Genomic DNA, 142,306 nt, shown 5'->3' on the forward strand with positions numbered 1-142,306 from the left:
AAAAGGTGCAATGTCAGCTAGCCAGTTCAGCAGCACATGACAGCCTGCAGTGGGACAAATGCCAGTTCCATGAGGGGAGAATGGTTCCCTGATTCGGATGTGGCCAGTATAGCTTCTATTGTTTTTCAGTACTAGCTGCAGCAGTCAGTTACATTCTCACACAGCTACAGAGTCTGGATTTCTGGATATAAGGCATTTGACTTCTATTGGCTTTGGATCCGTTTATTTTAGCATGAATTTAATGCTGATGCAAGGTGCCAGATTGACTGTCCTGGGGACAGAAGTCTTCTGTTTATCTGCGCAATGCCAGATTCTGGCTCCCGTTCTCACTTCTTTGTGCAGCTCCAATGGTGCAAAGGGGCTCAAAAGCAGCCCTCAGTGGGCAGCTTAGGATTCCCCAAGTATGGATGAATCTTTGCCTAGCATAGAGCTCCTGTAGCTGGTTCTATGCCCCCCTCTGTCCTGCCCCCTGTGTTGGGGGCACACGGAAGCGAGTATGGCCAGAATGTGCTGCACTCTGGTGATCCCCACCAAGCCCATTACAAGCTGGCATAGTTTAAAGGACTTCTGAGGCTGTTTATAACTTGCGCTGGGGGCAATGCCATGGGTTAAAGGAGCACCAATCCCCCTAAACTCAGTGTTGCGGATACAGGGGGTTGTTCTGCAGAACTGTGATAAGCTCAAAAACCTACCGTTTCTTTGGGTATGTCTACACTACGGGATTAATCCAAATTTATATAATTCGAATTTGGGAAACAGATTGTATAAAGTCGAATGTATGCGGCCACACTAAGCACATTAATTCGGCGGTGTGCGTCCATGTACCGGGGCTAGCGTCGATTTCTGGAGCGTTGCACTGTGGGTAGCTATCCCATAGCTATCCCATAGTTCCCGCAGTCTCCCCCGCCCATTGGAATTCTGGGTTGAGATCCCAGTGCCTGATGGGACAAAAAACATTGTCGCAGGTGGTTCTGGGTACAGCCTCACCCCTCCCTGCCTCCCTGCATGAAAGCAACGGACGGCAGACAACCATTTCGCGCCTTTTTTCCTGGGTGAACACTGCAGACTCCATACCACGGCAAGCATGGAGCCCGCTCAGCTCCAGACAGCAGTCATGAACATTGTAAACACCTCGCACGTTCTCGTGGAGTTTATGCTGAGCCAGGACCAGAAAAACGAGGCGAGGAGGCGGCGGCGGCAGCAGCGCAGCAACAAGCGTGATGAGGACATGGACATGGACATGGACACGGACACAGAATTCTCTCAAACCGCGGGCCCCGGTGCTTTGGAGATCATGGTGTTAATGGGGCAGGTTCTATCATGGAACGCCGATTCTGGGCAAGGGAAACAAGCACAGACTGGTGGGACCGCATAGTGTTGCAGGTGTGGGATGATTCCCAGTGGCTGCGGAACTTTCGCATGCGTAAGGGCACTTTCATGGAACTTTGTGACTTGCTGTCCCCTGCCCTGAAATGCCAGAATACCAAGATGAGAGCAGCCCTCACAGTTGAGAAGCGAGTGGCGATAGCCCTGTGGAAGCTTGCAACGCCAGACAGCTACCGGTCAGTCGGGAATCAATTTGGAGTGGGCAAATCTACTGTGGGGGCTGCTGTGATGCAAGTAGCCAAAGCAATCACTGAGGTGCTGCTACGAAAGGTAGTGACTCTGGGAAATGTGCAGGTCATAGTGGATGGCTTTGCTGCAATGGGATTCCCTAACTGTGGTGGGGCGATAGATGGAACCCACATCCCTATCTTGGCACCGGAGCACCAGGGTACCCAGTACATAAACCGCAAGGGGTACTTTTCAATGGTGCTGCAAGCACTTGTGGATCACAAGGGACGTTTCACCAACATCAACGTGGGCTGGCTGGGAAGGGTTCATGATGCTCGCATCTTCAGGAACACTACTCTGTTTAAAGGGCTGCAGCAAGGGACTTACTTCCCGGACCAGAAAATAACTGTTGGGGATGTTGAAATGCCAATAGTTATTCTTGGGGACCCAGCCTACCCCTTAATGCCATGGCTCATGAAGCCATACACAGGCAGCCTGGACAGGAGTCAGGAGCTGTTCAACTACAGGCTGAGCAAGTGCAGAATGATGGTAGAATGTGCATTTGGCCGTTTAAAAGGTCGCTGGCGATCGTTACTGACTCGCTCAGACCTCAGCCAAACCAATCTCCCCATTGTTATTTCTGCTTGCTGTGTGCTCCACAATCTCCGTGAAAGTAAGGGGGAGACCTTTATGGCAGGGTGGGAGGCTGAGGCAAATCGCCTGGCTGCTGATTACGCGCAGCCAGACACCAGGGCGATTAGAAGAGCACACCAGGAAGCGCTGTGCATCAGAGAAGCTTTGAAAACCAGTTTCATGACTGGTCAGGCTACAGTGTGAAATATCTGTTTGTTTCTCCTTCATGAAAATCCGCCCCCTTTATTGACTCATTCTCTGTAAGCAACCCACCCTCCCCCTTCCCCCAGCTTGCTTTCAAACCAAATAAAGTCACTATCGTTTAAAAATCATTTATCCTTTATTCATAGATTATAAAAAGAGGGAGGGAACCCGGGTGGGGTTTGGGAGGAGGGAAGAAAAAGGCCACTAAAAAAAGGTTAAAAAAATGACAGCCTTTTGCTTGGGCTGTCCACTGGGGTGGAATGGGAAGGTGTACGGAGCCTCCCCCCCCCCCCCCCGCGTTCTTACATGTCTGGGTGAGGAGGCTATGGAACATGGGGAGGGGGGAGGGGGGATATACAGGGGCTGTAGTGGCACTCTGTTATCCTGCTGCCGTTACTGAAGCTCCACCAGACGCCGGAGCATTTCTGTTTGCTCACGCAGCAGCCCCAGCGTTGCATCCTGCCTCCTCTGATCTTCCTGCCGCCACCTCTCATCTCGAGCGTCTCTCCTCTCCTCACGTTGGTCCCTCCTGTCCTCACGTTGGTCCCTCATGTCCTCACGTTGGTCCCTCCTGTCCTCACGTTCACTGGCTTCTTTCCTATACTTTGAAACTGTGTCCTTCCACTCATTCAGATGAGCTCTGTCACTGCGGGTGGATTCCATGATTTCTGCGAACATATCGTCTCGCGTCTTCTTTTTCTGATGCCTTATCTGTGATAGCCTTCGGGACGGAGGAGGGAGGCTTGAAGAATTTGCAGCTGCTGGAGGGAGGGAAAAAAGGAGAGAATTTTTTTAAAAGATACATTTTGCAGAACAATGCTTACACTCTTTCATGGTAACCAACACTATTCACATTACATAGCACATGTGATTTCTGTGCAAGGTCGCATTTTGCCTCTTAATATTGAGTGCCTGTGGCTTTGCTGCTAGAGATCACAGACGCAGGTCCGGGCAACAGAATTCAGCTTGCATGCAGCCATGGTAAGCCATTGTCTTTCGGCTTCTGCGCCCTCCTTTCCCACATACCAAGCAAAGCCCGTTGAGTGCTGCGGTTTTCCTGTTAACCTTCAGCAGCAGAAAACAAACTAACCCCCCCCCATCCAATTCTCTGGATGATCTCTTTATCCCTCCCCCCACCGCATGGCTGGTATCAGGGAAGATCCCTGCAGGAACCAAACTAACACCCCCCACCTCGCCATGAATTCTCTGGGATGATCGCTTTACCCCTCCCCCCACCGCGTGGCTGGTATCAGGGAAGATCCCTGCTAGCCAAACGCGAAAAGCTCTGGGCCAATTCCCCCCCCCCCCCCCCGCGCTTGGCTAACTGCAGGGAAGGATTTCTTTTCAGCCACAGGCAAACAGCCCAGTAGGAACGGCCACCTCTGTCCCCTTAATTAAATTCCCGTATTTCAACCAGGTTACCATGAGCGATATCACTCTCCTGAGGATTACACAGCAAGATAAAGAACGGATGTTGCTTGAATGCCAGCAAACACCGGGACCATACGCTGCCAGGCTTTGTCATGCAATGATACCAGATTACTTGCTGCAAGCATGGCGCGGTCAAGTGTCCTACCATGGAGGACGGAATAAGGCTGCACTGCCCAGAAACCTTGTGGCAAGGCTTTTGGAGTACCTCCAGGAGAGCTTCATGGAGATGTCCCTGGAGCATTTCCGCTCCATCCCCAGACACGTTAACAGACTTTTCCAGTAGGTGTACTGGCTGCGAATGAATCCCAAGTCCTCAGGGCAAAGTAATCATTAAAAACCCTTGCTTTTAAAACAAGTTTTATATTTTAAAAGGTAAACTCACCTGAGGTGCCTTCCATGGGGTCGTGGTCTTGGATACTGGGTTGGGAGGGTACTTCAGTCAGGCTGAGAAAAAGATCCTGGCTGTTGGGGAGAACGGAGTGCTGGGTGCTCTCTGCAAGCTCGTCCTCCTCCTCCTCCTCCTCTTCCCCGTCCACAGAATCCTCAGGTGTAGCTGATGAGATTATCCCCGCCTGGGAATCCACGGTCAGAGGTGGGGTAGTGGTGGCGGCCCCCCCTAGAACTGCATGCAGCTCGGCGTAGAAGCGGCATGTCCGCGGCTCTGACCCGGAGCGACCGTTTGCCTCCTTTGTTTTTTGATAGGCTTGTCTGAGCTCCTTGACTTTCACGCGGCACTGATCTGAGTCCCTATTGTGGCCTCTCTCCATCATGCCCTTGGAGATTTTTTCAAAAGTTTTGGCATTTTGTCTTTTTGAATGAAGTTCTGCTAGCACTGAATCCTCTCCCCATATAGCAATCAGATCCGGTACCTCCCGTGCGGTCCATGCTGGTGCTCTTTTTCGATTATCGGCCTGCATGGTTACCTGTGTTGATGAGCTATCTGTGGTCACCTGTGCTCTCCACGCTGGGCAAACAGGAAATGAAATTCAAATGTTCGCGGGGCTTTTCCTGTCTACCTGGCCAGTGCATCTGAGTTCAGATTGCTGTCCAGAGCGGTCACAATGGTGCACTGTGGGATAGCTCCCGGAGGCCAATACCATCGAATTGCGGCCACACTACCCCTAATTCGAAATGACAAAATTTATTTTGGCGCTACTCCGCTCGTCGGGGTGGAGTACAGAAATCAATTTTAAGAGCCCTTTATTTCGAAATAAATGGCTTCGTTGTGTGGACGGGTGCAGGGTTAATTCGATTTAACTCTGAAAAATCCGAATTAAAGTCATAGTGTAGACCAGGCCTTCGTTGCCTACAGGCGTAAACTACTGAAGTTCCCCATGACAGCCTCTCATCACTGTCTGTGTCTACTGTCCCCAACTACTGCTGTCGATTCCTTCCTTCTGTAATGTTTCCATGATTACAAGCTATAACTGCTGTGCATTGAGAGAGATTTGTATGAGTAACATGTAGGATTAAATTGCATGATGTGGTTATACTCTGGGCTAGGTTAATGAATACCTGATTTTCCTGCTGAGATTGCTGAAAAAGAGCATCCTGGCTGGCGAATCATGTTTAACCAGAGAAAAACAAATATATTTTTCTTGTTGCTCCCAGTCTCTCCACTTCTAGTTGCTTAGCATTGCTCCTGGTTCATGTGGCTCTCGGCAGTGACTCAGCAGGGTTGCCAAATAAACTGGCCAAACAAATATTGAACAGAGCTCCAAAAAAATCCAGTTAAAAAATAGCAGGCATTGATGGCACACACAGACATGTCACTATGATAGCTAATCAAACTCCTCGGAGTGACAAGCCACACTCATTAGATGCCAGAGTCAGGAACTGGCCTCTGGCTTTGTCAGCAAAGCCTTGGAAATTGCCACAGAGGTTGAAACCGGAGCTTCCCAAAGAACCCCAGTTAGCTAGATTGTATAGACAGAGGTGTTACTGGTGACTCCATACTGTTCAGTTTTACCTTCAGAGCATGTCTATGTCCTGCAAACCTTTAATTACTTTCCAAATAAAAATGAATCTGCATCCAAACAACTGCAACTACAGGCCTGTTAGTTTGACATCTGTAGTATGCAAGGTCTTGGAAAAAATTTTGAAGGAAAAAGTAGTTAAGGACATTGAGGCCAATGGTAATTGGGACGAATTACAACATGGTTTTACAAAAGGTAGATGGTGCCAAACCAACCTGATCTCCTTCTTTGAGAAGGTAACAGATTTTTTAGACAAAGGAAATGCAGTGGATATAATTTACCTCGATTTCAATAAGGCATTCGATACGGTTCTACATGGGGAATTATTAGCTAAATTGGAAAAGATGGGGATCAGTATGAAAATTGAAAGGTGGATAAGGAACTGGTTAAAGGGGAGACTACAATGAGTCGTACTGAAAGGTGAACTGTCAGGCTGGAGGGAGGTTACTAGTGGAGTTCCTCAGGGATCAGTTTTGGGACCAATCTTATTTAATCTTTTTATTACTGACCTTGGCACAAAAAGTGGGAATGTGCTAATAAAGTTTGCGGATGACACAAAGCTGGGAGGTATTGCCAATACAGAGAAGGACCGGGATATCATACAGGAAGATCTGGATGACCTCGTAAACTGGAGTAATAGTAATAGGATGAAATTTAATAGTGAAAAGTGCAAGGTCATGCATTTAGGGATTAATAACAAGAATTATTGTTATAAGCTGGGGACGCATCAGTTGGAAGTAACAGAGAAGTATTGGTTGATCACAGGATGACTATGAGCCGCCAATGTGATATGGCTGTGAAAAAAGCTAATGCGGTCTTGGGATGCATCAGGTGAGGTATTTCCAGTAGAGATAAGGAGGTGTTAGTACCATTATACAAGGCACTGGTGAGACCTCATCTGGAATACAGTGTGAAGTTCTGGTCTCCCATGTTTAAGAAGGATGAATTCAAACTGGAACAGGTACAGAAAAGGGCTACTAGGATGATCCGAGGAATGGAAAACCTGTCTTATGAAAGGAGACTCAAAGAGCTTGGCTTGTTTAGCCTAACCAAAAGAAGGCTGAGGGAGATATGATTGCTCTCTACAAATATATCAGAGGAATAAATACCAGGGAGGGAGAGGAATTATTTAAACTCAGTACCAATGTGGACACAAGAACAAATGGATATAAACTGGCCATCGGGAAGTTTAGACTTGAAATTAGACGAAGGTTTCTAACCGTTAGAGGAGTGAAGTTCTGGAACAGCCTTCCAAGGGGAGGAGTGGGGGCAAAAGACATATCTGGCTTCAAGACTAAGCTTGATAAGCTTATGGAGGGGATGGTATAATGAGATTGGTCTTTGACTATTAGCGGTAAATATGCCCAATGGCTTGTGATGGGAGGTTAGATGGGGCGGATCTGAGTTACTACAGAGAATTCTTTCCTGGGTGTCTGGCTGGTGAGTCTTGCCCACATGCTCAGGGTTTAGCTGATCGCCATATTTGGGGTCGGGAAGGAATTTTCCTCCAGGGCAGATTGGCAGAGGCCCTGGAGGTTTTTCACCTGCCTCTGCAGCATGGGGCCTGGGTCACTTGCTGGAAGAGTCTCTGCACCTTGAAGTCTTTAAACCATGATTTGAGGACTTCAATGGCTCAGACACAGGTTTGATACAGGAGTGGGTGGGTGAGATTCTGTAGCCTGCATTGTGCAGGCGGTCAGACTAGATGATCATAATGGTCCCTTCTGACCTTAAAGTCTATGATTCTATGAATTTATTTTAGGACATTTTTCAAAGCAGTGGGCCAAATTCTGGTCTTAATAACACAGGTACTAATCTGGAGTCAACAGAATTACTCTAGATTTAGGCCAGGTTAATTGACACCAGAATTTGATTCCTTTATGCAGGAATTTGAAGCAGCTAAAACTCGCCCCTTTGAGAATTTTTTGTCCTGAACCTTTATGGGTTTTCTTTTCTCATCCTTAAATGGGAAAAATGATATCACTTGGGTCCTTCAGACTTTCACATATCACAGATCATTCAAGAATCAGGGTACTTTGTAATCTAAACTTAAAGAGGAAGCTGTTACAACCATTATTTGTCCTTTTTGGTTTTGTTCAACACCCCCAGAAGCTGATAGAAAATATGTTGTAAGTGTAACGGGGTGCCCAGCTCCTTTAAGGGCTGGAGGCCTGGAATGGGTCTGTCAATTAACCCGCCTGCCACCCCTGAGATGGGGTGTGACTTGAAGTTTAATTGGTAAAACCAGCTGAGTATGGAGGAATTGATTCCCCTATAAAGAGCAGCAGGCAGCAAACTATAGAGGGAGATGACCGGAATGAAGCTAGTGTGTGAGATTTCAGCAGAGGTTTAGCAAGGCATGGAATGACTGCTGAGAGCGAGTAGATTTTGCAGGGATTCCTGAGTCTTTAAAGAAAAGGTTCCAACCACAGAAGGCCTTGGAGACTCCTAGTGGGAAGGGGGGGCAGGGAGGGGAACTATGGACTTGCTGGAGATTTGATAACTTGATTTGGGGTATGATTGTTATTTTAATAAATCCAGCCCTAAGGAGAACTGTTGTTGAACCAAAGAGTTTGTTATGGTAGCTTGAGTGGGAGAGCCCTGAAAAGTGGGGAAACTGAGGCAGGGCTGCTGCAGAGCAACCTCAGGCCATGAGGGGGCACTTGGGAGGCAGCTGACCTATTAACAATCAGGATCTGACACAAAACATTTTTTTTTCATGCCAAAATTTAAGTAGCTAGGGCAAATCTGCTGGAGGCCGGGGGAGAGAGAGAGGAGCTTCCACATCTCCTGTGGAGCTAAGGAATTCTGCAGGAGAGAGAGATAGCAAAAGCTCCCTTTGCCCAAAGAGTTCCTGAGCAGTGCAGCAGAGAGGAATTTCAGAAATGCCCCAATCCTGCAGAGTTCAGGAACTCCACAGGACAGGAGAGTATTGGATGCTTCCCTCCTGAGGACCTTTCTGCTGTACTCTTCAAGGTGTGGATGGATGGAACATCTGTCCTGCTCCTTCCTGTATGCATTAGGAAGTGCACAAGAAAGGAGCTAAGATTCTATGGACCTTCGGAGGTTTCCCTCTTGTACATTTGTTAAGAGGCCCCCGAAACGATAGACAAATGAGAATTTAAATCAGTTTATCTTTCCTGAGGCAGATTTCATGTTTGTTTCTATTTCTGTACAGAATCAACAAATCATGTTGGCTCACAATTGCCAATAAAATAACTGGAAATTGGAATTGTTCCTAGTCAGAGTGTTCCTATTGCTATGGCTGTCCCATTAGAAGATTCCTCCTTCCCACACAAATCATGAGATTATCTAGCAAAAGTGGAAGATAGAGAAGCTAATGGGCTCAGAATCCCTCCTGCTGTTCTGGCCTCTTCAGCACACTCAAGCAAGTGCAAAGTAGCAGAATCTGGCCCTAATGACCAGCTAAGAATTCCCCTGGCAAGGGGGAGCTCTGAGCTAATATAAAGTGGCATAGCTAGTTCCTATGGCAAATGTCCATCTGCATCCTATGTAGGTAGGGTGATCATCTGTCCCATTTTTAAAGGGACAGTCCCGTTTTTGGGGACTTTTTCTTATATAGACTCCTATTACCCCCCCCTCACTCCCTGTCCCATTTTTTCACAGTTGCTATCTGGTAACCCTATATGTAGGGGGCAGGAAGAGGTGAGTTATGGGTGGGAAAAGTGCACCTGAGCTACACTAAGGCCTGGTCTACACTAGGCGTTTATGTCGAATTTAGCGCCGTTACATCGAATTAACCCTGCACCCGTCCACACCACGAAGCTATTTAGTTCGACATAGAGCTCTCTTAAATTCGACTTCTGTACTCCTCCCCAACGAGAGGAGTAGCGCTAAATTCGAAATGGCCATATCGAATTAGGCTAGGTGTGGATGGAAATCGACGCTAATAGCTCCGGGAGCTATCCCACAGTGCACCACTCTGTTGACGCTCTGGACAGCAGTCCAAGCTCGGATGCTCTGACCAGCCACACAGGAAAAGCCCCGGGAAAATTTGAATTCCTTTTCCTGTCTGGGCAGTTTGAATCTCATTTCCTGTTTGGACAGCGTGGCGAGCTCAGCAGCACTGGCAACGATGCAGAGCTCTCCAGCAGAGATGGCCGTGCAATCCCAGAATAGAAAGAGGGCCCCAGCATGGACTGATCGGGAAGTCTTGGATCTCATCGCTGTGTGGGGCGATGAGTCCGTGCTTTCCGAGCTGCGCTCCAAAAGAAGGAATGCAAAGATCTACGAGAAGATCTCTAAAGCCATGGCAGAGAGAGGATACAGCCGGGATGCAACGCAGTGCCGCGTGAAAATCAAGGAGCTGAGACAAGGCTACCAAAAAACCAAAGAGGCAAACGGACGCTCCGGATCCCAGCCCCACACATCCCGTTTCTACGAGGCACTGCATTCCATCCTAGGTGCGGCCGCCACCACTACCCCACCACTGACCGTGGACTCTGAGGATGGGATATTGTCCGCGGCCGGTTCCTCGTCGGAAATGTTAGCGGACGGGGAAGATGAGGAAGGAGATGAGGAGGACGAGGCAGTCGACAGCACTTGAACCGCTGATTTCCCCGACAGCCAGGAGCTCTTCATCACCCTTACCGAGATCCCCTACCAACTGTCCCCATCCGTTACCCCGGACACCGAATCAGGGGAAGGATCAAGCAGTAAGTGCTTTAAACATCTAAACATTTATTTTTAACATAACTGGAATATTTATAATATTAACAATGGGTTTTTCATTAAATCATTTAAACAGATAAACTTTTATTTTTAACACAACAGGAATATTTATAATATCAACAATTGGTTGTTCATGATTTCTTTGCCTTAGGCGCTTAACTACTTAGTCCCAACTATTTAAAAAAAATCTAATAATGTCCGGATTTTCATGATTAGGCTGCCCAAGACGCTCCACTCTGTAGTCCCTGCCAGTACAGCTAGACCAAAATACGGTCTATATGTCCGGGAATTGACACGAAATCCTCATGGGAGATCTCCGCATAGCTCTCCTGGAGGTAATGCTCAAGCCTGTGCATCAGGTTCCTTGGCAAGGCGATCTTATTAGGTCCACCATGGTACGACACGTTTCCACGCCATGACTCTATCAAGTACTCTGGGATCATAGCACGGCAGAGCATGGCGGCATACGGCCCTGGTTTCTGCATGCTCTCCCGAAGCATCCGTTCCCTGTCGCTCTCCGAGATCCTCATCAGCGTGATGTCGCTCATGACGCCCTGCTTTGAATTAGGGAGGGGAATGTTAGTATTGGGACTGCTTTACAGCCACGCGGTGGAGGCGGCAGAGGGGCAGCATACAGGGATCTTTCCCTGGGACAGCCGCGAGGTGGTGGGACAGGGGCAGAGCTCATGCTTCCCTGATTGCTGCCAGCAGAGACTGGCATTGCTTTCAATGCGAAAGGAGCCCAGTGCTACTATTAAAGTTTTAAGCAGCCACAAGTCTACGGCTTACCATGTTTGCCTGCTACAAAAGTTCAGGTGTCCTGCCCCGCTTCTCAGATCGCAACTGCAAGACCCCAGGCACTGAAGGCGAGGGCCGAAAATTCGACCTTGTCCTGAGTGCGCATGTGAGAGGTGCAGTACATGGTCTTGTTCACAGAGAAAGACTATGTTCTTTGTTCACAACTTCATTTATCTGTCTCAGGAATTCACTCCCTTTTTCCCATTCCCACAGACACATCTGCGACTGTCTCCCAACCCAGCCTGGCATCACACTCCCAGAGGCTAGCGCAGATTAGGCGGAGGAAGAAGAAGACGCGTGAGGACATGTTCTCAGAACTAATGGACTGCTCCAGAGCCCAGGCAGCCCAGCAGACACAGTGGAGGGAGAACATGTCCCAAATGCACCGAGCAATCACGGAATGGGAGGAGAGGTGGCGTCAGGAAGACCAGCAGGCGACTCAAACGCTGCTTGGACTAATGAGGGACCAAACGGACACGCTCCGGCGCCCTGTGGATGTTCTGCAAGACCGGAGGCAGGAGGACAGAGCCCCGCTGCAGTCTATCTCTAACCGCCCTCCCCCGCCACAAAGTCCCACACCCCCCTCACCCAAAGTCCAAAGAAGGAGGGGCGGCAAGGGCCGTTAAAACTTTCAGTCAACCCCTGCAGACTGCTCTAGCACTAGAAGGCTCTCGTTCCCCAAAGTTTGAAAAGTCCTTTCCTACCCACCTCACACAAGCCCCCGTCCAAGTTTCACCCCCCCCCCCCCCGTTTCATGTGTGGTTCATAATAAAATATTCGTTTCTGTTAATTACTGTTTCCATGATTTTCTTTTAGAGGAGACTCTGTCTGAAGGGGGGGAGGGGGTTGGTAATTGGACAGGACAGTCACCTTTAGCAGGGTACAGAGGCGGGGGCAGGTCCAGCATCAGGACACATACACAGTGCAGTCACCAGTTACCCTGGTCAGTCTGGGAGGTGGTTTTCATGTTCTGGGGGGGGGGGTTGATCTGTGACTTTGTGGCGGGGGAGGGCAGTTAGAGATCTTATGCCGCGGTCCTTATCCTGGATCACAGAGCCACGCAGCAGGGGATCTGTAACCCTCCTCCCCCTGCCAGAAAGTCACTTGGCCGACACATACACGCAGTCCCGCCCAGGAGTGCTGGCAGGCTCCGTTGAAACAACCAGTCCACCACTGCGGAGCCTGTCATTCCCGGAGTTTAGAAGCATCATTTGCATTAGAACACTAAACCCGCCCCCCGCCACAGTCTGCGTCCCCGGTTTAAAACATTCCCGCGAAAACAGTAATAAAGACAACGGTGTTCATTAACAAAACGGAACAGATTTTATTTTTTGGGAAGGTGGTGAAGGGGGTATGTAACTTGGAAGGATAGTCAACAGTCACTGGGTAAAGAAACGGGGGCAGGTTCAGCTTCTGTGTCCACAAACTTAACAGTCACTGGTTACCCTGCTCAGTCTGGAACCTAGCTTTCAAAGCCTCCCGGATGCACAGCGCATCCCGCTGGGATCTTCTAATCGCCCGGCTGTCTGGCTGGGCGTAATCAGCAGCCAGGCTATTTGCCTCAACCTCCCACCCCGCCATAAAGGTCTCCCCCTTGCTCTCACACAGATTGTGGAGCACACAGCAAGCTGCTATCACAATGGGGATATTGGTTTCGCTGAGATCACAGCGAGTCAGTAAGCTTCTCCATCTCCCCTTGAGACGGCCAAAAGCACACTCCACCACCATTCTGCACTTGCTCAAACGGTAGTTGAACAGTTCTTTTTCTAAGTCCAGGGCGCCAGTATAGGGCTTCATGAGCCAGGGCATTAGCGGGTATGCAGGGTCCCCGAGGATCACTGTAGGCATCTCCACATCCCCAAGACTTATTTTGTGGTCCGGGAAGTAAATACCTTCCTGCAGCTGTCTAAACAGACCAGAGTTCCTGAACACGCGAGCGTCATGAACCTTGCCCGGCCACCCGACGTTGATGTTTGTAAAACGTCCCCTGTGGTCCACCAGTGCTTGCAGCACCATTGAAAAGTAGCCCTTTCTGTTAATGTACTGGCTGGCCTGGTGGTCCGGTCCCAGGATAGGGATGTGAGTCCCATCTATAGCCCCACCGCAGTTTGGGAATCCCATCGCGGCGAAGCCATCTATGATGACCTCTACGTTTCCCAGGGTCACTACCTTTGAGAGCAGTACCTTGACGATTGCCTTGGCTACTTGCATGACAACAACCCCCACGGTAGACTTGCCCACACCAAAGTGGTTCGCGACTGACCGGTAGCTGTCCGGCGTTGCAAGCTTCCAGAGGGCTATGGCCACTCGCTTCTGGACAGTCAGGGCTGCTCGCATCCGGGTGTCCTTGCGCTTCAGGGCAGGGGACAGCAACTCACAAAGTTCGAGGAAAGTCCCCTTCCGCATGCGAAAGTTTCGCAGCCACTGGGATTCATCCCAGACCTGAAGCACTATGCGGTCCCACCAGTCCGTGCTTGTTTCCAGGGCCCAGAATCGCCGTTCCACAATATCCACAAGACCCATTGCCACCGTGATGTCCTGGGCGCAGGGTCTCGTGGTTTCTGACAGCTCTGTGCTACTCTCCGACCTCAGGCCCTCACGGTGGTGCCGTAGCCTCCTCTCCTGATTTCTCTGCATCTGCCTCTGGTAAAGGTGGATGAGAAGCTGCGAGGCGTTGAGAACGGCCACAACTGCAGTGATGGTCGCAGCGGGATCCATGCTCGCACTGCTGTGGCGTCCGCGCTGTCACTGATCAGAAAAGTGCGCGAACTGATTTCCCGCCGGCGCTTTCAGGGAGGGAGGGAGGGCGGGAGTGACGGACGGATGACGACAGGTACCCAAAAGCACCCTCGACACATTTTTTTACCCAGAAGGCATTTGGGGCTCGACCCAGAATTCCAATGGGCAGCGGGGACTGCGGGAACTGTGGGATAGCTGCCCACAGTGCACCGCTTCCAATGTCGACGCTTGCCCCGTTAGTGTGGACTCACAAAGTCTCACAAAGTCGAATTACTGTCCTTAGTGTGGACACACACGTTCGACTTTGTAATATCGATTCCACATATTCGATTTAAGTGAAATCGAACTACTCTCGTAGTGTAGACATACCCTCAGGCTCCTGATTTGCCATCGACCCTTCCCCTTTTAGTGCTGGGAGCTAGCCAACCAAAACACCCCCACTGAGTGTTAGTAAGGGGGCAACAGTCCCCTTACATATAGGCTCCTATTACCCCCCACCCCTGTCCCGATTTTTCACATTTGCTGTCTGGTCACCCTACCGTCATGGTCCAGTCGGAGGCAGGAGTCGCCGTCTGGAATCTCGGGAGTGGGTGAGAGGGAGGGTGGGGAGAGGCCCTGGGGCCGTTGCCAATGAAGACAGTTAGCTTACCTACGATGCAGTAGAGATGAGGGAGGCAAAGAGAGGGGCAAGATGGCCCAAATGACGAGCTAGGACAGGGGTGGGCAAACTTTTTGGCCCGAGGGCCACATCGGGGTTGCGAAACTTTATGGAGGGCCGGGTAGGGAAGGCTGTGCCTCCCCAAACAGCCTGGCCCCTGCCCCATTCGCCCCCTCCCACTTCCTGCCCCTTGACTGCCGTCCTCAGAACCCCCGACTCATCCAAGCCCCCCTGCTCCTTGTCCCCTGACTGCCCCCTTCCAGGACCCCCCGTCCTAACCACCCCCCCCGGTACCCCACCCCCTATCCAATCCTCCTGCTCCCTGTCCCCTGACTGCCCCGACTGCTATCCAACTTCCCCCTCCCCCCAGCCCCCTTACCACGCCGCTCAGAGCGGCAGGAGCTTGCAGCTATGCCACCGCGCTGCCCGGCTGGAGCAGCGGGCCAGAGCGCTGGCGGCGCAGCACGCTGAGGCTGCGGGAGAGGGGGGACAGCGGGGGAGGGGCCGGAGGCTAGCCTCCCGGGCCAGGAGCTTGGGGCAGGGCAGGACGGTCCCGCAGGCCGATGTGGCCTATGGGCTGTAGTTTGCCCACCTCTGGGCTAGGAGGTGATCTCTGCAGCAGCACTCTGCATGGACGTGAGCAGGGCTGGAGGGCATAGCTGGGAAACGCAGTGGCCCATCTTCTCAACCACTCTGTCCGCTGTGGGCCACTGGCCCCCTACAGCTGGGCTGAGGGGCCCTCTCTTTATCCTGATTCTGTAAAGTCCCTGCAGGTCTCCCCTCCAGGGCCTGCCTTAGCTTTGCATGTGAGACCCCTCCCAGCTCTGGGTGCTGAGGCTCCAGGAAAAGATGCCAGGGCCTGGTTCTCCTCTCGCTCCCCATTCACACCGGCGTAATCCGATTGGTGTCACACCTGATTGACAGTGGGCTGAGTAAGGAGCACAGGACCATGCTGTCCACAGACGCTCCTATCCTATCCCAGCTCTGCCACTGCGCTGCTGGATGCCCTTGGGCAATCTGGGGGTTGCAATGCCATTCACTGACATGGCCTGCCGCCCCCCTGTACCGACAGATGGCGTTGTGACCTGGCACACAGGGCGTCTGTTGCTGTGCCGTGGAACACAGGGGAGTCCACCAAGAACTTGACCCCTGGCAGCACTGGCTCATACACTGTGTGGGTCAGAAAGTGGGGAGACTTCCCGGCCGAGGGAGACCCAGGGTCTCTGCAGGAGGAGGGGGTGGGATGAGCGGGGACCGGAATTTACACCCCTCCCCAATATCTGAACTGCCGTCACTGCTAGAGGGGCATTTTGAGCTGAGGTGCCTGGCACAGACTGGCAGGTTGGTGTGACTCACACACCCAGGGGGCGTGTTGGCCTGGCAGGAGGGATGCTTACATGTGTACTTGACACGTAGGACGAATGGGTATCAGAGGTGTGAGGGTCTATCCTATCCATGCATGTCTGGATCCTGCAGGTCAGCACTCTGGCTGCCAGATTTAACTGGGCCATGGCCCATGTCTGAGCAATTCCCTGCATACATCCTACCCTGGAAACCCCAATGCCTGCAGTGTCACCTCCCTCCCTGCCTTGTCCCCTGTGTGTTGCCAGCGTGAATACTGTGGCAGAGGGGATAGTAGTCCACTGGCAGTAGGAGGGGTGGCCTACTGGACAGCTATGAGACAAACATGTGCCACATGGCTAGCCAGTGTTGGTCTATAAGACAGTACTTCCTTGCTACATGGAGTGTATGGGCTGTGGTACAGACCCAAAGAGACTTGTAAAAAGCAGAGCCGGGGAGGGGACTCTGCTCTGCTTAAAAAGACTATAGAGACAAGGCGGGTGAGGGAATATCTTTTATTGGACCAACATCTGTTGGCGAGAGAGACAAGCTTTGGCGCTACACAGAGCTCTTCTTCCGGTCTGGGAAAGGTGCTCTGTACTCAATACAAGGTGGAACAGATCGTTTAGCATAAGTAGTTAACACATTCACCCACCTAGTCTTGCACATATTCTAAGGGACCATTCAAGATGAAGTGGCCCGTTACCACCTCTGCAGTCATGGGACAAACAAAGGGGATTAGTGGGTTACAGATTGTTGTAATAAGCCATAAATCCAGTGTCATAGAATCAAAGACTTTAAGGTCAGAAGGGACCATTATGATCATCTAGTCTGACCTCCTGCACAACGCAGGCCACAGAATCTCACCCACCCACTCCTGTATCAAACCTGTGTCTGAGCCACTGAAGTCCTCAAATCATGGTTTAAAGACTTCAAGATGCAGACAATCTTCCAGCAAGTGATCCATGCCCCACGCTGCAGAGGAAGGCAAAAAAACCCCAGGGCCTCTTATTAAGATGGTGATTTTTGGTGTCTAGCAACGTTATGAATTTAAGCTCCCAGGCCTGGTCTACACTGGGGGGGGTGTCGATGTAAGATATGCAACTTCAGCTACAGGAATACCGTAGCTGAAGTCGACATATCTTATTCCAACTTACCCCCCGTCCTCACGGCGCGGGATTGACGGCCGCGGCTCCCCCGTCGACTCCACTACCGCCGCTTACTCCGGTGGAGTTCTGGAATCGACGGGGAGCGCGTTTGGGGATCGATATATCACGTCTTAACGAGACTCGATATATCGATCCCCGATAAATCGATCGCTACCCGCTGATACGGCGGGTAGTCTGGACGTACCCCCAGGCTTGTCCTTTGAAAGCGTCGTGCAGGTTTCCTTTGAGGTCAACAACTGAGAGGCCAGATACGGAGTGGTCGTTTGGTGAAAAGTGTTCGCCCGCAGGTGATTGGGTGTTTTTGTTTTTTATCATTTTACTGTGCAAGTTCATTCGAGAGTGTAGTGATTGTTTGGTTTCACCCACATAGTTGTTGTTGGGCACTTAGTGCACTGGGTGAGGTACACCACTTGTTGTGATAGGCATGTGTAGGACCCATGGATCTTGAAAGGTGTGTTGTGTGGGGTGTTGGTCATCGCAGCAGTGGAGCTATGTCTGCAGGTTTTACATCTGTTGTTCTGGCAGTTCTGGTGCCACTTTGAGTCGGTGTGTCCTGGTCTGTGGGGAGCTTGCTTCTGATGATGAGTTTGGAGAGGATGGGGGGTTGTTTGAAGGCCAGAAGAGAGAGTTCAGGAAAGCTCTTTCAGGATGTGGTCCCCATCGAGTATAGGTTGTAACTGTTCGATGATGTCCAATGATATGGGTTCCAGTGTGGGGTCGTTCCTTGATGTGATCTGTTTCTCTGGTGGAGTGCCCTTGTTTGGTGAAGGCAGTTTTAAGTTTGTAGCCCAGACTTCATAGATTTCCACCACACCTTAATCCATTCTATAAGACCATGTTTTCAGTATATATACTTTGGTCCTGCTTTGAGCAGGGGGTTGGACTAGATGACCTCCTGAGGTCCCTTCCAACCCTGATATTCGATGATTCTATGATTCTAACTCCTTACATAATATCAGTACATACATCTCACAATGATATCAATAACCAATGTGACACCGGCTTTCAATGGAGACCTCTCATGACATTCTTGGGTGAATGAGAAGGTGCATACTGGCCTCAGGGTACACCTGTACCCCTCTGTACCTCCTTGTTGGTTGGCATTAACAGGTTCTCGGGTCACAATATGGAATGGGGCTGCTAGCTATAAAGTGATACCTGGCATGTTCGCTGTGTGTGTGGGGGTGAAAAGGGAGCTACGTGGGCTTTGGCCTGATTTCTTGCACTGCACCTAGAGGCGGGAGATTTCAATCCTGGGTCCCATCCTCTATTAGGGTGAATTCGCTCTTTCAGTTCTGGCATTTTCTAATCTACCAGTCAAATGAATACTTAGGAAGATATGTGTGGGCCAAACCTGGCATGCACCCCTATTGATGGCAGCAGGAGATGGGCATCTGTCTTAGAGTCTGGCCCCGAAGAGCATTCAGGGTGTAATTCCAGGTGGGGTCAGGATTTCAGCGGCCCCCAGAGCAAACTGAAAGTGGGGAATCTCCCTGCCCTGTTATTGTGGGGTGTGAATGTAAAAACATACCCCCCCCCATATCTGGCTGGTTCTAAAGTATTTAAATCCTGACCTGGAAGAGGCCCCAGCAACAGGCAGTGATTAGCGTCAGCTGGGGTGATGGACAAGCGGCCGGCACTGCTGTGCCCGGTGCAAAACGCAGCAACTATTCCGGGCCCTGATGGCCGCAGGCAGCTGCGCTGAGTCAGCTGAAGCGCCAGACAGCAAAGCCTCTGGACGAAGGCAGGAGAGGAGGGGGGCAGCATCCTCTCTGCCCAAATGGAGTTTAGAGTTCTCTCCCCTTCCCCTGGTTTGCCAAACCTCAGTTTCCTGCCACGAGTGGCAAGAGGGGCTCACAACACAAAGGGAGCTGGAATTAGGGTGACCAGACAGCAAGTGTGAAAAATCAGGACAGGGGGTGGGGGGTAATAGATGCCTATATAAGAGAAAGCCACAAATATTGGGACTGTCCCTATAAAATCAGGACACCTGGTCACCCTAGCTCAAACCCATCAAGCACAGCCATGGGCAAAACCAGGGCTCAGTTTGGGTTTCGATGGGAGCGAGGGGCCCCACTGATGGGAAACTGGCTGAAGTGGGGGAAAGGGGCTCTGCTGGGGTGCCTGGCCAGAGTGGAGGTGAGGGGCCCAGATGGGAGAATTGGCCTCAGTGGGGCCTGGGGCAGCTGGGGGGACTGGCCGCAGTGGGGGTGAGGGGCTCAGATGTCATATTCAACTGTACTTAATAAAGAGGGACAAGATCATGGTGGAATGGATCAGAGGGGGCCGGGCTCAGGAGGAAGACAGAGGCTACTTCTGGGGGGATTCTGCACCAAAATTTTAAAAATTCTGTGCCAAAATTTTAAAAATTCTGCATATTTTATTTGTCAAAATGACACAATATAATCCCTTTAGTTTCAATTATTTTGGTAATTTATTTCAAAATACCTGTCAACAAGTATGTCAACAAAATACAGACAACAGCAAAAAAGATTCTCCCAGGAGTAGAGAATTAAAGAAACCCCTATGATGACCCAGTTCCAGTTGAGGGGTGCTGGAAGGAGTTGTGTGGGGCCCCCCCAGAGCCCAGACACCTGCACTCCCATCCCCCCCCAGAGCCAAGCCACACTGCACCCCCTGGCCCAGAGACCAACACCCCCTCCCCCCAGAGCCCAGTCGCGGGGCAGCCCCCGGCACAGACACCAGCACCCCCAGAGCCTTTACTCCCCCCAGCTTCTTTACTGTCCCACCGGGGGACATGGTGTGGTGCAGCCCTGTCCTTCCTCAGCCTTTACCAGAGCTGGCTGCATCTCCAAGGCCCTCTCCGTCCCTGGGAGAATGAGGATCAAAGTGCTCCACTCTGCAGTGTCCAGCGGCCCCTAGTGGCAGTTAGAAATTCTGCAGTGGCAACAGGGAATTCTGCAAAATTTTGCATTGTGTGGCAGCGCAGAATTCCCCCAAGGAGTAAGAGGCTGTGCGTGAGCAGGAGCAGCAGGTGTGGAGGTGACCTGGGAGTTGGCTGTGGAAGGAATGCTAGCTGGGTACAGAGTTATTGGGAGGCTATGGATGCAAATCACATGCAGATCAGCAAGCCACTTAGTGAGAGGGTGGGGGGCTTCTCTCAAAGAGTATTAAACTGGTTTGCTCCGTTTTCCCTCTTAACAACAGGGGATACGTGAATTAGAGATTCTCACCCAATAGCAGTATTGCCAACCTCAAGAGATCAAGAATCATAGAAGATCAGGGTTGGAGGAGACCTCAGGAGGTCATCTAGTCCAACCCCCTGCTCAAAGCAGGACCATGACTCACATCCTCTAAAATCATGTGATTGGCCACACAATCAGTGACATTTAAAAAAAAAAAAAAATCAAACTCTGTTTTTCAATCTGTCTTTTGCCTTTCGAACTCTCCTCTGCTTGTGTGTGTGTGAGAGAGAGAGAGAGAGAGAGAGAGATAATGTCCGGTTGACAAGTCAACCTTTAATGAACACGTGCCTCTCTCTGGCTGCTTGAATGGAAGCTGCAAGTAGACAGACATACTTCAGGAGAATTCAAAAGGAGAAGATGCAGAAGATGTTGTATTTGGGCTAGTCCTCAGTACCAAGAGATTCATTTCAATATAATAGTCGTGCTTCTGGTAATGGTATCTCCTTATGAGGATGGAGCCCCTCAAAAGTATCCATTCCAAAATGGAGAGCTACCGTAGAGGGAAGGCATCCATGCTGGTTGGAAAAAGGGGAGGATGTATGGGAAGTTCTTGTACACAGGTATAACCCTAAGTACTCAGTGGAGAGCTCTGTCGTGTGACAAAGTTACAATATGATAGAAAAACCTAATTCACACACATTTAGAAATAGACTGAACAAGGCCTATAACATGGAGCCGGCAAATGAGCAATGAACAGCTGAGAAACACAAAGCATTCTCTCTGTGCAGCACGTTTTCCAACGATTTTTGAATAATGAGGTGAGCTGTAAAGATCTTGACACGTAAGAAGATCTTTACAACAACAAGCCCCTTTCAGAGCTTTCCTTAGCTCAGTGCAGTAGTTACAGTCATAATCCCTGAATATGATTTTTTTTAAAAAATAATCAATTCAGTCACATTCAAAGCATTTCAACCGTCTTCTGTTGTTGTATAATTTTGATAACTACATACATATGTACACGATCCAGTAATTACAATGAATAATTTGGTTTTTAATTAATAATTGTCCAAATAACTAAAAATAAATCATTTTTTATTTTAAATAGTCTTCTCTTTCACAGCCTCCCCATCCCCCCATCAGTTCAGGCCCCCCATCAGTCCCCAACCCCTCAATCCAGCCCCCGGAGCCTCACCTCTGCTCCTCCTAGGTTTCCTCACCCCCCTTTCCCAGGCCTGGGGGTTGTAGTGGGGTCCCCTCTCATCTCCCCTTTCCCAGGCTGGGGGGTTAGGGATGGCTCCCTCTGTCCCTTTCCAGGCCAGGTGCTGGAGGGGAAAAGAGCAGAGGTCCTGCCCTGTCCATGTTTTTCACAGGATGGGAGGAGGGAACGGAGCCAGTGCTGGCTCAGCCAGCTTCCAGCAGGACCAAACTTCGCAAGGGGGCTGTCGCTTCTTGCGTCAATGCCAGACAGGCTCCAGACCCCCCTGAAATCCGGTCACCCACTATAAAATCAGAAGCTGCACTTTGCTGCATGACTGCTGTGGGGGGTCCCAGGGCTGCTGGGTCGTTCCCCCTCACTAGGCATCGCTGGTCTGTTACCCACCTCACTCCTGGTTCCCTCCTGCCCTTTGTCTCTCATAGGAGAAGACAGAGTACGTCTTCCTGATCATCTTTACCATTGAAGCCACACTCAAGATCATCGCCTATGGGTTTCTACTTCACACGGATGCCTACCTCCGAAACGGCTGGAACGTGCTGGACTTCGCCATTGTCTCTTTAGGGTAAAGGAGAGCTGGTTTGGTGGGGTGGGCAGAAGGTTTCTTAGAAAATGTCCTGTTTGTTCTTGGGGCGGGTTGTGAGACCACGGTAGGGAGAGCGTGACCAGGCCCGACACCTGGAGTTGGAGCCAAAGCCCACTGAAGCCGGTGGGAGCGTTTCTAGTGACTCCCCTTGGCGGAGGCTCACTTGCCTTTTCCCACACGGCGCCCCTCTGCCTGAGACGACTCCCCTGAGCTCACCTGCACGCCCTCTCCACTTTTAAGTCCTCCTTCGAGACCTACAGGTTCTGCACACGGGCTGGCTTGAAATCAGAGCTGGGAGAATAACCGATCTTTCGATTCACTGGCCATGCCGAAAAACAGAAAAAAAGCCGCACTGAACCGGTCTGAGATGAGGTTATGGTTTAGCTGTGCTGGCAGGGGCTGTGGTGTGAACTTCCCCGGTCCGGCCTGTACAGGGTGAGATTGACTTTCCTTGCTTGGATTTTTTTTTTTTACTGTCTCCTTCCCCCCTTTCCCTCCCCCTTCATGTTCCTTCTCTCTCCCCCCTCCTCCCCTTTCCCCTCTCTTCCCTGTCCCACTCCCTTCCTCACCCGCTCTGGCAGGCTGGTCACAGTGGTTGTGGAGCAGATCAACGTGATGCAGGGCATACCGCCGTCGGGGAAGGGCGGCTTTGACATCAAAGCCCTGCGAGCCTTCCGCGTGCTGAGACCCCTGCGCCTGGTGTCAGGAGTGCCAAGTGGGTGAAAGCTGCCCGGATGGCAGGCGGCTCGCTGGCGGGAGGCTAGGGTCACGGCAGCTGCAGTAGGCTTCCCCTTTGCACGGGTCTGTGACCAGCCCCCAGCTGGGCCTCGGCGGAATTCCAACCGATCAGCAAAGTCTAGATCAGGGGTGGCCAACCTGAGCCTGAGAAGGAGCCAGTATTGACCAATGTACATTGCCAAAGAGACACAGTAATACGTCAGCAGCCCCCAATCAGCTCCCTCCCCCCCCCGCTCCCAGAGCCTCCCACCCTCCGACAGCCCCGCCGATCAGCACCTCCCCCTTCCTCCCTGCACCTCCCGATCAGCTGTTTTGTGGCGTGCAGGAGGCTCTGGAGGCAGGGCCGGCTCCAGGGTTTTGGCCGCCCCAAGCAGCCAAACAACAACAACAAAAAGCCGCGATCGCGATCTGCAGCGGTAATTTGGTGGGAGGTCCTTCGCTCCGAGCCGGAGTGAGGGACCGTCCGCCGAATAGCTGGACGTGCCGCCCCTCTCCGGAGTGGCCGCCCCAAGCACCTGCTTGACAAGCAGGTGCCTGGAGCCGGCCCTGTCTGGGGGGGAGGGGGAAGAGCGAGGGCACGGCAGGCTCAGGGGAGGGGGCAGGAAGGGGTGAAGTGGGGGCAGGGCCTATGGCAGAGCCAGGGGTTGAGCAGTGAGCACCCCCCGGCACATTGGAAAGTTGGCGCCTGTAGCTCCAGCCCCGGAGTCGGTGCCTATACAAGGAGCCGCATGTTAACTTCTGAAGAGCCGCATGTGGCTCCGGAGCCACAGGTTGGCCACCCCTGATCTAGATAGTCCCAGTGCTAGTGCCCCTCGCGGAGACATAACCCACCAAGACCCAGCATGCGCCAATCCCACCATAGCCTGTTGTGAAAGGAGCTGGTGGGGGTGACCCCAGTGTCTAGGAGCCAGATGCCCCCATCCTGAGACCATCTCCCAAGGAGATGAACTGCGGGGACTCAGCCTTCCCCGATCCCTCTGGGGCAGTGTGAGGGGGCCTGGAGCTGCTGCTGCCTGTAATGGGATTGAGAGATTTCAGTCACCAGGGCTTTCCTTCTCACACACACCCCTCCTGGGACATGTAGGGACACATGCTGGGGAGGAAGGATGGCCTAGTGGTTGACACCCGTGAGAGCTGGGCCCAGGTCCCTCCCTCTCTTCCCTGCCATGTGCTGCGGTGGCGAAGCGGTTCAATGTGTCTGTGAGACGCCGTGCTGCCAGTTAAGAGGGGAGGGGGTGTGACCTGTTACCCTTCTCTCTCTCTCTGTCGGCTGCAGGCCTGCAGGTGGTCCTGAACTCCATCATCAAGGCCATGGTGCCCCTGCTCCACATCGCCCTGCTGGTCCTCTTCATGATCATCATCTACGCCATCGTCGGGCAGGAGCTGTTCAAGGGAAAGTTGCACAAGACCTGCTACTACATCGGGACAGGTCTGGAACATGGGCGACCCTCCCACCAGCCGGGGGGCCATGCTATAACCCTCCCAGCCACACCATATAGCCATATAACCATATGACGTGGCTGGGAGGTGTATGCCATATCTGGGGGCGTTGTATGACTACATGGCATGGCGGGGAGGTGTATGGCATGGCGGGGAGGTGTATGGCATGGTTGGGGGCATTATAAGGCTATATGGCATGACTGAGAGGTGTATGGCATATCTGGGGGCGTTATATGGCTGTATGGCATAGCTGGGAAGTGTATGGCATGGTTGGGGGCATTATAAGGCTATATGGCATGATGGAGAGGTATATGGCATATCTGGGGGCGTTATATGGCTGTATGGCATGGCTGGGAGATGTATGGCATATCTGGGGGCATTATATGGCTATATGGTGTGGCTGGGAGGTGTATGGCATGGCTGGGGGCGTTATATGGCTATATGGCATGGCTGGGAGGGTTATGGCATGGCTGGGGGCATTATATGGCTATATGGCATGGCTGGGAGGGTTATGGCATGGCTGGGGGCGTTATATGGCTATATGGTGTGGCTAGGAAGTATATTGCACTGCACCAGAGCCCTCCTCTGGGTGGGGCTGGGGCCTAAGGCACAAGCAGCAGCAGGAGTGTAGTTGTCCTTCTCCTCTACTCAGCCTGACTTCTGTGCTTCGGTTTCACCCTCAGATATCATTGCCAAAGGGGAAATGGAGAAACCATCCCCGTGCACCACCACCGGCCACGGGTATCACTGCACCCTCAACGGCACTGAGTGCAGGAGTGGGTGGCCAGGGCCCAACAACGGCATCACCCATTTTGATAATTTTGGCTTCGCCATGCTGACCGTGTACCAGTGCATCACCATGGAGGGATGGACGGAAGTTCTCTACTGGGTAGGTGCAGGCCTGAGCCCGCTGGCTGCGAGGGAGGAGATGCCGGCACGCTCTTTGAACAAGAACATGGTACTAAGCGGGTTGGGCTGGCCAGGCTTCCCAAATGGTGGGAATCCTTCCGGGGCAGCGAGCCCCGCAGACTGCAGCTACTGGATGATGTATCCACTGAGCAATGAGCTCCCAGGGAGAAGGTGGCACCCGCCAGTGCAGCAGAGTGTTTGAACCCTGCCTAGCCAAGAGAGTCCCTGTCCAAGTACCGCTGAGACTCTCAAACGAACCCCACCCTTGCCTTAAAAGACAGGAGCCTGGTGGGAGCGAGTCCTCGGACGGCTCCTCAGCTCTGGAGCTCAGGTATAAGTGACCATAAACTTGCCCTCCAAGCCACGAAGAATGGTAGGGGAGGAAGGATGGTGTGACAGCTCAGGGACAGGCTGGGAATTGCAGAGCTGAGTTCCAGTCCCGCCTCTGCCTCTGGAAAGCGCTTGGTGTGTTACCCTTCTGGGCATCCTTTGTTCCCAGGAGTGTGGGCTGAGGGCAGCTTGAGACACAGGTTGCTGGGCCAGTGTCTGATATTGTATCTGGTGGCTTTTAATAATAACACCACCTAGCTCTTTTACAGTGCTTTTCACCATTAGATCTTAAAGCATTTCACCGTCGTTAACGCCCCCTGCCCCACACACACCCCGGGAGGCAGGCAGGACAGTGCTATTATCCCCATTGCATAGATGGGGAGCTGAGGCCCAGAGGCTAAGTGACTTGCTCAAGGTCACACGAGGAGTCTGTGGCAGAGTTGGGAGTTGGGTCTTCAAAGCCTTAAACTAGTGCCCTAACCACTGGGTTCCTGGGAGGAAGGCTGGTCAATGAGTAGGGACAAGTCTGAAACCTGGGAGACCCAGGTTCAATTCCCTGCTCTGCCACAGACTCCCATTGTGACCGTGGGCAGGTCTCTTAGTCGTTCGGTGTCTCAGTTCCCCATGTGTAAAGACTGTGAGGTGCTCAGCTACTCCAGTAATGGGCTTACCTGAGCCAGGTGGATTTGGTTCTCCCCCTGGATCTTCATCTGCCTCTGTCCTGCTCAGGTGAACGACGCCATCGGGAACGAGTGGCCCTGGATCTATTTCGTCAGCCTCATTCTGCTGGGCTCTTTCTTCGTTCTCAACCTGGTGCTGGGCGTGCTCAGTGGGTAAGGCGTGTGGGCTGCATGGTGCCGCTCTCCTTTCTCTCTGTCCCAGCAGGGGTCTGCCCCGAGGGAGGGGCCGGGCCCTTATTGAGTTTGGGGATATGAACAGAAAGTCTGAAGGGGTTTTTTAACCTTTTCCTTCCCTTTTCTTCTTCCCTTCTTCCTTGTTACCTTGGCTACCAAGGCTATCAAGCCTTGTCTTCCCTTTTCTCTTGGAGAGCTCTTTGGATGACTCAGGAATGTGGAGCAGGGGCGCTCTCAGCCCTTAATTGAAGGGACAGGATGGCAGAATTCTTAACACAGAGAGCTTTTCTCCCCAGCCTTAACAAAACCAGACAATGAACACATTGTAATTATTCAGTTGTATTGTGGTAGCACCTAGCAGCCCCCATCCTGGCCCAGGACCCCATGGTGCTAGGTGCTGTGCAAACACAGAACAAAAAGACAGTCCCTGCCCCAACAGCAGTTTTAAATAGTCCCTGTAAAATTCCCTTCCCTTCTCAGTTAACCAGGTGTCACTTCCTTGGTCCCTGCAGTGTCACAATCTTACTAGTCCTCGAGTCTTCCGGCATAGCCAAGACATGAATTAAAGCAAACTGGTAAAATACCACTGAAAACAAACCCACCCGTCCTTTCCAGGCCTGCTTTATCCCTCAGAAGGGAGCAAAAAAAGGCCAAGCCCGATGTTTTTCCCCCTTGACAGGTCACCTTTATTATGGAGAGTGTGGGAAAGTGGGCACAGCTGGCAATCTCTCTGCACCCTCCAGCTGTGTGAGCTTCCCCTTTAGCTCTGACACTCTGTTATGATTTCCTCAAGGCTTTCCAGTATTGGATACTCCTGTGTGCCTCAACAGCAGCAGTGGGGACAGCCATTAGTGCTCCTAATGTTAACCTGCCCTCTTTACAATCTAGCTGTAGTAGTTGGTTCTGTGGTGTCCTGTGGCAAGGAGTTCCACAGGATGATAAAAAAATGAGGAATAAGGAAGCATTTCCTGTTATTAGGTCTGTATTCCTCCCCCTCCCCCCGCAATTTTGTATTATATAACAAAGGTAAAAGGCAGGACTGATCCATTCTCAGTCTTCAGTTGAGTTAAAGGAGTAATTCCACCAGCTGGCAGCAGTAGTAGGCTCTTGTCCTCTCTGGGGACTAGCCACTAGAATAGGACGTGGCACACACTGGATGAGTGTGTCCCATGAGCAAGGTCTGGATTGAAGCTGCCCGCAGAGCCCCCTCTCCATTGGCCTCATGCCAACCATCTGGGTTTGTTCCAGGGAGTTCACCAAGGAGCGTGAGAAGGCCAAGTCATGGGGCACGTTCCAGAAGCTGCGGGAGAAGCAGCAGCTGGAGGAGGATCTGAAGGGCTACATGGACTGGATCACCCATGCCGAAGTCATGGACAGCCACCGGGCCAGGGGAGAAGGTACCATCCTCACCTGGGCAAAGCCAGGCAGGACACGCCCAGGCCTGGCTTCCCTCTCGCTTCTGGAGAATGGTTAAATCCTCCACCGGGGGGGGTGGGGGGGGAGGGGGGTGTCTGTGGGATGAGCGGGGTGGGAGGCCGGGGGAAGGTGTGCACTTGCTCCTAGTTTACTCATTGAGGGAGGCTGCCCCTCCCTTGACATTATCCAGGTTCAAGGATTAGAAGCTGCTTCAGACCCGCCAGAGATGAAGGGTTTTTGGAGAGGAAAGACAGTCTTATGGCATAGGACAGGCCAAGGCCTTGGGAAGCCCGTCGGCTGTTCCTGGCTCTGCCACTGACTTACTGGGTGACCTCGGGCAAGTCACTTCACCAATCCGTGCCTCCGTTTCCCCATGTGTAGTGGGATGTACTAACACTTGCCCATTTTGGGCTGAAATTAGTCACATTTGCTAAGGGCTTTCGAGAACCTGAAGTGGAAGTTGCTATAGAAGAGAGTTATTGGCCCCCTTCCCCATTACCTCCCTGGGATGCTGTGATGTGCTTGGATATAATCCCTTGGCTCTTTGTTTACTCTGTGGGGCATTTTACACAGCTGTGGAGCTATATGTAATGATCACAATTCTGAACGCCATCGCAGGTCCCCTGCGCACTCTTTAAGGGGCAGTGTCCTCTCCAGAGCATGCCACCGGTTACACTCCCGTGGTGTCTAGTATCGCTCCGTTTCTTCGCACATTACGATGCCAAAAAAAACCTCCTTCCCAAACTTGTTCTCTTGAGCGCGGACGTGTCTCTTGAGGAGGTTTCAGAGTAGCAGCATCCGAAGAAGTGGGTTGTAGCCCACGAAAGCTTATGCTCTAATAAATTTGTTAGTCTCTAAGGTGCCACAAGTACTCCTGTTATTTTTGAGGAGGTTTGTGTCTCTTAGGGAGTTATTAGATGGGAACCCTTCCTTTGCAGATGTGCTTCTCAGGGTATAGCTACGCTGCAATCACTTTCATCTAGCCAGCTCGGTCACCAGAGCGGGTGAAGCCGCAATAGCCCCGTGAGTGATTATGCACCGATTTCACCGCCCCAGTATCGGAGCTAGCGAGATTAAAGTTCGCTCGGGTGCATCTGCACAAGCTGCGATCACACCTCCGATTGCAGTGTGGACATACCCTTAGAGTTCCCCTTCCCTCCCTGGTGGGAATCCATTGCCAACATCCCCATGTGTCTGTTGAGGGGGTCCCCAGCTCACTGAAGATCTCTCTCTTTCATAGGGATGCTGCCATCAGAGGAAGGGGGTTCAGAGACCGAGAGCCTGTATGAAATTGAGGGCATGAACAAATGGATTCTCTTCTTGTGAGTACACACACACATACACACACACACACACACACACACAGAGTCTCTCTCTCTCCTGCCTGATCCTGACTCTCCTGCTGTTGGAATCAATCCTGTTGTAAGAGCCCCTATCGGAAGAGCTGGTAGTTTTGTTGGGGGGGGGAATACACCATGTTCAGTGCAGCCCACGCAAAGGTGGATTTTGCTATGTCCGGCTCTGGAAAAAGGCTAGTTCAGGTGGTATCCCGCCTCTTCTTTTGGGGGACCATGCGTCAAGCTCCTCTCCACTATCCCTCCTCCTACCCAGCACACCCCAGAGCTCCGGGAACTGCGTGAGTGGTGTCAGGAAATCCAAGGTCATTCCGACCGATGAACAGGTGAGGCCAGCGCACTCTTTAAGGGGCAGTGTCCTCTCCAGAGCATGCACAGGACCGGCCGCCATGCGGAGGGGAAGGCATCTCATGGATCTTGCGCTGGGCGAGCAGCCCGGACACCTGGGTTCTATTCCTTGGGCAAGTGCCTTAGTTTCACCATCTGTAAAATGGGGATAAATGAAGCACACTTCCCTAGGGCTTTGAAACAAGTTGTTCACTAACACACCAGCGTCTCCTTTGTTATCCTGTAAAAAGCAACAGAGGGTCCTGTGGCACCTTTAAGACTAACAGAAGTATTGGAGCATAAGCTTTCGTGGGTAAGAACCTCACTTCTTCAGATGCAAGTAATGGAAATCTCCAGAGGCAGGTATAAATCAGTATGGAGATAACGAGGTTAGTTCAGTCAGGGAGGGTGAGGTGCTCTGCTAGCAGTTGAGGTGTGAACACCAAGGGAGGAGAAACTGCTTCTGTAGTTGGATAGCCATTCACAGTCTTTGTTTAATCCTGATCTGATGGTGTCAAATTTGCAAATGAACTTGAGCTCAGCAGTTTCTCTTTGGAGTCTGGTCCTGAAGTTTTTTTGCTGTAAGATGGCTACCTTTACATCTGCTATTGTGTGGCCAGGGAGGTTGAAGTGTTCTCCTACAGGTTTTTGTATATTGCCATTCCTGATATCTGACTTGTGTCCATTTATCCTCTTGCGTAGTGACTGTCCAGTTTGGCCAATGTACATAGCAGAGGGGCATTGCTGGCACATGATGGCATATATAACATTGGTGGACGTGCAGGTGAATGAGCCGGTGATGTTGTAGCTGATCTGGTTAGGTCCTGTGATGGTGTTGCTGGTGTAGATATGTGGGCAGAGTTGGCATCGAGGTTTGTTGCATGGGTTGGTTCCTGAGTTAGAGTTGTTATGGTGCGGTGCGTGGTTGCTGGTGAGAATATGCTTAAGGTTGGCGGGTTGTCTGTGGGCGAGGACTGGCCTGCCTCCCAAGGTCTGTGAAAGTGAGGGATCATTGTCCAGGATGGGTTGTAGATCACTGATGATGCGTTGGAGAGGTTTAAGCTGAGGACTGTAGGTGATGGCCAGTGGAGTTCTGTTGGTTTCTTTTTTGGGCCTGTCTTGTAGCAGGAGGCTTCTGGGTACACGTCTGGCTCTGTTGATTTGTTTCTTTATTTCCTTGTGTGGGTATTGTAGTTTTGAGAATGCTTGGTGAAGATCTTGTAGGTGTTGGTCTCTGTCTGAGGGGTTGGAGCAGATGCGATTGTACCTCAGTGCTTGGCTGTAGACAATGGATCATGTGGTGTGTCCGGGGTGGAAGCTGGAGGCATGAAGGTAGGCATAGCGGTCGGTGGGTTTTCGGTATAGGGTGGTGTTAACGTGGCCATCGCTTATTTGTACGGTGGTGTCAAGGAAGTGGACCTCCCGTGTAGATTGGTTATCTTGGTGCATCCCCATTTGGCGTCGTGGTGATTGAGTGGGGACTTTGACCCCGTGCTGGTAATAGTTTGGGATGGAGGAAAGGTGGTAGAGAAGGGCAAAGCGGTATCCCTGCCTGCAGAACCCCTCTCCTATGCGTTTGCGTGGGTCCCTAGGAGCTGGTGGGCAGGGCGCTTTGCAATGACTCTGCCCTCTGGGGCTGGGTGCTGGGGGGGCAGGGAGCCCTGAAGTCACCCCTCTTGGCCCATCTCTCTAGCCGGCAGTGGAGGCGATGGAACCGCCTGTTCCGCAGGAAGTGCCGCGAGGTGGTGAAGTCCAAGTTTTTCTATTGGCTGGTGATCCTGCTCATCTCGCTGAACACCCTGTCAATCGCCTCCGAGCATCACTGGCAGCCCGAGTGGCTGACCCGTGTGCAAGGTGAGCAGGGTGGCCCGGGCCTGGGGAGCCGCTGCCGGTTCAGTGCATCCACGGGCGGGCGTGCGCACACGCCTGCCCACACGTGAACACCCACATAGATACCCACACATACCAACGCACATACGTGCATGCGCCTGCGCACCACACACACACGCAAAAGTGCACGCACACCCCCGTGCCTGTGTGCACATGTAGTTTCCTCCCGGTCTTGTGTTTCCCCTCCTGCACACAAACCCACCTCTTGCTGGGGTGGGGAAGGGAGCGTTCTGCTGCCGCTGCTCAGGGCTAGGAGCTGGGCAGGTAAGTGTGAGTCAGGCTCCTCTTCCTCCCTGCTGCGCTGCCCCAGGATCGTAGGTTGGGGGAGAGGGAGGCAGCAAGGGGTGTAGTGAGAGGGCGGAGGAGGATGTGGTCTCATGAGCAGCTGCTAGTGGCCATCGGGGGATCTGCCGCCTCAGTCCAGAGCGCTGACTGGCTGGGTTCGCTGCTTGCAGACAGCGCCAACCGGGTGCTGCTGGCGCTCTTTGCGGCCGAGATGCTGCTGAAGATGTACGCGCTGGGCCTGCGCCAGTACTTCATGTCCCTCTTCAACCGCTTCGACTGCTTCGTGGTGTGTGTCAGCATCCTGGAGATTATCCTGGTGGAGATCAACGTCATGTCACCCCTGGGCATCTCCGTCCTGCGGTGCATTCGCCTGCTGAGGATCTTCAAGATAACCAGGTGGGGGCACCTCTCCCCAGGGCCTGGGGTCAGGCAGTACGGGCAGGGGGGCTTGCACTGGGAGGCTGGGCTGTCCTTACCCCTTCTGAGGCCTCAGGCATGAGTACAACTATGAGCTGCCAGAGGCTGAGGAAGGGGAACTGGTGAGTTCTCTGGCCTCTGTGTGGCCAGGGTCAGGATACCTAGTGTCTGTTTACAACTCTGGGAGGGGAGTGGGGTCTAGTGGTTAGAGCACGGGCTTAGGAGTCAGGACTCCTGGGTTCTATCCCAGCCACCGGAGGGGGGTGGGGTCTAGTGGTTAGAGCAGGGAGGCTGGGAGTCAGGACTCCTGGGTTCTGTTCCCAGCTCTGGGAGGGGAGGGGGGTCTAGTGGATCAGAGCAGGGGAGGTGGGGGGCTGGGACACAGAACTCTGGGGCTGTAATCTGACACTGACTCACCGCTATCAGCCCGCAGCTGATCAGGCTGTCCTGTGAGTGGTGGGGCAAACCACACTCTGAGTAGTTACCTACGGCCCTGCTGGAAGGAGGTCGTGGAGAGTGCAGGGTCTGAGCCCTCCTGCCACGAGACAAACCAGCAGCTCAGCCTGTCCTTTGGGACCCAGCGAGGCTCCTCCCAGCTACCCGGAGCAGGAGCCCGCTCTGCCAGAGGGGTCCCGGAGACACAACAGAGCTGGGAGCTGAGAATGCCACAGGATTCATGAACCTCACTTCCCTAGGTTGGGATATTTGGTGGCAATAATGAAAATGGGGAGAAGCTGGGCATGGGGTTCACCTGGCTCCCCAGATCTATCTAGGTAGGTACTTATCTGCCCTCATCACCATAACATCAGAGCAACGGATTCCTCCTCACGCCCCCTGTGCGGCAGGGCAGCATCCTTATTCCTGTTTCATGCATGGGGAACGGAGGCACGGAGGGGCTAAGTGCCAGGCCCATGGTTGCACAAGACATCTGTGGCGAAGCCAGGAACTGAGTACTAGGATGTGTTTCCTAATGGAGAGCACACTTGAATGGGAATCAGGAGACCTGGCTTCTACTCCCAGCTCTGCCACTGGCCTGCTGGGGGACCTGGGGCAAGTCATGTCCCTGCCCAGTGCCTCAGTTTCCCCACTTGAGAGATGGGGACAAGGAACCTGGCCTCCTTTGCAAAGCACTTTGAGATCTACTGATGAAAAGCTCCACAGAAGAGCTAGGCATTATTCTTATCATCTCCTGTCTAACACCTGGTCCCAGGACCACACGGGAGACATTTGGCCAAGCGGAGATGAGATGATGGAGTGTCCCCCTCGAACTGAGCAGGGCATTCCCCTCATCACCCTGCCCCCCATTTCTGCTTGTGTGCCCCAGCGGCGCCCCTCGACGTAAGCAGCCTGTGTGCCTCTCCTTATGCTAGGTACTGGACCTCTCTGAGCAACCTGGTGGCATCCCTGCTAAACTCGGTCCGCTCCATCGCCTCCCTGCTCCTCCTCCTCTTCCTCTTCATCATCATCTTCTCCCTGCTGGGGATGCAGCTCTTCGGCGGGAAGTTCGACTTTGAAGACATGGAGGTGCGGCGCAGCACCTTCGATAACTTCCCCCAGGCGCTCATCAGTGTCTTCCAGGTACGGGGCATGGGGTGCAGCGGGCAGCAATCCCGCTGGTCTAACGCATAGAGGAGGGGCTGAAGTCAGGATACCTAGGTTCTTTTTTGGGCTCTGGGGGACAGTGTGACTTAGTGGTTAGAGCAGTAAACAAGAAGTCAGGACTCCTGGGTTCTGTTCTTTCTGGTCCAGTGGAATGGTTCTACCTGACCTGTTCTTTCACTCACCCCGTCTCCCAGATCCTGACCGGAGAAGACTGGAATTCAATCATGTACAATGGGATCATGGCTTATAAAGGGCCCTCCTTCCCCGGCGTGCTGGTATGCATTTACTTCATCATCCTCTTTGTCTGCGGGAACTGTATCCTCTTTCTAGTCAGTTGGAGAATAACAGCTGGGCGTTTTCTTGTCTTATCCAGCTCAGTCACATCTAGGTTCAAGTACACATTGGGGAAGGGCTATGGGGCTGGGTATGGTATGTTCAGACATCATATGGTGAAACAGGAGTGGGGGTTAAAAGGGATGAAAAAATCAGTTGGGTAGCTCTCTTGGTCTCATGGCTTTGGATCCCACCGCTAACACCAACAGAGATTCACTGGTGACAGCCAAGAGGCAGCTGTCATGGGTACACAGAGGGCTCGTTGCTGAACCTGGGGTTCTCCCCAGCTGCCTGCGTACATTGCTTAGTGTCACCACACAGGCTCTCGCTAAGCCTGGGCCATGGAAGGGACTCATTCCTTACATATGAGCATGCTCCCTAAGCTCCTTAGCCCCACCCCCTCTCAGATATCCTGCTCAGTGTCTTCCTGGCCATCGCTGTGGACAATCTGGCCGAGGCCGAGAGCCTGACGTCGGCCCAGAAAGCCAAAGCCGAGGAGAAGAAGCGGAGGAAAATGTCCAGGTCGGTGCTGCTCTCTGCTGCTTAAAAGCGGGAACCCCCAAGGGCCCAGGGCTTGCAAATCAATGTGGTCTTGGGCATCATCTCAGCAGCATTCATTGCATCTCTGCCATGGCCTCACTCCTCACCTCTCCTTTTCGGTTCCCCCGTCCAGAAGTTACCCAGAGAAATCTGAGGAGGAACAGCTCCTGCTGGCCAAGAAGCTGGACAGAAAGCCAAGGCTGAAGGAATCCCCACCACAGCCAAGGTCAGTGCCGCGACTCCTCTGAGCTCGTCTGAACAAATGTCTAGGGGAACTTTCCCCGGCAGTTGAGGAGTACGGTACCGAGCAGTAATGTCTTCCCATTATTTGTTCTGTCGTGCATGAAAGGTGGATGGCCATGGGGGGAGGGAGGGAGATTTCCCCAGGGCCCACGGAATGACTGGGGACAAAATCCTGAGCTTCAGCAGACGCATCTCCGGAGACTTGTAGCAAGACGTCCATTCTGTATGCCCTGTAGGCCCGGATCATTCCTCTGACGAGCGAGCCTGCTTTCCCTGCCCCCTCCCAAAACGCGTGATGGGGGAACGGGGAGTGGGACTCAGTGGGTACAGGCCCAGGATCAAAGGTCCTGTATCAAAGGACTGTCTCGGTGGACTTTCCACTCAAGATCTTTCTACACACACGTGTTCACAGACACACACACATGTAGGGCCCATCAGAGGCCCTTGTCCAACTGGCCAGTGATCCTGGCTCCCCTACCTCATGTTGTTTATTATTAATTATTTCTATTATGGTAGCGCCTAGGAGCAGTGGCAGATTAGCCACTGGGCCCAGGGCCCCAGCCAACTGGGGGCCCCCGGAAAAAATCTGCCGGCGGCAGCGAAAGCCTGGAGCTGCGGCCGCTGGGCGGGTGAGGCTGGAAAGCCCTCATGCACTGACCCTGTTCCGTGGCAGAAGTGTTGGGCAGGGGAAGCCCTTCCACAGCAGCCAGACCCTGGTCCCACAGAGAAGCACGGGGGTGGCGGGGGAAGCCTCAGCATCCAGACCCTGGGACTGAAGGAGCTCTCACACCCTGCTGTGGCCCCAGGGCCGTGGCACGGGACAGAGCTTCTTGGTCTTGGGGTGCAGTGGGGGGGGCAGAAAGGAGCAAAAGGGGTTGTGGGGCTGCAGTGGGGGGTCAGAATGAGGAGGACCCTGGGTGGAACAGGGGCGGGCCTCAGGGGAAGGGGCAGAAAGGGGTGGGGCCACAGGTGGGGCCACAGGTGGAAGGGGTGGGGAGGGGCCCCCCACTTGCTCTGGCCCAAGGCCCCAGGGAACCTTAATCCGCCTCTGCCTAGGAGCCTCCGTCGTGGGTCAGAGCCCCATTGTGCCAGGCATTGTACAAACACAGAACAAACAGATGGCTCCTGCCCCAATGGGAGATCGGGGGAGCTCTCCCTGCCTCTCGCCTGCAGCATTGTCCCGCTGGCCTGGGGAAGGCTGGCACGCAGAGCCCTGGCAGTGCCACGGGTGGTGTTTCCGGGATGCTCAGCTAGTCGCCTCTCTCTCTCCTCAGTTAAAAGTGGACGAGTTTGAATCAAACGTGAATGAGATCAAAGACCCCTACCCTTCTGCTGACTTCCCAGGTAAGGCTCTGGCTTGATCCTTGCCTCCAGCCGGAGAGATTGAGGGAGCGATGGAAAGGGTTGGGGTGGCTTGCAGAGAGAAATCCCATTGGAGGGCTCTGGTCCCAAGAGTGCAGCTCAGCTAGTGGCTTATTACGATGCAGAAAGCCACATGGTTTGTTTCCAGCAGACGCTGAGCTGGAATAAACTCTGTGCAGTTCTCTGCAGCACTTGGTCTGTGTATGAGGGTAGGGGCGTGATCAGGGAGTTCTACCTCTCTCTGGGGAGGATACCAGACTCTGCACATGCCTCTTCCATTGCTTGTGGGGTGTTACTTGCCTCACTGACGGGTGAGTCCTGCTGGCCACTAGGGAGCGCACTAGGAGACATAAGATGGGGGATCCCCCCCACACACTGAGAACAATGGGAGCTGGGTTTGGCCAGGAGGATTTGAAGTCAGGACGTCGGGGGATACCCCAGGGTTTTGTCCTATGGGTCTCTAATGGCAAGCAGCATCTTGCTCCACAGCGGGAGTGTGAGTACCCCCAGGGGCTGTGGGGTGCGAGGGGAGCCACAGCCCTTCATCTAACTGTGGTGGCCACAATCTCTCTGCCCAGCATAAAAGGAAACATGGCCAGATGTCAGGTTCCTGATCCCTGCATGGAGGGTCAGAGCTGTTCTGTTGACTCATCCTGCAGCTGGACCACGGGGGTCTCATCATCCCCAACTCCGGATGGTTAAGGAAACAATCCCTCATTGGCTGCCCAGGATGGGGAGGGGCCAAGTGATCCTTCTCTACCTCTAAGTTTCAGCTTCTGCTAAGTTTTTTTTTTTTTTTTTTGGCTGCTGCTAAGTGAATGACCCCAACATGTGAGCTCAAAGTGACTGACTATGTTTCCCTCCCTCTGGCTGCTCCACAGGTGACGATGAGGAAGATGAGCCCGAAATCCCCCGAGCCCTCGGCCACGCCCCCTGGCAGAGCTGCAGCTCAAGGAGAAAGCAGTACCCATGCCCGAAGCCAGTGCCTTCTTCATCTTCAGCCCAACCAACAAGTAGGTGCTGCTTCTCCTCCCATCTGTCAGAAACCCAGCAGTGATCAGTGAGGATAGAACCTGGAACCTCCCGACTGAGCTACAAAGTAACACCTTTAACTATAATGGGCTGTTACAGCCTCTGGAGCCAGCTGTGCCCACAAGCTGTCCCAGGGTAGAAGCATGCCGGGCATACAGAATGAGGGGTGCCACCCCCGAGACTCACGCAGGGATCTCCCCAGCTGCACCAGTCCCCAAGCTCTAACCTGGGCTGACACTCAGCCCCTTGGAGCTGACAATGCTTTGACTGCCTGCCTCCCCTCTCTCCCTTCCCCAGGATCCGAGTGCTGTGCCACCGAATCGTCAACGCCACCTGGTTCACCAACTTCATCCTGCTCTTCATCCTGCTCAGCAGCGTCTCCCTGGCGGCTGAGGATCCCATCCGGCCTGTGTCCTTCAGGAACAAGGTTCCCAGGATGGGCTGTTGGGGAAAGCAGTTTGAGCCACCAGAAACGGGCAGCTTCAGGGGAGCTGCTTGCCAGGCTATTGCCTTGTGCCCAAGGAGAGTTTAGTGCAGGGGATGAGGAATCAGGAGTCCTTGGGTCTTTTCCTGGCTCTGGAAGGAAAACCTGTTCCAGGGCTGCAGCAGGGGATTCTGGGTTCTCATTCCTGGCCTGCCACTAACTTTACTTTGTGGCCCTGGGCAAGTCACTTCCTCTCTGTGCCTCACCATCCCAGTCTGTAGCAGAGGGATAATAAAGCTGCCCTGTGAGGTTACATTCGTTCCCCGCTGGGAGCTGCTCGGCCCCTGTGGTGCAGGGAGCGGTAGGGATGCCCGCAGAGCAGTCCATTGCCCTGTGAAGCACTCGGAGACCCCACAAGTGTGGATGGAGTTATTCATCAGAACTCCACAGCTGGAGATGGGCCATTGGGCAGGGTGCAGAGGTGGCACCGAGCATTCGTGCTCTCAGGCACTCGGCTGGCTGGTTCTTGCTCACGTGCTCAGGGTCCAACCGATCGCCATATTTGGGGTCAGGAAGGAGTTTCCCCCAGGTCACACCGGCTGGCATCTTGGGGCTGGCTGGTTTTGCCTTCCTCTGGGGCACAGATCACTTGCAAGGACCCGCTGGGTATGTCTCAATAAAACAAATCCCTGCCATTGCAGGGGCCTGAGCCATTGGTGGGCCCCTCGATCACTGGACTGCTGGCTCAGGTTTCTGTGGAAACCTCAGCAGCGTGGGGCACACAGCTGAGGTAAAATGGGACTGCTCTAAAAAACTGGAATCAGGACTCCTGGCTTCTGCCCCTAGCACTGCCACTAACTGCCTGTGTGATCACTGGCAAGTCACTTAACATCACTCTGTGCCTCAGTTTCCCCACCTTTAAATTGTCTTGGATTGTAATACTGTGGATGTACAGAGCCTTTCATCTGAGGACCCCAAAGCACTGTCACTAACCTCGTTTTACACATAGGGAAACTGAGGCCTGGAGAGGGGAAATTACTTGCCCAAGGTCACCCAGCTAGATGCTTACAGAGCTGGGAAAAGAACCCAGGAATCCTGACACCTTAGGCCATGGTCCTTTCCCAGAACCAGGAATTGAACCCAGGAGTCCTGACCCTAAATCGCCAGCATTAACCACTGGCGAGGCCACATCTGGAGCACTTTGTCCAGTTTTGGGCCCCCCACTACAGAAGGGATGTGGACAAATTGGAGAGAGTCCAGCGGAGGGCAATGAAAATGATCAGGGGGCTGGGGCACATGACTTATGAGGAGAGGCTGAGGGAACTGGGCTTATTTAGTCTGCAGAAGAGAAGAGTGAGGGGGGATTTGATAGCAGCCTTCAACTACCTGAACAGGGGTTCCAAAGAGGATGAAGCTCGGCTGTTCTCAGTGGTGGCAGATGACAGAACAAGGAGTAATGGTCTCAAGTTGCAGTGCGGGAGGTCTAGGTTGGATATTAGGAAAACCTATTTCACTAGGAGGGTGGTGAAGCACTGGAATGGGTTCCCTAGGGAGGTGGTGGAATCTCCATCCTTAGTGGTTTTTAAGTTCCGGCTTGACACAGCCCTGTCTGGGATGATTTAGTTGGGGTTGTTCCTGCTCTGAGCAGGGGGTTGGACTTGATGACCTCCTGAGGTCCCTTCCAACCCTAATCTTCTATGATTCTATGAACACTCTCCCCTCCCAAAGATGGGAACAGTAGCTAGGAATCCTGGCTCCCGGGCTCTAACCCTTGGACTGCTGTGCTCTGCCAAGGATAATCCTTTCCTGACTGCTGTGGGGGCTGGGAGGCTTAATTCATTAGTGTCGTAAAGATGCTGGTGCGAAAGGAGCAGTCACAGTGCAAAGCATGTATGTATTATTGTTGTATTTATTATTAGCACCAGGTGTGCAGTTTCCATTCAGCGGGCAGTGTGCCGTCTGTCTGCCAAAGCTCCCGGTTGTAGGACGTTCAGATAACATCTGGTCTCCCGAGTTACCAAAACCTCTGCCTGATTTTTATCTTCAGGTTCTGGGATATTTTGACATCGGCTTCACCTCCGTGTTCACAGTTGAAATAGTCCTGAAGGTGAGTCACACCCCATCTTTCTGGAGACGGTGCATAATGGGGTGATGCCGTGAGGGGAGCCGCTGATCGGGGCAGAGCAGAGGCAGGTGTCAGAAGTGGCTGCAGTGAATGGGGAATCTTAGATTGAGGCTGCTGCACACAGACAGACACTGGGGGGGTCGCTGGCCAGCCTGTGCCACTTACTGTCACCACTAGGACGGCCACCTCCGTACAGCTGGTCAGAACATTTTCCTCAAACGTTTTTCGTTAGTTTCTCCAAAACTGAAATTTGTCATGAAATTGTGTTGATTCTGACAAAAATTCCTGCCAAAAAAAAAGAGGTTTGGAAATGTTCAAAATGTTGGTTAGAATTTGATGTCCTTTCTTTTTTCATGTTTACATTATTTCATACCATGGCAGGAGTAACAGCACATAATAGGTTTCCATCAATACGAACTAGCAACTGCCATTAATGTACCCCCATAATATGCCCTATTACTGTGACATGTCATAATATAATAGAAATTAGGGCTGTCAATTAATCGCAGTTAACTCATGCGATTAAATAAAAAAATCACGATTAGTCGCAGTTTTAATCGCACTGTTAATCAATAGAATGCCACTTGAAATTTGTTAAATATTTGTGGATGTTTTTCTACATTTTCAAATATATTGATTTCAATTACAACACAGAATACAAAGTGTACACTGCTCACTTTATATTATTTTTGATTACAGATATTTGCACTGTAAAAATGATACATAAAAGAAATAGTATTTTTGAGTTCACCTCATACAAGTACTGGAGTGCAATCTCTTTATTGTGAAAATGCAACTTACAAATGTAGATTTTTTTGGTTCCATAATTGCGTTCAAAAACAAAACAATGCAAAACTTTAGAGCAGGGGTGGCCAACCTGTGGCTCCGGAGCCACATGCGGCTCTTCAGAAGTTAATATGCGGCTCCTTGTATAGGCACCGACTCCGGGGCTGGAGCTACAGGCGCCAACTTTCCAATGTGTTGGGGGGTGCTCACTGCTCAACCCCTGGCTCTGCCACAGGCCCTGCCCCCACTCCACCCCTTCCCGCGCCCTTCCCTGAGCCTGCCGTGCCCTCGTTCCTCCCCCTCCCCCCCCCCAGAGCCTCCTGCACGCCACAAAACAGCTGATTGGGAGGTGCGGGGAGGGAGGGGGAGGCGCTGATCGGCGGGGCTGCTGGTGGGCGGGAGGTGGCAGGGGAGCTGATGAGGGGCTGCTGACATATTACTGTGGCTCTTTGGCAATGTACATTGGTAAATTCTGGCTCCTTCTCAGGCTCAGGTTGGCCACCCTTGCTTTAGAGCAGTGGCTCTCAAACCTTTTTTACTGGTGACCCCTTTCACATAGGAAGCTTCTGAGTGCGACCCCCATTATAAATTAAGAACACTTTTTTATATATTTAACACCATTATAAATGCTGGAGGCAAAGCGGGGTTTGGGATGGAGGTTGACAGCTCACAACCCCCCATGTAATAACCTTGTGACCCCCTGAGGGGTCCCAAACCCCAGTTTGAGAACCCCTGCTTTAGAGCCTACAAGTCCACTCAATCCTACTTCTTGTTCAGCCAATCACTCAGACAAAAAAGGTTTCAAAGTAGCAGCCGTGTTAGTCTGTATCTGCAAAAAGAACAGGAGTACTTGTGGCACCTTAGAGACTAACAAATTTATTTCAGCATAAGCTTTCGTGGGCTACAGCTCACTTCTTCGGATGCATAGAATGGAACACACAGACAGAAGATATTTATACATACAGAAATAACAGGAGTACTTGTGGCACCTTAGAGACTAACAAATTTATTAGAGCATAAGCTTTCGTGGGCTACAACCCACTTCTTCGGATGCATATAGCTTATGCTCTAATAAATTTGTTAGTCTCTAAGGTGCCACAAGTACTCCTGTTATTTTTGCGGATACAGACTAACACGGCTGCTACTCTGAAACCTGTCATTATACATACAGAGAACATGAAAAGGTGGAAGTACGCATACCAACTGTAAGAGGCCAATCGATTGAGATGAGCTATCAGCAGCAGAAGAAAAAAAACCTTTGAAGTGATAATCGAGATGACCCATAGAAGGTGTGAGGAGAACTTAACATGGGGGGAAAAAATTCAATTAGTGTAATGACCCAACCATTCCCAGTCTCTAAAGTTTGTTTACATTGACGGGAGATACTGCTGCCTGCTTCTTATTTACAATGTCACCAGAAAGTGAGAACAGGCGTTCACATGGCACTTTTGTAGCTGGCATTACAAAGTATTTACGTGCCAGATATGCTAAATATTCGTATGCCCCTTCATGCTTCGGCCACCATTCCAGAGGACAGGCTTCCATGCTGATGATGCTCGTTAAAAAAATAATGCGTTAATAAAATTTGTGACTGAACTCCTTGGGGGAGAACTGTATGTCTCTGGCTCTGTTTTACCTGCATTCTGCCATATATCATGTTATAGCAGTCTCAGATGATGACCTAGCACATGTTCATTTTAAGAACACTTTTGCTGCAGATTTGACAAAACGCAAAGAAGGTATCATGTGAGATTTCTAAAGATAGCTACAGCACTCAACCCAAGGTTTAAGAATCTGAAGTGCCTTCCAAAATCTGAGAGGGACAAGGTGTGGCACATGCTTTCGGAAGTCTTAAAAGTGCAATATTCTGATGCAGAAACTACAGAACCCGAACCACCAAAAAAGAAAATCAACCTTCTGCTAGTGGCATCTGACTCAGATTATGAAAATGAATATGCATCGGTCCGCTCTGCTTTGGATTGTTATCAATCAGAACCCGTCATCAGCATGGACGCATGTCCTCTGGAATGGTGGATGAAGCATGAAGGGACATATGAATCTTTAGCGCATCTGGCATGTAAATAACTAGTGACGCCGGTGTTATACCAATAAAAACTAGCAGGATCTTATTAAAGGGGACAAGATAAAGATGCCACATTTATTATGATAACAATTTGATTTATGACCAATAACTAATATCTTAATCCTTATACACACACATTATACCTAATACCTATACACACACACACACACACACACACATCCATCAGATGTTCTGCAGCTGCTGCATAGTTACCAGTCCTGCTTGAGTCTGTGGCTTGAGTTTGCAGCTTGGGTTCGTAGCTTGTGGTGGCTAACTGGCCAGGAAAGCCGGGCACAAGGACGAGCTGGGTCTCTGTTGGGCATGCACCAATGCCCTTCCATGTTGGCAGCAGAATGTTACCCTCCTCCAAAGTTTTCCATCTCACCCATCCTTTTTGTAGGCTTTAGTTTGAATCCAGAGTCTATAGGTCTTGCTGTGTCACGCTGCCTCTGGGTTTGGTGATTGATCACCCGTCAATTGCAGACATGACTTTCGGCCTCGGACCGGGCTTTGATCTTCCTTCTATTGTACCTTTTCTTTTTAGGGTGGATTCTTCTTACTTTGTTAGGGCTTTTGTCTGCATCTTCAGCCGTTGGTGTTTGAACTCTATTTAATCAGGACAGGCTGGGGCTGGAGGTTGATTCCATCATCCATACATACCTCATTCACACATCTAAACTAAACTAATAAGATTACAGCAGGGTTTGCAAAAATGAAGGTTGCAGCAAGCCCTTACAAAATGGAGTAAGCGTTTTAAAATGGGGTTTGAATTACAATATGGCAAACAGTGAACAGAAGTTACAATATAGACAAGTATAATGGATGGCAAACAGTGAACAGAAGTTACACTGTAGGCAAGTGTAATAAATGGTGAACAGAAATTACAATACTGAAACAGTGCAAGTCTCAGTGATTTAAGCAGGAATTGGATTGATAGTGAAACTTACAAAGGCAGCTGACTGAACAGCTATGGCTCTTAACAAGCATCTTAACTGTTAATTAGCCAGTTATTGGGGTAACCGGTTTTATGAATGAATATTGTTTCATTCATAAAACTTTACTTATGAAGTTACATTAATAAAGTAAACAATTAAAAACAATTTCATTCATCAGTCCTACACCGGCTACAACAGTGCCATGAGAACACCTGTTCTCACTTTCAGGTGATATTGTAAATAAGAAGCGGGCAGCATTATCTCCTGCAAATGTAAACAAACTTGTTTGTCTGAGCGATTGGCTGAACAAGAAATAGGACTGAGTGGACTTGTAGGCTCTAAAGTTTTACATTGTTTTATTTTTGAATGCAGTTATTTTTTGTACATAATTCTACATTTTTAAGTTCAACTTTCATGATAAAGAGATTGCACTACAGTACTTGTATTGGGTGAATTGAAAAATACTATTTCATTTGTTTTTTACAGTGCAAGTATTTGTAATCAAAAATAAATATAAAGTGAGCAGTGTACACTTTGTATTCTGTGTTGTAATTGAAATCAATATATTTGAAAATGTAGAAAACATCCAAAAATATTTAAAGAAATGGTATTCTATTGTTTAACAGCAAGATTAATCAATATTAATTTTTTTAATCGCGATTAATTTTTTTAATCGCTTGACAGCCCTAGTAGAAATATTATTTTAATATAGTTTATTTTAAAACTCTTTAAGGGCAGCTGCCACTTAGCGTGGATTGAAACAGCTTCGCTTTTCTTTTAGATCAAAATGTCTCCTGTTTGTGTTGTAATGAAAGTTTGACACTGGAGTTACAATGCAAACAGCAGACGTTTTGACCTAGAAGAGAAGAGAAGATGTTTCAATCAGTGCTAAGTAGCAGCTGCCCTTAACTGTTTTAAAAATGCACAGATTAATCCATTCCAAGGCCAGAAGGGACCATTACGATCATCTGGTTTGACCTACTATGTGACACAGACCATAGAACCTAGAGAATGCCTTTAGAAAAACATCCCCTCTTGATTTAAAAATTGTCAGTGGTGGAGTCTCCACCACGTCCCTGGGTAAATTGCTCCAATGATTAATTACCTTCACTGTAAACAATTTACACCTTCTTTCCAGTCTGCATTTGTCTAGTTTCAACTTCCAGCCATGGGACTATATTATGCCTTTCTCTGCTAGACTGAAACACCCGTTATTAAATATTTAAAATAAAATCAATAGAATAATTAAACGATTATGTCATTTTACGACACCAGTAGTAGTAGTGTATGCCACAGGCATGTCATTAAATAATAGAAAAATAAAAATATTAAACAAACAAACAAAAAGAAATAAAATAAAATAAAACGAAACAAAATTTCAAAGTGTTCCAGAACCAACATTTTTCAAATCTTCCATTTCATGGGATATTTTGAAAATATTTTTTTTGTTCCAATCGGGACCAAAACCAAATGATGATGTGTCGAAATTTCCCCCGAAACAGAAATGCTGAGTTTTGACCAGCTCTGCTCCTGAGTCCCGCCCTAGACGGAGCAGTCAGAGAAGGCCCTGCGGGCCGTGCTCTACTGTGGCCGGTTGGGCGCCCAGGGAAGCATTTGTTTAGTGGCTGTCAGCCCAGTTCCTAGGCCACAGGTGTCTGCGTGAGAAAAGCACCGTCACAATTGGCAGCTGGGCCAAGAACGGGCTGTGGAGAATGAACTCCCTGGAGAGACTCCTGTGGGGTGGGGCTGAGGCTCGCTGGCTCGGTGGTACATGATAAGCTTCCTTTACTGTGCCTATTCTGTGGATCTAGAGAGGACTTAAGTGTCCAGGGCTCCAATCTGGCTTCTTTCATGAGCAGCAGTCACTAAAAAGAAAGAGGATCAGAGGTGATCTGTCCCGTTCCCATTAACTCCCCTCTGCTCCCCTTCAGATGACCGCATACGGTGCATTCCTTCACAAGGGGTCCTTCTGCCGGAACTACTTCAACATCCTGGATCTGCTGGTGGTTGCTGTCTCCCTCATCTCCATGGGAATTGAGTAAGCACCCGTTGTAGCAACAGGTCTGCCTGTTCAGCAGAGGATAGGGCCATCTGCTGTGCTGTCATCTACGTTGGCAATAGAGACGTAGGATTAGGGTTAGGCCATTGGTCTGTCTAGCCTAGTATCTCACCTCCAGCAATGACCAGTAACTGATGCTGCAGATGGTAGGGATGCACCTGGGCAGATGCAGGGCTGTAGATGGAGGGTGGGGAGTAATTCCCTCCTGATCCCTGTGACAATCAGCCTGTGCCCAGAAGCATGTGAGTTGGTTGATTCCCCTTGCATTAGCATTCATACACTATTCAGTGCCACTAAGTCATCCAGCCACGCTGTTGGGAGTAAGGAAATAAACAACCCCTGAGAATGGGGAGGAGAGGCTATGCCATGAATTGGATACGCAAGGATTTTGTGGGCAGGCACCCACTTCAATCTGGAATTGCCTTCCTCCTCCCCCAAGTTCCTTCAGGACTCCTGGGTTCTGTTCCTCACGGTGGGTGGGAATGTGGCCTAGGGGCTAGGGCTCAGGACAGGGATGTCAGCGATCCTGGGGGCTAGGCCCAACTCTGCTACTGATGTACTGTGCAGCCGCCTGCCCCTTACAGGAATGGTGGGAAGCGCCTGGAAGTGCTGCCCTTGGGGAGCTCTGTCAAACTGGATTGCAATCCCCTCCTAGAACACATGACAGCCTGGCCCCGCCAGAGCATGCTCCCGGCCCGTCCTCCTGCCCCTGCCGCTCTGCACCCCCCGGCCTGCCCCCTGCAGCACACTGCCAGCCTGCCCCCCAGCGCGCCCCCTCCCGCTCCGCACCCCCCAGCCTGCCCCCTGCAGCACACCGCCAGCCGGCCCCCCCAGCATGCCCCTTCCTGCTCTGTACCTCCCGGCCTGCCCCCCAAGCATGCCCCACAGACTACCCCCTCCTGCCCCTGCCACTCCACACCCCCCAGCCTGCCCCCTGCAGCACACCGGCAGTCGGCCCCCCCAGCACGCCCCTTCCCGCTCTGTACCTCCCGGCCTGCCACCCAAGCATGCCCCCCAGACTGCCCCCTCCTGCCCCTGCCACTCCACACCCCCCAGCCTGTCCCCTGCAGCACACCGCCAGCCTGCCCCCCCAGTATGCCCCCTCCTGCCCCTGCTGCTCTGCAACCCCCGGCCTGCCCTCCAAGCATGTCCCCCAGCCTGCCCCCTCCTCCCCTGCCTGTCCCCCCAGTCTGCCCCCTCCTGTCCCTGGCAGGTACAGCTCCCCTGCCCATGTTAGAGGGGCACAGGTGTTGGGTCTCCCCCGATGCATGGCTGCAGGCCGGTTTGGCTCCTGACGGTGTGTGAGGAGCTGATTTGTCTGGCCAGATCCCAAGCTGGCTGAGTCACCCCGTCTCCCCCCACCCTCCCCAGGTCCAGCGCCATGTCCGTGGTGAAAATCCTGAGGGTGCTGAGAGTCCTGCGGCCACTGCGGGCCATTAACAGAGCGAAGGGGCTGAAGGTGAGAGCAAGGCGGGGACAAGGGCCCTCCATAGGGGGTGGACACGGCCCCCCTCAGATCTGCCACAGGAATCCAGGGCCTGCCAGATCATGGGCCATCTGAGCAGGATCCCAGGACTGCACGTCCCAGGGCTCAGGCCACCTGATTTCACTCTCACCCGGGTGTTTTGTTAGGTGTCTGTGGGCAGCTGGGAGCAACCCATTGGTTTTGTACTAGGTCCCCTGGCTGCATCTGGAACAGCTGCTTCCCCTGCACACCAGTGTGGTGCCGGGTCCCCCGTCCGTGTCTGGGATGGCCGCTTCCCCTGGTGTGGTGCTGGGTCCCCCATCCGTGTCTGGGACGGCCGCGTCCCCGGCACACCGGTGTGGTGCTGTGTCCCCCGTCCGTGTCTGGGATGGCCCCTTCCCCTGCACACGGGCACGGCCGATACCCACAGCAGGTCGTGGTGCTGCAGGCCTGGCCCATCTCTGCATTGGCCTCTCTCTCTCTCTAGCACGTAGTCCAGTGCGTGTTCGTGGCCATCAAGACCATCGGCAACATTGTGATTGTCACCACCCTGCTGCAGTTCATGTTCGCCTGCATCGAGGTGCAGCTCTTCAAGGTGAGAGCCCCTCCCGGCCAGAACCCAGCGCTGGTATCCCCCAACCCTCCCTGTCCTGGGGAGAGCTGGGGTGGAGCTGAGCTCAGGGAAGTGCCAGGAAGTGGCTCCCCTTCGTTTCTTTTAAGAGAGGGGATTCTCCCATGTCAGAAATTCAGAGGGAGGCCGAGGACCATCCCCAGTCATCCCCTTGGGGGTACTAGCACGCTGCAGGCAGAACAGGGCAGTGTATGCATAATCTGTGCCCAAGCAAGGCAGCCCCATGGCCCAGTGGGAGTCAGCCAATTTGGGGGTCTCTTCCCAGCTTTGGTGCTGACCAGCCAGGTAGCCTTGGGCCAGTCCCTTCCCCACCTGTGACTCGGTTTCCCCCGCCCGCTCCAGCTCCCCACCGTGTTGCAGGATCACAGGTGTTTCCTCCTGACCACCCGTGGCACTGCAGGCAGGTCTGCACTTGCGCTGTTGTGCGAATGGATGAGGTTGACGTGACTCTTTGGCTAGAAGTGCTACGGGTTGCTGCAGCAGTGGTCTGGCCTTCGGGCCCTGCAGGGCTCCTAGGGGTTGTCAGTGCTGCTGACTGCGCAGGGAGAGTTGAGGGCTGGCACATCTGGCTGGGCTCTAACCACCTCTAAGGAAAGGCCCAGCTGGGGTAGGGCCCAGACGCTCACGGCCGGCACTAACCAGCCCCCTTTCAGGCTGGAATGGGCCGTGGAGACGCTGCCCCCTGGGTCGGGGCCAAGCCGTGGGGTCATGTCAGGATGTACTGCAGTTGCCAGCAGCTGCCCTTGTCCTTGCTCCCCAGGTCTATCAGTCAGGCCCCCTGCGGTTCACAGTACAATCCCTGATTCTTCTGCTCTCTGCTTAAACCTAGGGGAAGTTTAGCAGCTGTACGGATCAGGACAAGATGACAGAAGAGGAATGCAGGTAGGCGCCCCCTGTCGTCACTGGATGTACCTCACAGCCAGAGCGCAGGGACCGGGGGTGTCATTGCCTGAGGGGGGACTGGTGGGGAAGGCGAGGAACCAGTCCTGGTTTGTTGTCTCTTGTGCTCACAGCCTGTTCCCGGGAGCCTGCTGAGCAGAGGAGCCCAGGGGTGGCTCTCTATGCAGAGCAAAGCCTGCAGCACAGGGCAGTTTGCTCTAGGGGGCAGAGAGCCGAGGGGAGTGTTGAATGGCCAGGACCAAGGAGGAGTTGGGCTCGTAAGCCAGAGGAAGGCCAGGCCAACGGTTAAGGCACTAGCAGGGTGGCCAGGTGTCCGGGTTTTGACCGGAACGCCTGGTCGAAAAGGGACCCTGGTGGCTCCGGTCAGCACCACTGACCAGGCCATTAAAAGTCCGGTCAGCGGCACAGCGGGGATAAGTCAGCTGCGGCTTCTGGAAGCAGGAGCATGTCCCCCCTTTGGCTCCTATGTGTAGGGGCAGCCAGGGGTCTCCGTACGCTGTCCCCGCCCCAAGTGCCAGCTCTGCAGCTCCTATTGGCCAGAAACTACAGCCAATGGGAGCTGCAGGGGGGGTGCCTGCGGACAGGGCAGCGCGCAGAGCCACCTGGCGGCGCCACCGCGTAGGAGCCAGAGGGAGGACAAGCCACTGCTTCCGGGAGCTGCTTGAGGTAACCACCGCCCAGAACCTGCACCCCTGACCCCCTCCCACGCCCCAACCCTCTGCCCCAGCCCTGATCCCCCTCACGCCCTTGGCTCGGAGCACCCTCCTGCACTCCAAACCCCTCATCCCCAGCCCCACCCCAGAGTCTGCACCTCCACCCCCCAACCCCCTGCCCCAGCCCGGAGCCCCCTCGCGCACCCTGAACCCCTCATTTCTGGCCCCACTCCGGAACACACACACCCAGCCCAGAGCCCGTACCCCCTCCCACCCCCCAGTCCCCTGCCTCAGCCCGGAACCCCCTCCCATACTCCGAACCCCTCGGCTCCATCCCCCAGCCCAGAGCCCCTCCTACACCTCAAACCCCTCATTTTTGGCCCCACCCCAGAACCCGCATCCCCAGCCGGAGCCCTCACCCCCTCACGCATCTCAACCCCCTGCCCCAGCCTGGTGGAAATGAGGGAGTGAGTAAGGATGGGGAGAGCGAGTGACAGAGGGAGTGAGCGGGGAGCGGGGCCTGGGAGGCAGGGCAGGGCTGTTCAGTTTTGTGTGAGTAGAAAGTTGGCAACCCTAAGCCTGGGACTGTCTTGTGTTTTATGGAACGACCTGGAAAAGCTCTTTCAGGCCTTCTTCACTCATCATCAAAAGCAGGAGCAGAAGATGGCAGCCCCCAGGCATGGGTGGTGGGTATAAGAGGCCAGAGGGGTCTAAGCCTCCCCAAACAGACGGCCTGCCGCCTTTGGAGCGCACCGCTGCCAAAAGGGTGGGCACCCTGGCTGTGGTCCTGCCCGCACTCCACTTGAGCTCCCGCTCCCACTCATCCTCTTCCTGTCCACAGTCTGCTTGCAGGGGAGCCTTGCGGGAGGGGGTGAAGAGACACACGCATGCACGAGGGGTGAGCGGCCGGAAGCCGGTGGGCAGGCAGGGGAACCCCAGGGGAGGGGCCAAAGAGGCGCAGGCGGGGATGAGTGGGGCAGGAGCTGGAGCAGGGGCAGGGCCATGGTCTGGGCACACGCAGCCTCCCCAAATGGAGGAGTCACGTGCCGCCCATATCCCCAGGTGTTATGTCACCTTTGCAGGTCCCCTTTCAGACACCCTAGTGGGTGGAGTACGTGTCTGGGTGTATAGGGGGCTGCCCTGGGGCATGAGTCTCCCTGGCTGTGGAAGGGCAGAGCTCATTCCGGATGGCAGGATTTGCCATGCATGTGGTGGGATTTGCCAAGCTGCTCCAGCCTGCAGATCCAGGCTGCCACCTGATCCCAGGTACTCCAGGGAAAGGCACCAAGGGTGGATCTTGGTGAGGCTGCTGGGCAGGTTGTAGACGGGTTGTAGCCCTGGCATCCACAGGTGATCCTTCCTCAGCACACCCTGATTGCATGACTGCCGATTCCTGTTATTGTCAGAACTCACATACTCGGCCATGGTGCTTGTCGCGACCAGCACTGGCCTCTGGCTTCCTGCAGCTGTGAGTTCCCCAGGTTGATTTGGTGAGACAGTAATGTGCTCTGAGCAGCATGGAGTCTTCAGCAGGCGGGCACGTGTGTGTCATGGGCAAGGGGACTGGAGAGTTTCTGGGCCCAGTCCCCCGCTCGCTCACCCCTCGTCTGTAAATGCGCCGCTGCCTCCCATTCCAGAGGCAACTTCATCGTGTACATGGACAGCGGCCCCAAGCAGCAAGAGCTGTACCCGCACGAGTGGGTGCACAACGACTTCCACTTCGACAAAGTCCTCTCAGCCATGATGTCGCTCTTCACCTTCGAGGGCTGGCCGCAGTGAGTCCGCCGGGGGGAGCACGCAGCATGGGGGCCGGGCACTGGGTCAGGCTGCACGGGGGGAGATCCCAGCACCCCACTGGTGCTGCTGCCTGGCTGGGGAATGCCATGTGAGGGGACTTCTGCCGAAGATGGAGAGAGGGGTCAGACCCCCCCACCCCCAATCAGGGGCACAGAGGTGCCAGTGCAGTCAAAGGGGAAGCAGCTGTCTGGGATGTCCTGACCTCTCTGCTTTAGCTCAGCTGGACTGAGCCGCCCCCCCATGCAGCCTGGTAAACTGCATGCTCTCTACTCGCCACCCCCCCCCAGGCTGCTGTACAAGGCCATTGACACCCACACCGAGGACATGGGCCCCATCTACAACTACCGGGTGGAGATCGCCATCTTCTTCATCATCTACATCATCCTCATCGCCTTCTTCATGATGAACATCTTCGTCGGCTTTGTCATCGTCACCTTCCAGGAGCAGGGCGAGAGCGAATACAAGAACTGCGAGCTGGACAAGAACCAGGTACTCCCCGTGGAATCCCCCCCATGGGACCTCCCCCAGCCTGCAGAGACCTCCCTCCGACCCCCCAGTCTCCTCCCACCCCAGCCCCCATGACATGGGTAACTCCCGGTTCCAGGGATGCCCAGGCTCTGGGTGCGAGGAGCCAGTTGTACCAGAGCTAGGTGCCAGGGTCTGGACGTGGCTAAGCGTGCGGGATGAGTGCCAGCCGGACGAGAGCCGGGGTGCCCTAGCTGGGTGTGAACTAGGGAAGACCAAGGTGCAGGGGACCCCAGGCAGGAGAGGCCGGGAGCCCAGGCACGAGGGTGTGTCCAAGCTGCAGAGTTGAAAGACGAGACCCCCTGTTCTTCTGTGCCTCTCTCTGTCTGCTCTCTGACACCTTCACCGACACATCCAGGCTTGGCCACCACACTGGGAGCCCAGGATGGTTCCCATAAGCCAGGCTGCACAGACCACTAACTTAGGGTTACCATATTTCCACAATCAAAAAAGAGGACACTGGGGGGGGGGGGAAGTCCCGCTCTAGCCCCGCCCTGCCCTCATCCACTCCAACCCACTTCCCACCCCCTGACTGCCCCCCTCAGAACCCCCAACCCCCCCCACTCCTTGTCCCCTGACTGCCCCCTCCTGAGAACCCCCCACCCTAACTGCCCCTCTAGAACCCTACCTGTCCCCTGACTGCCCCGACCCTTATCCACATCCCCACCCCATATTCACACCCCCGCCCCCAGACAGACCCCCGGGACTCCCATGCCCTATCCAACTGCTCCCCGCCCCCTGACAGGACCCCCAGAACTCCCGACCCATCCAACCCCCCCTGCTCCCTGTCCCTGACTCGACCCCTCTCCACACCCCTGCCCCCCTGACAGCCCCCCCAGAACCCCCGACCCGTCCAACCCTCCCCCCCGCTCCCTGTCCCCTGACTGTCCCCCTTCTCCAACTCCCCGGCCCCCTTACCGTGCCGCTCGGCTTAGAGCAGGTGTCTGGCTCCGCCCCACCCGAGCGGCGTGCTGAGGCTATGGAGGAGGGGGGAAGCGGGGGAGGGGCTCTGGCCACCGCTGCCAGCCCCGCCGCCGCGTTCCCTCACAGGCGCACAGCCCCGCCCCCCAGCGTTGCCGGGCGGCATGGTAAGGCTGCAGGGGATGGGGGGAGCTGGGAAGGGGCTTTGACTGCCGAGGCCCCAATGCGAGCGGCGCTCGGCCACCCTGTCAGCCGCTTTTCGCTCTTTAAATAGCTGACCGGGGGAAATCCCGGACATTTTTAGATTATTAGAAATCCCCCCCGGACGGCTATTTAAAGAGCGAAAAGCCGGACATGTCCGAGGAAACCTGGACGTATGGTAACCCTACACTAACTAGTTGTGACGGAGCGAGACTCACCACCATGGCGCCTCCTGCTGGCCGTTCTGGAATTAGCTCAAATCCTTCCACAGGGCGGCCTCCTCCGGTGGTGTCTCGCTCGCCGTTACTCCCGCTTTGCTGTCTCCACCACTCTGTGACCCGCGTTGCTCCCCGGCGTACTCTTCTCTCCGCTGTCTCCCACCCCTTTCGGGGGGACTGGCAGTCTATAGTCCAGCCACTCGCCTCAGTGGCCTGCTGCAGTCACCAGTCTAGTCCCTTGCTCCAGGGGCAAACTGCAGTCTGTGTGGGCCACTTCCCTCAGGGCAAGTGGGGGGCAGCCCTAGCATGTTGTCTGCCCTTCCTCCGGGGCCTGAGTCTGGCAGCGGTCAGCCAGAAGCTCCTTCTGCTCTGCTACCCTGCCCAGCACTGCTCTAGCCATGGTGCTCCTAGGCACCCAATCCTTCTCCCTAGCAGGCCAGGGAGAGACTGCCTTTTGCTCTGTTGAGCAGCCCTTTATATATGGCTTCTGCTGGCCTTGATTGGCCGCTGCAACAAGCCACCTCCTGATTGGCTCGCCTCTCTAATGGGAGGGTTCTGCGCAGGCTCCCTCTGGCCTGCTTTAATCCTTCCTCCCTGTGTGGGGCAGCCGCCCCACCACACTAGCGTATTGGCTATGTGGGAGCAGCACAGTATCGACCCTTTGAGCTGCAGTGGGGGCCTGCCCCAAGTCAGCAGGGTGACCAGACTTTCCCGATATTTAACTCTCTGTCCTGTGTCCCGACCGATGTATGATGGACATGAATCCTGCATGACAGTCGTGGCGGGAACTAGCACCACTGGGAATGCCGGAGGTCCCTCATGCGGTGTGGCTCGGGCCCAGCTGCGAGGCCAGTGTGCAACGGTGGGAGCATTTTCTGCACCTTCTTAAAGGGAGCAGCAGGTCCCACTCCCGAGGGGGCTCCTCACCCCATTTGTCCCAATATTGTAGGGCTGCCAGGCCTCCGGTTGGTGCAGAGCTGGTAGGCTCCCTACCCAGATGGCTAGTGGTAAAATCTCCCTCTGGGTTCTAGGTGCAGGGACGGCCAGGGGACTCTGCGCATGCCCCGCCATGAGCACCGGCTCCGCAGCTCCCATTGGCTTGGGACCGCGGCCAATGGGAGATGCTGTGGCGGCACCTGTGGGCGAGGCAGTGCACAGAGCCACCTAACCGCCCCTCTGCCTAGAAGCCAGAGGGAGATGTTGCCACTTCTGGGGAGCTGCCTGATGTAAGCGCCGCCCGGAACCCGCACCTCTGCCCCAGCCCTGAGCCCCCTCCCGCACCCAAATTCTCTCCCGGAGTCAGCACCCCGAACCCCCTTCCTGCGCCCCAACCCCCTGCACCAGCCCTGTGACCCCCTCTTGCGGCGGGGGCCAGAGCAAGGCCTTGCGTCCCCGACCTGCGGCTTGCAGAGGGGGCCAGAGCCGGGGCCGTGCGTCCCTGACCCACGGCTTGCAGAGGGGGCCGGAACCGGGGCCATGTGTCCCCGACCCACGGCTTGCAGAGGGGGCCGGAGCTGGGGCCATGCACCCCCCTCACAGCTTCCTAGGGTTGTGCACTCCCCTCCCCCATGCCTCCGGTGTGCCCCCCCATGTGTCCTGATATTTTACTCTTGAGATCTGGTCACCCTACAGGTCAGTGACTGGCGGTGGCCTGCCAACAAGGGGTGGCGGTGGGCTGGGGAGCCCCCTCGGGAGTGGGACCTGCTGCTCCCTTTAAGAAGGTGCAGAAAATGCTCCCACCGTTGCACACTGGCCTCGCAGCTGGGCCCCAGCCACACCCCATGAGGGACCTCCGGCATTCCCAGTGGTGCTAGTCCCCGCCACGACTGTCATGCAGGACTCATGCTGCCCCCGTGCCCTCTCCCCCGCCCAAGGAAAGCTAGAATATGGCCCTCTATGGCCCATTCCTGCCTGGGAGTGCAAGGGGCTCCGGCTTCCCACCCAGACTAATAACTGGTTAGAACTGGGTCCAGGGAGGGCAAAGTCCAGGAATGAGCCGAGGGTCAGAAGCCAAATGCCAGAGCCGAAGGTGTGGTAAGCCACGGGCAGGGCTGGGGATCGAAGCCAGAAATTTGAAGCTGGAAGGGAGCAGGGACTGGAACAAGGGCAAGTGCTGCTGCAGGCAAGGTACCCAGTAAGCAGCCGCTGATCTGCGGTGGGGGCCGGGCTTAGAACCGTCAGGGGCTGTGACCTCTCTGTCAGTTCCAAGGTAGTGCAGATAGGCTCACTGATTGCTTTGCAGCGAAGTTAGTCAGGGACTAGGCCAGCGGCTGGGCCTAGCTGGTCTGATACCTGACAGCACCCCGCTTCTTTTAGGGTTGCCTCCCTGGAGCCCTTGGGCTGGGTTTCTTGGGGAGCCTGCAGGAGGTCCAGGACATGGACGTGTTCCAGGGATTCCCACAAATGCTCTTCTGGGCCGCATCCCTCCCCATCACTCAGCTATTGGAGTCGTCCCCGGACTCGGCGGGAGTCCCGAATCCGCTGGCCCATACGTTCCTCTTGGCCCAGCCCAGTTATTGGCAGAGGGGGAGGAGTAGCATGGGGTGGGAAGGGATTCTCGGTGAAAGGTTTCAGGAAGGAGATGTGGAACAAGGGGTGGACCTTGAGGGATTCTGGCAGCTGCAATCAAAAGGTTACCGGGTCAAGTTTTTCTGTGATCACAAATGGCCCTAAGGACTTGTGGTCCAGCTTCACAGATGGATGGGTGGATTCCAGATCCTGAGCACCTGAGGTTGTTATGAGTCTCATGCCCAATGTGCAAGAACAGAGGGAGTTAACCCAGGCGACCTGGGCCAGAAGGGGCCGAGAGCAGAACGCCCAAGCGATTGCTGGTAACCGTGCACCAGGGCAGCCTGGAGTCAGAGAGGGGCAGAAATGTTTCATCACAACAATTCTCCTGTGGAAAATGCTGATGCTGTTGAAAACGTTCCCTTCTGATGAAATATCATTTGGAACCCCCTCCCGCAATGAAGCGTTTGGCTAGCGTCAGCCATTCAGCCATTTTCTGAATGGAATGTTTGGGGGGGGTTGGTTTGATTTTTCATTTAGAAACAAACCACAGATTTAAGCTGACGAAGGTCGAAGGCGGCGGGAAACATTCCCGTTTTCTCAGAGCAAAACATTTAGATCGGCTCCAAACACAACTTTTGTTTCATGGGAACTTTCTAATTTTTATGTTTTCAGAACAGGGAAAAAAATGTTCAAAATCACAGGATTTCCTGCGCAGTGAGAAATCGGGTCTGGCCTGGCTCTGCAGGGGAGAGGGGCAGGGAGCGGAGCTGGAGGTTTTATAGCTGGGAGTGTTTCATAATTGTCCACGGTGCCACCTCTGCTCCACGGGCGTCAACGCTTGACCTTTTTCCTCCTGTTGCCCCAGCGCCAGTGTGTCCAGTACGCGCTGAAAGCCCGCCCTCTGAGACGCTACATCCCCAAGAACCCCTATCAGTACCAGATCTGGTATGTGGTGACCTCCTACTACTTCGAGTACCTCATGTTCTTCCTGATCATGCTGAACACCATCTGCCTGGGCATGCAGGTGAGGAGGGAGCAAAGCTAACGACCTCGCAGTTGGGTGGCAACCTTTGATCACTGTCCATGGGGCCTGGGGGTGGGGTGTCCAAGACCACCTTGCTCTTGGTAGCAGACTAGCAAGCCATCAAAGTGAGACTCAGGCTGGGCCACTGGTCGGGTGCCCCTGGATATCTGGGTTTGGATCTTGGCTTGGAATACTTCAGGCAGTTCAGCATCACTGCTCCAGGGAGGCCCCTCCTATGGAAAAGCCGCGGGTGCTATAGGTGAGGAGGGAGGGACGGTGGCACAGCTGTGTGTGAGTGCGGAGACGCCCCGGGCTGCGGATCAGGAGTCAGGAACATCTACAGAGCTGTGGGGCAGGACCCAGGGCTGGAACAGGGAGGGGGCTAGGGGGCAGGACTATTGGCAGAGCTGTGTGTGGAATGGGGGAAAGCATCACAACTTCTGCTCACATTCCAACCCCGCCAGAGCTCTAGGTTTGTATGTTGGTCTCAGGCTCTCACATCTGGCCCAGAATCTGAGAGCCCAGCCTCATACCTGCTCCCCATAGCCCAGTGGGCTAACCTGTGCCTCTTCCTGGCTCCCCAGCACTACAACCAGTCAGCTGAGATGAACCACCTCTCGGACAACTTGAACGTGGCCTTCACCATCCTCTTCACCCTGGAGATGTTCCTCAAGCTCATGGCCTTCAAAGCCAAGGTGAGTGTGGGGTGAAAGTCTGGGGGGCATGAGTCTGGAGAGGGGTGCTGGGGGGGTGCATAACGTGACCAGGATGTGGGCAGCCGTGCCCAGTGGTTGGAGCAGGAGTCAGAGCCCAGTGTCAGAACCGAGTTACCTGAGCTGAGACAAGGCAGGAGCTGTCCCAGCCATGGACAAATGCTTTGAGTAGCCACTGGACTGCTGCTACTGCCGCTGCTGGGCTTAAGAGCTTGTCTGCTGGCTCTCCCCACCCCTCAAGCGCGGTATCCACAGGCAGCCTGCTGCAGGCCAGCTGTGCTCGTTGGGTTGCCTGGAGACTGGCTCCGCTGCAGACCCCGATTCCTGACTGGCAGGTGTGAGTCCGGAGGGGGGCCCAGGGGGTGTGAATCTGGAGGAGGGCAGGGGCTCACCCCAAGCGGTGGGCTTGGCATTTTCTCCCCATGCAGCGTCCCGGGAACACAATCCCCTCGGAGCCTGGGGCCCCGGAGAGACCTGCCCACGCCCAGTCACTCATGTGGACAGTGCCACTGAAGTCACCTGGGCAAGGGCTGCAGGCTGACCTGGCAGCTCCTGAGGGGAAGAGCAGGGCCAATCCAGGCCACAAGGGGGAGCCCTTCCTCCAGCTACCTGTTCGCCCAACACCCCCACCCCCACTCCGCTGCTCTCACTTTCCTGGGTGTCTCTCCAATGGGGGTGGGAGGCTAGTGGTCCTCCCTGGAGCTCTCCGGACCCCCCATCAAACCAGGCTTGCGTGAGAGCGGCCCTGGGAGAGCCCCTGAACCTCCCCCCACCACAGCCACTGAGCCACGTGAGAGGCGAGGCAGAGCCCCCCGCCCTGCCCCGCAGGCCTGTCCCCAATGCCACTGAGAGACGGCCATCACCTCCGTGGTCCCTGTCGATGTGCCCGGAGGGGAATCCCTCCCCTGCCCGACCTCACGAGCGATTCAGTCACGTGAGCCGCTGCTCCATGGGCTGCCTTGGCATCCAATGGTCGCTTTTCCCTGAACCCCACCAATGCCAGCCCTCGGGGGTAGAGAACCCCAAATGTGGATGGTCCTCTGGGAACCAAGCCCCCTCCAGGTCATCCCTCTGAGCGTAAGGGATAATCACAGGTTGTCTTGCTGCCACTTGGTTCAAACAGATCCATGCCCACCGGGCACTTACCTAGTACAAGAACAGCCTCCTCCAGCCTCCCCCTGCCTTCCCTATACGCCTGTAGCCCCAGGCAGCCAGCGTGGGGCATGCCGCAAGAGCCGCTGCTTGCGACCCATACACAGTGATGTGGGCCGGGGCAGGTGCACTGCAGGGAATGTTTCCCAGTGCAGCTCCTTGGCCACACACCTCCCCTGTACTTGCGAGCCGTGTCTTCCCCGCCATCCCAGCCCTGACTCGAGCTCCCTTGATGGACAATCACACTGTTGCTGGGCCTGTTGGGGGCTAGGAGCGTTCGTTCCCTGGCGTGCCGAGGACTCGCCCAGAATAAGCATCGGCACCAATCAGCTGGGAAGGTCTGACCCCAAGAGCTCAGTGGGTGCTGGGTGCCAGCGGATAAGAGTAGACATGGAAGGAAATCTAAATCCAAGCTCTGCAGTGCTCTCTCCATCTCGAGGCATGGGGGGCAGCCTGGCCATGCTGGCTGTGTTCTGTGTGGGCAAACGGAGACCCTCCCTCTGGCGCGGTGAGTGGGGCAGCGGTTTGCAAGGGAGAAAGCGCGCTGCGCTCAGGAACGGCAGGTCTCCTCCGCAGGGAGTTTATAACCCCCCTGTCTGACCCTCAGCTTCTTCCTTTCCTTTCCCCCTGTTCGGCCCCCCCAGTCATTCCCACCTCATTACTCTCTCCAATCTCAGGGCTATTTCAGCGACCCCTGGAACGTCTTTGATTTCCTCATCGTCATCGGTAGCATCATCGACGTCATCCTGAGCGAGATCGATGTAAGTGCCGCGATGGGCGGAGGGAACGTGTCCGAGAGCATGGGCAGGACAGTGATGTCATGGCAGTGACAGCCTTGGCAGGCTGCCAGCGTCCCACTGTCACATGGGAGGCCCGGGTTCCTGCAGGACTGCGCGGGACACCGGTCCGGCTGGCAGAGCAACCTGGGCCGGGCAGAAGGAGAATGGGGCAGGGGCATGGGCACACGGGTTAACCTTCTCCTTGCTGTTTAAGAGACAGCGCTGACGGGATCTCTCCTCAGCCATTACACAGCCATGGTGGACCCCCCCTAGCCTCAGTGGCCCTCACCCCACCCCTCCTCCTGAATCTGCCTGGAGAGGTACCCTGTGGAAACTGCCCTTGTCCTGGGACAGAACCAGAACCTCAAGCTGACTCCGCAGTGACATATGCCAGTACTCCCCAGAGGCTGCACCCATGCCGTGCCCTGCCCGTGTTCTTTAAACTCATGCCCAGATGGCTAGTAATCAGCTCATTGGCCTGAGATCACCATAGAGATGGCTGAAAGGGTTCCCCTTGCCTCATGGTCCCTATAAGAAGTTTCTGCCCTGCGCTCCGTGAGGGTCAGGCACCGTTTCAATCTGCTGCGTGTGCTTGGAGTGTGTCAGTGTGTATGACGATTGCCACATATACCCGGTGCCTACTCTGTATATGTGTGCCTGTATATCCAATATACACCGGAGTGTATTCGGTATATACCGTCTACATGATACCACACGTGTACGCTGCAGTGTGTATGTACTGAGCAGCCTGCATACAGAAGCATTGTCAGAGAGGCGTGCACAGTGCATTGCTGGGAGCTGTGTACCTCGTTGCTAGCACGTGGCATGGAAACCGGCTCCATACACACATCGGGTGTGCGGTGCGTACAATCGACCCAGCTGTAGTCGGAGAAGTAGCTTCCGAAGTGAGCACTCCAGTGGGGTTAGCACGTCCTCGCTAATAAAAAGGCGCATCCAGTTGTCACTGCAGAGAGTCCCCGCTCTTTGTGCTGTCCCAGAGTAGCATTGATCCGTTCCTCCGCATCTGAGAGCGAACCATCGGCAAGGAGATCCGGCCCGGAGGAGATGAAATGTCATCCTCTCCTGTTCTCGGGCACAGCTTCCCAGCCCCAATGCACACCAGTCCTGCATGGTGGATTGCCATCCCTACAGCCCAGAGGAGCCCTCTGGCTGGCTCCGTTCTCCTGGGGCAACTGCACTGGCTGAGCGAGCTGCCGAACTCCAGAGAGCAGGACTCCTCAGAGCCGCCCCCCACCGGGTATTGGGTCATTGGCTCCATTCCCATGTCACCACCAGCTAACAGCAACCAAAAGCCCTCCTAAGCAGGACTGCCACCCCAGCTTTAGTGACCGGCACTGTGTCAGCCCCTCTGCTTTTTCACCATTCCCAGCCAGCACAAAGGACAAACCCCTTAGGGAGCTTGCAGAGGTCCCCAAATTGCCTGCTCATTTGGGCAGTTGCCAGCTGCTGTCAGGAGTTCCAGGCAGAGCAGCAGCTACCAGCCCCTTTCCCCAAGCGCCGAGTTGCCATCGAGCGGCTCTGTGCCCACGGAGTGCTCTCTGTCTGCTCGGGGGGCCTTGAAACACGTTCTGGGCTGCTGTGTCCTTCCCAGCAGTTCTCAGACATGAGGGCACCTGGGCTCCAGATCCCATTGTTGCTTGGGAAGGGATCCACTGGAGCTCTGGCTTCCCACTGGAAAGAGCTTGGCATTCAGTGGGTATCGAGAAACACTAACGGGTTGGGCACGCTGCCCAAGTCACCCCACATCCCCTCCTCCAACAAGAGACCTCGGGGCTGGTTTTTTGGTCTCGTTCCAGAGGGTTCACTCGGCCACCCCACGATCCCCCCACCCCTCATTTCCCCCTTGACATCGCTCCCAGGCACGCACCTTGACAGCCCCCCTCATGGCCACTGTCAAAGCTCCAGGGATAAGGGGAGATCCTGTCTGGCCACCAGGAGCTAAGGGACCCAGAGTTCTAGGGACCGTGCTGGAGGTTTTGGTTAGGGGGAACTAGGCTTAGTGAAGCCGGGCATGTAGCTGGAGAGCATCAACCCCACCCGGTAAGTACTCCTCTCTGCCCGCCGTTGGCAGCTGGGGTTTCTGGGTCATTGCAAGTGGTCATTGCCCATCAGGGTATGTGTTTGCACCTGTCTCACCTGGAGTCTGTAGCCTTGTCTGCTCTGGAGACTGAGCGATTGCTTAGGGCCCCAAGCAGCTGATGGGGGCTCCCTACTGGCTTTTTCAGTATGTGCTGTGTGGGGGCCCCTCAGAATGTTCCTGCTTAGCCCAATGGGCTAGCACTGCCTCTGGCTCTGGAATGCTGCTTCCTGCCCAAGCGCACAGACCCCGGGAGCACCGTGGTTTAGGGAGACAGTACCCTCACGAAACTCTGCCAACTGGGTCCCAGCGGCGCCACTGGGACAGGTTCGCCAGTAACAAAGCCGTCCCTGGCAGTTGTTTTCTCCCAGAAAAATGTTAACGCTGGTTTGCTATGACTATCCTCTCTTGCTTTCTCTCTGCTTCCTTTCTCTCTCCTGTTTCTGTGTACGGCTGTTCACTGACTCGTGTAAGATGGGGAGGAGAAGGCCTTGCTATTTGAAGCCCTTTCCTGAGTCACTCAGGTCCCGATCCAGCAAAACATTGAAGCACATGCAAGCGGTCCCAATGGGACTTAAAGTTAAGCACCGTTGCTGGATCATGCCTTGTGACCGTGATCCAAAGCCCACTAAGTCAATACACTCGTTGACATCACTGCACGGTGGGTAAGGCCTTATGAGTGAAATTCACTCCTGCACACAGGGCCAGCACAAGGGCTAGACACCACTTACGCCTGGTGTGACGCTGTAAGTGGTGCTTGTAGCTGTATTCCGGGCATAGGGGAGAATTGCTTTCTATCCGCGGACCATTTTTGCGGATCGAATGTGGATACAAATTTTGTATCCGCACAGGGCTCTAGGAATAGCTACTCTCTAGGAATTAACAAATTCAGCACACTTGGGTGAGAGGATTTTGTGTGTGGACACGAGCCGGGGTCGGGGCAACACCCGAGAAAGAGCCTGCATTAACTTGATAGTGAAGATGAACCCGAAGTGACTTAGGAGCTGAAGTCTCATTTTCAAAAGTGGCTCAGACACCTGGGAGCGTAAGACCTGCTCTGCACTTGAAAATGTAACTGTTGTGTATGTTGGCAACAGGCATGAATTTCTGACCAATATGTAGCTATAACAATGCCAATATAAAGCTGCTATGTACTTGTATTCCCGTTCCCATATGGGAATAGCTATCCCTGTATAAAGCACCTTCTACACCAGTATAATTGCGTCCACACCAAGGCAGGTTGTATTGCTCTAACTACCCCGGAACAGTTCAAGCAGAACAACTTTCTAGTGTAGACAAGGCCTATGTCTCATTGAACGTCACTGGGGGCTTAGGCCTTTAAGTTGCTCTGGTACTTTTGCAGATGTTTCCCCTAGTGCCTATCTTTAGGTTCCCAAGTCAGAACATTTCTCTTCCAGTCTTACCCAGCTTGATATTTCCTTCAAACTGCCCTAGGGGTTGGGCCTGGATTCAGATCTGCCTTGTTCTGTGTGTTAGATTTTGGGCCATCCTACCCTGTCTTCTTTCTGTCTCTCTCTCTCTCTCTCTCTGTTTCCCATCTTTCCCTTCCCTCCAAGGATCTGTGTCTCTGTCTGGCTCTCTCTGGAACCCAGCCGCCTGTTTCTCTTTCTCTCTCTGTCTCTCTTTTGTTTCCTGCCTCTCTGACAGTTTCTCTTGCTGACTTCTTGTTCTCTCGACAGACGTTTCTTGCTTCCAGTGGCGGACTGTACTGCCTAAGCGGAGACTGTAATGGCATTGTAAATATCAGCTGCATGTGCTTGCAGTGGGTCTCCTTATTTTTCTTCCTCTAGTTGTTTCTCTGCTGCACTCGGCTGCTGTATTTGCGTGGATTGCATGGTGTGAATCCAGGGAGCTGCTCTGCAATGCACAGGGTGACTCTCCCATAGCGGAGCGGGGGTAGGAGCTAAAGACACCAATGGTCTGGGAGCGAAACACACCCAACCTCTAGGAGCTCTTCTTACCTCACATTGAAATGTGATCTCCATCCATCTGTCTATCCATCCACCCCTCCCTATCCCACCCTGACCCATCCATCCATATTACACTTTTCTTCTATCCATCCATCCTTTGTCCATGAAATACAGCAAAACTCAACCAGAGACAGAACCATCTAACTAAGGTTCCATCCAGCTGTTGTACAGACAGGACAGTCGCTCTATCTGCTCATTGTATCATCTAACGCAACGTTAGTTTGTAGAAGGTCTCTCCCCAGCTGTATGCGCACAGCTTCTTACAATGTGATTTGGTGCAATTGCAGGGATACGTTTCTCGAACCTCCCTTTCTCTGCGGAAGGTTAGTTTCCCTCCTGGCCTGACATTGCCCTGGGCTCTGGGTTCCCTCAGTCCCTGTTCGGCTGTGTATGGTACAGAGCCTGTGCTGGTGTCGGTGGTAATTGATCCCCTGGTGATGGACAAAAGCCAGGAGTCCCAGAAGCAATGTTCCCTCTAATTTTTCCCACCCATGTGCGGAATGAATTTTGTTATGTGCACCAATATGGAGGTGACGTGTGACACATCACCTCCATATTGGTGAACATAACAAAATTCATGTGGTGGGGGTGGGGTTGAGGGGCTCGGAGTGTGCAAGGGGGCAGAGGGTTGGGGTGCAGGGGTGTGCGGGCTCCGGCTGGGAGTGTGGGCTCTGGGGTGGGGCCGGGGATGAGGGGCTTAGGGCTGGGGCAGAGGGTTGAGTGTAGGGGGTGAAGGTTCGGGCTGTGGGTGTAGCCTGATTTGGGGTGTGTTAGTAGTGTTAATTTAATGTATCCACTTAATTTAATTTTATTTAAATACATTTTTAATTAATTAATAAGTTTAATAATTTTACTAATTATTATTGTGGATATTAATTAGTATGGGTTTTGGCTCGCCAAGTTGTTTGATCAGAAGATAAAGTTCGTCCTGAATCAGGCTTCACAGAGTTTATAAAAGGAACTTCGGGGGTATGACAGGAAGTTTACACTGAGACAGATATAGTCATAAAGACCTTTTTATTAAAATCAATGAAGATAGTAAGCAAATGGTAAAACAGTTAGAATTACAGAGTTACAAATATCACAGTTCTTTAAGATATAGATATAGATATAGATATAGATATAGATATAGATATAGATATATGAATATAAGATTATAAGCTGCAAAGTTGATTTAATACTCACACCCTGTTTTGATAACCCGGTGTTGGGAGATGTGATACCACGCCTATGGCAATTTCCGTTTTCACACCTCTGGCAGAGGAAGCTAATGCAGAGCTGTTTACTCTCTTTTAATTTAACTCGAAGCTGTACTAAAATAAAAAATAAGGGAGCTCAAATCCCTATTTAACTTACAATTTGAAAAGAAATAGAAATATGGCCTATTAATAGTTAATAGCCGTGGTAGATGGGTAGCATCAAGACGTAGTTGAGGCAATGAAGAGTAGACAGGAGCAGATAGGTGGGTAGATTGCCTGCCTAATGGTGAGCTGCTTCTCCTTTTTATAGGGCATTAGTCGGAAATCCTTCCTCTTATGCCCAAATTTCATTCTTCCCCCACGGAAATGTTAGGGTACACTTACCCCATAGGCTAGTATGTATGTGCGTATGGATGACAGGTATGTACGCATTTGTGGTGTATCTGTTAGAATTGTGGGCAAAACCCCCCTTTTTTACCCTTTATTGCTATTGGTTCAGGTAAAGGTCTCTAGACATCTGCGTGGGTGTTTTGTCTAATTTTACTTTTCTGTGCTCCTAAGTCATGTGGGCCCTTTAACACCTCTCCCCCGCCCCCACAGTGAAGCTCTACATAGCCGCTTTCCTAGCCGCCTCAGACACTCTCCCCGTGCTCCACCCCAACAGCCGAGATCAGCTGAGACAGTCCCTGGCAGCCCCCAGCTTTGAATGCCGGGGGGACAAGAGTCTGGGGATCCTTAGTGCTGGGCAGGGGCCCTGACTGCAGTTTCCTTCCCCTCTTTGGTACAATGGGGCCCAGGGCTATTAGGCATTTGCCCAGGTGCTGGCTAGTTTTCTTTGGGCTCGGGGCAGTGCCGAGTTCTTTGGAGCTGGCGGTGTGTCACTGAGTCAGGTGTTTCGAGCGGCTGCACACACCCCTAGGGGAGATGGCAGGCAGTGTTTATGAATTGAGACAGAAAGAAAAGGGGAAAGAGAAGGCGAGAGAGAGAAAGGAAGGGAGGAGCAGGCAAGCGAGAAGCACGTTTTCCAGCTGAGATGTGACGTGCGATCAAAGCTCAGTGAAGCGGAATAGCACAAGGAGGCAATTTCCGACAGCCGGCGATGCAGAGGAGAAGGCTCTCGCGCCAGCAGTCATGAAGGAAGCCGGCGGTGGACAGATGGAGGGGAACAGAGAGAAACAAACTCCATCAGTTTGGCTGGAACAAGTGGGGGTGTTTTAAAGCAGAAGGCGGTACCCAGAGACCTGGAAGAGCTTTTGCTGCTGGTGCTGATACTGCTCTGGGTGGACAGCAGCACCCTGGAATGTGAGGAGAGGCCAGAGATGGAGGCTGGGATGCGATTTGGGGCTGAGATGGAGCTGGGGCAGGGATCGCAACAGGCTGATTTTTCAGACCAGGAGCCCTTTGGAGAGCAGAATTCGGGACACTTCACTAAACCCCTCGGGATAAACCCACTCTGTCCTTTGCAGAGCTCCCCCCATACGAGCCATCAAGAGGGGCAGCTGGGGTTTCAGTGTGGCAACCTGGAGCGGCTGGAGATGACCTGCTGTTTTTGCTGGACCACTGCCTCTGGCACTGGCACCACTGTGGTGTTAAAGCCTGGTGACCAAATGTCACTATCCCCATTGGGCAGCTGGGGAAACTGAGGCACAGAGCGGGTCAGTGATTTGCCCAAGGTCACCCAGCAAGTTGCTGGTGGAGTCGGGATTAGAACCCAGGACTCGTGGCTCCCCACATCGAGCATTAGGCCACAGCTGCCTTGTGGGGAGTGGGATCTTGTACTATGATCATCTGATCTCATGCCCATGGCCTGTGCCTGGCACACCCCCTCTGTCCATACAGGCAGGTCAGGTCTCTGCTCCCCCCTCTGCCCCACGCTGCCCAGTGAGTCAGTGTGCCAGCCATAGCAGCTCCTGGCTCCTCCCCAGCGAACGCTACCGAACAGGACGGTGCAAGGAGACAAGACAACGCTGACGTGGGCGTGGCGGGGGCTTTTCCCCACAAGCTGTGATCCTGGCTGATCAGCACTATGGAGTGTTTGCTCAGCTTGTTCCAAAAGTTATTGGGAGCCTTTGCTCCGACGCAGACACCTGGGGCTCCTGGTGGGGAAGGCAGCATGTGAGCTACAGGGAAGATGGGGTTAGGGCTCTAGCTAAGGAGATGGAAGGTCCAGGTTCAATTCCCTGCCCCAGGCTCCCTGGGGAAGTCACGCTGGGCCTCAGATCCCCGTCAGAACCTAGCCCTGCCTTACCGCCCGGCGGGTGCGAAGACTGGGATCTGTGAATTGCTTCGAGATCTGCTGACACGAAGAGCTAGGAGGTGTTATTACTGCAGGTCCCATGCCCAGCAGCGTTTGGCTACTCGAGTGGGTGTTGTGCTGTCAGTTGTGTGTCTGTGGCCCCTGTCGCGGAGCGGAGAGTTCCCACTCTTGCCAAGAGCTTTTCTCTCCTGATAGCCTCCTTTGCTGCACCTCCCCCTCGGGAGGGCTCCGATCCCCACTTCCCTCCAGACAGGGAGGGACTCGCGGGGACTTAGGGCAGCAATATCGTCTTTCGAAGGTCTCCCCCACCCTAACCTACCCTATTCCTTCCTTCCCTTCCTCCCACCCCACCCTGGTCGGCCCCGCTCTATGATCCAAACCAAACATGCCCAGCCAGCTCAAACCCTTTGCCCCCTGCCGTAGACCTGCTGCAGCCAGGGGGCTCTCGGGCCCAGTGTGGTGGCAACCAGAGCCCCAGGTGAAGCAGGAGGGACCGGATTCCATCATGTAACCCTTGCCGGTGGAGCTGAGCATAGGGGAGGGAGGCTCTCTTCTGGATCATCCTCGCTGGCATGTACTGACTTGGTAGCACTCCTCCACCCTCACTACAGCATGCAGCTCCCCTGAGCCGGCCCAGCGAGTGGGCTTACTCTAACACACATAACACCCAACTGCAGGAGAGCCCTGAGCCGGGCTGCAGATCCGAGAGATCCCTGGGCTGTAGTGGTGAACAGTGGGGGAAATGCCACCAGTTCCGCACAGCAGTGGCTCCTCCCTGTGGCCAAGCAGCCCCGAAGAGCTCAGCAGGTCTCCTGGGCCTGCTCCCTCCCTCCCCTCCCTGGGGCTTCTGTTCCCACTGAGCAGCTAAGGGGCGTGCTTTGCCTGCAGGATTCTGCAGACAATACCCGCGTCTCCATCACCTTCTTCTGACGTTTCCGGGTGATGAGGTTGGTGAAGCTGTTGAGCCGGGGGGAAGGAGTCAGGACCCTGCTCTGGACCTTCATCAAGTCCTTCCAGGTGCGTATGGACCAATCCCCAGTGTGGCTGGGCAACTGGCTTTGAAGATGGGACCTTCAGCCCCAAAGCACAGGCCTCTACTGCTCAAGAGCTCCATTAGCCGGTAGCAGCAGCAGGCTGTTAACCTCGATATGGACTGGTCACTAGCTGGCACGCACTTGACATGTATGTTACCCAAGCATCTAGGAGTTCAGGAGGAGCCAAGAAGGGCTTCCCAGATGCTCATTCATACTGGTGTCAGCATGTCTCAGAGCCTCAGTTGGCCCCATATTCCCCAGACCAGATCAGTAAGATCGCCAGCTCCCTTGGACAGGACCTTCCAGGACTGGAGGGGCGCTGAGGGTGCTCTCCAGCACCTCAGTCGTAGGCACCTCTTTGTGCTGAGATTGTGCATGTCCCTTTCTCCCTCCCTCCCCCCCCCCACCCAGTGCTTTTCCTAGCTACAGGGGCAGGGAGCTCCCTGTGCAGGCTGTGGAGTGAGTGACAGCAGCAGGAATGCTGGAGAACGGGTGTTTTTAGTGGCAACTTCCAGCCCCAGCCAGCAGCAGACAGCCTCACTCTCCGGCCAGCTGCCCCGCTGGAACCCTGGCTGGCACCAGAGCTTGGTAGCTCCAGCCCGGAGAACTCCTACTCCTAAAGCAGGCGGGATCCACAGCGGGGATAGGCTGCTCCCTCTCAGCTCCACTCCCACATGAGCCCTGGACCCTTTGTCTCACAGGCCCTGCCCTACGTGGCATTGCTGATCGTGATGCTGTTCTTCATCTACGTACGCTGTGATCGGGCTGCAGGTAAGGAGGTGGGGACAGCGCTGGGGCCCCGGCTGGCAGGGCGTGGGAGAGCCAGGATCCAGGGAGCAGGGGTCACCCCTCGGGCACTCCTGCCGCACGACAGATACAACCCCACTGTCTTTCCACCAGGGGGGTCTCAGAGTGCTCTGCAGTCACTAGTGAATCAAGCCCCAGCAGCCTCCCTGCCAGGGGGAGGCCACTGTTATTATCCCCATTCCGCTGATGGGGAAACTGAGGCACAGAGCTGTCAAACTCCCCCGGCTTCACACAGCAAGTCAGTCGCAGAGCTGGGAACACACCTTGGGCCCCTGACTCCCAGCGCTGTGCCCAGTCCACAAGGTCATCCTGCCAGGCCAGCCCTTTCCCTGTGGTGCCAGGCTATTGGCTGGAAAGGAGCCAGCGGGAGCAGTGGTGAGGCCAGGAGCGGGAGCACGTGGGGTGGAGGGTAGCAATGAATGCCTATGGCAGGGCGTTCCTCTGCAGGGCAGCTGGGACCTGAGCATGTCATTCACAGATGTTTGGGAAAAATCGCCCTGGTGGATGGAACCCAAATCAACCGGAACAACAACTTCCAGACCTTCCCACAAGCCATCCTGCTGCTCTTCAGGTCTGTGTAGGCTCCACCCCTTCCTCATCCCACCTCATCCCTTCCCATTCCATCCCCTGGGGGTGCCCGGTACAGCCAGCCTGGGGGCATTTGTAATGCAGAGCCACTGCTGGGGGAAGCCAGCCTGACTTCCTCGAGGAGCGAAGACCCCAGGCTAGTCCCTCACTCCCACGGGTCATTAAAGGGCCCCTCATATGTGCCATGAGGTTGCACTGGATCACAATGCACCAGTCCATGGTGGTACAACACAAGGGCCTGGGTCTCCCTACACGGAAGCAACAATGAGGTGTAACCATCCTGGCACTGTCATCCTGGCCATCCCCAGGAGCTGGACCCAGCACCTCCAGAGCTGAACATGGAGCTTGTGCTGCGGGGCTACGATCCAGAGCCTCAAAGTTATTTCGGCATCACACGCGGCCCCTGAAATCGGTGGCATTGAAATACCTTTGAGGATCTGGGCGTAAGTCCCGCAGCTGGCACGGGCTCATCCTAGCCGCTGGGGACCTGGCACAGAGGGGGAAGTATGGCTCGCTGACCAGCTGGTTACGGTTGCAACAGGTTCCAGGGAAAATACACTGTGGGTTCAGGTTGTGGCCTGAGTGTGCCTTGCGGCCCACACTGGGCTCCCCAGAACTCGCCCAAAGAAGACGCATGAGCCCTGTTGGGGATGCCCACAGCCCATCAGTGGTGCCTGACTCACAAGTCAGAGGTCAGCTGGGCTTGGTGCTGAACGCAAGGCCAAGCTGGAGCAGAGCGGGTCGGAAAGTTTTAGTTTTTCACCACCCAAAGACGCTGTTGGGCTGAAATTGCAAAGTTTCTTGGGAACGTGTTGATTTCAACACCAGTTCTGATGGCAACGTTTCCAAATGATTTGAATCAAAACTTTAAAAATGTTTAATTCCTTGTCATCTTAGGTTAGGTTTGTTTCCACGTTGTGGAAATGAAGTGGTGTGTTCTCCATGCAGTAGTTCTACTAGACAGGCTGTGAAACGCTCTCCGGCTTGGATTGGCTGCCCATCGTGGATCGATGTAAGGACCAAATTGTCCCTAACATTCGATGTTTCAGAAATGAAATACTTTTGACTGGAGCCCTGACTTCCACTCCTCTGTTCTAACCGCTAGACGTCACTCTTTTCCCAGATCCAGGGATTGAACCCAGGAGTCCTGACTCAGTCTCCTGTTTTACCTGCTGCATCGTACTCCCCTCCCCGAGCGGGGGCTAGGACCCAGGAGTCCGGACGCCTAGTCCCCTGCCCATCCACAGCTGGGACTAGCACCCAATAATATTGATTCTCGGCCCCTGCTGTAACCACTAGCTCCTGCTCTCTTCCAGCTAATCTCATCCCATACTTCCTGGGCAGGGCAGCCCTTCCCTGCAGAGCCTAGCTGGCATTCTCCCTTTCTCCCTAGGTGTGCGACAGGCGAGGCCTGGCAGGAGATCCTGCTGGCCTGCAGCTACGGGAAAAAGTGTGACCCCGAGTCTGACTGGACCCCAGGGGAGGAGTACACCTGTGGCACAGGCTTCGCCTACTTCTACTTCATCAGCTTCTACATGCTCTGCGCCTTCCTGGTACGGCTCCTGATTCCGGATCCCCTGGTGTTTAGCTCCCGGTCTCTTCATTGTCCTTAACAGGAGAAGGGTGAAAGTGGAGGCCATAGGATTGTGCCAGCCGGGGACCAACCAGAGAGCGAATGCCAAGGCTTTCTCCCATGAGCTCTCCCATGTCACCCCAGGTCCGGGGCAGTCCAGAGCAGTCCAGCAGGGTCCAAAGGGTTCAGGGTGTTCTGCAATGCGCAGCTGCCACCCCCCTTCCTGCGAGGCTGAGGGTATAGCACGCTTCATTCGCCAGTGGCAGAAGGAAGGCTGGGAAGAAAAACACCAGTGCTGCTCCAGAACTCAGTCACCAGGAGGTGCTGTCCTCACCCTCCAGAGCCCACCCCCTGGCAAGCCACTGAGCTACCCACAGTCATGCTGGAGGAGTTGACATGAATGGGCTGCCATGCGGATTGAGGACAAATGTCAGCATCCGTCTTGCGGGGGCGAGGGGAGGATTCGCCTGTGGTTCTCACAGGTTTTACTGGCTGGGTATGAAATATTTCCAGGGAGCTAAGGTCTGTTCCCTGCCCAACGGTAGCTGCAGACTCTGCTGGCTTCAGGAAACCCTCTCTGCTTGGCCCTCACTCAGCCCCTGCATGAGGGGATCCATCCATTGACCCTTTTCACCCTCTTTTTTCAGCCTGGGATCCTGTGGGGCACATGGGTCCTGGGTTGGGTCTTGCTCTGGTGAGAGCGAGGCATGTAAAAACAACCCTCTAGTGTGTTCTCCATGCAGTAGTTCTACTAGACAGGCTGTGAAACGCTCTCCGGCTTGGATTGGCTGCCTATCGCGTATCGATGTAAGGACCAAATTCTCCCTAATCCACACAGCAGGCCTGGTCCCTGCACGATGGGTCCCCCAGGGAGAAGACAGAGAATGTCTGAACGAGGATATCGGGGCTGAGATCTAGCAGGCAGGTTGGAGAGGAGAATTTTGTACAAAGTGTGTAATTTGTCAGAGGAGACCAACCAGTAGCAGTTTAGAGCACAGGGAAGATAGCAGGGCACCAGGCCGTGCGCTGTCATTTTATATACGTCCTTCACATTTGGAGACCTCATGTCCTGCCCTCTCTGGTGCATTGTGGGACAGACGCTCAGCTGACTTCAATGGGAGCTGCTTTGTGCCAGCTGAGGATCTGGCTCCGCATCTGGTCCCCTTCACGTACGCTCCTCTCTTGCCAGATTATCAACCTCTTTGTCGCTGTCAGCATGGACAGCTTTGACTACCTCACGCGGGACTGGTCCATCCTGGGTCCTCACCATCTGGACGAATTCAAAAGAATCTGGGCAGAATACGACCCGGAAGCCAAGTGAGTGAGCACTGGTCTGTGGCTGGCCTGGGTCTGAGTGGCAGCCAGGGAGGCCAGCGGATTATTTCCTTAAAAGGCTGAGAGAAGTTAGCACAGCTGGAAGGTGCTGGATTGGCAGCCTGTGGGACTGAAGTCCCCTGTTTATCCACAGCTCAGCCATAGCACAGTTAGCGTCAATACCAAGGACTGTGGCAGATTCTCCAGTGCTGGCAATTTTTAAATCAAGCCTGTACGTTTTTCAAGATGTGCATTAGTTCAAAAGGAATTATTTGGGGCAAGTTCTCTGGCCGGTATTATACAGGAGCGTTGACCGGTTCTGTTCCCTGCTACCCAGAACGCACAGGTTCACAGACAGGCCCTTGAGCTTGAAAAAGAATGTCATTTCTTCACTGCTTCAGTGAGTGATCAGGCCACCGAAACAGGGCCAAACAGGCGCACCCCCAGGTTCAGGTACTCGCCTTGAATACATTGTTACAAAGTTATTCATTATATACGGTATAAACACTTTCCTGCCTAGCCGAGATTAGCTGGCTAAGTCAGTTGTTTACCTGATGAGGTTGCTGACCAAGATGTTCACTTGATTGAACTGCTGACCCAATTGTTAAGCTGATCAGGTTGCTGGCTCATCTTTTCGCCCAGCTGTTCTCCCTCCCTGCCAGACCATATCCCAACACCAAAAATATACATGCTACATGTTACATATCCTACAAGGAGGTCAGACTGGATGAGCACAGTAGGCTCTTTTGGCTTATGGCTCTAAAGCCCTGCTGAGATGATCATCCGAGGTGCTAGTTATAACAGTGGCTTTCTAAGACCTGTTAAGAACTGGCCTGAGACACACCAACTCATTTAACGCAGGCCCCCAAACTGCCCCCAGCTGGATTCTAGACTTGGGAGCTTCCAGTCCCCAGTGACATAATATTGAAGCATCCAGTCCCCAGTGACATAATATGTCAGCACTGTAGTGTCATTCTACAATGGCCTGCAATATGAAACCCCATCAGTTCCAAAATTATCTGTCTACCTACATACTTCTCTGCCCCCCATCTCTGTAGTGCCTGGGGGCCTTGCCTACATTAATGAATTTACCCTCGCGCCAGTCTGTGCAGCACAGAAGTGTCCATGTTGAAGATGGAGTGTAGCAGTGCGGGACACACCCCTGCGGCGCCTCCTGCTGGTTGTCCTTGGGAATTAGCTCTGCCAGCCTTGGAGCGCCCTCTGCAGGCTGGTGATCCGCCTTGCCACTGGCCCCGTGTCCCTCCCAGGACCCCGGTGCCCCTTTCTCTGGGTGCTGCCCCCTGGCAGTACCCCACAGTTCTGGGTCTCCCCCTCCCAGGGGAACCCCCACCCACTATCCCCACTTCGCCTCAGTCTTGGCTACTGCCCAGTCTCCGTCTAGCCCCCGTTCACTGGGGCAGACTGCAGTATCAGCCACTCATCACAGGCAAAGGGGTTCGGACCTGCTGCCTCTGCCTACCCACGGGCTGCCCCCTGCAACCCAGTACCTAATAGGCCTTACCAGGCCTGCAGCCTGGGGCTTTCCTAGGCCGGAGCCTCCCTGGCTCCCTTGGCCTTTCCCCAGCTCTGCTCCACTCCAGATATCTTGTTAACCTCCCTGCAGCCAGGCCCTTCTCTCTCTGAATGCAGAAAGAGGCTCCTGGCTCCCAGCCTCTTATACAGGCCAGCTGTGGCCTGATTGGGGTGTGGCTCAGCTACGGCCACTTCCCCAATCAGCCCGGCTGTTAGAGCTGCAGCCCTCTCCAGGGCTGCTTTTACCCCTGCAGCCCTCCTTCAGGGCTGATTTCAAGCCCTTTCGGGCAGGAGCGGGTGTCCACCCTGCTACATGGAGAAACTGAAGTACAGACAGACTTAAAGCCCAGATTTTTCAAGGTTTTTGGCATTGCTGCACTGAGTTTTGCAATGCCTAATTGATTTAGGAGCCTAAGGTTCATTTTCAAAAGAGATTTAGGCCGTAAAGAGCCAAAAATCCCATTGCCAGCATCTATATCCCTTTGGAAACGAGCCTTTGGCTCCTGAATCAGTTCGGTGTTGCATCACTCAGCGGAGCAACGTCTGATACCGTTAAAATCTGGGCCTAAGTGACTTCCCCAAGGTCACACAGGCAGTCAGTGGCTGAGCCACAGATCGGACCTTGAGCTCCTGCCCCCCAAGCCAATTAACTCCCCACCCCCAGCCAGGGTTTGCAATTCTACCACTGGAGCAGATGGGTAAAGCACAGCTGTCTCTTGACTCCTGCAGGGGAAGAATCAAACATCTGGATGTGGTGACCCTGCTGAGACGCATCCAGCCTCCCCTGGGCTTTGGGAAGTTCTGTCCGCACCGCGTGGCTTGCAAGGTAACAACCCCTTTGCAAAGGGTAAGGTTCCATGATTGACATGCTGGACGGCTCTATCCCAGTCCCGGCCCCCTCCCTCCAGCACACCCTGCAGCCTCTGGGTTCCCCAGCTCCCACCGAAAGGGGCTGGGGAGAAATCCAGGGTTGGTTTTGTGTATCCTCATGATCTGATATCAAGTGTTTAATGGAGAAGGAGGCTTTTGGGGGGAGCGAGACAATTTAAACGGGCGGAGGCTGACACACTTCAGGTTTCCTGAATTATAATCCCCCATGGTACCGTCAGTCCACTACAAGGCAGAGGCCCCCAGCTCTGAGAAGACCCCCAAACTCTTGGTCAGACACAAATCTCAGCTAGAGATGGGTCCAAGCTGCACGGCTCAGCTCTAGTGTCCCCATGTTCAGGTCTGGGGTTGGGGACTAGGCCTTTCTTCAGCTTCGGTGGGTCCCATTGTAACTGCATGAAAGCTCTTATGGTGGGAGTCCAAACTCCTCAGCGGGGAACGTGTCCCGTTGTCCGCAGGGGGCAGCTCTCCAAAAGCCGGGGGCTGCAGAGGGAGCAGGGAGAGTGGGCGGCACTTCTTCCTGCACCCGCTCATTCTCCACAGAGCATGGGAGACATTTCTGACTCATGCCATCAAAGCGTTAACAAAGCCACCCAGTTCCTGGGTCGAAGTTCAAGGCAGTTTTGCCATTTTAAACCAGCTGTGGATTCTGGAGCACTGGGTGAAATGGCATGTTATCAAAAGGCCATGCGGTCTTATCCCAGAATCCTTTGGGTTGGACGGGCTCTCTAGTGGATCCTCTAGTGCACCCCGCTGCCTTTGTGGTTGAATGGATTTCACTGATCCCATCCCTGATAGAAGGATGTCTTGGTCCTGCTTTGAGCAGGGGGTGGGACTAGATGGCCTCCTGAGGTCCCTTCCAACCCTGATATTCTATGATTCTATGTTTTCCCAATTCCCTCACCTTCGACATCTCCACTGGTGAGGCCACACCTGCCATATGCAGCCTGCCGAATAACCCAACCCGTCTGAGTTATAACCTTTAACCTGACTGTTCCCATGCAGCCTATGCCTCCGTGGTCTGTCTTTGCTGACTGGTGAGCTGTGCTCTGGAGAGCGTCCTTTGCACAAGTGCCGTGAAATAGAGACGGATCTCCGTTGTCATGAATATAAAGGGGACTCTCTCTAAGGGGGCTGCTGGTCACAGATGGACCAGGAGGGTCTCTCTGGTTCCCTAGCTCTCAGACTGTGCTGCCATTGTCACGGCGCAGCATCTCCCTTAGGCCTGGCCTGAGCGGTCCTGCCGGGGTCTGCTGCCGGCCCTGTGCGTGGGAAGTGTGCTGGGGGTGAACGCAGTTGTCGTTTGTTGTGCAGCGCCTGGTGTGCATGAACATGCCTCTGAACAGCGATGGCACCGTCACCTTCAACGCCACTCTCTTCGCTCTGGTGCGGACAGCCCTCAAGATCAAGACGGAAGGTGAGGGACACGCTCTGTCTGCTTTGGTGCCCTGCCCTGCCAGCATAGCGCTGGCTGGTGCATCTATAGAGACTGCCTCCAGAATGCTTCCCTAGCCCCACCCATGCAGGGGTCCCTCCCCAGCCATCAGCGTGAGATGTGAGTAATATCGGCTACCCTGGTGCATTTCATCTGGGCACCGAGGGCCAGATCCTTTGCTGCTGCAAATCAGCATGACTTGACTTCAAAGGAGAGATGCCTGTTTACACCTGCTGGGAACTTGGCCCCTTATAATTTAGCCTCACAACACCCACGTGAGGTAGGTGAGGGTTGTGTAGGGATCCTTTCACCCATCCACAGAATGCTGCCTTCTTCTTTGAGGAGTGTCCCTGGCGGTGCTCCACCCCGAGCACCTTTGATTGGAGATGTTCACTAGCAGTGCCTGTTCGTCCCATGCGTGCACTCCAGACATCCCCGGGCTCCGTACTGAGGGTATATAGAGCTGCCCAGGCAAATTGCCCTCGATTCCTTCTCAACTACCCGCTGGCCTGAGACAGAGCGTCAAGCTTGCCCGCTTCCGCTTTGCTCTAACTTAGCCTCGAGTTCCTAGTTCAAGGTTTAGTTTAGTTTACTTGCCTCTCTCCTTTATTTTATAATTGTCCCTCTTCGGTTAATTTGGGGAGGTTCTGCTTAATAGCCCCTTTTTTCCTCCTCCCCCTTTCTGAGGGGTTTGCCTTGGGGATTGTCATCAACCTGGTGTGCCGGGATTCCTGGGATGCAAGCGCTGCCTTTCCCGCTGGGAATCGACCCTGGTCAGTGACGGACATTCCCAGTGTATCCGCTGTCTGGGACACGCCTCCAATTCCAACCAACTCCAAGATCTGCTCAGCTTTTCAAAGCAGATCTAAAAACTCCTGGAGATTCAGCTTAGGATCCTCATGATGGAGCTCGCCGTCCAACCAGCTCAGGGTCCAGGCCCAAGAGACCCCCTGTACAGCCGCAGCCAAGTGAGCACAGTGCCCCTCAATCGCCGTACCCCGCTCGCCTCGGACTTTGCGGGTAGGAAGACAGAGCGCACTGCTAAAATTCCCAAGCAGAGTTCCGGCTCTCCTCCTGGATGGCCCACTTCAAATGACCCTCAGTCACCGTCAAGATCGACCGTTTCAGAGACCTCCTGTCCCAGGTGTCAGGAATGAGGGCCTGCAGCTGAGCCTGGGACTAGCTAGTCTCCAGGCATAGCAAGCCCAGATGGGCTGCAGCAGGACCGCCTGACTGGCTGAAGGGAACCAGCCAGTGTGCTTGTAAGCCCAGCAGCAGCAGCAGGTCACTAGCTGCTCAATGCTTCGCCCACAGCTGCAGTCACCCCAGGCCTATCTTGCTCCAGCCTTGTTCTGCCCACTCCCAGCCCTGCCCCAGCCTGATTTCTGTTTAAACCCAGTTTACTCTGGCTCTGGACTCTGACTCCTTCTTCCTGACTCCGGTTCTGCCCCTTGGCTCCGGACTAAAGCTCTGATCCTTGGTTCTGAGCTCCAACTAGTAGGCCGGGTGCCCCAGTCCTGACACCAGGAAGGGCACCGCTGAGGGTCCATCCTTCTCCAGTATCAGGAACTCATTGAAGACCCCGAGCTCCTCAAAGACCCACAATACCAAGCATTCCTCAGTGCCAAAGTTGTCCGCCATATCGTCCAAGCATGACTGCTACAGAAACGACCCTAAACGCTCTGCCTCTAAAAAGTCTGTAGCATAAACAGACTTTTCAATACCACCTCCGGTTCCTAAACATGTGACCCTGACAGCAACATCGGTTCCTCTGAGCTCAGCATCTTCAGTATCAGCGCTATTGACTAGACAGATACCACCAGAACAATCCGCATCCTCGGTGCTGACACTGGTCGCATCAGAGCCCCATCCAGTCCAGGTTCACCCAGTACCACAGAAGTTTAGATTCTCCAAAGACTTGTTGGAGTCTGATGAGCCAGAATGGGTACCACATGGCTATCGGTAGTGAAATCTGCAGGGCCTCTGAGACCTTACTTTCCTCCGGTACCCCCGGGTTCTCCTGTACCACCTGTCCCAGGTGGAGAACCATCCTCGCCTCCAATGTCTGCTCCTCCTCTGGACTGTGCTGAGGACTCCACTTCAGATTCTCAGCTATCTGTGCAGGGATCCCCTAGGTACCACCATAGCAGCATCTCTCCTGATACCTTTGTGACGGGCTGGACCCCCTGGGATGTCACCTGCTGTGCTGCGATTTCACTGAGTCAGACCATTCTGCCAGCCTGGGCCCCCCTTTACCTGGTCTTGCTGGGCTCGGCTCCCCCGTCTTTTCCAGCCCAGCACACAGGCAGGGCCACACCCACCTGCACAGAGAGACAGAGATCCGCTCTGGGAAGACTCAGCTTAAGGAGCTTGCCACAGCACCCAGATGTCCACCCTCCCTTGGAGTACAAACCCGAAATTATATGAGATTCGCCTCTTCTCTCAGTGTGGAGGAGGGTGTGCACATCTTCCCCTCCCCCCCCCCCCGTTAGAAATCACATCGACTGGGTTCTATTGTAAACCAGAAATAAATGTATTAAGTAGAACAGGTGTGTTTTAAGTAGTTAAGGAGGTAGCAGACAGAACAAAGCATATCTGCCCCAAGTGTTTTCTCCAAAGTCCTGGCAATAGTAGCTGTGCACAGGTGGGGAATAATCATCTTTCCTACCACGACAACTGGCTGTTCAAGGACCATTGTATGTCAAAGTCTTCTCTGCAATACAGAAGCCATCTGTAATGTCCACTTTGACTCCAGTTCAACAGATAAACTTCACAGGAGCATCTCTGAATGCCCTAACATCCAGAGCTTACCTTCCTTCCGACAGATTTCTGATACTGATGAGTCTTAGTGCCAAGATTCAAATAACCCCCTGACAACAGCAAGAAATTGCCTCCAACTGCTGGCTCATATGGCAGCTTGTACTTTCATAACACAACATGCCAGGTTACATCTTGCTGCTTCCAGGGTTGGCTCAGAATAGTCTATCACCCGAACAAACAAACAGTCAAGACAATCTGGTGTCTGGCCCTCATCACGTGCTACACTCGCTCAAGTGAAGGACCTGTCCAAAGTCCGTGCAGGAGTTCCTATCACCCAGCCGCCTCCTACCATCGCCATAACTTTGGATGCCTCACTTGTGGGATGGCGAGTGCAGCTAATGGGACACACTGTCCAAGGGAAATGGTTGTCTCAAGAGTCTCTCCTGCACATCAACCTCCTAGAATTAGGAGCAGTCAGGAATGCCTGAATCCACTTCCCTCCCTTAAGCAAGGGCCAATCCATGAAGGTCATGACAGACAATGTAACCTGCATGTTCCACGTAAATCTCAGGGAGGGGCGAGATCCCCTTCTCTTTGTGCTGAAGCAATAAAGCTGTGGAATTGGTGTCAAGCCCCAGTCACATCCTCACAGCCGCTTACCTTCCGGGCATGCAGAGCACCATGGCCAATGATCTGAGCAGACATTTCTCCCACGATTACGAGTGGGAACTGGACCCTCAGATCCTCAAACAGAGATTCCTGACCTGGGGTTTACAGAAGCAGACATCTTTGCAATTACCGTCAACAGAAAGTGCAAGAAATTCTGCTTGAGAGGAGGACTGGGCCATCAGTCGTTGGGAGACACCTTTCTCATTCCTTGGGCCTACTCTATACATCTCTGACACCGTTGATTCAGAGGGTGTTGAACAAGATCAAACGAGACAAAGCCAGAGTCAGTCTAGTTGCACCAGCTGAGCTGAGGCAGGTCTGGTATCCTTCCATGACTCACTTCACTTCCTGTCCAGCATTGCAGCTTCCAGCCATGTCCTATGTGCTGTCCCAGGACTCCAGTCGGACTCTCCATCCCAACCTGGCCATCTGCTGACTCCGAGCTTGGTTCCTCAGTGGTTTTTGGGGATAGAGGTTTCCTGTTCGACAGAGATCCAACAGGTCCTATTAGAAACATCAGAAAGATCTCTACTAGAAATACCTTCAAAAATGGACCTGTGTGATCATGGGGGACTTTAACTTCCCAGACATAGATTGGGGAACAAATGCTAGTAACAATAATAGGGCTCAGATGTTTCTAGACGTGCTAGCAGATGAATTCCTTCATCAAGTAGTAGCTGAACCGACGAGGGGGGATGCCATTTTAGATTTGGTGCTGGTGAGTAGTGAGGACCTCGTTGAGGAAATGGTTGTAGGGGACAACCTTGGCTCGAGTGACCATGAGCTAATTTGGTTTAAACTAAATGGAAGGGTTAACAGAAATAAAACTATGACTGTGACTAAGGTTTACGATTTCAAAAAGGCCAACTTTAATAAATTAAGGCAACTACTTAGGGAAGTGGATTGGGCTAACATACTTAGAGAGCTAAAGGCAGATGAGGCCTGGGATTATTTCAAGCTGAAGTTGCACGAGCTGTCCGAGGCCTGTATCCCAAGAAAGGGGAAACGGTCAGTAGGCAGGGGAATTAGACCCAGCTGGATGAGCGGGCGTCTCAAAGGGGCGATTAAGAAAAAACAGAAAGCGTACAAAGAATGGAAGAGAGGAGAGATCGGCAAAGAAACCTACCTTATTGAGGTCAGAGCATGTAGGGATGCGGTGAGAAAGGCCAAAAGCCGTGTAGAGTTGGACCTCGCGAGGGGAATTAAATCCAATAGTAAGAGGTTTTATAGCCATATAAATAGGAAGAAAACAAAGAAAGAGGAAGTGGGGCCACTGAAGCTTGCAGATGGAGTGGAGATTAAGGACAATCTAAGCATGGCACAATATCTAAATGAATATTTTGCATCGGTGTTTAATAAGGCTAATGAAGGGCTTAGGAATAGAGGGAGCGGGACAGAGGGGAATAAAGGAGGGGCAATTGACATTAAAGTATCAGAGGTGGAAGCCAAACTTGACCAGCTAAATGGGACTAAATCGGGTGGACCGGATGATCTTCATCCTAGAATATTGAAGGAGCTGGCGCGAGAAATTGCAAGCCCCTTGGCAATAATTTTTAATAAATCTGTAAACTCGGGGGAGGTACCGATGGACTGGAAAATAGCTAATGTGGTTCCTATTTTCAAGAAGGGGATAAAAAGTGACCCGGGTAACTACAGGCCTGTTAGTTTAACTTCTGTAGTATGCAAGGTCTTGGAAAAAATTTTGAAGGAAAAAGTAGTTAAGGACCTTGAGGTGAATGGCAATTGGGACAAATTACAACATGGGTTTACGAAAGGAAGATCGTGCCAAACCAACTTGATCTCCTTTTTTGAGAAAGTAACAGACCTTCTAGATAAAGGAAATGCGGTGGATCTAATTTACCTAGATTTTAGTAAAGCGTTTGATACTGTGCCGCACGAGGAATTACTGGTTAAATTAGAAAAGATGGGGATCGATATGAAAATCCAGAGGTGGATAAAGAACTGGTTAAAGGGGAGACTGCAGCGGGTAGTACTGAAAGGGGAACTGTCGGGTTGGAGGGAGGTCACCAGTGGGGTTCCTCAAGGTTCGGTTTTGGGTCCGATTTTATTTAATCTATTCGTTACTGACCTCGGAACCGAATGTAGGAGTGGGCTGATAAAGTTTGCGGATGACACAAAGTTGGGAGGTATTGCCAATTCGGAGAAGGATCGGGATATTTTGCAGGGAGACTTGGATGACCTTGTAAATTGGAGTAACAATAATAGGATGAGATTTAATAGTGGGAAGTGTAAGGTGATGCATTTAGGGATGACTAACAAGAATTTTAGTTATAAGTTAGGGACGCATAGGTTGGAAGTGACGGAGGAGGAGAAGGACCTCGGAGTCCTGGTTGATCGCAGGATGACTATGAGTCGGCAATGTGACGTGGCTGTGAAAAAAGCTAATGCGATCTTGGGATGCGTTAGGCGAGGTATTTCTAGTAGGGACAGGGAGGTGCTGCTTCCGTTATACAAGGCGCTGGTGAGACCTCATTTGGAGTACTGTGTGCAGTTCTGGTCTCCTATGTTTAAAAAGGATGAACTCAAACTGGAACGGGTACAGAGAAGGGCCACTAGGATGATCCGAGGAATGGAAAACCTTTCCTATGAAAGGAGACTCGAGGAGCTCGGTTTGTTTAGCCTAACCAAAAGAAGGCTGAGGGGGGATATGATTGCTCTCTTTAAATATATCAAAGGGATTAATACCAAGGAGGGAGAGGAATTATTTCAGCTTAGTAGTAATGTGGATACGAGAACGAATGGATATAAACTGGCCGTGGGGAAGTTTAGGCTTGAAATTAGACGAAGGTTTCTAACCGTCAGAGGGGTAAAATTTTGGAACAGCCTTCCGAGGGAAACGGTGGGGGCAAAGGACCTCTCTGGCTTCAAGATTAGGCTTGATAAGTTTATGGAGGGAATGGTTTGATGGGATAATGTGATTTTAGTCAAATAGGCATTAACGGGCCATCGCGGGTAAAATGAGAGTCCGGCTGTAGAATCTTGCCTGTATGCTCGGGGTTCTGCTGATCGCCATATTTGGGGTCGGGAAGGAATTTTCCTCCAGGGTAGATTGGCAGAGGCCCTGGAGGTTTTTCGCCTTCCTCCGCAGCATAGGGCAGGGGTCGCAGGCTGGAAGATTCTGTTGTGGGTGAGTCAGCTTTTGTGGCCTGCATCATGCGGGAGGTCAGACTAGATGACCATATTGGTCCCTTCTGACCTTAAAGTCTATGAGTCTATGAGTCTATGAGACCTTGTTCCTTCTTCCCTCTCCCCTGTTTTTGGTTATCTATTGGATTTAAAGTATTCAGCTCTTTCTGTGAGTTCCGTCAGAGTTCATTCATCAGCTACGACAGCCTTACGTTCCCCTGTGCAGGGATTCATTCAGGCTTTGCTCATCCCATGACAGCAAAATTCATCAAGGAATTGGTTAACCTTTTCCCGCAGAGCCTGCTCCCGTATGGGATTTGAACTGTCTCATGAAATCTCCCTTTGAGCTGCTCACTAAGTGCTCTCTGGTGCACTTACCTACGAAAGTGGCATTCTTAGAGGCAGCATTGGGGAATTAGGAGCATTGGGGAATTAGCACTGGGGAATTAGGAGCATTGATGGCTGATTTCCCGCCCCCCTTCCCTGTTTTCTTCAAGGATAACGTTTTGTTAGGCCCACATCCCAAGTTCATACCTAAAATATCCTCTGATTCGCTCATTAACCAAGTTATCCACCTTCCTGTGTTTCCCCCAGAACCACGCCAGACTAGAGAGGAAGCTGCCCTCCACAGCTTGGATGTTAGAGGGGCGTTAGCTTCTATTTGGACAGAACCAAGCCATTTAGACAGTCTCCCAGACTGTTTATCTCAGTTGTGGACAGATCCAAAGGATCCACAGTCTCCCCCCAGAGACTTTCAAAGTGGGTTCCCAGTTACATTCGTGCTCGTTACCAGGCTGCTAATGGTCATCCCCCTTCGAGAAGAATAGCCCATTCTCCAGCCTGCCTCCATGGCACTCTTAAAAATGCAGCCATTGCTGAAATTTGCAGAGTGACAACCAAGGCCTCGGTGCACACTTTTCCCGAACGCTATGCCCTGGTACACGCCTCTAGGTCAGAGGCAGCTCCACTGTTCCCTCCTCCTTCAGGGGCTACTGCAGTGGAGCACCCATTGGGACACTCCTTGTAGAAGAAGGAGCGGTTACTCACCTTGTGCAGTAGCTGGAGGTCTTCAAGATGTGTGTTGTTATGGGTGCTCCACTACCCACTCTCCTTCCCCTCTGCTTTGGAGTTCTGTCTCACGGGACTTCAGGGTCGAGAAGGAACTGAGGGCAGTTCACTTGCGCAGCCCTGTTTATCCCCGGTACAGGGTAGGAGGCTGCTGGGAGGGCATGCATGGGCCGAATGGGAACGGCTACCAAAAATCTCCAGTCAGAGGCGCATGGGGCACATGCGCACCTGAAGTGGAGCACCTATAGGGACACACCTCTCGAAGACCTCCAGTTACTGCACAAGGTGAGTAACCTCTCCTTCTCTGGGGGGGATACAGCAGCCGTCGGAGCGCAGGAAGCGACACCACCCAGCAGGTAAAGACAGGAAGGTGAACCGCAATTCCATCTATTTCAAATGGCAGAGGGAAATTCGGGAGGTGGGATTGAGATGGAAGTAGGGTTGCCAACTGTCTAATCCCACAAACCCAAACACCCTTGCCCCGCCTCTTCCTGAGGCCCCGCCTCTTCTTTGAGGTGCCCCCCTCTCACTCCATCCCCCCTTCCTCCGTTGCTCGCTCTCTTCCACCCTCACTTTCACTGGGCTGGGGCAGGGGGTTGGGGTGTGGGAGGTGGTGCAGGCTTTGGGCTGGGGCTGAGGGGTTCAGAGTGTGGAAGGGGGCTGCGGGCTGAGCCTGGGGCAGGAGGTTGGGGTGCAGAAGGGGGTGCGGGCTCTGGAAGGGAGTTTGCATTTGGGAGGGGGCCCAGGGCTGGGGCAGGAGGTTGGGATGCAGGCTCCAGCCGGGCGGCACTTACCTCGGGCCACTCCCGAAAGTACCCGGCATGTCCGGCTCCTAGACTGCTCCGCGTGCTGCCCCTGCCTGCAGGCACCTCCCCCGCAGCTCCCATTGGCTGCAATTCCCAGCCAATGGGAGCTGCAGAGTCGGCACTCAGGGTGGGGGGAAGCGTGTAGAGACCCTCCCTGGCTGCCTCTCTGCCTAGAAGCTAGAGGGACTTGCCAGCTGCCTTTGGGAGCGGCGCAGAGCCAGGGCAGGTAGGGAGCCTACCTTAGCCCCGCTGCGCTGCCAGACTTTTAGTAGCCTAAAATCTCCCGGATTGGCGTCAGTAGCCTCTGGGAGATCGAGCCCGATTCCAGGAGACTCCCGGCCAATCCGGGAGGGTTGGCAACCCTAGATGGAAGCTGGGAAGGCCGTCAGGGTCAGCACTTGTAAAAAGGTGCCCTTGCATTTTTAATGGCCATAAATGGCCAAGGCAACAGTTTCGTATCTCAAAAACCAATAGCCTCGTCCACATGGTGACCCCTAACAGCCCTCTCTTAGGGCACTGACTACTTCCCATGTTACCAAAGCTGTTTCCTGTAGCATCCACAGCCAGGCCAGACTGTTCCCTGTTTAGCATGTTAAAGCCCAAGCTCACAGCCCAAGATAGCCATCACAGCATGCTGAGTGAGCCCCCTCCCTAGGCTCACCCCTCCCATTTTTCTAGGCTTGTCCCAGTTTCAACAAGGCCAGGGCGTGTCATCCCATCCTGCCGCCTCCCACTCTTCAGGCACCATGCCAGGACAGAGCCACAAAGTCAGGATGACAAGAGACAGTGTTTTTTTTCCCGAATGAACCTAACGCAAGTGGTGGGAACACAGACGCAGCTGCGAGGGGAACCCCGAGTGCTCTAGAAAACACGGATGGGCCTTCACGCGGGTGACCGCTGACAGGATGGATTTCACCCACTGCATCTTGGCTTTCCCTTTAGCCATTGGCTGTGTGCGGTGTTCCCTCGGGGCGGAACGAATGGATCGGTGGTTTGTTTCCCCACAGGTAACTTTGAGCAGGCCAACGAGGAGCTGAGGGCCATTATCAAGAAGATCTGGAAGAGAACTAGCATGAAACTCCTGGACCAGGTCATTCCACCAATTGAAGGTGCGTCTTTGCCATGCTCCCTGGCTTATTTCTCCCCGGTACCCTCTGCCTGCCCCCTCCGCTGCCCCACACCACTCGGACGGGGGCTGGGTATAGCCACTGGGCAGTGTTAATGGCCTCACTTGACTTTCTCCCCTCCAGAGGATGAGGTGACCGTGGGCAAGTTCTACGCGACCTTCCTCATCCAGGAGCACTTTAGGAAGTTCATGAAGTGCCAGGAGGAGTATTATGGGTATCGGCCCAAAAAGAACGCCATTGCTATCCAGGTCAGTGCAAACAGGTCTGGGGATCCCAGCCGCTCCTCTTGCCTGGATAAAGCAGCCAGCTTGTCCCTCCTGCACAAGGGCAGGGCAGGGCTCAGGGGGCAGAATTGCCTAGTGGATAGAGACCCGGGCTCGGCCACCAGCGCCGCTGGGCAAGTCATTTCCCCTCTCTGTGCCTCAGTTCCCCCAGCTGTAAAATTGGGATAGGGATACTGACCTCTGTGGTAAAGCACATTGGGATCTCCTCGTGAAAAGTGCTTCACAAGAGCTAGGTGGTGGTGTTGTTATATGCTGGGCAAGGTGGGAAGCAGGCCTAAGTATTTGAAGGTGTCGGTACGAGGCTGGCCAAGGAATTCTCGAGGATGGCTGGAGAGGAAGCACTGGGACGGAGCTGAACAAAGGGAAATGGAGACAGGGGAACAGTCTGTGGGTGGAAGCTCTGTCCCTTAGAACACTGGAAATGGGGCTGCACAAAGGGTACGTTGCAGGGCGAGCCCGTGGATGACCCCAAACAGGTCTCAGTGTGTAAGTGAGGGGACCTCATGTTAAGAGGAACAGTCCTGAAACGGAGGAGGCTGGCCCGGCCTAAGGGAGCGCTTGGAGGCTGCCTCCTCGGGGCCTGGCAGTTGGTCTCTGCTGCACACAGCTTGGACTCGGGCCTTGACTGAGCTCTGGGCTTTCAAGGGCTTCCCATGATGGAATCTCAGAGCTGGTGCCCTCACACCACCCTTCCTGCAGCCCTGCTCCTTCCACGAGAGCCCAGGCTCAGTCTCTACTGAGGCAGCGCGCTCTAGAGGAGTAAGCACAGTGGTGAGCAGCAGGACTCCTGGGTTCTTTCCCCGCTCTGCCACTGACTCATGTAGCCATGGGCAAGTCACTTCCCTCCTGTCTGCCTTGGTTTCTCCACCCATGAAATGGGGACAAAGAGGCAGGGACAAGGGGAAGGTCTGAGGCTCGTGTCGCTCCCTGCCCCCCCTTCTGGCTGATGGAACGAACAGCCCCACGCAAGAGTTTCAAACTGGAGTCCAGTCTCCCTGCATCAGAGGTCCTGGGGGGCATGTCCCGAGCACAGAGGACTCCTCCCCTGGGGAGATGGGGGCATTTCTTTTGTCCAACCTGGAATGCAGCCATGTCTCGGGGTTCCCATGGCCTCCCTGCGGGGTGTAGGATCATCTGTCCCTGGGTATTAAATCCAATTCCAACATGTGCAAGGTGAGATGTGCCAGCCCCCATGGCCCTGCGAGAGGGGCAGAGATGCCGCTGCCCTAGAGAGACACCCCCCACCCCACGGCTCAGCCCGTTTACCCTCCTCCAGCCCCATTGTGTGAAGTCCCCCTTTCCTCCACACCCAGTGCACAGAGCTAGCGCCGTGGGAGAGGCTGCTGAACCAGCAGGCACCAGAGCGCCCCCTTTGGGAAGTAGGCAGGGCAGCCTGGGCTCGGTGAAGGCAGTTGCGGGGCCAGGGCTGAGGGTTCGGGGAAGGAAGCTGGAGCTGCCAGGCCACGGGGCTTTGCTGAGCCTCCTTCTCCCCTTGCCCGGTGAGGAAAAGCTCGCCCTGCCACCAGCAGCCCCGTGAGCGACCTCCCCATCTCTGTCCATCCCACCAGGCCGGTCTGAGAAGCATCGAAGAGGAAGCTGCGCCCGAGATACACCGAGCGATCTCTGGGGACCTGACCGCCGAGGAGGAGCTGGAGAGGGCCATGATGGAGGCAGCGATTGAGGAAGGGATATACAGGGTGAGCACAGTGGGAGGTACCACCCTCTAACCCCACACATACCAGCCCCACCGTCTGTGTCCCATGCAGAGCCTAGCACACTGAGAGGTGACTGCTGCAGACAGGGTAGGGGCCAGCCAGCAGGTGCCAGGGGTGAGTGATGATGCCCGAGATCATAGTCATATTGTCATGGCCGCTTGGTGCCAAACGCTTGGGCAGGACCCAGCTCTGTGTGAGCACGTGAGTTGGCTGGGGGGCACAAAGCCACTAGCACGGGAGATGCCACAGTCCGTGGAGATGGGCCTGATCACAGAGGAGAGTGTCAGTCACAGGAAACCACGTCACCGACTGGCTAAGTGGGTCCTGGGTCACCGTCTCCTCTGTTCCCAGGCGTTAGGGTGGGCAAAGTTTTTGGCCCGAGGGCCACATCTGGGTATAGAATTGTATGGCAGGCCCTGAATGCTCACGAAATTGGGGTTGGGGTGCGGGACGAGGTGAGGGCTCTGGCTGGGGGTGCGGGCTCTGGGGTGGGGCCAGAAATGAGGAGTTCAGGATGTGGGAGGGGGCTCCGGGCTGGGTCGGGGGGGTAGGGTGCAGGGGGTGTTGAGAGCTCCGGCTGGGGGTGCGGGCTCTGGGGTGGGGCTGGGAATGAGGGGCTGGGAATGGGGTGTAGGAGGGTGCTCTGGGCTGGGACCGAGGGGTTCGGAGCATGGAAGGGGTATCAGGGCTGGGGCAGGGGGTTGGGGCATGGAGGGGGGGCTTAGGGGTGCAGGCTCCAGGCGGCACTTACCTCAAGCGGCTCCCAGAAGCAGCGGCATGTCCCCCCTCTGGCTCCTATGTGGAGGCACGACCAGCCCCATCTGCAGGCGCCGCCCCTGCAGCTCCCATTGGCCGTGGTTCCCGACCAATGGGAGCTGCGGGGGCAGTGCTTGGGGCAGAAGCAGTGTGCAGAGCGGAGTCCCCTGGCTGCCCCTACGCATAGGAGCGGGGACATGCTGCTGCTTCCAGGAGCTGCGTGGAGCGGCCCCTGACCCTGCTCCCTGGCTGGAGCGGGGCAAGCCCCAGACCCCGCTCCCCAGCAGGAACTTGAGGGCCGGATTAAAGCGGCTGGTGGGCCAGATCCGGCCTGCAGGCCATAGTCTGCCCACCCCTGTGTTAGGTGGAGCTGTGGGCTGGTGACCTGAGCTCAGGGATCTCTGGGTTCTAATCCCAGCACTGGTGTTATCTCCCTGGCTGTCCCTTCCCCTCCCCTGTACAATGGGGATAATGGTACTGACCCCCCCCCCCGGACTGCAGAGCGGGATATTAACCAGTTAACGTGATGGAAGAGTGCTCGTTCCTGGGATGGACTGGCTAGTGTGTATTGGCACCTCTGCCAGGTGCACAACTATGTGCACAGACCGAACACTGCTGACAGAGATTCCCTCTGCACTCACTATGCTGGGAGCTTCCAATTGGCTGTGGTGTAATGATAACCATGGCAACCCAGGTTGCCAGCAGTCTGTGACAGTGTCCTGCCCAGTCTCACTCCTCAGGGAATCCCTCGCGTTCAGAGCTGCCTGTGAGTATGGGAGGGTTTATCTGGTAGGAGAGGCAGTGCTGCCTAGTGGATGGGCTGGGACTGGGCTGCAACTCAGGAGACCTGGGTTCTATTCCCAGCTCTGCCATGGACCTACTGGGTAACCTAAGGCAACTCACTTCCCTGCTCTGTGCCTCAGTTTCCCCCACTGTGAAGTGAGGAGCTGACCCCCCTATTTATAAAGTGCTTTGAGAACAGCTCTGTAAGAACTGGGACTGTTACTACTGCTGCCCTGCTGTGCATGATCTTAAATTCAGCCACCATGACTGGCCTTTGCTGGCTCACCATGGGTCCAAACCCATCCGGACCGTCGGGCAGCATGTGCCTCGGGCAGCATGTGCCACGGGCAGGGAAGCCTCGAGAAGCACCACTGTCAAGGCCCGCTCTGACCTCTCCCCTCTTGGTTCCAGAGGACGGGTGGCTTGTTCGGTCATGTTGACTCCTTCATGGAGCGGAACAGCCCCCTGCAGCCCCACGTGACCAGCCAGAGACCCCTGCAGTTCACCGAAGTGGGGAGTGAAGACTTGGACTCCCCTGTCTTCCTTGATGACTTCCCCCCAGACAGGAACACCAACACCAACAACAGCAACACAGCCACACGGTAATGCTCGGCGGTCGGAGACAGCCCCCCAGGGCGCGTGGCGGCGGGGGCCACAAGGCAATGTGCTGTCTGTATAAACGGCGCAGTCTCCATAAGAGAGGAACCCGACTGCGCGGCTGCTGTGACTTGGGGAGCAGGGGGAAGCTCGGCGCTCGGGGACTGTGAGCCCGGGTGCAGCCGTGGGTGCTTGTGCGTGCGTGCACATGTGAGTGTGCACCCGTGCATATGTTTACTCTTGTGTGGGTCGGGCCAGACACTGGCCACCTTACTCCCCTTTAACCATGGGAGGGTGCAGTTTCTGCCTTCAGGTCTCAGGCAAAAACAGATGCCTGCATTGCCCAGGTCTCATTTACAGAGCATGGCACATGCCTCCCCATGGCCAGGCAGCTTCACCCCTTCACCAGTGGTTCTCAACCTATTTATCATTGTGGCCCACAAAGTGTTACCTGGGCCACAGGCTAAGAACCACAGGGCCCCCCATCTAACCCCCCCACAAACCCCTATGCTCAGTGCCCTCCGCCCACAGACCCCTCCACAGAGTGGGGGCAGAAGCGGAGAATTGGATGTGGGGTGTGGGGCAGGGACCCCAACCTGGACGCTGCTGTGCGGGGACCCCTAACCCCGACCCCCACTGTGTGGGGCTGGGGGGCAGCCAGGACCCTGACTCCAGACCCTGCCAGGACCCCACTGTACAGGGCCCAGCAGCAGCCGTCTGCCTGGACCCTGCCACGCGGTAGCTAGTTGCCTGGTCCCAGGGCCCGCCTTGCGGCCTCTATCACACAGCTGAGCGGGCCGCAGCTGTGTACTAATTGGGCTGCATGCGGCCCGCCTAGGGTGACCAGACAGCAAGTGTGAAAAATCGGGACGGAGGGTGGGGGGTAATAGGAGCCTATATAAGAAAGAGACCCAAAAATCGGGACTGTCCCTATAAAATCGGGACATCTGGTCACCCTACGTGGGCCATGGGTTGAGAACCGCTGTTCTACACTGTGCTTCCCATAGGGCACACGCGGGGTTAAGGAGAATACAGCGCCTCTTAAAAAAAGTGGGAGCACAGTCAGGGCCGGCTCCAGGGTTTTGGCCGCCCCAAGCAGCCAAACAAACAAACAAACAAAAAAGCCGCAATCGCGATCGCAATCTGCGGTGGCAATTCGGCGGGAGGTCCTTCGCTCCGAGCAGGAGTGAGGGACCGTCCGCTGAATTGCCGCCGAACAGCTGGACGTGCCGCCCCTCTCCGAAGTGGCCGCCCCAAGCACCTGCTTGGTAAGCTGGTGCCTGGAGCCGGCCCTGAGCACAGTGCTTTTGAAAGCGACTATCCCAGTACAGCCGGCGCAGATCCTGTTTACACCAGCAGATGTCAGACTAATCCCAGCAACAGGCACGGTGCAGCTGCCAGGCTGTTTTACCCCAGAGGAAGATGTGGCCCCAGATTATTGGTGGGGCACTCGAACAGAGCAGAGAGCGATTTAGAGCAGCAGCGAGCAGAGCCGCTCTGACACCGGGGGCGGCTCAGCCCCACTGCGAATCGGGCCGCGTGATTTCAGGCGCCCAGGCTAAAGCTCTGGTCACAGACTAGTTCTGTGCGCAGATGTACAGCTTTTGTGAAGCCCCGGACAGCTGTAGGTGCAATGAATGGCGCCTGCTGGCAGACTGCCCCTCCAAGGCTGCCCCTGTGACTGTTATCCATATGGACGCTGCAAGGACCTTGGGCTGGCCCCAGGGCTGGCATAAGCAGCGTGACTCCTTTGGCCTGAGCCCAGTTGTGCCCATCTGCATGTGGCTTTCGGTTTCCCAAACACTTCTTCGCTCCCTCTGGCCCTGGCGGTGATGTTATGTAGTTAGATAGCTCCAGAGAGTGCAGAAAAGACACAGCCACCGCCCAGAGCGCTTGTAATTGAAGCATGACATGCCCCTGGCAGGGTCATCAGCAGGGATTGGTTGAGGAGGCGAACCTCGGATCTGAACGCATCAGCTGCAACTGCTTTAAGGCCTGTAGCTCAGCAGCAGCAGACCCAGGAATATCTTTGCATGGTCCAGCTAGCAGGGGGCGATAGACTGCAGCGTTGTGCTAGCCCGGGGCCCGGACACCTGGACAAAACAACACAGGAGGGACAGAAACAGGAGGGCGGCGAAATGGGGGGACAAGGGTTACCCCACAAACATAACTAGGTTGCCCTCATGAGTCCTTCCGCTATCCGTCCTGGTGGGTGCTCCACCGTAGGATGTGTGCGCCCTGGACTGGAGCCTGCGACGTCGTGCTGGTGGGCCTGCGCCGGCTCCGAGCGACGGGATACAGGGAGGCGAGAGCCCACCGCCACTCAGTTCCTTCTCAGCCGCCTGTGGCTCGAGACCGAGTTTTCGGCGGGTAGCTGTGTTCTGCTTCCCGCCTTTCTCTCACCTCGGGAAAGACTTTTCTCGCGTATTTTCGTTTCTCATTTGTTTTCCTGCCCTATATTTTATTTTCATTTGTATTTCATCTGGCACGTTTCTGTGCTCTGGGAGAGGGGGTTCCCCATCTACTCCTGCACCTTTCTTTGTGCCGATCAATCTGTCGTGCCTAACACCCCAGGGGCTAAGCCCTTCCAGACTTGCCACAGGTCTTTTCCCCACAGTGACGGACATTGGAGTTACCTACAGTGTTTGGGGAACTCCCCCATCCCCTCAAAGTGTGTGATCTGTCTGGGGTTTGGGGGCAGGCCCCAAAATGACAGGGAGACGAGACTAGCAGTCCTGTTAATGGGACATGCTCTAGCTCTGGAGAGGTCCGCTTCCCCCAAGGCATTAGCACTGGCTCCTTCAGGCATCAGCCCAGCCTCAGCTGGGACCACGGAGACAAAGCCTTTGAAGAGGAGAAAGCACTCCTTCCCATCCAGAGACAGGGAGAAAAGGGGTAGGTCACCTCATAAGACCCACTCTCAGGAGCCCTCGTGTCCATTAAGGGTTACCGTAGAGGCTCCGACTGAGTCCGGTATCGAGGTGTCGGTACCATGTACCTGATCCTCCGTGGCACCATGATCCGCATGGGGCTACTGCACATCCCTTGGCATCGGCTTCTGACCCCAGCTCTGAAGTGATACTGGACCCTGCATCCGCCTCAGTACTGCAGCAGTCTCCATCTCAAGGTCCACATTTTCACCTCTGGCTGTCAGCGGCTGTCAGCGCCCTCCAGCTCCTTCCAGGTTTCAGTTATCTGAAGATCTCATCATTTCGGATGAGCCTGACACCATTGCTATGGGATCCGTCAGAGCCTCCTCACCGGTACAGCCCAGGCACCTGCAGGCCAAAACCCACCCAAGCCTCCAGCAGTCAGCATCCGCCACATTACCTGAGCCATCACGTAGCCTCTCAGGTCTCGGTACAGGAATCCTTCCTGGTGCCATACCATCCGTCTGCCTAGGGTCCCTGTACCAAGGAGGACCCTAGAGAACCCGCCAGGTCTCACAGACCCAGAGACGATAACTGTCATTGGGGACACTCTCCCTTTTCCTCCCCCCCATCAATGGGAGTCCTGGGGGCCATTTTGGTGACCAGTTCCACAGGATGCCAAGAAGAGATTACAGGCACCCACTGGTCCCATGCCATCCATGGCAAGCAGCTGTCTCTCTCCCAGTACCATGCACGTCTTCGGTACCGGACAATACACAGCAGGAGTCAGAGCCTCCACCTGAGGAGGTCTCACCTCCTTCAGCTGAGTCCTCTTCATCTGTGGCCGAGGCGGTAACGCCACCCCAGCCCTCCTCTGCTGATGAGTTCGAAACATTCCAGGAACTCATGAAGAGGCTGGCAGACTCTCTCCAAATCCCGCTAGAGGAAGTCCAGGAGTCATAACATTCTTTGGTGAATATCAATCCCCAAGGAAAGATTGCTCCGCCCGTTAATGAGGCATTGCTATCCCCAGCACAATTCCACCCACCTGAGAGAGAGCTGATAAGAAGTACTACATCCCACCAAAGGGGAGGGAGCACTTCTTTTCCCACCCTCGCACTAATTCCTTAGCAGCCAATGAAAGGAGCCGTCAGACTCGATCTAGACCCTCTCCAATAGACAATGAATCCAAGAGACTGGACGTATGGGGCAGAAAGCAACTCACCAGCTGCTCTTCAATTCCGTAGTGGCAATTTCGGGCCTGGGTGGTGAAATGGGACTTTACCACATACTCAGAACGTACACACTTCATTGAACATCTGCCACAAGACCAAAGAGACCGGTTTCAGTCCAGTGTTGTGGAGGTCCCATCCTTCCTCCTCCTGGGGCCAATCAAGCTGGTTCCAACAGCATCCATCAGGAAAGGATTCTATTCCAACTACTTCCTAGTTCCCGCGAGAGACGGAGGCGGGAGGCCGATTCTTGACCTCAGAAACTTGAGCAACTAAGTTCTAGCACAACAGTTCAGCATGGTGACACTCGCTCCCATTCTCCCATTGTTGGATCCAGGACACGGGCTCGTCGCCCACGACCTACAGGACGCCCATCACCACAAGTGTTTGCTTTGCTTTGTAATTGGACCACGATCAACATCAAGTTCTCCCCTCCGGACTCTCCACGGTGCCGAGGGTGTTTACGAAGTTCCTCTTGGCAGTAGTAGCTGGTCTCTGTCAATGGGGGATCTTGGTATTCCCATATTTGGACACCTGGTTGATCAGGGGTTGATCACTCCAAGAGGTCCAACCTGCCATGGCCAAGGCGTTAACTAGAACTTCGCATCAATCACAAAAAATTGATACTAACTCCAGTGTAAAGGATAAACTGCATAGGAGCCACTCGAGCCCACAACAGCAAGAGCCTATCTATTCTGGGAGACATCTTCCACCCTACCTGGCCTAATCTTGGTGCTACAGTTCAGCCCATAAACAATCATGAGGGCTCGTCTTCCACTCTTGGGACATACATCCTCCTGCACGTTCATGACTTCCTATGTAAGACTCCATCTCAGATGTCTCCAGGATGTGGTTTAGAACAGTAAATATCCCAGACAGACACCACCTGTCCAAAGGGGTCACGGTGCCTCAGAAGGTGTTGGATTCCCTTACATGACAGAAAGACCCACAGAGGGTCGGTGTGGGAACCCCATTCTTGCATCGCACACCATCAAAGATCCTCATGACAGATACGTCCTCTCTGAACCCCAGGGCCTGGCTCCCGAATGGTTCTCTCGACCATGGAGTTAACTCATTTGGCTGCAGTTCAGTCAGTTCGTTTGGCAGATGGCCCAGTACCGGCAAGACTTATCTCCGGAATGGAAACCCTTTCACTCTTGATGCTCTCTTTCTTCTTCCCAAGCCCTAGAAGTTTCCCTTTCCAAAATACTTGACCGCCAGCTGGAATTAAAGATACAGGGTCTCTCCGTGAGCTTTGTTAGAGTGCAGGTGGCTGCTCTCACAGTTTTCCAGTCACCCATCCAGGGCTTCTCGGTTTTTGCCCACCCTGTCACAGCCAGATTCCTCCAGGCTCTATACAATTGGTTTCCTCCTGTTTGGGACCCAGTGGGACCTCAACCTGCTTCTTAATGCTCCAAGGAAAGTCTCCTTTGAACCAACGACCACCTGCTCTCTCCTCCATATCGCCTTCAAAATTTCATTCCTGGGCGCCATTACTTCAGCAAGACGAATTGGAGAGCGGGGGGCACTCCTGGCTGACACACCATATCCCACCCTTTCATAGGGACAAGGTTCTACTGTGTCCCCAGCCCTATTTTCTTCCTAAGGTCTCCTTGGAAGATCACATTAACCAGGAGATTCGCCTGCCAGTGTTCTACCCACATCCTCAGGCCTCCAGAGAGGTCTCAAGCCTTCATTCGCGCTTGGATGAATGGATGTTCGATGGGCCCTTGCCTTCTCTGTGGACAGGACTAGGTCCTTGAGGGCCTCTCCCAGGCTACTTGTGTTGCTAACAGAATGAATGAAGGGCCAGCCTGTTCCTAGTCCATACAGGGGTTGTCTGTGTGTTGCAGGTTGTATTTTAACCTGTTATGACAGAATGGGGGTGCGTCCCCCCCGCCCCCCACGGTGACAGCACATTCCACTGGAACTCAGTCCACATCCAGTACGTTCCCATAGCAGAAATCTGCAGGACTGCGACTGGTCTTCTGCCAGCCCTGTGCCAAGCATGTGCCATGTCCCCTGCTTCCAGAGAGGACGCTGCCTTTGGTGATATCGTTCTCCGAACAGTCCTTGACTCACCTCTGTGGCATGCCCCTCCTCTCTGAGTTACTGCTCTGGAGTGCCCTGCAGTGGGGCGCCACAGGGACATACGCTCGACGAAGAAGGGACGGTGACTTACCTTACATAACTTGAGTTCTTCGAGATGCTTTGTTCCTATGGGTGCTCCACCTTCCCGGCCTCCTTCCCCTCCGCTGCAGATACGTCGCCCCGTTTCCCTCCTTCAGAGTACAAGGTGTGACTCTGTGCAGGCCTGCCAGCACGACTGCCGTCTCCGCATGCACATCCTATGGTGGAGCACCCATCGGGCCAGAACATCTCAAAGAACCCAGGTTTCAGAGGGGTAGCCATGTTAGTCTGTGTTCACCCCTGTTGATATTCACCCCTTCTTGTCCTCTGTTGGGAATGGGCCACATTCACCCTAATTGAATTGGCCTCGTTAGCACTGACCCCCCACTTGGTAAGGCAACTCCCATCTTTTCATGTGCTGTATATTTATACCTGCCTACTTTTTTTCACTTCATGCATCTGATGAAGTGGGTTCTAGCCCACGAAAGCTTATGCCCAAATAAATTTGTTAGTCTCTAAGGTGCCAAAAGAACCCAGGGTAAGTCACCTCTCCTTCTTCACACTTAGTGATGCTGTCCTGTCTGTCCCCATTCACCTCATCTATCTATCTATCTATCCCAAGACAGACCCTTCCATCATGTATCCATCCATCTGTCCATCTTACACATCCATCCATCCATCCATCCATCCATCCAGTACCTAGAGTGTCTGTCTGTCCAGTCATTGGTTCTCTCTCTAATACAAGTGGTGTTTGTGCTGTTTTTATTAATATGATTGGGTGGGGGGTGATTATGGCGGGGAGGAGATGAGCCCAGAGGTGCTGAAGAAGAGGATGGAGGGTAGAGGAGGGAGGGGAGGAGCCCAGAGGTGCTAAAGAAGAGGAGGGAGGGTAGAGGAGGGAGGGGATGAGGCCAGAGGTGCTGAAGAAGAGGAGGGAGGGTAGAGGAAGGAGGGGAGGAGCCCAGAGGTGCTGAAGAAGAGGAGGGAGGGTAGAGGAGGAAGGGGAGGAGACCAGAGGTGCTGAAGAATCGGAGGGAGGATAGAGGAGGGAGGGGAGGAGACCAGAGGTGCTAAAGAAGGGGATGGAGGGTAAAGGAGGGAGGGGATGAGACCAGAGGTGCTGAAGAAGGGGATGGAGGGTAGAGGAGGGAGGGGAGGAGTCCAGAGGTGCTGAAGAAGGGGATGGAGGGTAGAGGAGGGAGGGGATGAGACCAGGGGTGCTGAAGAAGGGGATGGAGGGTAGAGGAGGGAGGGGATGAGGCCAGAGGTGCTGAAGAAGAGGATGGGGGGTAGAAGAGGGAGGGGAGGACACCAGAGGTGCTGAAGAAGAGCATGGAGGGTAGAGGAGGGAGGGGAGGAGGCCAGAGGTGCTGAAGAAGGGGAGGGAGGGTAGAGGAGGCAGGGGATGAGGCCAGAGGTGCTGAAGAAGAGGATGGAGGGTAGAGGAGGGAGGGGCCCAGAGGTGCTGAAGAAGGGGATGGAGGGTAGAGGAGGGAGGGGATGTGGCCAGAGGTGCTGAAGAAGAGGATGGGGAGTAGAAGAGGGAGGGGAGGACACCAGAGGTGCTGAAGAAGAGCATGGAGGGTAGAGGAGGGAGGGGAGGAGGCCAGAGGTACTGAAGAAGGGGAGGGAGGGTAGAGGAGGGAGGGGATGAGACCAGAGGTGCTGAAGAAGAGGAGGGAGGGTAGAGGAGGGAGGGGATGAGGCCAGAGGTGCTGAAGAAGAGGATGGAGGGTAGAGGAGGGAGGGGATGAGGCCAGAGGTGCTGAAGAAGAGGAGGGAGGGTAGAGGAGGGAGGGGATGAGGCCAGAGGTGCTGAAGAAGAGGAGGGAGGGTAGAGGAGGGAGGGGAGGAGCCCAGAGGTGCTGAAGAAGAGGATGCGGGGTAGAGGAGGGAGCTGTGGTGGACAGAGGGCAGGAGGAAGTTAGGGTCTCGCATGGTGACTGACGCTTGTGAATGGAAGCCCTTGGAGGGGTGGCTGGGTGGTGGTCCCTGCGCCAGCCTGACGCTCTTTCCTGTCCCTGACAGGATGCAGTACGAGGACGAGCTGCGCAGGGAGAGGATGCTGCCGGCATCCTGCCAGCCACACTCTGCCCTGGGTCAGTACCTGCAGCATCGTCGCACCGGGCACTTCCTGGCCTTACTGGGAGGGGTGTCCTGGGGGGGCAGTGTCATGGCCTGGGGAAACTCCCAGCTTGCCAGATGGGCACAGGGTGGGACCCCATGTTTCACCAAGTGGCCTGGAGGATGGACCCTCTTTTGTCAGAGGGTTGGGAGGGAGGCCCCTCTTTTATTGGGGGGACCCCATAAGGCGTGGAAGGGAGGGGCCCCATTTTATGTGGGGGTGGGACTCCATTTTTCACCAAGGCAGCTGGTGAGCCCCCTTTTATCGGGGAGCAGGGGCTGTCTCTTCATGGCCCTAAGGATGAACTAAGCAATAGAAAGAGAAGCCAACACTGGAATTCCCTGCAGCAGCGAATGCAGATAACCTCCTTCCCTAGGGATGCCAGTTCTGGGGGGGGGGGGGGGGTCCTTTTCCCAGGGCGCCATGGCCCTCAAGGGGAGGTGAAGCAGGAGGCTGAATTTCCTGGGGTGCTGCAGGCTGAGTTCCCCCTCAGCCGGCAGAGACAGGAGGTCGTGGTTCCCAGGAGGGGTCATCCAGGTCTCCGTTTTCCCATCCCCATGTGCAGGCCTCGCCGGGGGCAGGGGCGGGCTGGGTGTAAGGCCGAGGGAAGGCCCGTGCTCAGCTCTTTCCCTGTGAGCAAGGGGCGCATCCAGTTCCCTCTGCCTCTCTCGGGGGGTTGCCGGGGAGGGGGCTGGCCCAGGGCTGGCTGGGGCATGTGCACAGGACCTCCAAGTGCACCAGCTCTGCTTCCCCAGCCCCCGCACTAGTCAGCCCCTTCCCAGCTGGCACCCCCTATGCCTCAGGGCCACAGCAGTGCCCTTCCCGTGGGCTCCCCACGTGACGCCCCCGTTCCCTTCCCCTCAGGCCACAACCGCTCCTTCCACCTGGAGAAGCGGCAGCGGTGGCTGGACAGGAGGCGTGCAGCCAGTGTCGGCGGATGCCCGGGATTGGAGCTGCAGGTAAATGGTGCTGGGATATCATTTGGCTCATCTGCGGCGGGGGGAGGCTAGTCCCCCTCCCACTTTGGGCTGGCCAAGACAACTGTGCACTAGAGGCACCGGGTCCCCCGGGGCCAGCTAGCAGGAGATCCCAGCTTGGCATCTGCCTCGTGCGCTGCGTCCACCCCAGCCTGGTTGGCCCCTGGGAAGCAGAACGGAGCCTGCACTCCTGGCCTATCCGCAGCAGAGACGCAGCCATGGGGCTGGAGGAAGCTGGGGGTGTCCCGGTGTCCAGCCACAAGCCCCCCGAATGGCTCAGGCGCAAAGACCCTCGTCTCCGGCACCCCTGCCCTCTTCCCAATGGCAACTGGAACGGCCCACAGGGCTGGAGCCTCTGCCGGGGCCACCGGTGGCCAGGAGTGGGGATGGGCGTACCAGGGAATGGAGCACTGGGGGGCGGGGGTTGTGCCTTGTTATATCCAGGTAATCACGGCTCCGCTATGTAAGGAGATGAGGCTCTGTAGCCTTGCCCCTTCTCTGCCCATTCCCCTGTCCTCTTCCGCCCTGCGCTCCAGAGGAAAGAAGGCCCCTGGGGCTATGGATGGGGCTGTTGCTAGCCTGGGGGAGTTGGCCATTGACTCTACAGGAGCCAAGTTCAAGTGACTGGGCAGTATCCTGGAGCTCAGAGCTTGGTCCCTGCTCTAGTGCCCAGCCAGGCAGGACTGGCCCTCGGGTTCTGTACCATCGCCAATGATCGCCACCTCTCCTTAAACTAACCGGGGCGCCCGGCTGTTCCCGGAGCCCGGCGTGGAGCAGGGCAGGCGCAGGTAGCGCTGTCCAAGTGCCGAGTCATTGCCCCGGAAGAGGCTGCGCTCTTCCTCCAAAGGGGTGCCACCGGGCGGCTAGCGGACGCCACGGCGGGCGAGAGGAATCTGAGCTGCTCTGCAAGCCTGGGGGGTGGCCCCTGGGCGATTCCACGGACCAGCCCCCACCTCGCCCACCTGTCGAGGCTGTTGCAGCACGTTCAGTATTGCTCACCCCCCAGGATGTGACTCTTGGCTCCTTCTCTGCCCAGCTGCCCAGAGAGGAGGCTGCTGCCCAGGAGCGGGGAGCGGACCTGACCTCCGAGTGCCAGCTGGATGGCGGCAGTGACATGAACGGGGAGGGAGACGCTGCTGCCTCCACCCCAGCCACCACCTTACTCATCCAGGAGGTAGCAGTGGGGCAGCACCCAGCAGGGGGACTGGCTGGGGTGGGACTGGAGAGACTGTTCCTGGGGGAGCGGTGAAAGGAGGAGAGAGGCCACAGCTCCTGGAGTGGGATGGGGTGAGGCCAGGGGGCGGGGGCAGAGGCAGGATGGGACGGGGGGAGTTGCCAGCCCTGAGCCTACGGATGGGATGGGAGCAGAGTTCATCCCCAGTTAGAGGGGTCGAAGGTCATCTATGGGGTGGTAAAGTAGGGGCAATGGGGGGACTTGGAGGGATCGGAATGGGGTGAAAGCAGAGATCAGTAATGGTGCTGGCACAGCGGTAAGGCAGGCAGAAAGCCAGCTGTGGGATAGACACAGGAAGGGGGCTGTGGGTTGGGAGTGAGGAGCACCAGCGGAGCTGTGTGTGTGAGGAGCCCAAGGCTGGGATAGCAGGGGCTGTGGGTCGGGATTGAGGGGCACCGGTGGAGCTGGAGGGAGCCCAGGGCTGGGATAGCAGGGGCTGTGGGTCGGGATTGCGGGGCACTGGTGGAGCCGGGGGGAGGGGGAAGTCCAGGGTCCCAGGGCTGGGATAGCAGGGGGTTGCAGGTCGGGATTGCGAGGCACCGGTGGAGCTGGGGGGAGCCCAGGGCTGGGATAGCAGGGGCTGTGGGTCGGGATTGAGGCGCACCGGCGGAGCTGCATATGGGGAATTTGCCGAGCATCTGCTCACACTTTGCTCTAGGCCCGGTTCGCTCCCGAGTGTGAACATTCCCAGCTCCACGGGTTTGTGCTAAGCTAGGAAGCGCAGGCATCAGCTGCACAGAGCCCAGAGGTCGTTTCTCCACAGCCCGAGCAGCCAGGCTATGCTGATCCCTTTCTTCTGCTGCAGGCTCTGCTCTCCAGGGGCCTGGGCGCTCTGGCCCGCGACCCATCCTTTGTGACGGCCATGAGAGCCGAGGTGGCTGCCACCTGCCAGCTGGAGATGGTGCTGATGGAAGAGGCCGTGGCCGAGCTGCTGAGGGGAAGGGAAAGCCCGGAGGGAGCAGAGGCCGGTTCCACCCACTGACACGCCTTGGCCACGTCCCTGCATAGCTCCCCTGGGCCCGGCACGCCTGACTCCCAGAGGCCATCTCCAGCCCCTGCCTGTGAGACGCTGCCGAGGATCCCCCTCGCCAACGGTGCCAGCCGGGAGGTGCTGCCCGTTTGTGGGCTTTGAGAGGGTTACCATGGAAACACAGCGCCATCTCCTCCCACGCACAGCCTTGACTGGTTGCTCTCTGCCCCGGGCCAGGCAGATGGGAGCCAGAGGAGGACTCGCCGGGCTGTTTGGGGAGGAGCGGTGAGGGCCTGAACTCCGGGGGCATTTCCTACAGGGGTGTCTGGTGCTGTGTGGGCAAGGTGCGCCCCCTGCCCTCTCAAGAGCTGTAACGTGTGCGCCGGACGGGTCATTAAATCCCTGGCACTGCGATCGCGCTGCTCCGCTCTGTCCTTCAGTGCTCTGGTCTTCGATCAGAGGGGGGCCAGCGGAGACCCTTGGGGGCCTGCTTTCCAGCAGTGCGGAGCACCCGCAGCTCCAGCCAACGCCAGCGGGAGGCGTGGGTGCCCGTCCCTCTGAACATCAGCCCCCCAGGTGTCTCCAGTCAGGCCTGCCGAATGAGCGGCCACTTTCCAACTGTGGGGCTGAGCATACATAGCCAGAGCCGGCCCTTGCCATCTAGACAAGGCACCTGCTACAGATGGGGGACGAGGCCCAGCGAGGGGAAGGGGGAGATTCTCACTATTTATCTCGCTCCCTGTGACGTGCCGGGAGGCCTCGCCTCTCATTGTCACGTGAGCCTTTGCAAACCAACGCCGGGGTGACTGGCCGAAGGTCACAGGGGGAGTCTGTGGCCAACGTGGGAACTGACCCCACATCTGAGTCCCGGCCAGAGCCTTAACCACGAGCCCACCCTTCCTCTGACACGGCATCCCTTCCTCTGTCCCAGGAGCCACGGCCTGAGCCTGCCCTTGGCTTGGACCCTGAGCTGGGAGGGGCAGCTTGCCCTGTGGTGATTTATTATTGCTATTACCCTAGTGCCTAGGAGCCCCCGGCGTGATGCTCGGGGCTGTGCCAGCACAGGACAGAAAGAAGGTCCGTGCCCTAAGGGGCCGGCTCACCACGTAAGCCCTGGGTCAATCTCCCGTGTCGCATTGTCTTCGCCCAGGAAAGGTGGCATTTCCGGCCGCTGAGTAAAATCACACGTGTGTTCTAATCAGCCCAATAAAGAGGAGATTTGGTGCCTTTTGTGGTAAATTTCCCTGGCTGGGTTCAAAAGTGGGGCTGCCTCGCTCTGTTTCAAAGCAGGAATAAGTGCTCTAGGTGAAATCTAGCTCAGATACAGCGCCTCTTCTTAGTGTGTGGGGGTGGAAATTAACAATCAGAACAACTGCTGCATCTGGATGGCTCCTTCCAAAAACCACAAGGCAGGGGCTTGAGGCAGGAACAATGGGTTGAAATTCTCCAGCCTGGGTTAAACAGAAGGTCAGACGAGGGGAGCGCAGGGGTCCCTGCTGGGGTAAATCAGCATCGTGCCATTGCTGTCAATGGAGCTGGGCCAGCTGAGGATGTGGCTTCTCTGTGATTAGCTCAGGGGTCGGCACCTTTCAGAAGGGCTGGGCCGAGTCTTCATTTATTCACTTTAATGTAAGGTTTCGTGGGCCGGTAATACATGTTAACGTTTTTTAGAAGGTCTCTCTCTAGAAGTCTATATTATATAACTAAACTATTGTTGTATGTAAAGTAAACAAGGTTTTCGAAATGTTTAAGAAGCTTCCTTTAAAATTAAATTAAAATGCTGAGCTTACGCCGCCAGCCTGCTCAGCCCGCTTCCAGCCTGGGGTTCTGTTCACCTAGGCCTGCAGCGGGCTGAGCGGGGCGACTCGAGGTCAGGGCAGAAGGCTGGGTGTGTGTGGAGGTGCAGGGCAGAGGGGTGGGGGGGTGCAGGGCAGAGGGCTGGGGGGGTGCAGGGCAGAGGGCTGGGTGTGAGTGGGGAGGATCAGGGCAGAAGGCTGGGTGTGAGTGGGGAGGTGCAGGGCAGAGGGCTGGGGTGTGTGGGGAGGTGCAGGGCAGAGGGCTGGGGTGTGTGGGGAGGTGCAGGGCAGAGGGCTGGAGGGTGTGTGTGGGGGGGTTCAGGGCAGAGGGCTGGAGGGTGTGTGTGGGGGGGTTCAGGGCAGAGGGGTGGGGGGGTGCAGGGCAGAGGGGTGGGGGGGTGCAGGGCAGAGGGCTGGGTGTGAGTGGGGAGGATCAGGGCAGAAGGCTGGGTGTGAGTGGGGAGGTGCAGGGCAGAGGGCTGGGGTGTGTGGGGAGGTGCAGGGCAGAGGGCTGGGGTGTGTGGGGAGGTGCAGGGCAGAGGGCTGGGGTGTGTGGGGAGGTCAGGGCAGAGGGCTGGAGGGTGTGTGTGGGGGGGTTCAGGGCAGAGGGCTGGGGGGGGAGGTGCAGGGCAGAGGGCTGGAGGGTGTGTGGGGGGAGGTGCAGGGCAGAGGGCTGGAGGGTGTGTGGGGGGAGGTGCAGGGCAGAGGGCTGGGGTGTGTGGGGGGAGGTGCAGGGCAGAGGGCTGGGGTGTGTGTGGAGGTCAGGGCAGAGGGCTGGAGGGTGTGTGGGGAGGTGCAGGGCAGAGGGCTGGAGGGTGTGTGGGGAGGTGCAGGGCAGAGGGCTGGGGTGTGTGGGGAGGTGCAGGGCAGAGGGCTGGGGTGTGTGGGGAGGTGCAGGGCAGAGGGCTGGAGGGTGTGTGGGGGGGGGTTCAGGGCAGAGGGCTGGGGGGGGAGGTGCAGGGCAGAGGGCTGGAGGGTGTGTGGGGGGGGTTCAGGGCAGAGGGCTGGGGGGGAGGTGCAGGGCAGAGGGCTGGAGGGTGTGTGGGGGGAGGTGCAGGGCAGAGGGCTGGAGGGTGTGGGGGGGGAGGTGCAGGGCAGAGGGCTGGGGTGTGTGTGGAGGTCAGGGCAGAGGGCTGGAGGGTGTGTGGGGAGGTGCAGGGCAGAGGGCTGGAGGGTGTGTGGGGAGGTGCAGGGCAGAGGGCTGGGGTGTGTGGGGAGGTGCAGGGCAGAGGGCTGGAGGGTGTGTGGGGGGGGTTCAGGGCAGAGGGCTGGGGGGGAGGTGCAGGGCAGAGGGCTGGAGGGTGTGTGGGGGGAGGTGCAGGGCAGAGAGCTGGAGGGTGTGGGGGGGGGGTTCAGGGCAGTGGGCTGGGGTGCTCGGCTCGTGGGAGTGCTCCCAGGCCCCCGCCCTGAGCAGCTCATGGCAGAGGGCTGGGAGGGATATGCCCTGTTCCACCCCCTTCCCCAAGGCCAATCCCTACCTCTCTCTGCCTGCTCTACGGAGCAGGCTCGGCTCCGCTCCCCCTCGTAAGGGCCGTCCCTGGCGGGGGGAGGAGGAGGAGCCGGAATGCACCACGTTGTGGGGAGAAACGGGGGAGGGGGGGAGCTTGGCTGCCGCAGGACCAAGCTTCTGCCTCCTGCCCCCGCAGGGGAGAGCAGTGGGCGGGGGGGGGGCTGAGGGGGGCGGGGGGCCGGGTACCCCCCCCCCCGCTCTCCCTTGCAGGGGCAGGAGGCAGAAGCTTGGTCCTGCGGCAGCCAAGCTCCCCCCCCCCCCCTTCTTCCCCCAGCGTGGCGCTTTCCGGCCGCTCCGCCCCTCCTCCTCCTCCTCCTCTCACGGGACAGGCAGCGTGCCACTCAGAATCGGCTCACGTGCCGTGTTTGGCTCTTGTGCCGTGGGTTGCCGACCCCTGGATTAGCTGATAATCCAGCCCCGTTCCTTCTACGGCGACGAACCGGAGCCAAATTCATTCGTACCAGGAAAGGAACCCGATAGGGCTTGAAAGTCGTGGAGGGAGCAGATGTGCTGGGGTCGGGATTTGTAGCGAATGGCTGATCTGCTGAATTCGTCCTCTCCCTCGCTGTGCAAACTTGCCCAAGGAGCCCGATGCTGGGGACTGGGCTCTTGGGAGAATCTGGCCTGCCGTGGCTTCCAGGGGTCCGTGCTGTCCTGCCAGCGTGGCGTGATCTGGGACAAGGCCAGAGACACCCCACCCCAGCCAAGACAGCATTGCCCAGCCAGTGCTGCCAGGACGGCACTTCTGTCATGGTGTGCGGTGGGGGTGGCTGCACGGCACCCCCTGCTGGACAGTGCTTCTCCTCCCCTCTGGCCCCCCGGGCTGCACGCTCTGGTTTGAAGCAGTGCGAGCCCATTGCTAGCCCAGTCCCTGGCTCCTCCCCGGCTAATCTAGATTAAAATGCAGAGAAATTATGGGTCCCGTGGGACGTGCTGAATCATAGAATCATAGAATATCAGGGTTGGAAGGGACCTCAGGAGGTCATCTAGTCCAACCCCCTGCTCATGGCAGGACCAACACCAACTAAATCAACCAATCCCCAACTAAATCAGAGTTAGGCTTCTCTATAATCAAGGGACCACAGATGTCCCAACACCACTTCAGCCCCACTGCACGTTGGGCCAAAGGCTATGCAGCCTCTGCCTAAAGAGATAGGTGAGGCGGGCACAAGAGGGAAAAGAGAAAGGAGCCAGAATGAGGCTGTAGAGAATAGGAAAGAAAGGAGGACAATGGGGGTACATAGGAAGGAATCAATAGAGCCCATCTGCTCTCAGCCATGTTGTTTATTTGTTAACTTAATAAACGGGAAGTGGCTGTCGCAGGGACCATCTGCGGCCAAGCCCTGGCGAGTGACAGCAGGGGGTCCCCCTGGGGGGGGAGGGGAAAGGAGCCAGGCAGTCAGCGGCTCTCTGGGCAGGGCTGGCTCCAGGCATGTGCTTGGGGCGGCACCTGGAGGGGGGCGGCGCTCAGGCCCGAGAGCGGGGCCGCGACTGGGCTCGCCGCCCTACCCGCGGTGCTCCGGCCGGCCGGGGAGAGCGGGGCCGCGCCCGGGCTCTCCGCCCTCTGGCCGGTCGGGGAGAGCGGGGCCCGCGGCGGGCTCGCCGCCCTCCCCCCGGCTCTCCTGCCGCTAGGGAGAGTGGAGCCGCGGCGGGCTCGCCGCCCTCCCCCCGGCGCTCCGGCCGGTCGGGGAGAGCGGGGCCCCGGCCGGGCTCTCCGCCCTCTTGCGGCGCTCCTGCCGCCGGGGAGAGAGGCGCCGCGGCGGGCTCGCCGCCCTCCCCCAGGTGCTCCTGCCGCCGGGGAGAGCGGAGCCACGGCGGGCTCGCCGCCCTCCTCCCGGCGCTCCAGCCGGTCCAGGAGAGCGGGGCCCGCGGCGGGCTCGCCGCCCTCCCCCCTCCACGGCGCTCCTGCCGTCGGGGAGAGCGGAGCCGCGGCGGGCTGGCCGCCCTCCCCCAGGTGCTCCTGCCGCCGGGGAGAGCGGGCCCGCGGCTGGGCTCTCCGCCCTCCTCCCGGCGCTCCTGCCGGTCCAGGAGAGCGGGGCCCGCGGCGGGCTCGCCGCCCTCCCCCCTCCACGGCGCTCCTGCCGCCGGGGAGAGCGGAGCCGCGGCGGGCTCGCCGCCCTCCCCCAGGCACTCCTGCCGCCAGGGAGAGCGGGCCCGCGGCCGGGCTTGCTGCCCTCCCTGCGGCGCTCCGGCCGGCCGGGGAGAGTGGGGCTGCGGTGGGCTCGCTGCCCTCCCCCCTCCCCGGCGCTTCTGCCGCCGGGGAGAGCGGAGCCGCGGCGGGCTCGTCGCCCTCCCCCAGGCGTTCCTGCCGCCAGGGAGAGCGGGCCCGCGGCCGGGCTCTCCGCCCTCCTCCCGGCGCTCCGGCCGGTCGGGGAGAGCGGGGCCGTGGCCGGGCTCGGCGCCCTCCCCTGCCGCGCTCCCCGCCGGGGGGCGGGGAGGGGCGGCGGGAGGCTTTTTTGCCTGGGGCGGCAAAAAAGCCAGAGCCGGCCCTGTCTCTGGGGGTGGAGAGCCGGGGAGTTGGCAGGGAAATTAAACCTGTGCTCAGACGGAACTCAGGGCTCTTCCCCCAGAAGTCAGTGGGCATCCCTGGGGGTTTAAGGAGTGGCTGCCCCCCCCGCGAAGTGTTTAATCAGACACACGCTGTAGGAACTGAGCATTGTCTAGAGGTTGGAACAGGGGACCGTGGGCCAGGCCTCCTGGAGTCTGTTCCCAGCTCTGGCACACTGTGTGCCCATGGGCAAATCACTCGCCCTGCTCCGTGCCTCAGTTTCCCTCCCTGTAATGTGGGGATAATGGTACCCATCTGCCTCACGGGGGAGTTGTGAAACTTCATTAATCATGATCCAGCCAGAGATCTTAAGGGTGTGTGGCTGAGGTGGGGGGAAACTGAGGCACAGCAAAAGGAAGTGACTTGCCCCGGGTCACACAAGGGAGTCAGTGTCAGAGCTGGGGACAGAATCCATGCCTCCTGGTCCCCAGTTCTGTGCCTGAGCCACACTGCTACTGTCAATAAGGAATGAGATCTATAATAATCCAGTGTATCATTATGCTTATCCTTCCTTTCTCCTCTCTGTAGCTCTGAAGTCCTGGGCAGTGGCGGATTAGCTACTGGGCCAATGGGTCCCATGCCCATGGGCCTTGGCAATTGGGGGGCCCTGGAAAAATGGGCACCCCCGTGACCTGCTCTGCCCACCCAGCATTCCTGCCTGGGGGTGGGGAAAGTCCCCACGCCCTGACCTCATTTCCCTGGCAGGAGCACCAGGAGTGCAGGGGGGATGGGACTAGAGGCAGAAGAGGTGCTCTGACCCAGGGCCCCACAAAACCTTAATCTGCCTCTGGTCCTGGCTGCAGGCTACTGAGAACAGCTTGCATGGGGATGAGGCTCCAGCGGCTTTTTCACTCCTTAGTTTTGGGATGAGCCATTTGGATCAAGGCCACTTGGCCGGATAATTATGACCTCCTGGAGAGAGGCCTTCAGGCCTAGGAATGATTAGCTGGGGGTGCTGGCTCCTGTCTTCATACAAGACGGCCTGGGGACACAGAACAGGGAAGCTAGAGCCCATGTTTTGACCAGTAGGGCAGAGTCCCCCACCGGCAAACACTCCTTGGGGGCTCAGCTGCTCTTTAAATCAGTGAGCGCTTGTCCCAGCTGACACTGTGAGCCTCTTTCTTAGAGAGAGGGGAGGGGAGGGAATATCTTTAGTTGGCCCAACTCCTGCGGGTGAGAGAGAGGAGCGTTCGAGCTACACAGAGCTCTTCTACAGGTCCTGGTATCTCTCACCAACAGAAGTTGGTGATATTCCCTCCCGCACCTTGTCTGTCTCATCGCCCGGGACCAACACAGCTAGGACAACACTGCAGATTCTTTCCCAGGTGTCCGGCTGCTGGGTCTTGCCCACATGTTCAGGGTCTAACTGGTCACTATATTTGGAGGTCAGGAAGGAATTTCCCCCCAGGTCAGATTGGCAGAGACCCTGGGGGGTTTTCGCCTCCTTCTGCAGCATGGGGCACTTGCAGGTTTAAACTAGTGTCAGTGGTGGATTCTCTGTAACGTGGAGTCGTTAAACCCTGATTTGAGCACGTCCGTAACTCAGCCAGAGGTGGTCAGACTAGCTGAATGATGATGGTCCCTTCTGGCCTTAAAGTCCGTGAGTCTGTGTGCTGACCCGCGCCAAGGCAAGGGGACCTAGGGAGGCTGGGGCCATTGGAGCGGGGTAGAAAGAGTAACATGAAGGTGGAACAGAGCGAATGGGATTCCTGGGGACCTGAGCAAAATAGGCTTCATCAAACAATGGGGGCCCCTTAATCCGCTTGCGCTGTATGTTTAATGGGGGGTGGGGGGGGGCGCTGGGTTGCCAGCAAACGCGGGAGCTCTGTGCAGCAAGAGCCGGCCAGGACTATGACGCTCCCGGCTGGCCAAACTGGGGCCCTCTCCCTGCTGTAAAGAGCCCAAACGCTGCAGCTCATCTGGGGCTGGAGCATCGCCTGGTGCCAAGGAAACAAGTGGTTAACCTCAGCCCCGCTTCCCCTCCCCTTGAGCTGGGGCTGGGCTGGGGGGAGGCTGGGATCTGTGGTCGCAGGGCTGGGGAATGGGGGGTACCTTTGGGGTGTCCTAGCTTAGTTTGCTTTAAACACGCCCTCTGTGGCAAAGGTCTTGCTTTCTGCCCTTGTGCGTTCCCTGTGGCCGGGACGTCCCAGCAGCACAAGGGATAAGGACTCGGGGTACACCTGTTGCAAGTGCTGGGATGGGCAGGTCGACCACCCTCTGCCAAGGGGAAGCACCAATACACTCAGGCCACAGCTGAATTCGGGAAACAACAAAGGCAAAACCCAGCTCCGGGAGCCTGGCTGAAAGGTTGAAGCTCAGGGCTGCGGGTGGGGTGCCCGAGCAGAGAACCCCAGACAGCACCCACTGCCTGCAGAGAGTCGGTGGACGCTGCGTGGAGGTGTGACACAACGAGGGATCGGAAACAGTCGCAGAGCAGCCTCCGCCCAGCGTCCTCCTCCTGCTGTGACGGCCGGTTGTCCTGCCCAGCGCCCGCAGGAGGTTGACCAGGAGGTCCCGCGATTTCCTGGGGCTCCGAATGGGCATGCGAGACTGAGCTAGTGAGGGGCAAAGTGCAGTGAGAGGCCCTGGAGGAGCCGGCCGAGAGGCTGCAGCCTGGTGCACTCTACGGTGGTCTCAAGTTGCAGTGGGGGAGGTCTAGGCTGGATATTAGGAAACACTATTTCACTAGGGGGGTGGTGAAGCACTGGAATGCGTTACCTACAGGGCCGGCTCCAGGTTTTCTGCCGCCCCAAGCGGCAAAAAAAAAGCCGTGGCAGCGCGATCGCGCCGCTCCACTCTTCGGCGGCAATTTGGCGGCAGGTCCTTCGCTCCGAGAGGGACTGAGGGACCTGCCGCCGAATTGCCGCCGAAGACCCGGACATGCTGCCCCAATAGCGGACGGAGTGCCGCCCCTTGGTATTGGCCGCCCCAAGCACCTGCTTCTTTAGCTGGTGCCTGGAGCCGGCCCTGGTTACCTAGGGAGGTGGTGGAATCTCCATCCTTAGAGGTTTTTAAGGTCTGGCTTGACAAAGCCCTGGCTGGGATGATTTAGTTGGTGTTGGTCCTGCTTTGAGCAGGGGGTTGGACTAGATGATCTCCTGAGGTCTCTTCCAACCCTAATCTTCTATGATTCTCTGAGTCTATGATACACAGGTGGTGCCAGGGTCTCCCTCGTGCCGCAGAAGCGGGAGTTGGGGTCTATTGGACTGAGCCAGGACGCCTGGGTTCCACTTCTGCCTCATTGCGTGACCTCAGGCCAGCCACTCTCGGCTGACTGCCAGAGCCTTCGTTCTGGGGAGCCCCAGTTGGAGACACTTGAGGCCTGATAGGAAGTGCCAAATGCCCTCTGCTCAAGCTGCAATCAATGGGCATTGCAGGGGCTCAGCACCCCTGGAACGTCCCACCTGAGGTGCCACAGGCTGGGCTCCCAAACCGAGGGTGGACTCGTCGAGGCGGGCTGTTAGCTCGTCCAGGCAGGACCTGTGCGACCAGCCCGGCAGGGCCCGCTCTCGGCTGGGGTCTCCAGGGGTATGTCAGCACCGCAATGAAAACCACGCACCACAAATCTCAGAGCCCGTGTCAACTGGCTCAGGCTGGGGCTAATAGCAGGGCAGACGTTCCCGCTTGGGCGGGAGCCCGGGATCTGAGACCCGGCGAGAGGGGAGGGCTCCAGCCCAAGTGGGAACGCCTACACTGCTGTTGTTAACCCCAGAGCATGACCCCACAAGCCTGAGCCCATTGTCCCAGGCTCTGAGACTTACTGTCATGGGGGGAGGGGGGTTCAGTGTGGATGTACCCCTAGGTGAAATACAAATACTAATGGCCTCAATCGCTTTGTGCCTCGGTTTCCCCACCTGACCTACCCATGGGGAGTGAGGTAAACTAGCCCATGTTTGTGGATGGGGCATCTGGGATGTAATTCAGACGTATCCTCATTAAAGGGGGCCGGTTGTCCAACTCCAAGTCTTACCCCTCCCTTTTGCTCAGGAGTTAACTCAGAAATTGGGGAGAGGCAGGTCCCACGGGGCAGGAAACCAGTTCCAAGAGCTTCAGGCCAGAAGGGACCGCAGTGACCAGCCTGCCTGGCCTCCTGCATCGCCCCGGATGGAGACTGTCCCCCAGTGATTCCTGCATCCAGCCCATGACTCCTGGCAGAGTTGGCGCCTGCTTCTGAGCCCGTCCCAGCTGATCCCCGTGCAAGATTCCAAGTGATGGTGAACGCACCCCGCCCTGGTGCGTTGTTCCACTGGCTAAGGGCCTTTTATCGGTGAAAAAGGGCCTCTTATGTTTAGCCTGAACGTCTCCAGCTTCAGCTTCCAGCCACCGAGTCTCCCCTTGGCTCGCCCCGTAGCACGAGCTTTGCAGGACACCCGTGACCTGCTGATCTCATTCCAGCTGACTCCCAGGAACAGCTCTCTCTGTGCAGCCAGACCCCCTCCTCCCCCCGCCGGACAGGCTGTTCCCATTTCCTGCCCCACAATGGGGCTTTGTCAGGGCCTCCCAGCGCCTCACTGGGCTCATGTGACCAAGAGGATCAGCCTCCACCCAGGGACATCAAAGCGCTGGCTCTGCGCCTAGGTGTCCCGTGCCCTGGGGACTGGCTGTGGTTCAGTGGGGGAGGTGGGCGATGGGTGGCTCAGGGGGTCGCTGGCCTCCAGCCCGGTCTAGTGCGTTCCCCACTGAGCTGGTCAGCAGGGAGGAAAAAGCTTCCCACTCTCTACGTGCCTGGGATCAGCTCTTGGTTCAGGCCCAGCTCAAGTCTAAGCCGACACTCACCTATCAGTGCCAACCGCCCAAGCACTGCTGTGTCCCTCGGGGCAGGGGAGAGACCGGCCTGGCCTGTCATGGATACACAGGAGACCCTCCACTGAGGCTGCTGGACACAGCCAGACCCAGTGGTTCTCTCTGGTGTCTCCCTGCGTCCTGGCCTGGATGCCGCAGCGACGGCAGGCTGCTGCTGGCTAAACGACTCCAGCCCTGTCAGGGAGGCAAAGGGGGAGAGCTCTGAGGGGGTCTCAGGAGATTGGGTCATTGTGAGGGGCCTGGGTTGGAAATGGGCCCAGAAATCAAACCCACCCCAAGCCCAGCAGGAGGCGACGGCTGGGGCCGTGTGAAACGCGCTACACAAGCGCAGGTTGGACTCCCCTCCCAGAAATGTGATGGAGAAACTGACTCCCAGCTAACGTTTTCCAGGCAAGGGATCCTGCAAATGAGGCCAAACCATGTCTGCACTGCAGGGGCATTAAAAGCTCTGCTGCATGGGCCCTTGTGCTTTGTAGCATGGCCCGAGCCGGCGTGGCAGGAGCTCTCTTGTGCTAACAGAGACACCGCAGACGCTCTGCCCTTGGTTGGCGAGCCTCGATCATCGGGACATCCGCAGCAGCCCGCCAGTGAGGACACCGGCCCGTCGCCGCTGGACAGCGAGGACCACACCTAATACAGGTGAGAACCTGCTCGGCTTTCCCCTTCCCCGTGTGTTCCTTTCTACCCCCCACCGTCTTCCTCCTGTCCTCTCTCTCTCTCTCTCTCTCTCTCGGCTTTTCACCTGATGTGGGACCATCAGCACGGCCCAACACCAGCATGACAGGAGGAGACAGTCCCCCCCGGCTCTGCCCTGCCAGCGAAGGAGAGGGACCAGACCAGCCAGATGACACCCCAACCTGGGGAAGTGAGCTGGGGGGAGGCCGACCTGCCAGCCCAGGTATCAGCCAGTGACTTGTATCCTGAGAAGGTGGTGGAAAGCCGTACTGCCCCACCTTTACTACTCTGTCTCTTCTCCTTCTGCATCGGTCTCTTGGGTCAAAAGCCAGGAAAGTGATCCCCATTCACAGCAATCCAGCTACAGAACGAACCCTTTCCTGTCTGCTAAGAGGGACAGAATAAGCGACTCTAGCCAATGCCCTGTGATACATTGGATCGTTTCTCCTGCAGAACCACTCCGCGTCAATCGCAGAAGGGTTTGGGTTTGAACCTGTTTCTCTTGTGTCCCCTGATCAATAATTCCCAGTCTTTGGCGTGAACTTTCGAGCTCATTTGCCATGGGACTAAGCAGGCCGAGGTCTCTGGACCCCAGACCTGGGGTGGTGACAGGCTCATGTTCACACCTCTGACTGTCTGGGGCCATTCATCCTTTGAAATTAACAGCTCCCTGGAAACCCCCACAAACCCGCTCCTTGTCCTGCAAATCCCTCCTTTGCTGTGATGCTGATAACACACTTGACAATGATTCCGGCTCTGAGCTCAGCCAGGGTGACCAGATGTCCCGATTTTACAGTGAGTCCTGATAGTTGGGACTTTGTCTTATAGAGGCGCCTATTAACCCCCCCCCCCCCCCATCCCCATTTTTCACACTTGCTCTTTGGTCCCTAGGTGCAGCACACCAGCTGCCATGGCGCTGATCAGGATTGTCTCATTGCTTCCTGGCTCTCTCTGTACCCGCCTGTTGGCGCTTGGGCCCACAGACCAGCTCTTTGGTGTGTGTTTGTACAGCCCCCCGCACAATGGAGGCACTCCGGTAACACAGACGAGAATAATGCACCTCTCTCAAGTGTAAGAGAGTTGGCTCTGTGTCATCAGGCAACATTTCCCCTCCTATAGGGGCAGCATGCTGTTTCACCTGCCTGTCATGTTGCACCCCAGAGCTGGCTGCATTTCAGAGGTGGGAGAAATTATTCAGGAATTTGAGGGGGTGAGTCTGGGCTGTAATTAACCCTGGTATGACGAGAGATACCCCGGAATATGCCCATCTGCAAAGCTAACGCTGAGGAGAGGAAGGGGGAGCTGCTTAACCAGAGCAAATACATGGGGTGATGGGAGGCAGGGATGTCTAGTGGTCACAGCATTGGACGGGGACACAGGAGAGTCACAGGGGACTCTGCCACTGGCCTGCTGGGTGACCTTGGGCATGTCACTTCCCTGCTCTGTGCCTCAGTTTCCTCTCCCACCCTTTGTCTGTTTAGCCTGTGAGCTCTTTGGGGCAGGGACTGTCTCGCGCTGTGTGGCTGTGCAGTGCTTGGCACAGGGAGGCCCCACTCTTGGTTGGGTCCTCCAACTGCTGTAATATTGAACAATGAGGCATGCTTGCTTTGCCTGGTGTCTGGGCTTCACCCAGCACCTCTCATTACAAAGGGCTGTCTGGGAGCGTATGTCACCGCACAGACCTGGGGTTCGGTGACTTGAAACACCAGGTGCTTGGTTCTCAGAGGGGCTGAGCACCCAGAATTCCCACTGACGTCTGGGCGATGCAGGCATGCAGCCCTCGAGTCTGAGTCTGGCCCTAGGTCTGCTCCCCACCTTTTCCTCGCAAGGCAGCACGTGTGCTGAGGACCCAGGAGCTCTGGCTGCTACCGCAGGCGCCCTTCCTACATTAGCACAGCAGTGCGGAGGGGCTGCCACTGAGGGCGTCCGACTCTGGACAGGACTGGAATCAGTTGAGATATGTAAGAATAGGAAGGGGCTCCGGGGCCGGTTTTCAAGTCCTCGGCACAGCTGGGGCTGGCTCGTCTGCATCCGGGTTACCCAGCCAGCAGTGGCAATTTTTCAGTCGAGACTGGCTGGTTTCCCGAAAGATCTGCTCTACTGAGGCAGGAATTAATTCAGCTCGGTCCCCTGGCCCATGCTATGCAGGAGCTCAGGCTAGCGATCACAATGGGCCTTCCCACCGTACGATCTAAGCCTCTGTGCAAGCTACGTCTGTGTGTGTAAAGGGTTAATAGAGGACGGGGCTGGACAAGGAGCAGCACTGTAGCTGGGCTGACAAAATCCCCTGGTTCTTGTGCCCTGCAAATGGCTTCCCTTGCCAGGCTAGGGGAATGGCCAGCAACGGCCCTGGGCACTTAAGACAGAGCACAAGGAAGGCTGATGTTCGAAGCCAGCTCGCCTTGAAGCCAATGGGAGTTGAGAGCGTGCAAGCAGCCCAGGATCGGGCCCTCTCCAGCTGGCTCATGACAGGGGGTGCCGGGTGCCACAGTCTCTGAGTCCTGCTTTAATAAACGCTCTGGGACAGCAGGTTCCAATTCCAGTGGGGCTGTTTCAGTTCTCCCCCTCCCCCCCAGCACCCCGCCCCGTGCGTTGCCGAGTTCCTTGCCGCGCCTTAGTGACGAGACTGATTCAGCAGTGATAGCATGCAGCTCCCAGGGGACTTCCCTAAGCCAGGGGCTTGCCCCACTGTCCTAACCAAAAATCCCCCTCCTCTGCTGTCCTCTGGGCTGCCCTCAGGGGTGCTGGCTCTACACACAGCAGCTCTTTGGGTGCTCTATAAAAGCAGGCTCACACAACGCTTTCCAACTACCCTGTGTACAGCCGGCACCTGTGAAATGCAGCCACCTCTGGGGTGTGTGTGAGCACCACGCACACGCCACAGGGGGTTACTCCCCTGCAGACACCCCTTATCCTCATTCACTCGGCTTCTCTCTCTCGTGCACTGGAGCGAGAGAACGGGTCAGGAGCAGGGCAGTGGCTCTGCGGTGGAGTCGGGCAGGGTGCTTTGATCTCTCCAGCTGTCGCTCTTTTTCCTGTTTTCGCCTCCAGATTCTCCGTAACATCTGATTTATTGGTTTATTTTTTGTTCCGAGCCTGGCGGTCTCTCATGGTCACGTTTCACCAGCTGGCCGGGACCATCGTGCTGCCGTGTGAACGGGATCGCCCAGGCGGCGACGGAGTTGTGCATGTGGAAGGAGCTTTGAAACCACACAGGCATGGCTGGGGCCGGACAGGAGGTGGGGAGCAGCTCCCATTCATGAGAAGCCTGTAGACATGCCTGCCACTGGGACAGTGCATGAGCCACTGTTAGGAACGTAGACGGTGCCAGATTGGGCCAGGCCCAGAGTCTACAGAGCCTACACAGCCCTCTCCCTACGAGTTAGAATGGCTTAAACCATGAAGCAGGAGGCTTTACATCCTGTGAGAAACAAGCTGTGGGCTCTGGATCCCCCCCAACAAAGTCCCCTCTGGGATTGTCTCCTGTCTGACAGCACACGTCGTCCTTGGGCTGCCCGTGGAACTGGGGGAGGAGATCGTGGCCTGGATTCCTTTGCTTGCCCTGGGATGGGGTCTGCAGAGCCACCCCCTGGGAGAACGGTCGGCAGCAGGTGGCTTTCTGTGCCCAGCTGGGGCTGAGAGGCTACAGCGAAGGGTGCCCCACAAACAGCAATAGACGGACAGACAAGTGCTTGTCCCCTGGCCGGGTTAAGGCAGAGAGGCCCAGGACGAGGTGCTGCCTCTCCCCACCCCTGTCCATGTGGCGATGCCAGTATCTCAGCTTTCATTGTCGTTTCTAGTCTTCCTGCTAGCCGTGCTGCTGAGGGTAACCGTGATATCTGCCTGAGTCTGCAGCCAGCCTGCAGTGGAGGGGGAGCAGCAACCGCTCGCGCCAAGGAGGAAGCCAGGTGGCCGGAGACCCAGCCTCAGAAAAGCCTAGGCCCCCACTCTGCTTTGGGAGGGGGTGGTTGCTGTGGGGGATGTTTCCCCGTATGGCTTTGATCCAGACCTGCCTGTGCCCAGCTGAAATGGTCTCTGGGTAAGAGTCCATTGTGGATAATTGCATTCTTCCTACCTAGAGTCCCCTGCTAGTTCAACTAGCCAGGGTGTTCTTCGCTGCCTTTTAGCTTCTGTGTTGGTGTTACTGTCCATTGTTAAACAGCTGCTGAGTTCCACCCATAGCGGGCTGCATTTCAGGAGTGCAGGGAATTAGTCTTGCACGTGTAAGTGTGTAATGTTCAGGACAAAAAGCGTCCTATAAACGTGAACTACTATCAGTGGTGTGGCAACCGCTAAAAGCTATTTTTACAGGAGACTATTCTTCACTGGATACCACGTCAGTAAGAGCCAATGTTCATCTATTAGACTATTGGCTAGAAGAGTCTGAAGCGATTTAAACTCCTGTACTTAGATTGGAAACTCTCGGCGTCTGCGCGATGGGGCCTGGTCCATCTCTGGCGCTCCTGGGTGTCACTACAATACAGATAATAAATGATAAGAACATGGTCTTCACTCCCTTCCACTGTCATTTCTTCTTTTAATTTTTCTGTGGCAGCTTCAGTATTAAAAGGGCAGAGCTTTGGATTTCACACCTGGTTAACCCCCTGGAGCTAGCCAAAGGCATTCTGATTAATGGGTTTTATCCCCCCCCGCAATCTATTTCACCTGAGCAGCCGTTGTTCCCCTTCACAGTCGCTAGATGCAGTCAGTCTCCTGGGAGATGTCCCAATTACTTGGCATGCACGCTGCAGTCATTACATGCACTGGCCGCATAAGCAGCTGGGAAACCCTGACCAGCCACTGTTGCTTCCTGTGCAGGTTTGGAGAGATGTGCAGCAGATCAACCTGCCCAAGCAAATGAGTGTGTGATAACAGAGCAGGGGAATTCAGTAAGAGGGTTTTGTGAGGGGAGCTTATTGGAATTTTAATTCTTAGTTCCTTCCCTCACCCAGATCTCTTAAATATCTTTATTTTTCTGACCATAATGTTTAAAAACTGCATTCGAGTTTTTAATCTGTTATAACAAAATGCTGGTCCCTTAAGACTTTAGGGTTCTGTCTGTCTAGGTACTAGCAGGTAACGCCCGCTGAGCACCTTTGCTGCAGTATCTGAGCTCCGGATGGTTGTCATTACGCTGTACTAGGTGTGGTCACTTAGCATTGACAAGGACAGCAAGAATAAATCCTGATCCTCTTGCTCCAAAAGCACAGGCCCCACCACTTGAGCAAAAGTTAGCTAGTGGGTTTGCAGGACCTACGGTTTACAACTCAGCAGTTCTGGTTTATTCCAGGAGAGGGCAGTGATAACACATGGATATTAGCCTATCCCTTCTAATATTTGTTAAATCAGCGTCAATGCAGTATTCCTCTGTTTTTTCCCCCAAAAAACCTTTTAAAACTGAGCATAGAAAATACTGTTTTCAAACAATAAATAGTACACTGTATCCCTTTGATTTATATTTAAACACAAAGGTAGTTTTTCTTGCATACAAATGCAGTGAAAAGCAATGTACACAACTGGACTGTACCTTTCAAAACAGCTAACTTCTGGAATTCCAGGCTTATGAAACAGATTCTTATCTGTATTCTTATTCCCCCCCCCCCCATGAAGGTGCATTTTTGCACAGATGGAAGGGGAGCGCACACAGACAATTGTACCCAGGTGGGGAATTAGATATTCTGTCTATGGGCAGCACCTACAGAGGTGCTTGTTGGAGCCTAGATAAAGGAGTGGGGGGGATGGGGGGTACCAGGATAGGTGTTAAGTCTTCTTTGTCCGTTAAGGGACGGGAGAATAGGGGGTGTGACGGGTTCAGTCACAGAGACCACCTTGAGGCTGTCACCTGACGTGCTGGAATTACCTCTGAGCCCGTTTTCCCTGCCAGCTTGGGACTCCAGAACCCTGCTTTGTTGAGCCAGACATGCTAGTCTGCTGCAACACAGGCCCAGGTCTGGTCCATGTCCCCAAAGCTGCTCAGCAAGTGCTCCTGTCTCCAGCACCCAGACACTTAGCTCCCAATGGGATCCAAATCCCAAATAAATCCATTTTACTCTGTATAAAGCTTATACAGGGTAAACTCATAAATTCTCCGCCCTCTATAACACGGATAGAGAGATATGCACAGCTGTTTGCTCCCCCAAGTATTAATCACTTAGTCTGGGTTAATTAATAAACTAAAGGGATTTTATTAAGTATAAAAATCAGGATTTAAGTGGTTTCAAGTAATAACAGCCAGAACAAAGTAAGTTACCAAGCAAAAGAAAAGAAAACACGCATGTCTAAGCCTGATACATTTAAGAAACTGAATACAGGTAAATCTCACCCTCAGAGATGTTCCAATAAGCATCTTTCACAGACTAGACTCCTTCCTAGTCTGGGCCCAATCCTTTCCCTTGGTATAGTTCTTGTTAGTTCCAGCTTTGGTAGTAACTAGGGCTTTTCTCATGACTGCAGCCCCCTTTATTCTGTTCCACCCCCTTTTATAGCTTTGGCACAAGGCAGGAATCCTTTGTCTCTCTCTGGGTTCCCACCTTTCCTTCTAAATGGAAAAGCACCAGGTTTAAGATGGATTCCAGTATCATGTGATATGTTCACATGTCCTGTGAGACATCATTACCCACTGGCTGGCACACAGGGAGGCTTACAAGTAAACAGAGCCATTTACAACCAATTGTCCTAGTTAATGGAAGCCATCAAGATTCCAAGCCACCATTAATAGCCCACATTTTGCATAGTTACAATAGGACTTCAGAATAATACTTCATATTTCTAGCTTCAGATACAAGAATGACAGGATGAACACATTCAGTAGATTATAAGCTTTGTAATGATACCTTACAAGAGACCTTTTGCATAAAGCATATTCCAGTTACATTAGATTTACACTCATAAGCATATTTCCATAAATATATGGAGGGCAACGTCACAGGGGGTGCCCTGGCCCACCCCATATGGCCAATCCCCCTGGCCAGCACCACAGCCTTGTCCTCCCCCAGAGTCCTGGCTGGCAGTGATGGTGTGAGAGAGCTTGGCAGAGGCAGCAGGTGCTATGCATGGGTGGGGAGAGGCAGGGGCTCTTTCTGGCCATAGAGCTGGCAGGGGTTGAGGAACCACAGTGTGAGGAAGAGGAAGGAGAAGAAATCCCAGGCACCTGGAGGCTGAAGCTCCGGTGATATTGATCCCTATAAAAGGTCTTTCATCCACAGAGTTCAAAAGCAGGTCTGCATCATTATCACCAACTAACTAGCAGGGAAACAAAGGAGGCCAGGGACTCCCCCAGGTCACACAACACCAGAGCTAGGAACAGAACCTCAGCTCCCTGCTCCTGAGCTTCAACCACTAGACCTCATGGCTGCACAACTTCCCTGCAGCTAGGCAGCAGACAGGCATGACAATAACCCCACACAAGCCAGAAGCAGCAGAGAGGAGACAAGGGGAAGCTGCAGAAAGGGACAGAGACAAACCCTCCCAAGGCTCAGTCCAGGGGCACTCTCCAAGCTGCTCCCCAAGACACCCGTCCTAGTTAGGAATGGAGGAAGAGTGTGAGGCTGAAGGAGCTCCTTGTAGTCCCTTCTTCCCTGCATGCGGGCTGAGCTCCGGCGCCCTACCTCTCCCCGGGAAACGCTTTTAGCTCCTGCATCCTTTCCCCTCCACCCAGCTCCCAGTCAAGTCAGGAGAGGCTCCACCGCAAGGAATTAATTGAAAGCACCAGGAAGGAGCGTGTCTCCAAAGTCCTAGTGCAGCAGGTTCGTTGACACCGATGTGAGCCTCTAAGAGCCTATGGCTGGTGCAACTGGCACGGCCCAGCCCCTGCACAGCTCTGGAGCAGGGCATTGGAATGCTCTTCCCTGCCATGCCGCCAGTCCAGAGAGCTGAGATCCAGACCCCATCCAGCCCAGGACATCTTCCCTGGGCCCGGCCACTGGAGCACAATCCCTCACCCCGTCTACATCTGGGAGCTCAACAGGTCGTGGCGGCACCGCCAGGGCCCGGACGGGGCTAGCTCGGGCCCCCAGGTGAGGGCAGCTCTTGTGGGGAGGGAGACGGGTGCTGCGTAGGCAGAGGGAGCAGCCGTTCTGTGCTGGGCTGGGGCCTGCTCCCTCCTGGCTGGAAGCTGTGTTATTGAGGCAGGGATGGATTTGGCCTGGGACTATTGGCCTCAGCGCCAAGGCTCTTAGGAGGGACCCCAGAGCCAGAATCCCGGTGGAGGGGGAGCAGGAGGGTGGCCCCCAGCATAGACAGGGTGAAGGGCCACAGGCAGGACTGGCACCGGAGGCAGCTGCCCTGGCACAAACCCCGAGCAGCTTAGTCCGTCTGCGCTAGGGCTTTGCACTACAGCAGCTGCTGGGGCAGGTCCCCGGGGTAGATGATCAGGCCCAAGGATGGGTGAAAGCAGGACCCAGCGCTGCAGCCCTTGGGGTGACTGGCTGGTGCACTGAGCCCCGCTGACACTGCTCCTAAGCCCAGATGTCTGCCCCTAACCTGAGGCCAGGATCGCGGCCCATGGTGCCCAGGGACATGGTATCCCCAGGGTGCTCTGTGTTCAGGGCCCAAGGTCACCACTGTGACGAGCTGCACCCTTTGGGGAGTCACCTGATGTGCCTGGAAATCACTGAGTTCCCCCACTTTCTGCCAGCCTAGGCTCCCTATTACCTGATCTTCCTGGGTCAGGCTCACTAGCCTCTCCCAGCCAAGCACATAGGCAGGGCCACGCCCAGCTGCACAGACAGAGACCAGCTTTAGGGCTTATTACAGCACCCAGGGACTCCCCCTTTAAGGGGTGCAGACCCAAAGGGTTTATGAAAGTTGCCCCCTCCCTCAGTGTGGAGAGAGATGTGCACAGCTCCCTGCCCCTGCCCAGATATTAATTGCACAAACTGGCTTATAGCATAAACAAGAAAAGTATATTAACTAAAAGAAGGTACATTTTAAGTGGTTATAAGTGGTAACAAGCAGAATCACTTCAGTAAATAAACAAAACAGGCTTGCTATCCTTAGTACACTACAGAAATTGGCTACAACTAATATTTCTCACCCTAAATATTGTTCCAGGCAGATTCTTTCACAGGCCAGAAAGATCTTTCCAGCCTGGATCAGCAGCTGTTTCCTCCCTCAGTCCACTCTTTTGTTCTCAGGTGTTTTCCAGTGTCTCTTTGTGCTGGAGTCAGGGGAGGAAGAACTGAAGACCCTGATTGCTTTTCTTCCCCGCCTTAAATAGAGTTGACATAAAGTGGGAACTCTTTGTTTGGTTCCCCCCACCTCCCAGTGGAAAAGTTTGGTATTCCAAGATGGAGTCCAGTATCAGGTGACCAGACCACCTGACCCTATAGCATCACAGAGTCCCTGAGCCCAGGCAAGTCCACAGGAAGGCTAGACCTTTTCACCAGCTATTGTCCTTGTTGATGGGCCATCAGCACTGGCTGGCTTCTCCATTGTTATACCTGAAGTGTTAGCAGGGAGTGTCACCCAAGGTAGCAAAGTTTGAAATACAGATAAATAATTAATATTCTTAACTTCAGGTGCGAGGCTGTTATATGCATACAAATAGGATAACCATATTCAGTAAAACATAATCTTTCCAGTGAAACCTTTGTGACAAAGTGGGACTGTTCTTAATGGTTCCTCTGAATACTGTGTGGGTGCCTCAGTTTCCCCTATGCATTTCTTAAGTCTCCAGTGTGCATAAATGGCCGACACTCTGTATCCTGGCAACAAATGGCCAGGGCCCTTCCCCCCTGCAAGGGAATAGCTAAAGGTGAACAAAGAGATCAGGTGACCTCCTGGCCCGGGAAAGAGACAAAGGCCAGAAAGGAGGGGCTGGAGGGGGTTTCAGTTTGGGTCTGGCTGGGGACGAGTAGTGAGTGCAGATGGGTTTGTCTGGCTCGCTGGGCCCCAGAATGGACCTGGCTGAGGAGTCCCGTTCTCTGTACCTACAAGCTCTGTTTTAGACCGTGTTCCTGTCATCGAATAAACCTCTGTTTTACTGGCTGGCTAAGAGTCACGTCTGACTGCAAAGTGGGGGTGCAGGACCCTCTGGCTTCCCCAGGACCCCACCTGGGGGGACTCGCTGTGGGAAGCACACGGAGGGGCATATGCTGAATGCTCCAAGGTCAGACACAGGATGGTGAAGCCGTGTGAGCTTCTTGCCCTGAAGACAGTCTGCTCCAAGGGAGAGGAGGCTCCCCAAAGTCCTGACTGGCTTTGTGGGGAGCAGTTCCAGAGCATCGCCCGGGGACTCCGTGACAACCTTACATGAGTTATCTTGCTGCAGTCCATTGGGGGGAGTGGCTCCTCCCCCTCTGGGTCTGTGGGCGACCAATCCGCCCCACTACGTCTCCGGGGGCCGCCTGACATGGGGAATAAGCGGGGTGACGGGAGACGTGAGCTCGGGCCTGTGATCAGGGCTGAACAACAAACAGTTACGGAGCCCCAGCCCCTGGTCGGGGTGGGGCAGCAAAGAGTCTCTGGCTCAGGCCTGCACTCAGGCTAGGCAGCAAACAGTCGGGCCTCCTAGCTCTGGTGGGGGGCCGACAAGCTCAGGCGTCTTGCCTAAGGGAGGGGGAGGCTGCCACCCATGGCTTGGGGTGGCGGGGGGACGCAGGCGCACCCACTCCACTGTGTCCCGGCCCAGGGCCCTAGCAGTGGCAGAGCAGTCTGCCTCTGGGTCAGCAGGGATCCTGACCGCAACGTGCTGACTCACTCGCTGGCAGCGTTGCAGCCAGACAAGGGTTGGCTACCCCTGGGCCACTTCCCAGGTCCCCCTCAGGGTGTACCTGGCTCTGGAGAGGGTCGTCCTTGTCGTTGGGGAAGAAGGCCTCTGTCAGCGCTTGCAGCTCCTCCCTGCTTGGGTCTGTAAATGGCTCCGGCCAGTCCTCGGCTCCCTCGGGGTCTGCAGCAGCCTCCAAGCTCGGAGCTCACAGGAGGCGTCTGGCTCCTCCGGCGCCTGCCTCCCAGCTGAGTTCTCCAGCCCGCCTTTTGTACTTCCGCTCTCCTGTATGTGCCAGCTACAGGGGCTTGCTGCCCACCAAAGGCCTGGCAAGGAGGGGACGCTCTGGATGGGGTAGTCCAGAGCACTCAGCGGCAGCCTAACCCTGCTCCCATGGCGGGCGGGAGGGAAGGCACCGTTCTGTTGACCTGAGTGGGAGCAGAAGGAGGCCAGTGCTGAGCACATCTGCATAGGCCACCCAGTGTCTGAGAAATGCCACGAGCCCCCCAGGACTCGTGGCCTGTACCCGTAGTGCTGGGCAGCTCGCCAGCCCTGGAGACTGGAATTCCAGGTACCCGGTCCAGACCACACCCCCCACCGACATGCCTTATGCGAAGGTGCAAATCCTGGAACAGCCCCAGCTGAAAGCACAATGCTGCTTAATCATGGGAATAAGGGGCAGCCTTGTAATGTACAATCAAAGGGGAAGCACATTCCCCTAAACTATATATGCTGCACCCCTTCTGCGGGGCAGTAACTCGTAGCACACCCTCTGGCGTACCCCTGCTATTGTTTGTAGCTGGGGGCGTTAGCCTCTTAGAAGAAATGTGGAGTCATATTGGTTTCTTGTCTTCAAAATCTGCCTCCTAGTGATTGCATGTGATTGTGCTTTCAGGGGGCAACACAGGCAAAAGGACAGCACAAGTCAAGAGGTTCTTTTGGGTGAGGTTACCATATAAGTTGGGAAGACAGGGAACAAATGCCTCCATGCAGGGGCAGTGAGTGACAGTAACTGTGACACTGGGAGAGTTTAACTGTGTCTGTCTATGGTGGGAAGCAGGTAACAGGGCAGGACAGCGAGGGCACAGGAGACCAATTCACTCCCAAGAGTCTCCTCAGCATTGGCACCAGTGCTGGGGGGAGGCTGTAGCTTAGTAACTCGGGGAGAAATGCAGAGAGGAGCCCAAGGTGGATGTAACCTCTCCCCGACCTCCTCTCTCTCCATCCCCCTTTCTGGCCCTGAAACCATCCAAGACTTGACAGGCCATTGGCTGCCTTCACCTACCCACTGCACAAGAAGGGGGTTGAATTCAGGGAGCGGCTCCAGGCCCTGGCCTTCATTGGGAGGGACAGTTCAGTGCAGGTAGCCTTCAGGGCTTTTGCAGCAATGGCGCCTCCTGCAGAACGATGGTGAAACTAACCAGTGGGGAGATGATGATGTAAGTTACAAGTCTGAGCTGCCTCCCTGGAATGGCTGTGGGCACTGCATGTACCCCTAGCGTGGCACTCAGGGGCCCTGTTCCTTTACCTGCTGTCTGTGCAGCCCCTGCTCATGCAGAGCTCTCCTGTGTGGCTGGGCGCAGGGAAATCGGCCCTAACGGACACTGGAGACAATTGAGCTCAGTTGCTGCAGCCCTGTTTCTGCGAAATTCGCGCTACTTTGTCTCTGCCAGGCTCTTTTCTCCCCCACGACCACCCTTGTCCTTTCCCAGCCGTACAGGCCGTGCAGCTCCGTTCGCAGCACTGGCTGTGGTATCCTCCTGGAGTTGGGACTCACTCTGCCCCATCTGCTACCATGTGCGCTGCAGGGGCAGGGCTGACTAAGTCTAGCACCCCACGGCTCACCCCTTTCAGACCCCCGATTAGCTGTTAGCACCGTAGAGCCAGAGTGCTAGCCCCGTTCCCACTAATCACTGGTGACAGGGCACAGTGTCCAGTTCAGAAGCCGACTCCTTTAGCCCCCAAAGCCTTGGGGGAAGGCTGTGGTTCCGAGCGGTCCCATCCCTCATGCTCCTCAGGACAGAGTAGTAACCCCCCTTCTGAGGGCCCTGTTCTGCAGCCCTTATGTTGGGCAGGCCGTGCGCCTGCAGCAGGAGACTTTGCTTGGCAGTGCGCCCCAGCGTAAGGGTTACAGACCTGGGGCCGCACTACTTGGAAGGTGGAGTCTTATGAGCAATGGGGTGTCCCAGCACTGACTCTCTCCCAGGACCCTGTTTCCTTCCTGGTCCTTTACACTCAGCCCTTCCACCTCCCGCTGACCCCCATTTCAGGTACGATCCCCCAAAGAGCACAAGGGTCAGATTTTTCTCTGAGCTGACAGCGTCTCCCATCCCACCACCCCCTTCAGCCCTAACAACAAAGTCACTTGCTTTAAGATTCCAAGGCAAAGTTTCTCTCCGGGGAGAGCTGGGTTGCGGGACCCAGGGGAGTAGGACAAATAGCCTTCATCGGTGGCCTCCTCAAAGGCAGTGGGCCAATGGCACTGGGACTGACCCAGAGCGGGGCTCATTCCACCCCTCCCTGCCATACCCCAAAGTTCCACCCGGCGATTCTTCTGGTGCCCAGCCCTGCAACTCTTAGCTGAATTGTCCCATGCTTCACCCTGTTCGTCCAGAGGCTCCTCCACCTTCCACTACAGCCCTGCTTTACCCTGGGACAATGCCCAGCCTGGGGTGTAGTCTGTCTGCATGATCCCCACCAGGCACTGGCAGGAGCACTGCTTTACATTAAGGTTCTTTTGGTGATGGGCTAACCTTAGCCCGTCCTGCATTTCCAGTGTGAACAGCTGTAGATGGAAACCCAGACAGTAGAGTGTCACGGACTCACAGATCGTGCCCACTCTTGGCCCCGTGCGGTCCGTGGGGGGTGCCCCTTTTAGTGAGACAGCCCTTCTCAGGGGTCCAGTCTCTCTCGGGGTCAGGCCCCTCCACCTCCTGGATCCGCACCTCTCTGAGCCTTAGCACGTCTGTCTCTGCCGTGGGCCCCCTCAGGGAGTCCACTCGCTCTGGACCCCCGGGGCCTCCACCCCCGAAGGGGTTGATGCAACCCTGTTCCCTAGACCGGAGTGACTCTCAGCCAGCATGAAACAGGAGGGTTTATTGAGACTTGAACACAGCACAGGAAACTCTCTGACCCTCAGGCCTGGCCTCCCTCACCACAGCACATCCCAGTCTCCCTGCATCCAGGTGGGCTCTGCCTGCTTCCCCTCTCCAGCCCAGAGCCCCCCTGCTCGCGGCTGGGCATCTGAGATCCCCGGCCCCAGGCCCCGCCTCTGTCCATTGTCTTCTCTCCAGGTAAACAGGGTCGTAAACCGGGGCCTCCTCTCCTGCTTCTGTCCTCTGGCTGGAACCGGCTGGTTAGGTCACTGGGTCCTCACTCTGCAGCCCATTGTCCTCCCACTTGCCAGAACCGGCTGCGTCTCCTCAGCTGGGCCTCTGGGTCACCAGGTCGCCAGGTCACCGGTCACTGGGGTATCCATCCTCCCGGCCATCGGCTGGGTCCCCACGTCCTCTCTCCGGTCCTCTGCAAAACACACTCCCTCTCCCCTCATCTCGTTAAACCAGTAACACCCAGGGAAACTGAGTCCCACCCCTTCCGCATGCAAACCATTGAAACTCCACAGAAAACAAGAAAACCCCCCACTTCGTCACATAGAGATGGAGCAGGACTAATCGTGGTCACTTTGTCTAGCCCTCACCCTGTGTCTATACTGTACAAGTGTTGCAAACAGCAGGTGCATTTTCCTGCCCTGATATGATTTTGGAGATGTTAACTCTTGCTACGGCTTTCTCGCTGTATGGGTTGTGGGATCCATTGGAGCGGTCTGTGTTCTGTGTACAGGACAAGATGTGTAGATCTTTTATACCTTGATGTATTACTGTAATTACAATTATTTAATCAATAAAATGAATAAAAGCATTAAAGTACATCAAAAAACATCAGAATGAAACAGAGGATTGCTATGTACAGGGTGGGGGATTGCATGTGAGTGATGTTCGTCCATCGTTATCGATGAAGACCTCAACAACTCATCCTTTCGATGACCGGGCTCTGTGCGTCCGAAGATGACTGATCAGTCTGATTCGGGCGTGGAACGTCCTGTCACACCTCGGGCAGACATGTAATGGCACTGTCGATGATGTACAAGCAGCTCTGGACTTGCTCAGCTCACGCTTTTTTTCAGCCTCAGCAATACGCCTCACCTCAGAGGTATTACTGCCTGTGTGAATGAGGCTGCGCCATGCTGGACGGTTCAGTGCGAAGGTTTCCCATGTGGCGGTGTTGATCTCGAAGGACTTCAAAGAGGTCTTCAGCGTGTCCTTGAACCGCTTCTTTTGTCCTCCATGGGAGTGCTTTCCCTGAGTGAGTTCTCCGTAGAAGAGCTGTTTAGGAATGCGTTCATCTGACATTCTCACGACATGTCCGGCCCACCTGGTCTGGGCTCTCATCAGCAATGTGTGAACTGACGGCAGACTGGCTCTAGTAAGGACATCAGTATCGGGCACTTTGTCCTGCCATCTGATTTTTAGAAGCTTTCGCAGACAGGAAATGTGGAAGTGATTGAGCCTTCGTGCATGACTCCGATAGACAGTCCACGTCTCGCAGGCGTACAGCAGAGTTGGAAGCACCACTGCTCGGTAGACCTTCAGCTTCGTTGGTAGGCTGATCCCTCGACGTTCCCAAACGTTGGAGCGCAATCGGCCAAATGCAGAGCTGGCTTTAGCAATTCTGCAGTTTACTTCATCATCGATTGACACTGCTCGGGAAAGGGTACTGCTCAGGTACATGAAGTGGTCCACTGTCTGAAGTCTCTGTCCATTTACAGTGATGGACAGTTCTGAGTACGGAGCGTGGGGAGCTGGCTGGTGCATGACCTCAGTCTTCTTGATGTTAATGGTGAGACCGAAGTTGTTGCATGCAGTTGAAAACTTGTCCATATTGGCTTGCATTTCTGGCTCTGTACTAGCATTCAGAGCACAATCATCGGCAAAGAGAAAGTCTCGAAGTACAGTTTCCTTCACCTTGGTGATGGCATGCAGTCGCCTCAGATTGAATAGTTTCCCGTCAGTTCTATACTTCATGCCTACTCCTTCAGAGCAGTGTTGAAAGGCATCAGTCAGAGTGGCAGAGAATATCATGCTGAACAAAGTGGGTGCTAAAACACACCCTTGCTTGACGCCGTTGGTGACTGGGAAGGCCTCAGATGTTTCACCGTCATCCAGGACACGAGCCATCATACTGTGATGAAATTGACGTACCATTCGTATAAATCTGTCTGGACAGCCAAATTTCGACATGATCCTCCACAGGCCCTGGCGACTGACAGAGTCAAATGCTTTCGTGAGGTCCACAAAAGTTGTGTAGAGTTCACGATTCTGCTCTTGACATTTCTCCTGTAGCTGACGCACAGCGAAGATCATGTCAATAGTCCCACGTCCCTTGCAGAAGCCACACTGTGATTCTGGCAGTAAGCCCTTCTCCAGGTGAGTGATCAATCAGTTCAACAGAACCCGTGCAAGAACTTTCCCCGCTGTAGAAAGCAGCGAGATTCCACGGTGATTGTCGCATACCTGGCGATTGCCCTTCCTCTTATAGAGGTGCAAGATGGACGCGTCTCTAAATTCTTGTGGAATGGTTCCCTGCTTCCAGAAGGACTGAAACAGCTCAGTGAGTTTCCGCAGCAGCATGGGTCCACTGACTTTGTACACCTCTGCTGGTATGGCATCTGACCCTGGGGCTTTGCCACTTGACAGCTGATTGATAGCTTTCTTCACTTCGTCCTCTTCTGGTGAAGCATCCATGGAGTCATTGACTGCAACCTGGGGCATCTTGTCAATGGCCTCGTCATTGATGACTGAGGGGCGATTGAGAATTGCTTCAAAGTGTTCAGCACATCTCTGGAGAATCTGCGTCTTCTCTGTAAGGAGCACAGTACCATCAGAGTTCAGGAGGGGAAAGCTCCCAGAAGACTGTGGACCATAGAGTGTGTTGAGGGCTTCATAAAACTGCTTATAGTCGTTCCTGTCCGCATATGCCTGTATTTCATCTGCTTTGACGCTCAGCCACAAGTCCCGCATTTTGCGCAGTCGGTTCTGTACTGTTCTGCGAGCGTTGATAAAGGCAGTCTTCTTTGCCACTGAGGATGGATCGTTTTGATATGCACGATGCAGGCGGTGCTTCTCAGCAAGTAAGGCCTGGATTTCTGCATCATTTTCGTCAAACCAGTCTTGTTGCCTGCATGTGGAGGGCTCCAATATCTTCGATGCAGCTGTATGGACAGTGTTGCGGAATCGCTCCCAGTCTTTCTCAGCGTCATCCTCAATATGAAGATCAGCAAGCTCATTCTCTAGGTCTTCTGCTAGATTTTCAGTGATGCGGCTGTTCTTCAGCTTCGACACGTTGATCCTTTTGAGAGCCTTACAGCCTTGTGGTTGTCTCTTCAGCATGATACGGAGCTTTATTTTGGATACTATGAGCCTATGATCCATCCAACAGTCAGCGCCACACATAGTTTTTGTAACCCTGACATCTTGTCTGTCCCTTCTCCTGATGATGACATAATCGATCAAATGCCAGTGGTTGGAATGGGGATACATCCACGAAGTCCTGTTGCGGGTAGGAAGGCGGAAGACCGTATTGCTGATCAGAAGGTCATGTGCTGCACAAGTTTTCAGCAGTAACAGGCCATTGCTGTTACACTTTCCCACTCCATTTTTCCCGATGACTCCTTCCCAGGCTGCGGCATCGCATCCGACTCTTGCGTTAAAATCGTCAAGCAGAATCAGCTTGTCTGTGCGGTGCACTGACGATAGCAGAGTATCTAGTTCTTCGTAGAATTTATCCTTCACATCCTCTGGGTTGGTCATTGTAGAAGCATATGCGCTGATCAAAGTAGCTTGTTTTCCTTTTTGAAGCGGAAGCTGCATTGTCATGAGCCGGTCATTCATACCCTTGGGGGAACTGGCAAGTTTCCAAACAAGATGATTCTTGATGGCGAAGCCAACTCCAGACTCGCGACGCTCATCACTGCTGCGGCCACTCCAGAAGAATGTATAGCCACCGCCTGACTCGGACAGCTGTCCTTCATTAGCAAGGCGAGTTTCGCTAAGGGCTGCAATGTCAATGTTGTAGCGTGCGAGCTCTCTAACGACAAGTGCTGTTCTTCTCTCCGGTCTGTCTGCCGTGATGTTGTCCAGTAACGTGCGCACATTCCATGTGCCAATAGCGATCGGTGTCACTCTAAGTTTTGTTTTTGTTTTTGTTCGACCGCTTTTGTGGGATCCCCGCCAGCCGCGGTGTGCTGGCCAGGGTAAGGTGAAGCACAGGGCCGGCTTTAGGCCGATTCCACCGATTCCCCTGAATTGGGCCCCGCCCCTAAGAGGTCCCCGCGCAGATCGGGCAGCGTCCCTGCCTGAAGCAAAGCTCTGTGGCTCTCCGGGAAGCAGCAGCTGTTGCTGCTAGGCAACCAGAGACGCTGGCCGGCAGGGGGCTGAAGCAGAGGCAGCAGCGGCTGTTGCAGGTCAGGAGGGGGAGAGGGGGAGAAGGCACATGTGCTTTGCAGCCTTCCCCTCCCCTCCCCCCAGCACTCACCTGGAGGAGACACCGAGGGGGCTTCCGGTCCGGTGGGAGACAGGAATCTCTGCAGTGGACCTCTGTTATAACTATAAAGGGAAGGGTGACAGCTCTCCTGTGTACAGTGCTATGGAATCCCTCCTAGCCAGAGACTCCAAATCCTTTTACCTGTAAAGGGTTAAGAAGCTCGGGTAACCTGGCTGACACCTAACCCCAAGGACCAATAAGGGGACAAGATACTTTCAAATCTTGGGGGGGGAAAGGCTTTTGTGTGTGTCCTTTGTTTAAGGGGTTGTTCGCTCTTGGGACTGAGAGGGACCAGACATCAATCCAGGTTCTCCCCATCTTTCTAAACAAGTCTCTCTTATTTCAAAATTGTAAGTAAAAGCCAGGCAAGGCGTCTTAGATTTACTTTGTTTTCTCAACTTGTAAATGTACCTTTTACTAAAGTGCTTATCTTGTTTGCTATACTTTGAACCTAAGACAGAGGGGATTCCTCTGAGCTCTTTAAGTTTGATTACCCTGTAAAGTTATTTTCCATACTGATTTTGCAGAAATAATTTTTACCTTTTGCTTTAATTAAAAGCCTTCTTTTTTAAAACCTGATTAATTTCTCCTTGTTTTAAGATCCAAAGGGGGTTTGGATCTGTATTCACCAGGAGTTGGTGAAAGGAAGGAGGGGGGAAGGGTCAATTTCTCCTTGTTTAAGATCCAAAGGGGGTTTGGATCTGTATTCACCAGGAGTTGGTGAAAGGAAGGAGGGGGGAAGGGTCAATTTCTCCTTGTTTAAAATCCAAGGAGTTTGGATCTGTATTCACCAGGGAATTGGTGAAAGGTTTCTCAAGGCTTCCCAGGGAGGGAATTCTTAAGATGGTGGCAGCGGACCAGAGCTAAGCTGGTAGATAAGCTTAGAAGTTTTCATGCAGGCCCCTACATTTGTACCCTAAAGTTCAAAGTAGGGATACAGCCTTGACATGGTGGCACAGCGGTGGGATCGTTTTAAACCCAAAAGCCAGTAAGATTTTTTTTTCCTTCTAGCTGCTTGGAAAGCAGAGCTGAAGGTAGATGCATATCTTATCTCTCCTTGCCTGAAGGCAGAGGTGTTAAGTTTTTTTAACAAGGTCCTTTGTTAAGAGAAGGGTTCAATTAATGAGCAAATGACTGGTAAAAGGAATTTACAAGCTGAATTGTTTTTTTTTTTTTTCTTTTTACATCCTCGTAAGTAGCTAGTTAGAAAGTCTCTGTTAACTCAGCAGCAGCCAGAGCTGAGTACATTCCAGTTTCAGTCAACTGCAGAGGGGTGTGGCCCAGCACAGGAAAGCAGGAAAATAACTACCAGTAAAGCAGCTAACAAACTAGAACTGGCCAGACTAGAAGCAGAAAAAAATGAGAAAAAACATCAAAAACTACTTCAAATTAAAAAACTCGAAAAAGAAGCCAAAGAGGAGGCCCACAAGAAAGAAATGGAGCTGGAAAAAGCCAAACAGGAGGCCCATAAAAGAGAAGAAAAAGCCAAACAGGAGGCCCATAAAAGAGAGATGGAGCTAAAAGAAAAAGAAATGGAACTGGAAGCAGCAAGGACTAGGCAGGGTGCATCAGACCATCCTAACAACTCCTCTCCAGGTACCACTTCCCATCCCAGAAAATTCCCCACCTACAAGGCAGGCGATGATACTGAGGCCTTCTTAAAAAATTTTGAAAGGGCCTGCCTTGGATACGACATCCCTCCAACCCAGTACATGGTAGAGCTGAGGCCGCAGCTCAGTGGACCCTTAGCAGAGGTGGCGGCTGAAATGCCTAAGGAACACATAAACAGTTATGAACTTTTTAAAAACAAGGCCAGAATCAGAATGGGGCTAACACCTGAGCATGCCCGTCGGCGGTTCAGAGCCCTACGGTGGAAACCTAATGTGTCATTTACCCGACATGCCTACCACATTAACAAAAATTGTAATGCCTGGGTATCATAAGAACATAAGAACATAAGAACATAAGAAAGGCCGTACTGGGTCAGACCAAAGGTCCATCTAGCCCAGTATCTGTCTACCGACAGTGGCCAATGCCAGGTGCCCCAGAGGGAGTGAACCTAACAGGCAATGATCAAGTGATCTCTCTCCTGCCATCCATCTCCATCCTCTGACGAACAGAGGCTAGGGACACCATTCTTACCCATCCTGGCTAATAGCCATTTATGGACTTAGCCACCATGAATTTATCCAGTCCCCTTTTAAACATTGTTATAGTCCTAGCCTTCACAACCTCCTCAGGTAAGGAGTTCCACAAGTTGACTGTGTGCTGCGTGAAGAAGAACTTCCTTTTATTTGTTTTAAACCTGCTGCCTATTAATTTCTTTTGGTGACCCCTAGTTCTTGTATTATGGGAATAAGTAAATAACTTTTCCTTATCCACTTTCTCAACATCACTCATGATTTTATATACCTCTATCATGTCCCCCCTTAGTCTTCTCTTTTCCAAACTGAAGAGTCCTAGCCTCTTTAATCTTTCCTCATATGGGACCCTCTCTAAACCCTTAATCATTTTAGTTGCTCTTTTCTGAACCTTTTCTAGTGCTAGAATATCTTTTTTGAGGTGAGGAGACCACATCTGTACACAGTATTCGAGATGTGGGCGAACCATGGATTTATATAAGGGCAATAATATATTCTCAGTCTTATTCTCTATCCCCTTTTTAATGATTCCTAACATCCTGTTTGCTTTTTTGACCGCCTCTGCACACTGCGTGGACATCTTTAGAGAACTATCCACGATGACGCCAAGATCTTTTTCCTGACTCGTTGTAGCTAAATTAGCCCCCATCATGTTGTATGTATAGTTGGGGTTATTTTTTCCAATGTGCATTACTTTACATTTATCCACATTAAATTTCATTTGCCATTTTGTTGCCCAATCACTTAGTTTTGTGAGATCTTTTTGAAGTTCTTCACAATCTGCTTTGGTCTTAACTATCTTGAGTAGTTTAGTATCATCTGCAAACTTTGCCACCTCACTGTTTACCCCTTTCTCCAGATCATTTATGAATAAATTGAATAGGATAGGTCCTAGGACTGACCCTTGGGGAACACCACTAGTTACCCCTCTCCATTCTGAGAATTTACCATTAATTCCTACCCTTTGTTCCCTGTCCTTTAACCAGTTCTCAATCCATGAAAGGACCTTCCCTTTTATCCCATGACAGCTTAATTTACGTAAGAGCCTTTGGTGAGGGACCTTGTCAAAGGCTTTCTGGAAATCTAAGTACACTATGTCCACCGGATCCCCCTTGTCCACATGTTTGTTGACCCCTTCAAAGAACTCTAATAGATTAGTAAGACACGATTTCCCTTTACAGAAACCATGTTGACTATTGCTCAAGAGTTTATGTTTTTCTATGTGTCTGACAATTTTGTTCTTTACTATTGTTTCAACTAATTTGCCCGGTACCGATGTTAGACTTACCGGTCTGTAATTGCCGGGATCACCCCTAGAGCCCTTTTTAAATATTGGCGTTACATTAGCTAACTTCCAGTCATTGGGTACCGAAGCCGATTTAAAGGACAGGTTACAAACCTTAGTTAATAGTTCCGCAACTTCACATTTGAGTTCTTTCAGAACTCTTGGGTGAATGCCATCTGGTCCCGGTGACTTGTTAATGTTGAGTTTATCAATTAATTCCAAAACCTCCTCTAGTGATACTTCAATCTGTGACAGTTCCTCAGATTTGTCACCTACAAAAGCCAGCTCAGGTTTGGGAATCTCCCTAACATCCTCAGCCGTGAAGACTGAAGCAAAGAATCCATTTAGTTTCTCCGCAATGACTTTATCATCTTTAAGCGCTCCTTTTGTATTTTCATCGTCAAGGGGCCCCACTGGTTGTTTAGCAGGCTTCCTGCTTCTGATGTACTTAAAAAACATTTTGTTATTACCTTTGGAGTTTTTGGCTAGCCGTTCTTCAAACTCCTCTTTGGCTTTTCTTATTACACTCTTGCACTTAAGTTGGCAGTGTTTGTGCTCCTTTCTATTTGCCTCACTAGGATTTGACTTCCACTTTTTAAAGGAAGTCTTTTTATCTCTCACTGCTTCTTTTACATGGTTGTTAAGCCACGGTGGCTCTTTTTTAGTTCTTTTACTGTTTTTCTTAATTTGGGGTATACATTGAAGTTGAGCCTCTATTATGGTGTCTTTAAAAAGGGCCCACGCAACTTGCAGGGATTTCACTTTAGTCACTGAACCTTTTAACTTTTGTCTAACTAACCCCCTCATTTTTGTATAGTTCCCCCTTTTGAAATTAAAGGCCACAGTGTTGGGCAGTTGAGGTGTTCTTCCCACCACAGGGATGTTGAATGCTATTGTATTATGGTCACTATTTCCAAGCGGTCCCGCTATAGTTACCTCTTGGACCAGCTCCTGCGCTCCACTCAGGATTAAATCTAGAGTCGCCTCTCCCCTTGTGGGTTCCCGTACTAGCTGCTCCATGAAGCAGTCATTTAAAGTATCGAGAAATTTTATCTCTGCATTTCGTCCTGAAGTGAAATGTTCCCAGTCAATATGGGGATAATTGAAATCCCCCACTATTATTGGGTTCTTAATTTTGATAGCCTCTCTAATTTCCCTTAGCATTTCATCATCACTATTACCGTCCTGGTCAGGTGGTCGATAATAGATCCCTAATGTTATATTTTTACTAGAGCATGAAATTTCTATCCATAGAGACTCTATGGAACCTGTGGATTCGCTTAAGATTTTTACTTCATTTGAATCTACACTTTCTTTAACATATAGTGCCACTCCTCCCCCTGCACGGCCTGTTCTGTCCTTCCGATATATTTTGTACCCCGGAATGATTGTGTCCCATTGATTGCTCTCAGTCCACCAGGTTTCTGTGATGCCTATTATATCTATATCCTCCTTTATCACAAGGCACTCTAGTTCACCCATCTTATTATTTAACATTTGTATCAGGAGCAAATGTTAAATCTCTGGAAGATCTGCTTTCCCTAGTAAAAATGGAGCAGTTTTTAGAGGGTGTTCCTGAGGAAATAAAAAGGTACATCCTAGATGGGAAGCCCAAAACTGTAACCGAGGCGGGGGAGATTGGAGCCAAATGGGTGGAGGTGACAGAAAAGAAAAAAGCTAGTAGCAGTTGGAGTAAATATCAGAAGGGGCAAGCCGAAACAAAACCTTATCACCGGGGACAACCCAAGGCCCCACCCACATCCCAAGGGAAACCCCAAACGCCTTCTCACCCCACCACACCAGTCTCCAGCAACCAACATCGCCCCGGTGATACCTTAGCAGGGCGATGTTTTAAATGTAATGAACTGGGGCACATAAAGGCTCACTGCCCCAAGAACCCCAACCGATTACAGTTCATTACACCCCAATCACACCAAAGAACCCCAGACCCAGATGCCTCTCTCATACCCTCGGAGCGAAGGGAAACCTTAAGAGTGGGCGGAAAGAAGGTTATCACTTGGAGGGACACTGGGGCACAAGTGTCAACTATCCACCAATCCCTAGTGGACCCCAAACTCATCAACCCGGAGGCTACAGTGACAATTCAACCCTTTGTGTCACAGTCTGTAACCTTGCCTACAGCCAAGTTGCATGTCCAGTACAAGGGCTGGTCAGGAATGTGGACTTTTGCAGTCTATGACAATTATCCCATTCCCATGCTACTGGGGGAAGACTTGGCTAACCATGTAAAGCTAGCCAAGAGGGTGGGAATAGTCACCCGCAGCCAGGCTAAGCAAGCTTTCACCCCCATCCCTGTTCCTGAGCCGTTCACCAGGGCCCCGTCTGTGTTACCGGAAACCCAAAAACAGGTGGTGGAACCGGATCCCCTGCCAACGACTGCAACAGCCGTAGTGGATCCAATCCCAGAGACCCAGCCAAAGCCAGTCCCAAAACCGGAACTGGCAATGCAACCAGCACCAGAACCATTGCCAGCACTGAGTCCAGCGCTTGCAACCCCGTCTACAACTCCAATGCCAGAGGGCACCAGCGAGCCTAAACTGGCGGAAGCAGCAGATAACCCTACCCAAGAGGCTCAGCCAGAGCCTAAGATACCACATAGTGCACCAGCGGGCAGCGGTTCACAGTCAATGAAAAAAACCCCACCCCTACATCGCTTCCAGAGGAACCAAGCCCCAGTCCACAGTCCAAGGAGAAACTGATGTCTCCAGCATCAAGAAAACAGTTCCAGGCCAAGCAGAAAGCAGATAACAGCCTTCAAAAAGCTTGGGCAGCGGCACGGAGCACCCCACCGCCTCTCAGCTCTTCTAACCGATCCCGGTTTGTTGTAGAAAAAGGACTTTTATACAAGGAAACTCTTTCTGGTGGGCACCAGAAAGACTGGCATCCTCAAAGACAGCTGGTAGTTCCCACTAAGTATCGGGTAAAACTCTTAAGCTTAGCCCATGATCATCCCAGTGGCCATTCTGGGGTGAACAGAACCAAAGACCGGTTGGGAAAGTCCTTCCACTGGGAGGGAATGGGCAAGGACGTTGCTAATTATGTCCGGTCTTGTGAGGTGTGCCAACAAGTGGGAAAGCCCCAAAACCAGGTTAAAGCCCCTCTCCAGCCACTACCCATAATTAAGGTCCCATTTCAGCGAGTAGCTGTGAATATTCTGGGTCCTTTCCCAAAGAAGACACCCAGAGAAAAGCAGTACGTACTGACTTTCATGGATTTTGCTACCCAATGGCCGGAAGCTGTACCCTTAAGCAACACCAAGGCTAAAAGTGTGTGCCAGGCATTAGCAAACATTTTTGCCAGGGTAGGGTGGCCCTCCGACATACTTACAGATTCGGGAACTAATTTCCTGGCAGGGAACATAAAAAACCTGTGGAAAGCTCATGGGGTGAATCACTTGGTTGCCACCCCTCATCACCATCAAACCAATGGTCTGGTGGAGAGGTTTAATGGAACTTTGGGGGCCATGATACGTAAATTCGTAAATAAACACTCCAATAATTGGGACCTAGTGTTGCAGCAGTTGCTTTTTGCCTACAGGGCTGTACCACATCCCAGTTTAGGGTTTTCACCATTTGAACTTGTGTATGGCCGCGAGGTTAAGGGGCCATTACAGTTGGTAAAGCAGCAATGGGAGGGGTTTACGCCTTCTCCAGGAACTAACATTCTAGACTTTGTAAGCAACCTACAAAACACCCTCCGACACTCTTTAGCCCTTGCTAAAAAAAACCTAAAGGATGCTCAGGAAAAGCAAAAGGCCTGGTATAATAAACATTCCAGAGAACGGTCCTTCAAAGTAGGAGACCAAGTCATGGTCTTAAAGGCGCTCCAGGCCCATAAAATGGAAGCGTCGTGGGAAGGACCATTCACGGTCCAGGAGCGCCTAGGAGCTGTTAACTATCTCATAGCCTCCCTCACCTCCAACATAAAGCCTAAAGTATACCATGTTAATTCTCTTAAGCCCTTTTATTCTAAAGAATTAAACGTTTGCCAGTTTACAGCCCAGAAAACTGATAACGTGGAGTGGCCTGCAGGTGTCTACTATGAAGGAAAAAGGAATGGTGGCGTGGAAGAGGTGAACCTCTCCACGACCCTTCCCCTCCCCTCCCCCCAGCACTCACCTGGAGGAGACACCGAGGGGGCTTCCGGTCCGGTGGGAGACAGGAATCTCTGCAGTGGACCTCACTCACCTTAGCAGCTGCTGGGGCTTCGGTCGGTGAGTGTTTGACCCCGTGATTCCCCATAGGTGTGTAATATTGGGTTGGTTTTGTGGTTTTCGGTGGTGTTGCTGTTTGAGGGTGAGTTTGTGCCTGCCTGTGTCTGTTTCAAAACTAAACTCGGGATCATGTAACCCAGGAAGAAAGCCCCGAGCCAGTACTTAGTGCTGTGAATTCCAGGTGAGAGAGAGAGGGAGGTTTGGAGGAGGAAATCAAATACATCCAGAGGGGAGAATGCAAAAGGTCTGCAACACGGCAGGCGGAGACTTTTATCTCCCCCCCCTCCCCTGAGAGAGGGAAACTGAGGCACGGAGTGATCTGATTCCCCTCCCCAAATTATTTTGCAAAGGAGGGGGATGGGGGCTCCTATCCAAACCAGTTCCCTTCCCATCAACTCTGCTTCTCCTGCTGCAAGACCACTGTAGGGGCTGAATATTTCCATTACTCTGGCTTCTTCATTTGCCCTGCAACAATAAAATAGACCGGTTTTGGGGGGGAGGAATATCCCCCCCCCAAAGCTGTGTGGACATTAAGTTTTTTTGGGGGGGGCCACGATAATATTCCGGATCGATCAAACACCCAGCTCAGCTTTCTAGCCATCCAGCAGCTCTAGGGCAGGGAAGGAAGGTGCTCTTGGTGCAGAGTGGTCGCAAAACAGGGGTGAATTTAGCGAGGGGGGGGTCCGGTTGAAATCCCACCCGATGCAGGCACACAGAATCGCTGGGTGGCGCTAGGAGAGGCCAGGAGTGGAAGCAGGTGGCCCGGGGGTGGGGGACATTTGCCCTCAGTCCTGGGCTCTGGGATGGACTAGGCTGGGTGGGTGGTGGGTTCAGTCTAGTCTTCCAGCCTGTTGCTCTCGCTGGGGTTTGTGGTTTTCATCTGGCTCCACCAGAAAGATCAAATAAGCCCAGTAGAAAAGGGGGGTGAGAGAGGCGGGAAGGGGTTTGTAAGGGGTTAAAGTGACCCATCAACGAAAGAGTAAAACCAGAGTTTGACTGGGTTTCCCCCCAGCCACCACTCCTGCAAACACTGGGCAAGGGGCAGCCCCATCCCCCACCGAGGCTATGGTGAGGGGCAGCAGGGGAGGAAGGAAGCCACATGTGATGGCAGTCCCCTCCCCCCCAGCACCCACCACCCCCTCTCCGGCCCCCAAACTCTGTCCCAGAGCCTGCATCCACCCCTCCGCACTCCCTCCCAGAGCCTGCACCCCTCCACCCATCCTGCACCCCACACCATGCCCCAGCCCGGACCCTGCACCCAAACTCTGTCCCACTCAGCCCTGGGCAAAGCTCTCCTTGGCTGGCTCTCAGCCCCTCTCCAAGGGTTGCAGCTGTCTGGAAGTGCCTGCCTTCCACACCTTCCTCATTCACACCTCATTCATTCAGGTCAATTGATTACAAAGTGGGGGGAAGATCTTATTCTACTTCTAGCAAAAAGACATTTTTCTTTTACCTTAATTATACTACCTTAGGGGCCAGCTATAACATTACCAAGGTTCAATACAAAGTCATATAAAAGTTATACAAAAATGCATAATGCAGCGATTTATCTACAACTGCACTGATTGACTGCTGTGTGCAGTAATATAGTGACCCCTGGGTCTTTGAATGAGGCTTTATACTTTGGGGGGGGGGCGAGCGGGTGGACAAGCGGCGGGTGGGTAAAGAGGCAAGCAGTGAGCCAGCAGGGGTTCTAGGGGCGGGCATGGGGGTTTCTGGCAGGGGAGGGAGAAGGTGAAAGGAGGCAAGTGGTGGGTGGGGGACTGACTAGGAGGGATGCAGCAAGCCAGCGGGGGGCTAGGGGGTGAAGAGGGGTGTGATGGTGGGGCCGAGCGGGGAGGGGTCAGGTCCTATTTTACTGCTGTGATCTGGTCACCCTATGTGTGCCGTTTCTTCCCCCCCCCCCCCCCCCCGCCAACCTTCCTTTTCGGCCCACAGCTGTTTCGGCGGGGCGGCGCTGGGGAAGCAGGGTTTGTTTCCGCGGGCCAGGAGGCGCTGGGAGGTGGGGGGGAGGAGGGCACAATTTTATATTAATAAGGAAATATTTTATAAATTTTAATAAAATAAACATTATTGAAGAAAATCAGTTGTACAACTATCAAAATATAAATTATTTTCCTAATATGAAAGTGAAAATCAGCTAATTAATATATGATGCAATGTATGTAATATATAATTTTGTTATTATTTATATAGTCATGGAAAATAAATAATACATGGAAGAAATGAAAGGCTTCTTTTTAAGTGGCTTTTTTTTTAGTCATCCCTGCTGGGGCCCCGTCGAAACTGTTCAAATTGGGCCCCGCACTTCCTAAAGCCGGCCCTGGTGAAGCAGGCAATGTTTAGGGCACCTTTTCTAGCCCCCTCCTCATTCTACGGAGGTGAGCAGTGCAATCCTGAATAGGGCTGCTCAGTCGCTCAAGAAGATGCCGAGCTCCACTGCTGCTTCGGTCAGTGAGGAACGACCATTATGCCTGAGCCGCCTATGTGCAGGTCCGCGGCTACAGCTCCCAGTGTATCCACACCTGCTGCTTCGTCGCTCGCCCATCGCCACAGGACTTGATATGATGTGATATGATATGATATGATGTCGAGACTTGCGCGTGAATTGGATTAAAGTGAGGGAGAGTTGCGCGACGTCAGCCTCACTCTCTCTTCCCAGTTCCTATCTGTATCCAGTGGCAGGACAGAAGTCGAGACGGCTGGAGATAGGGCAGGGCGCAGTGGATGACTAGGACGCCTACGTGTCTTGTCGTGCTCTTAAGCGTTCCACAACGCTTGCTGTCATCGCCTTCCTGACCATTGAACCAGGTTGAACCAGGTTGCCTCAGTCAGCCGGATCCAGCCTTCACATGCAATGGGTAGACAGGCCCTAACTCACCGAGAGTCTCATATTCATCAGCTACCCTCACCTGGTTTAGCCCGCCAGTCGAGACGGTCTCCGGGGTGTGGCCGCTGTCGCATCCTGACAGCTACTTGGAGCCACAGATGGGAGCTGGGTGTTGTCAAGTGGGGACCAAAGTGGATGAGCTACTCCTAGGAGTACGACTGCTCCCCCATCAGAGGTACTACCCCTCCCTGACAACCCCATGTGAGTAGGTAACCGCTCGATAGCTTTCATCACCATATAGTTTTTGACAGGTTTCCACGCCCCGTCCCCATTGCCGGCGCCGTCCCCATTTTTCTGTTTGGCCGGGGTAAGGTTGCGTGCTTGTGTTTTGACATATTTAGAGAAAAAGTATGAAAGACTAGAAAGAGAGGCTGTAAGGGGTTTGTAGCTCCCTCCCCGTCCGTCTGGGCGGGAGACAACGCCCCTCGCTATGATACTTCTGGGATACCTTGGTTCAGGGGAAAATTAGCTCAGTGTTAATGGTTCAGGCCTGCAGTCAGACCGAGCAAAGACTTAGGCCTTGGCTACACTTGCAGCTGTACAGCGCTGTGAGGTAAACCTGTCTTCGTGCAGCTGAGTAGGGAAAAGCGCTGCAGTCTGTCCACACTGCCAGCTGCCAGCGCAGTGGCGTGGCCACACTTGTAACATTTGCAGCTGTGTTGGGAGCGGTGCATTATGGGCAGCTATCCCAGCATTCATGTGGCTGCAACGTGCTTTTCAAAACGGGGGGCATGGGGTGGATTGTGACAGGGAGTGTGGGGGGGGAGAGAGTGCTTTTTGGAGCGTGTCATCTCTCTATTTTGCAAGTTCCGAACTCCCGGCCCCCTGCTCATTCATTCACTCACTCAAAGCAAGCTTCAATCTGTTTACTTTTCTCTGTGGTATGAGCTTTAAAACCGGCACTTCTGCATTCCTGCAGCAGGTCACAACAATGGAGAGGATTGGCCACTTGACAAGGTGATTAGTACAGCGCTGCAAGCCGTTTACACTCACACCCGTGAGTCGTAGCCACTCCGCTGCAGCTGTTATTCCTCTCGG

At 54.4% G+C, this 142,306-nt stretch overlaps 1 pseudogene; it reads left to right on the plus strand.

The window, feature by feature from the left end:
• The first annotated feature begins 20,853 nt into the window (after positions 1 to 20,853).
• Positions 20,854 to 101,094, plus strand: LOC135877806 (voltage-dependent L-type calcium channel subunit alpha-1S-like; annotated as a pseudogene).
• Positions 101,095 to 142,306: the final 41,212 nt, after the last annotated feature.

Source organism: Emys orbicularis, chromosome 4 (assembly GCF_028017835.1).
Source record: "Emys orbicularis isolate rEmyOrb1 chromosome 4, rEmyOrb1.hap1, whole genome shotgun sequence".
In the NCBI taxonomy this organism is placed as follows: Eukaryota; Metazoa; Chordata; order Testudines; family Emydidae; genus Emys; species Emys orbicularis.